The sequence below is a fragment of the Neopsephotus bourkii genome, unplaced genomic scaffold, assembly GCF_033783945.1.
Source record: "Neopsephotus bourkii isolate Nb327-2 ecotype Australia unplaced genomic scaffold, CSIRO-AGI_Nbou_v1 NB_272, whole genome shotgun sequence".
Classification (NCBI taxonomy): domain Eukaryota; kingdom Metazoa; phylum Chordata; class Aves; order Psittaciformes; family Psittacidae; genus Neopsephotus; species Neopsephotus bourkii.
Window position 1 is genome coordinate 110991 of NW_026900781.1, and position 123497 is coordinate 234487.

At 63.6% G+C, this 123497-nt stretch overlaps 10 protein-coding genes and 2 long non-coding RNA genes across 14 annotated transcripts; 4 read left to right on the forward strand and 8 right to left on the reverse strand.

Annotated features, from left to right (window-relative positions):
* Positions 1 to 3336: 3336 nt before the first annotated feature.
* Positions 3337 to 5858, reverse strand: LOC133208436 (gastrula zinc finger protein XlCGF49.1). 2 transcript variants are annotated; one of them, XM_061346269.1, is made up of 3 exons: positions 5636 to 5858; positions 4154 to 4958; positions 3337 to 3553 (listed from the first exon to the last, which is right to left on the reverse strand). In XM_061346269.1, exons 2-3 carry the CDS (start codon positions 4942 to 4944, stop codon positions 3547 to 3549), a joined length of 798 nt encoding a protein of 265 aa, XP_061202253.1. In that variant the 5' UTR covers positions 4945 to 4958; positions 5636 to 5858; the 3' UTR covers positions 3337 to 3546. The 2 variants fall into 2 exon arrangements, with proteins under 2 accessions (XP_061202253.1, XP_061202252.1); XM_061346268.1 differs by lacking the exon at positions 5636 to 5858 and adding an exon at positions 5387 to 5610.
* A 1563-nt stretch (positions 5859 to 7421) lies between these two features.
* Positions 7422 to 31686, reverse strand: LOC133208416 (uncharacterized). The gene is made up of 15 exons (XM_061346242.1): positions 31544 to 31686; positions 31349 to 31429; positions 29680 to 31171; positions 29067 to 29235; positions 27242 to 28159; positions 26169 to 26279; positions 24383 to 24607; positions 24168 to 24248; positions 17927 to 17957; positions 16842 to 16982; positions 16086 to 16468; positions 14523 to 14879; positions 13133 to 13241; positions 12477 to 12590; positions 7422 to 11627 (listed from the first exon to the last, which is right to left on the reverse strand). Exons 1-15 carry the CDS (start codon positions 31614 to 31616, stop codon positions 8887 to 8889), a joined length of 7026 nt encoding a protein of 2341 aa, XP_061202226.1. The 5' UTR covers positions 31617 to 31686; the 3' UTR covers positions 7422 to 8886.
* Positions 18587 to 21969, forward strand: LOC133208443 (uncharacterized). Its single transcript, XR_009724374.1, has 2 exons — positions 18587 to 20204; positions 21679 to 21969. It is a non-coding gene; the product is annotated as an uncharacterized LOC133208443 (long non-coding RNA).
* On the forward strand, positions 24230 to 26568 carry RARRES2 (retinoic acid receptor responder 2). Its single transcript, XM_061346270.1, has 5 exons — positions 24230 to 24523; positions 24925 to 25029; positions 25904 to 26008; positions 26097 to 26226; positions 26440 to 26568. The coding sequence occupies exons 1-4, from the start codon at positions 24359 to 24361 to the stop codon at positions 26208 to 26210; spliced, it is 489 nt and encodes a 162-aa protein (XP_061202254.1). The 5' UTR covers positions 24230 to 24358; the 3' UTR covers positions 26211 to 26226; positions 26440 to 26568.
* On the reverse strand, positions 26909 to 28889 carry LRRC61 (leucine rich repeat containing 61). The gene is made up of 2 exons (XM_061346267.1): positions 28836 to 28889; positions 26909 to 28075 (listed from the first exon to the last, which is right to left on the reverse strand). Exons 1-2 carry the CDS (start codon positions 28881 to 28883, stop codon positions 27233 to 27235), a joined length of 891 nt encoding a protein of 296 aa, XP_061202251.1. The 5' UTR covers positions 28884 to 28889; the 3' UTR covers positions 26909 to 27232.
* A 1608-nt stretch (positions 31687 to 33294) lies between the features above and the next one.
* LOC133208417 (SCO-spondin-like) lies at positions 33295 to 63079 on the forward strand. The gene is made up of 80 exons (XM_061346243.1): positions 33295 to 33365; positions 33477 to 33677; positions 33773 to 33855; positions 33945 to 34121; positions 34202 to 34413; positions 34564 to 34666; positions 34827 to 34985; positions 35088 to 35173; positions 35273 to 35395; positions 35470 to 35632; positions 35718 to 35958; positions 36120 to 36258; positions 36366 to 36492; positions 36584 to 36756; positions 36848 to 37069; positions 37143 to 37308; positions 37876 to 38134; positions 38726 to 38906; positions 38981 to 39075; positions 39147 to 39403; positions 39483 to 39617; positions 39697 to 39899; positions 39987 to 40114; positions 40198 to 40307; positions 40480 to 40629; positions 41117 to 41210; positions 41281 to 41678; positions 42255 to 42485; positions 42560 to 42727; positions 42850 to 43086; positions 43194 to 43316; positions 43403 to 43494; positions 43578 to 43794; positions 44363 to 44515; positions 44815 to 44955; positions 45062 to 45241; positions 45319 to 45469; positions 45542 to 45701; positions 45782 to 45836; positions 45910 to 46023; positions 46112 to 46330; positions 46404 to 46528; positions 46636 to 46777; positions 46859 to 47099; positions 47167 to 47254; positions 47326 to 47383; positions 47502 to 47729; positions 48188 to 48334; positions 48716 to 48895; positions 48984 to 49106; positions 50513 to 50639; positions 50736 to 50861; positions 50936 to 51031; positions 51253 to 51329; positions 51505 to 51651; positions 52328 to 52491; positions 53460 to 53593; positions 53849 to 54072; positions 54572 to 54787; positions 55258 to 55455; positions 55843 to 56010; positions 56093 to 56224; positions 56304 to 56544; positions 57256 to 57408; positions 57495 to 57541; positions 57631 to 57792; positions 57878 to 57994; positions 58532 to 58670; positions 58759 to 58961; positions 59553 to 59726; positions 59809 to 59936; positions 60513 to 60649; positions 60725 to 60771; positions 61255 to 61376; positions 61441 to 61698; positions 61799 to 61894; positions 62344 to 62404; positions 62491 to 62621; positions 62698 to 62848; positions 62964 to 63079. The coding sequence occupies exons 1-80, from the start codon at positions 33295 to 33297 to the stop codon at positions 62984 to 62986; spliced, it is 12228 nt and encodes a 4075-aa protein (XP_061202227.1). The 3' UTR covers positions 62987 to 63079.
* Positions 63080 to 67763: 4684 nt separating this feature from the next.
* LOC133208418 (zinc finger protein 92 homolog) lies at positions 67764 to 68832 on the reverse strand. Its single transcript, XM_061346244.1, has 2 exons — positions 68706 to 68832; positions 67764 to 68604 (listed from the first exon to the last, which is right to left on the reverse strand). Exons 1-2 carry the CDS (start codon positions 68830 to 68832, stop codon positions 68006 to 68008), a joined length of 726 nt encoding a protein of 241 aa, XP_061202228.1. The 3' UTR covers positions 67764 to 68005.
* Positions 68833 to 69142: 310 nt separating this feature from the next.
* Positions 69143 to 70353, reverse strand: LOC133208419 (zinc finger protein 577-like). Its single transcript, XM_061346245.1, has 3 exons — positions 70326 to 70353; positions 69768 to 69907; positions 69143 to 69481 (listed from the first exon to the last, which is right to left on the reverse strand). Exons 2-3 carry the CDS (start codon positions 69792 to 69794, stop codon positions 69143 to 69145), a joined length of 366 nt encoding a protein of 121 aa, XP_061202229.1. The 5' UTR covers positions 69795 to 69907; positions 70326 to 70353.
* Positions 70354 to 71646: 1293 nt separating this feature from the next.
* LOC133208439 (zinc finger protein 883-like) lies at positions 71647 to 80714 on the reverse strand. Its single transcript, XM_061346272.1, has 5 exons — positions 80641 to 80714; positions 80306 to 80432; positions 79891 to 79995; positions 78830 to 79631; positions 71647 to 72818 (listed from the first exon to the last, which is right to left on the reverse strand). Exons 1-5 carry the CDS (start codon positions 80647 to 80649, stop codon positions 71801 to 71803), a joined length of 2061 nt encoding a protein of 686 aa, XP_061202256.1. The 5' UTR covers positions 80650 to 80714; the 3' UTR covers positions 71647 to 71800.
* Positions 73000 to 74780, reverse strand: LOC133208440 (uncharacterized). Its single transcript, XR_009724372.1, has 4 exons — positions 74640 to 74780; positions 74398 to 74502; positions 73949 to 74041; positions 73000 to 73182 (listed from the first exon to the last, which is right to left on the reverse strand). It is a non-coding gene; the product is annotated as an uncharacterized LOC133208440 (long non-coding RNA).
* An 8831-nt stretch (positions 80715 to 89545) lies between the features above and the next one.
* AOC1 (amine oxidase copper containing 1) lies at positions 89546 to 93663 on the forward strand. 2 transcript variants are annotated; one of them, XM_061346256.1, is made up of 5 exons: positions 89546 to 89624; positions 90634 to 92211; positions 92414 to 92702; positions 93074 to 93206; positions 93303 to 93663. In XM_061346256.1, exons 2-5 carry the CDS (start codon positions 90645 to 90647, stop codon positions 93579 to 93581), a joined length of 2268 nt encoding a protein of 755 aa, XP_061202240.1. In that variant the 5' UTR covers positions 89546 to 89624; positions 90634 to 90644; the 3' UTR covers positions 93582 to 93663. The 2 variants fall into 2 exon arrangements, with proteins under 2 accessions (XP_061202240.1, XP_061202241.1); XM_061346257.1 differs by lacking the exon at positions 89546 to 89624 and adding an exon at positions 89750 to 89833.
* A 914-nt stretch (positions 93664 to 94577) lies between these two features.
* On the reverse strand, positions 94578 to 119510 carry KCNH2 (potassium voltage-gated channel subfamily H member 2). Its single transcript, XM_061346255.1, has 15 exons — positions 119323 to 119510; positions 118413 to 118643; positions 112687 to 112851; positions 112063 to 112509; positions 111217 to 111431; positions 102186 to 102611; positions 101142 to 101529; positions 98724 to 98923; positions 98394 to 98646; positions 98111 to 98304; positions 97533 to 97632; positions 97180 to 97458; positions 96204 to 96390; positions 95885 to 96056; positions 94578 to 95210 (listed from the first exon to the last, which is right to left on the reverse strand). The coding sequence occupies exons 1-15, from the start codon at positions 119396 to 119398 to the stop codon at positions 95016 to 95018; spliced, it is 3528 nt and encodes a 1175-aa protein (XP_061202239.1). The 5' UTR covers positions 119399 to 119510; the 3' UTR covers positions 94578 to 95015.
* Between the last annotated feature and the right edge of the window lie 3987 nt (positions 119511 to 123497).

Consider the following 123497-nt stretch of genomic DNA (forward strand, 5'->3'; position numbering starts at 1 on the left):
ACACTGCCAGGGATGGGGCAGCCACAGGTCAGTAATACTGGCCATGTCAATGACCGTGATGTCTCTGCCACCAGCCCATGATCACTGGCTTGATTGCAAGCTTGGACTTGAACTGGTGTTCCCTGGTGAGGTTGGTCTCAGTGGTGCTTTTCCCTTCCACACTCTTCCCAACCAGGAGGAGGCTCATCCCCAGCCCTCTCCATCCCCAGGGACATGGCCGCAATGGGCACAAGCAGACATACATGACTCCTGTTGGTGCCACGGTGCTGCCTGCACCATGTCCCTGGAGTGTCCCCCAGGAGACTCTCCCCAGCTCGGTGCCTTCCTGCACAAGCAGGCAGGGGGCTGACGGTTGCCACAGACCCTGTGCCATGGGACCTGCACCGTTCAACAGCTTTGTCAGTGACATGGACAGTGGGACCGAGCACCCTCAGCAAGTTTGCTGACAGCACTGGGCTGTGTGGGGCAGGGAGGGAAGGGATGGGATCCAGAGGGACCTGGACAGGCTGCAGAGGTGGGACAGTGCCAACCTCATGAGGTTCAACAAGGCCACGTGCAAGGTCCTGCACACGGGTTGGGGCAATCCCAAGCACAAATACAGGCTGGGGGAGACTGGATTGAGGAGAGCAGCCTGAGGAGAAGGACTTGGGGGTGTTGCTCCATGAGAAGCTCCCCATGACTCGATAGTGTGCGCTTGCAGCCCAGAAACCAGCCACGTCCTGGGCTGCACCACCAGCAGTGTGACCAACAGGCTGAAGGAGGGGAATCTCCCCTTCTGCTCTGCTCCACTCTGCTGAGACCCCCCTGCAGCCCTGCATCCAGCTCTGGGGCTCCAGCACATGAGGGATGTGGAGCTGTTGGAGCGAGTCCAGAGGAGGCCACAAAGATGCTCTGAGGGCTGGAGCACCTCTGCTATGGGGACAGGCTGAGAGAGATGGGCTTGTTCAGCCTGGAGAAGAGAAGGCTCCGGGGAGACCTTAGAGCAGCTTCCAGTGCCCAAAGGGGCCAACAAGAAAGCTGGAGAGGGGCTTTTGCCAAGGGCAGGTAGGGACAGGACAAGGGGGAATGGCTTTAAACTGACAGAGGGGAGACTGAGATGGGATCTGAGGAAGAAGTTCTTCCCTGTGAGGGTGGTGAGGCCCTGGCACAGGTTGCCCAGAGAAGCTGTGGCTGCCCCATCCCTGGCAGTGTTCAAGGCCAGGTTGGACACAGGGGCTTGGAGCAACCTGGTCTGGTGGAAGGTGTCCCTGCCTGTGGCAGGGGGTTGGAACTGGATGAGCTTTAAGGTGCCTTCCAACCCAATCACTCTGGGATTCTATGTTCCGGAGCCCTGGATCACTCCTGTTACCTGTGCATGCTGCTGTTGGTGCCTGTGCCATGCTGCAGCCACAGCCACAACCGTGGCCCAGCACAAGCTGCAGCAGCTCCCAGGCTGAATCCAACACAGCCGCAATGTCATCCGTGCCATATCCCAATGGACAGGCTGCTCTAGGATGCTGCCATGAGGGATGCTCAGCACCATGCCTGGAGCCTGCACCTGTGCTTTGGGAGCCATTTGGGTCCACACAAAGCAGGATGGCTGGAACCAGCACCCCATGACAGTACTCCCATGGGTCTGCCTGGCCCGAGTTCCCCATGGGAAGGGGGTCTGGAACATTCCTGGGATGAGCAGTGCTGCTGTGGGAGCTCTGCAGCCCCTTGGGGCTGTTACCCCAATGCAGTTCTGCCAGGCTGATGTCTCCTCAGGGGTCCCGTTTCCCCTCCAGCAGCACTGGTGCGCTGGGATACCCAGCTCCATTTGCCAGCTCTCACATGTCCTGGGCTGTCCCTGCCTCCGGGGACTTCCAGCCACCCGTGGCAGGAGCCTGTCAGGATGGGGTTGTCTCGGCCAGCTGCACCAAAAGCACCGAACCGCACCGGAATGGGGAAGAGGCTGAGCTTCACCCTGTTACTGGAACTGAAGCGGGGGAAAGGAAACCTTCCCCACACCACCCACTGCCACGGGAGGTGCTTGTCCTGCGACACCGGTGTTCTCCCTGGGTCTCAGGTGTTTGTGACTTCTGCCGCTGGGGATGTGCCCCCATTCCCACCCACAGCTCACATCCCGCTTCTCTGTGCCCCCCACGCCCCCACTGGTTGCCAAGACATGCCGGCCCCATCCCCGCTTGATTCTGGTACCCAACAGCCCCAGTACCCGCCACCAACTTCCTGGAGCACAGCCACAACACTCAAGTGTCAGCACACGGAGCAGAAGGGCCGGCGCAACGGGGACATGGGGACACTGTGTTGGGAATATCAGGACACAGGGCATGAGGAACCTGAAGCCACTGGGACACAGTACAATGGGACATCACAGGTGTCATGGACATCAGTACCTGGGACATGGGGACACTGGGACTTGGGAACACAGGGGAGCAAACCCTGCTGTGGCCCCGCATGGCGCAGATTTCCACCCATGAGAGAGAACCCCCTCAAACCTGTGCCAGAAAGGAAGGAGCTCCATGGAACCAGTGCCATGCACAGTGGTGCAGAGCTGGGCACACCGGTGCCCTCATCAAGGGGCTTCCTCCTTGTGCCCACCCTGGGGCCAGGCTGACCAGGACACAGGGACCCATCAGGCTCCCAGTGAGATGTAGACGGGGGTTCCAGGCTTTAATTCATGTCATGATACACATCAAAGTACTGGCAGCAGCACAGGAAGCAGCGGGGGGACAGGGCAGCATGGGGGGGCCTGTGCAGGCACTGCACGGGACTTCGCTTCGTGGTGGAGGTGCTGGAGCAGAGGGGAAGCTCGTGGGCAGCGCGGCGCCGGCCGGCAACCCACAGCCACCGCGGCTGAGCCCAGCCGGCGCCGAGGTGTCCCTGTGGAGGGTGACACATCGGGGAGAAACAGCCTTGGGATTGGAAAAGGCAGTTCTGCTGCTCCAGCTCCGGCTGGTTGTTACCCACACGGAGCATCCCGCTGGGGATGGCACTGCTGGCAGGACTGGGACACTGCTACCACGGGGAGCCGGAGCTCTGCCATGCACCGATCCCTACCTGTGCCCAGCACAGCAGCAAAGTGCAATTTTCCCATCTCCCAACCAAACTCCGATGCTGTTTGGTGTCGGCACATCTCCAGAGAGGAGTCTTCCCACCATCTGCACGCCCGCGGCTCTCCCACTGCCCCAGCCCAGCACCTTCCTGGCCTGGTGCTCCCAGCTCATCCTTCAGCTCCTCACCACCGCCACCACACCGGGGCCTCAGTGCTGCTGGTGCCAGGGGGGCCCTGCCTCGGCGCAGCCCCTCCTCCATGCTGCCCTGCTGCCAGTGGGGAAGCAGCCTCCACCCTCGGGCTTTGTGTTTGATCTCGTTTTTATTTTGCGTGCTTTCTGCCTTGCCGGAGGCTCTCGGCGCAGCCGGAACGAGCCTCCTCTTCCTCCTCCTCCTCCTCCTCCTCTTCACACCCGCGGCAGCGCGGTGCTGCAGCTCCTTCCCAGTATAGCATGGCACGGGGATGCGGCTGGCGGCTGCTGAGATCCGGCTCCGCGCTGGCACTCGCCGCCGTCACTCCCTGGGCGAGCAAGCACAGCAGAGGTTACCCCGCGCCAGCACCCGGCACACCGGTGCTGCGGGTGGCCACGCCAGGCAGGGCAGGGCAGGGGGATGCTGGGGATGCCCTGGGGAAACCTCCCTCCTCCTCCTCCTCCTCCTCCTCCATGGCTAGCGGGAGTTAAGCTGTGGCAATGGGGAAGGGAGAAAGGGCTCCTGGTGAACCACGTGGGCTACTCAAGGACAGGAGGGCTGAGGCTCCGGGTGCTGATAGCACCGGCCTTGTGCCTGGCAGCAGGAAAACCCCAGCAGAAGGACAAGGGGTGGGGAATGGGCAAGGAGCATGACGGGGTGGTTCCACAGCCAACCGGAGACTGATGGCACCCTGACACACCAGGCAGGGCTGCATGTGCGCTTCCAGTCAGGCATGCCAGCAGCTCCTGTGGCTGCTGACAGGACCGTCACATGCCCCCAAGCCCCGGGGAGCATCTAGTGACCCCCAATTCCCACTGGGACAGAATGTCCTGCTGCAGAAGGGAGTGTGAGTGGAGCACCGGTGCTCCCACAGGCCTCAGGAAGGGAATCGGCTGCAGGGGGACATGCCGGGAGGGAGGGGGCTCACGTGAGGGCGGCCTCAGCCCTATGGGCACACTGGTGCGCGGTGAGGTCAACCTCCTGGGCGAAGCTCCGGCCGCACTGGGTGCAGGAGAAGGGTGTCCCGGCAGTGTGGGTGCGCCGGTGGATCCTCAGGGAGCCCTTTTGGCTGAAGGCCTTGCCGCAGTCGGGGCAGGCAAAGGGCCGCTCGGTGCCGTGGCTGCGCTGGTGCGTGGCCAGGCTGCTCCTGCAGCTGAAGCCCTTCCCGCAGCGGGCACAGGCGAAGGGGCCACCGGCGGCTGCCTCATACGGCTGTGGCGAGTGGCTGCTGCAGGGCTGGACCGTGGCGGCAGCGGTGCCGGGCCGGTCTTCGGCGTGGGTGCGCTGATGGTTGAGGAGGAAGCGCTGCTCGCGGAAGCGCTTCCCGCAGCGCTGGCAGGAGAAGGGCTTCTCGCCGCTGTGGATGCGCTGGTGGGTGAGCAGGTTCTGCTTGAGGCTGAAGCTCTTCTGGCACACGCCGCACTGGTAGGGACGCTCGCCGGTGTGGATGCGCTGGTGGATGATGAGGTTGTGCTTGAGGCTGAAGGCTTTGCCGCACTCGGCGCAGATGAAGGCGCGCTCGCCGGCGTGATGCTTCTGATGCCGGGTGAGGCTGGGCTGCTGGCCGAAGCATTCCCCGCAGAGGATGCACTTGAACTCCTTCTCCACCTCCTCCTCCGCTTGGCTGTGGATCACCAGCGCCTTCTCGTCGCCCAGGCCCTCCTCGCCCCCCGGGAAGGCGAAGGGCTTCTCACCCGCCGGCGACGCCAGATCCGTCATGGGCACCCGCTGCCCTGGGGAGCGCAGACAGGGAGGGCTGCAGCTCCGGCCGCTGGCTCTGGTGCCCCGGTGTGGGGCTGTGGCAGCCCGGTGTGAGGAGCCCCGAGGAGGAAGGTGACAGGGCCCGGCCTCGGCTGGAGCGGGACCGCGGCGGGGGCCGGGCCCTGCGGCAGGCTGAGGCAGCTCTCCGGGGGCCGGAGGGCTCTGCCTGGAGGGGCCGGGCCCGGCTGGAGGGGGCGGGCGCTTCAAACCCGGCACCGGGGAGACAGGGGCAGCGAACCGACCAGGAGCCGCCGCAGTGCGCCGGCCGGGCCGGGCCGAGCCGAAATCAGCCGAACTCGCCCGAGCCGGGCCGAGCAGAGCCGAACCCGGCCGTGCTGAGCCGAGCGCAGCCGAACCCAACCCAGCCGAGCACAGCCGAACCCGCCCGAGCCGCCCACACCTGCGGTGGGCCCGCCCCAGCAGTCGGTCCCGGTCCCGGTCCCGGTCCCAGCTCCGGCCCTGGTCTCATCCGCCGCATCCTGACCTGCCGGGTCCCGCGTGTGTCCGCGGTGGTTCCCGCACCGGTGGGGCCGGGCCGGGGCCGGTGCCGTCCGGGACGCAGGGGGTGTCCCCGGCCCCGCGCCTCCCTCCCCTCCCCGGGGCTCCCCGGTCCCCCCCCCAGCCCGCAGCCTGCCCCCCTAGCGCTGACCTGCCTGAGCCGCTGCCGCGCCGCGTCCCGCCGGCCCCGCCCGGCCCCTCCCGCCCGGCTGACGCACCGGCGCCCGCCCGCGCCCGTCACCCTGGCCTTGCGGCGGCTCCGCCCGGGGAGGGCCGGGGGCGGCGGAGCCAGGACCGGCAGCATCGGACCCCTCCGGGGAGGGACCGGCACGACCCCGACCCTGTGAGGGGACACCCCCACACCACGCTTTTCTCCTGCCCCATAGCAACGTATATGTGTTGTTTTCCCCCCTTCCACCCCATCCTCCGAGCCCGGGAATTGTCCCAAATCACCCCAAAACCAGAGGAACCAGCCCTGCCGCCCGAGCGAGTCTGGTGGGACCGGGAGTGCCGGGCCTGAGCCGGAGGGTCCTCAGCGCAGCCGTCAGCACTGGGGGCGGCTGTGCTGCAGGACAGCAGTGAGGAACCCCCAGGTCCTGCCCCTGTGACCTCCTCCATCCCACCCCGGGATTGCATCTGGATTCAGGACCAGGATGTGCTGGCAGTGCCGTGGCACTCGGGTCTGCAGGGCAGCAGCGGCTTCTCCCAGACCAGGACAGGCTTGTGTGTGCTGGGCATGGCTGTGCCAGCGGGACCAGGGGCCCAACACATCCCCAGCAATGAATGAGAGCACCGGTGATTCTGGGAACACTGGGGGGTGTTCTGGTGGAGCAGAGCAGATGTGACACAAAGCCAGCCATGCCACTGTCACACTGTCACTGGCGGTGACAGCAGCGGGTGCTATGGCACAGAGCGGAGCTCGTGGTGCCACAGCCAGCTCCAGACTGGACTGTCATGCAGAGGTTTGGCAGCCATGGGGCACAGTGGAGGAGCTGGGTTTGGTGCAAGAGCTCTCTGCAGGCTGCAGCTTGCCAGGGCTCAGCAGCGCGCTCAGCCGGGATGCCCGTCGGCACAGATTGCTATCGCCGTTGTCTGGACCTGCTGCGCTGGGGCCTGGTGATGCCAAAACACCAGCTGTGTTTGTGCCGGTCGGTGCCAGGAGCTGCTGGGGCTGTCCAGAAGGTGAGGGGAGGCCTGTCCCCTTCCCAAGGGGGCTGAGGCCATGAGCACTGGAGCTGAGAGGTGGCTGTGGAGCCACTGAGCTGGTGTCGGCCCTGGTCCGGTGGAGGTGGCATTGCTGGGGGACAGGAGAGGGGACGTTGGTCCCTGAGCAGTGGCAGGGGGATGGTGGAAGGCCACTTCCATGGCACGGCCTTCCCAGAGCACGGGGAGCACATGCCAGGGCTGGTGATTCTCCAACAAACGGTATCTCCCTCCTTGGAGGGGTCATCAGTGGACACTGCTGGTAATGAAGCCCAAAGTGATGCCAAATCAGAGCCCTCCTGCCCCTGCTCAGCCCCAAAGCCCTGGTGGCCCCGGAGGACTTCACCTGGAGCCCATAGCACCAGGAACGAACACCAGCTCCAGTGCTGGTCCTGGGCCTTGGCCCCAAGCTGATTCAGGCAGAGGAAGGACCCTGGAGCAGCCAGGATGCTACTGATAAGGGTCCCCAGACCCCAAACCAAGCCACAAAGCACCAGATTTGCCACCAGCCCCATGTTTTCCCTGTCAGGATCTGCTTTTTGGGATGCTGAAGTCCAGAGTGCTTTGGCGAGCAGCTCAGCCAGCAGCCATAAACTAAACCGCTGCAAGACGAGAGGAGCAATCAGCCGTGGGGCGAAGAAGTGGGACCACCAGCCAGTGATGGAGCACAGGCCGCACACCAGCTCCGGGGCAGAGCAGCCCCAGCGCTTCCCGGGACAGAGGAGGCAGGAGCCTGCTGTGAGAAAGCTTTTATTTTAAATAACCTCAAAAAATAGAATTGCAAGGACCTGAAACGCAGCTGGAGCAGAGCGAGAGGGAAGGGGAGTGGCGAGGCTCTGGTTGTGACCTGTGTCCTGGCGTCCCCTTGGCCATGGTGGATGGCAAAGCTGCACGCTGCATCCCTTTGGATGCACCCCAAAGACATGCACAGCGCTGCACCCAGCTGGGCACTGGTGACACCCCCCCTCGCCTTGTTCTCAAGGAAGGTCTTTGCCCAGTGGCTGGAGCCGCGCACAGGGAGGCACCGGTTTCCCTCCGGCAGCAGGCAAAGCTCTTTTCCCCTTTTGGATCAGGACATCTTTTGAGCATCCTATTCCTGTTTCTGCCCCGACCACGCAGCTCCATGGCTCTGCTGCACTGAGGGGGAAGCAGAGATGCCCGATGAGCCCTGTACCTCCTGCAGCCCCCCAGCTGCTAGCAGGGAAAGGGGCAGACACCGCCACCAGTGCCAACAGCTACAGCAGCTCCAGCAAGACCACAGCCGCTGCAGCTCCCCTGGCGTGTCCATGTTACCTGTTCAGGAGTGAAGTGAGTACCAGAAAGAGGCGCAAGGCAGAACGATTACCCACAGAGCAAGCAGAGAAGCGTAAGCACCCACCACCCCCCCCTTTCCCACCCCCCGTCTTCCCCTGTGCCCCTCCGACCTCAGAGGAGAAGCTTCTCCAGGTCTCTTTCAGAAACAGAGGTGAGCTGAGATGCTTCCAGGCCATTTTCCCAGCTTTTCCCCATTTTCCTGGCTCCTCCTGCCACCCCTGGGGTAGCCCCAGGCTCGACTGTGCTGCCTATCAAGAGGAAGTCCCAGCTGAGTCCCAGTCTCCCTCTGGCCAGGCCAGTGGGTCACAGCTCTCCATCCCAAATGCATCCTTGTGGAGTGACATCCACTCTGGAAGAGGACAGAGGGTTCTGAGAGAAGCTCTTGACCCATGGAGGTCCCATGCAGGCCCCGCAGCATCTCTGGGTCCATGCATCACCCAGCATGATGGAGATGGAGGCAGGAGCAGGCAAGATGTGCCACTGCCTGGCAGAAGTGGATTTTTAAGCCGATGGATCTCAGATCCCAAGCTCTTCCCATTCACAACAGTCTCCGCAGCCACAGCAGGAGCTGGCGTCGCAGATCCAGGGTCTGTCTCTGCTCCTCAGCTCTGTTCCCCCTACAGATTTGGTACGTTCAGAAGACAGAAGCTCCCGTGGCACATCCAAGTCCTGCTTCCCGAGTCCTGCACGGGGGCCGTGGAGCCTCCTGAGCCGTCACCTCTGTGTCCTGGCAGGCACCACGAGTCCCGGCCAGCGGCTCTCCCTCGGCACTGTCCTCATTTGGCGAGCGCGAGCTGCCGCCTCTTCAGCTTCGGTGTCTTTTAGTGCAGGAGCAAGGTGATGCAGGCTCTCGCCAGAGGCGGCTCTGGGCAGCCCGCACCGGCGTTACAAGCAGCTGGGGCACGGCGAGGGCTTCTCTTCGCCGTGCGCTCTCTCAGGCACTCTCAGGACTCGTTTCTCCTCAAAGCTCCTGGCACAGCCGCCGTACTTGCACCAGAGCTCCGCTCGGCACTCGGGCTGCGGCTTGAGGAGCAGCTGCCGCTGGCTGAGGCAGTCAGCACAGCAGCACTGCGGCAGCAGGCTCGGCGGCTTTGGGCTCAAGCCCTCCCCGCTCTCGGCGCACTTACAGGGCCCCGGAGGTCCCTCCTGCGGGGTGTGGGAGCCAGGCACCAGGTGCTGCTGCTCTTCCTGCATCAGCTGCAGGAGGATGTCGGCTGCGCCCGAGGGGCTCTCGGGTCTGTTGGGGGGCTGCGCTCCCGGCCGGAGCTCATCCCGAGGCAGCGATCCATGAGCAGCTCCACGGGAGCAGGGGGGCAGCAGCAGGCTGGGGGGCTCCGAGCCTTTTCCCAGGGGAGCGCCACTGCCATCCGGCTCATCCTGGTGTGCCGGGCAGGTGCCCTTGCAGCAGGAAGGTGGGATGGCACCGGCATGCGTCCTGCGGTGCCGGAGCAGGTGAGCCTTCTGGCTGAAGCCCTTGCCGCACTCGGCGCAGCGGAACGGTCTCTCCCCGGTGTGGGTCCTCTGGTGAACAGCCAAGTTCACCTTCTGGCGGAAGCGCTTCCCACACTCGGCGCAGGCGTGGGGCCGCTCCCCAGCGTGGCCCTGGCGGTGCAGCTGCAGCTCCCCGTGCTCCTCAAAGCTCTCCCCACACAGCGAGCAGGGGAAGGGGCTGCTGGCGTGGCCCTGCGGTGCGGGGGGCTGGCCTGGCTCTCCCTGGGGCCGCTCGGCCACGTGCACCCGCTGGTGCACCCGCAGGGACAGCTTGCTCTTGAAGCGCTTGGGACACTCGAGGCAGGTGAAGGGCTGCCGGCCCGTGTGGGTCTTCTGGTGGGCGATGAGGTTGGGCTTCTGGGCAAAGCGCTTGCCACACTGGGTGCAGGCAAAGGGGCGCTCCCCGGTGTGGGTGCGGTAGTGGGTCACCAGGTTGCCTTTCTGGTTGAAGCGGCGGCCGCAGACGCCGCAGGTGAAGGGCCGCTCACCGGTGTGGATGCGCTGGTGAGTCACCAGGTTGGTCTTGAGGCTGAACCTCTTGCCGCAGACATCGCAGCGGTAGGGCCCTCTGCCGCGGTGGTTCTGCCGGTGCTTCACCAACCGCTCGTACTGGGGGAAGCTTCTGCCACACTCAGGGCACAGCCAGGCCCTCCCCTCCACCTGCTTGTCCTGGAGGGCTTTAGGGGAGAGCTCATCGCCGGAGCTCTTCTCGTGCTCAGGGCACGGGTAGCACTTCTGCCCGGTGTGGCTCTTCTGGTGAGCCACGAGGGAGAGCCAGAGGCCGAAGCTGTTGCCGCACTGGTTACAGATGAAGGGCTTCTCTGCCCCAGGGGCCGCGGTGGCCGCGGCGGTCGCCTCGCCAAGGACCGGCTGCACGCCCAGCGGCCCCAGGAGGTGAGGGCCATGGGTGAAGGCTGCTGTGCCAGCACCGGGAGCCTCAGTGGTGGGCCCGTGTTGTGGCCTGAGGAGAGCCACCTTCTGACAGAAGCCCTCCCCGCACTGGACACAGGGGAAGGCCTGCTCTCCCAGGGCAGCGTGCTGTGGTGGCAGGAGCGGCTCCTTTGGGGGAAAGCTCTTTTCTGTGCAGGAGTACAGCTCCTGGCCCTCGGGGATCTTCTGAATGGGCAGCGGCGGCACAGAGCTGAAGGGGGGCTCTTGCTCGGGTCCCCCAGGCTGCAGCAGGGTGGGTGCAGCCCCATAGGGCAGCCCGGCAGCGGGACTGCGGCCCGGGCAGCGCCGCTGGCGTGGGGCATGTGTCTTCTGGTGGGCTTTGAGGGAGACCTTGTCCTTGAAGCACTTCTGGCACTGCCCGCAGGGGAAGGGGCGGAGGTCTGTGTGGGTGCTCTGATGCGTCACCAGGTTGGTTTTCTGGGTGAAGCGCTTGCCGCACTGGGTGCAGGCGAAGGGGCGCTCCCCGGTGTGGACGCGGTAGTGGGTCACCAGGTTGGTCTTCTGGTTGAAGCTCCTGCCGCAGAGGAAGCAGGTGAAGGGCCTCTCGCCAGTGTGGATGCGTCGGTGGGTGATGAGGTTGGGCTTCTGCCGAAAGCTCTTCCCACACTCAGGGCAGACGAAGGGGGTGTCCTCCTGGTAACTCCTCCCTTGGGATCGCAGCTTTGGCTTGCCGGACCCGCCATCCTCCTGCTCACCCCCCGCTAGTGCCTTGTCCCCAGCGGCGTGGATGCGCTGGTGTGCCAGGAGGTTGGCCTTCTGGCTGAAGCTCTTGCCACACTGCGTGCAGGGGAATGGGCGCTCCCCGGTGTGCACGCGGCGGTGGGTCAGGAGGTTGGGGCGCTGGCTGAAGCTCTTCCCGCAGTCCCCGCAGCGGTAAGGCTTCTCCCCGGTGTGTATCCTCTCGTGCGTGATGAGACTTTGCTTCTGGCGGAACCCTTTCCCGCACTGGGCGCAGCGGAAGGGGCCGGCACCGAGCTGCGGCACCCAGCAGGCCACCCGGGTGGAGAGCGGGCTGAGGCTGGCGGCGCCGTCTCGCTCTGTGCCGGCGCGCTCCGGCGCGCGCTGCCCAGCGTGGAACCAGCGGCTGGAGCTGCTGGTGGTGGCCGGGTACAGCTCCAGGGCCCCAGCAGCTACCCCAGGCTTCTCCTCGGGCTGCTCGACTTTGTTCACTCGGCCGGGCTCAACTGGATGGGTTGCAAAGAGATTTGGGATGTTAACTTCAGGATGTCGTGGGATCAGAGAACATCTCATGCCGGGACTCACAAGGATCACCAAGTGTGATCCCCGGCTCCTCACAGCACTGCCCGACCTGAACCATTGTGGGTTGTACCACTCTGAAGGATCACAGCCATTCCCAGAGCCTGCTCCACCCCTACCTTGCCTATAGCGGTGCTGGCAGCGGTAGCACAGCAAGGACTTGCCGTTAAGTGGCCAGCGATAGCTGCAAACTGGCCTCCAAAGGCCATAAATGGCCTGGAATGGCCAGACGCTGGCCCAAGGTATTTGCAAACTGGTCAAAAATGGCTGCAAAATGGCCCCACGCTGGTCAAAAATGGCTACATACTGGCCCCAAGTGGCCACAAACTGGTAAAAAATGGCTGCAAACTGGCCCAAAATGGCTGCAAACTGGCCCAAAATGGCTGCAAACGGCCCCAAAATGCCAGCAAACGGCCCCAAAATGCCAGCAAACTGGCCCCAAATGGCCACAAACTGCCCCAAATGCAGGCAAACTGGCCTCAAATGGGCAGAGACTAGCCCAGAACGGTTGCAAACTGGCCCTAAATGGCTGAAAGCTGGCCTAAAATGTCTGTGCACCACCCCAAATAGCCAGATACCAGCCTCGAAAATGGCCCCAAATTGGTAAAAAATGGATGCATACTGGTCCCAAAGGGCTGCAAACCGGGCCAAAATGGCCCCAGATGGTTGCAAACTGGCCCTGAAGAGCCTCTGCCCACAAGAGGACATTCCCCCACCCACCCAGGGCCGTTTCCCTGTGGTGCCGCAGCCGGCACCGCGTCGCAGGGTGCACTCACCCGCGCAGGGGCTCACGAGGATCTTGCTGTCCTCCTGCATCTGCTGCCCTTCGGGGTACGGCTCCTCCGACTGCTTGATGCCGAACAACCCGCCAGGCTTGAAGAACCTGTAGCCTGTTTGGAGGGTAAGAGCCGGTCACCGGGAACCGTGCACACCGGTGGTCATGAAGAAGCTAAAATTAACGAGGCCGGGGGGCATCGCTTTCATCTATTTTAAGCTTCTGCTGCCTGGAGTGTAATTAAAAGATAAAAGGAAATAGCAGCACCTGGCTCCCTCCTCCTGGCAAGGCAGAGGGCGGGAAGGAGCGCCGTTCCTTGGAAGACGGCACTCACCGGGTAGCTGCAGATCCGGCATAACGCTTTTCCGATCGGATTTCAAAGGCTACCGCAAAAATGCACTTAATTCCAGGCTGGACCTCCCAAGAAGAGGCTCCATCTTGAGCAGCACAGCTCGGGGTGGGGGGGGGCAGAGCGGGTGAAGGAGCTGCCTCAGGGTGTGGATTCCTCCCAGGGGTGTCACATCTGTGCACGTTTACATACACCCCTCCTACATCCCCCCCCCACCACCACCAGGCCAAGAGGAGGAGGCAGTTGGAAGTGGGGTTCCCATAGGATAGACTGGAGAACAGCCAAGGGCACCCATAACCCTGTATTACCTGTGCAGGGGTCGGACGGGATCTCAGTGCCGACAGCATCCAGCTCATGTCCGGCTCTTGGCACCTCGCTCAGCCGGGGGTATGGCAGCAGGTTCAGGGCGTGGGGAGGCTGGTGATGGAGAGAGGAGAAGGGTTTCAGCAGGTCCCCATTGTGGGTTTGGGGCTGTTTCTTTGGGGTTTTGGCTGGTGGGATGAGGGCAAGGGCCATCCCTCTGTGCTCAACACCGGTGAGGCCACACCTCAAATCCTGCGTTCAGTTCTGGGGCCCTCAGGACAAGAGAAACACTGGGGTGCTCGAGCCAGCCCAGAAAAGGGCAACAAAGCAGGCAAAGGGTCTGGAGCACAAGGCTTGTGAGGAGCTGCTGAGGGCACTGGGGTTGTCTGGAAGAGAAGGCTCAGGGGAGACCTTATCGCTCTCTAAAAGTGCATGAAAGGAGGTTATACTGGGGTGGGGGCCAGTCTCTTCCTCCAAGTCACAAGCAATAGGACAAAAGGGAAACAGCCTCAAGCTGCACCAGGGGAGGGTTCGATTGGATACTGGGGAAATTTCCTTCACCAAAAGTGTTGTCAAGCACTGGCACAGGCTGCCCAGGGCAGCGGTGGAGTCACCACCCCTCGAGGGAGTTAAGATGTGTAGATGTGGCACTTGGGGACATGGCCTTGGCAGTGCCGGTTTAACGGTTGAACCCAGTCTTAAAAGCCTTTTCCCACTTCAAGAATTCCCTGATCAGAAGGATGGGCTTTGGGATCAGTGCCCACAAACCACCACCAGCCCCACAGTGAGGCGATGGGCACACCACGTCACTTTCAACGAAAGTCCTTGCACCCCTTGAACCTGAACGCTAATGGAGGAGGGGGGGATCCTGACTCAGCAGGATCACCCCTGAAGCGTTCTCCTGGCACTTTGGATTCACAAACCCCATCCCACAGGATCCCCTCATGGGATCAGCCAGCCCACCCGGGGTCTATGCCTGGGGAGGGAACCCCTGCACAGACCGAGCCTGGCTCTTCCTGGGAAGCTCTAAACCCAATCCACCCATCTTCACACCCCATCCCGGCATTCCTCCCCTCTTCCCTCGGAACTCCTCCAGAGCTTGGCAGGAACGAGGGGAGCAGATGGCAGGAGACGCTGCACCCGCCGCGCTCTGACGCCTGCCGTGACTTTCAGAAGCGCCAATTTAGAAGGAAATAAAACTCTTGTGGGGGGTTTGCTCGGCAACTCAGGAAGCAAAGCACCAGGAGAGCTCCCACCCCATCCCCCCAAAATGGAAGAGGAGCCGGGATCCCTCTGGCTACCCTGACTCTGCTCTGCCACGGTTGGAAGGGGCCGCGCTCCAGCAGCCATTCCACCGGGATGGCGAGGAACCCGTTCCCCCCCTCCTCCACGTACCTGGGGCGCTCCCCCCGCAGACATGGCTCCCCTCGGGGCCGCCCGGCGAGGGGAGAGGACATGAGCGCCGGGGAGGGCGCCGGGCGGCGGCCGTGCTTCCCCTCCGCCTTCCGCCACGGTCGCGGGCTCCGCTCGTCCCCGACTTCCTCCAAATGGCTGCTGCCGGGCCCTGGCAGAGCGAGAGGGAAGCGCCGGTGAGCGGGGGAGCGCCGAGAGGCGAAGCTCGGCCGCACAGGGAGAGGCCCCGCTGTGTCTGTATCCCTCCTCCTCCTCTTTTTTCCTCCTCCTCCTCCTCCCCCGAGTTATTTTAGGTGAGAGGAAGGCGCCGACCCCGGCTCTGGCCCGGATCCGTTCTGTTTACGGCGAAGCTTCCCCACCGCTGCATGCGCAGCGCTAGTGGGATTTGTAGTCCATGCCAAGAGGCCCCGGCACTGCGCGCTGGGGGACCGGGAAGTGCCCCGGTGTGGCCTCACCCTCTGCCACAGGGACCGAGGGTCTCGCTCCCGGCTCCCCAACACCCACCAGGAGAGAGCCCCGACAAACGCCTCCAGCTCCGGTCTCACGCCTCACCCCTCTTCTCTAGAGGTGCCCAGCCCACTCAAGCACCCTGGGACAGCACATAGAGGATGGGGCTAGCGGGAGAGCCCCTGTATCCCACATCACCCCTCCACTGCCAACCTCCTTGTTCGTAGAACACGGGTTGGGATCTGGCTGGTGAGAGGGGATGGGCTATGTGGGAGCTGGGAGGATCCCAACCCTCCCTGGAAGCACCGGGATTCTCTGGTGCAGGCACCCGTTGTGGCAACATGGTTCCAGGCATTGTTACCCCCAGCATTAGGTGCCACCATGGTGAGTGCAATGGAGCTGCATCACTCCCCACAGCCATCACCAGCCCTGGCACAGCCAAGGGGCATTGGGAATGCTGTGTGGGGTGGGGGATTCCTGAGGCTGTCAGAGGGCAGGCAGGGCCTCAAGCCCATGCCTGCCCATGGCACCATCCCACTGCCGTAGCCACTGCTCCAGAGGGGAGAACCGGCTCTCAGGAGCATGGGTGGAGGACTCGGACCCAAAACAGAGGGAGAGGTGCCAATGTCCCGTCCTATGACACCTTGAGAAGGGGTGGGAGCAGGGGGTGGTGCTGCCCCTTGATGTGACAGGTCTCCAGCGGTGGCAGAAGCTGGCCATGGAGCCAGACCCAGTGTGACACCCGCAGCCTCGGCCCCCCACCCCACCGGTGTTCCCATCCCAATCCCGTCTTTCACCCCAGGAAGCAGCGGTGCTTTCCCGCCTCAGGCGAGGCTATGGACATGGCAATGGCGAGGGCACCCCGGGGGGTACCAACACTTCCCGGGGGGGGACAGCACCCTCCGGTTTACCGGGATCGAACGGCCCTGGTGCCCCGCGGCCCCCACCTCCGGTACTCTAACACCGCCTCCCAGGCCCCCTCCGACCCCGGCCCCGGCCCCGGCCCCGCTCCGTGCCAGGCCGAGCGTTGCCATGGCGACACCGCCCTCCGCCCCCCCCCCCGCCAGGTCCCGGAGCCGCCTCCCCGGGGAAACTCACGGGCGGGCGATGTCCCGCGACACGATGACGTCGTCGCGGCGGTGACGTCACCACGCACGGCGGCAGAGCGGGGGGAAGGAGGCAGGAAAAGGAGGAGGAAAAAGAGGTGGAAAAGGGGCGGTGCCCGCCGATGCGCGACAGCACTTCCGGGTCGGCTTCTCTAGCGCTGCCGGCAGCGCCCTCTGCCGGCACCAGCAGAAACCGCTCTTTCTCCCCCCCTCTCCGCTCCGGTACCGGCAGCGGCTGCACCTCCGGGGGGCTGACAGCAGCGAGAGGCCCGACCCCGGTCGGTGCGGCGTCCCGGCCACCGCCAGCACCCAGCCCTGCTCCTGTATAAAGCGCTAAGATACTGTTTTTGCAGTCGGCCATTAAACGAGCGTTAACTGTCGGGAGCACGGTAACAAGATGGCGGTTAAGGCGGGAAGCTCTGCCAGGAGCTGGGGCAGCGGTTACACCTCATAACAAGTCCAGCAACGAGCAGCCACCACAGCATAAAGCACATACGGGGACGGGGGGTCTCGAGCTGGAGTAGTGGGAGATGCGGCCAGGGGCGGGACTTCACGTGGAACGTGCAGGTGCCCCGGATAGGCTTGAGCCTCCGAGTGCCCAACCAGTGGGAAACAAGGGAGGGACTTGGAGGAATAAAGGGAAGAAGTTTGTAGCCGTCGGGTGTGTTTACTCACGGGGACACCCGGTTGTGCTAGTAGGTTTGGGAAATCACTGCAAGCAGTGTGCCTGACCTCAGGGTTTCCAAACGTGTTTTGGGTTCCAACAGATGGGGCTTGTCCGTGGTGAAGGCGGTGTCGAGGGCACCTCCGCTGCCAAAGGACGGGCAGGCGCATCCCGTTGATGCCAGTGGCCTCGTGCGGCGCCGACGCCAGTTCCGCAGACGCTGACCTGAGACCGTTTGTATGAGGTGAACCCAGTGAACCAGAGGGGGAAAAGAGAAGGAAAACGTAGTTTTTCCTTCTATCAGCGACCAGGCAACTCCGTGTGCAGACCCAAGGTAAGAAAATGGGGTGTTAAAGTGTTACCTTGGTGGTCTGGGCACTCTGAGAGGCTTGAGTGATTGTGTTTGAGATGTGCAAATAAGTGTGAAGCGAGTGTGGAGTCTGGATACACGTTTCTGTTATTCCTCAAGGGATACAGCCGGAGAAGGCCAGAGCGTAAGGACCTGTTGAAAGGAAGTCTTGGGAAATAGAATGGAGAGTTACAGTAGTAGGCCTAAGGAAAAGAGGGAATGAAAAGAATCATCCTGGGAATAACATTCCTCCAGATAGTCCCTTAGGGAGAATGTTAAAACCTTGGAAAGTGAAGTCCTCTACAAGAGGGAAGGGTAAGAAAAAGATGATACAGTATTGTTGTTTTGTTTGGACAGGAGAGAGTATTGAACCACTGCCGGTTGTCTGGCCAAAATATGGAGCAGATGAAGGTTGGGTGCATCAGACTTTAAATCTGCCCATAAATAGTAAGAAACCCTTTTCGCAGGAATTATTATGCAGCATGCTGAATAGGAACCCCTGCAACTTGGTTACTTCCTTTGAAAAGAGAGTGAAAAACCCGAAGAAGATCCTGGGAAGTCCAAAGCCAGGGATCCATTGAAATGTTTGCCTCTTTCCCCAGTTATCCCTAGTCCACCTCCAGAAAACCCTGATGAAACTGGCTTTATTCAGTCCTCTCTCCCATGAGGATGATCAGTTAACTCATCAGGGGGCTACAGCCAGTGCCCTGCCTCAGGCTGAATATTCTAACTTAGCTACAGAACTGGACCAATGTAAGGAATATCTCCTAGACTTTCCTATGCCCACTTGAAAGGAACAGCCGGAGAAAGGGGGGATTACCGAGAACTTCTGTCTCCCGCGGGAGGTTCTGCTGAGTGCAGGACAAGTAGGGGGTGTGAGTGCCCCACTCACCAGCACTGAAGTTAGAAATGTTTAAAAAAGAAATGAGACCTTTAATCGAAGGCCCTATAGGGTTAGCAGAGCAATTAGATCAGGTTTGGGGACCCAGCTTTTATTCTTGGGAAGAAATGGTGTCTATAATGGATATCTTATTTATGGGAGAGGAAAGGGGAATGATTAGAAGGGCAGCCATGACGGAGTGGGAAAGAAGGCACCGCCTGGGCAAGGAGTTATGCCAGCAGAACACAAGTTTCCCAATGTGGACCCAAATTGGAATAATAATAACCCAGCCCACCAGGCTAATATGAGAGATTTAAGAGACTTAATAATCCAGAGAATAAAAGAATAAAAAGAGTTGGTCCCAAAATCTCAGAATTTTGCAAAGGCTTTTGAAACAGAACAAGAAAAAGATGAAACTCCCCAGTGTTCTTGCGGTGATTGAGGGATAAAATAAGGAAGTCTTCAGAAATGAATCCTGAAGACGCTATAGCCCAGGGTCTACTGAAAGTCCATTTTGACTTGGCCAAACGTCAGAAAAATAGGCGGGTAAAGTGAAAGACCCTTAGAGGAATTACTAAGGGAAGAATTACTAAGGGGAGGCCCAAAAAGTTTTTGTAAAGCAAGAGGAGGAGAAACAAAAGCATAAAGCAAAAATGATGATGTCCGCAGTGAATCCAGTAGTGGAAAAACGAATTAGAACCAATGGTTCAAAGGGGTTGAGGAACATGGACAAGGAGAAGGGGAAGAGGTATGAGGGGTGTAATGCTTCCTCCTCTTAGTAGGGGACAGGGAAGACTTTGCAGTCACCACAGGTTGTCCAGCCATCAGCATGTTGCTTCCTGTGTGGGAAAAGTGGACACTTAAAATGTGAATGTCCCAGTCTTGAGAAGGAGGAGCAGGTAATTCTGTTGATGACCTTTGAAGATACTGAATGGGGGAGTCAGGGGCTTCTTGAAGTCCCACCAAGAACCCTTGGTAAATTTGAAAGTGGGACTTCCCTCAGGATGAGGAAGTGGGGTTTTCTTAGTTGATATAGGAGCTGCTCAAACCTCATTAAACTCAATACCCCAAGGACTGAAACTATCTGATCAAAACCTGATAGTCTCAGGAGTAAAAGGAGAAGGATTCCCAGTCCCCGTGTTTGAAAACACCATGTTAAAATTAGGAAATGAAACAACTAAAGGGAAATCTTTATATATTTCTGAGGCATGGAATGTATTAGGAAGAGATTAGGTTGTACAATTAGGATTATGTTTATGGTCCTATTAACAGAAAAAGGTGAAAAGGAAATAGATCCAGTAGTTTGGGTGAAAGAAAGAAATAGGGGAAGACTGGACATACCCCCTTTAAAAATCAAGTTGAAAAGGGAAGGTGACGTGGTAAACCAAAAGCAATATCCTATCCCACTGGAAGGACGCAAAGGGCTTCAGGCGGTCATAGAAGCTTTGATCAAAGATGGGCTGTTGAAACCCTGTGTGTCCCCTTTTTACCTGTAAGAAAATATGACAGGTCACATCGTTTGGTCCAGGATTTGAGAAAACTGAACCAAATAGTCCAAGTCTGGCATCCAGTGGTCCCCAATCCTTATACCTTAATGAGCAATATATCACATGAACATGAATGGTTCAGTGCTGTGGATCTGAAGGATACCTTTTTGGCATGTCCGTTGGATCCAGAAAGCCGAGACGTGTTTGCATTGGAATGGGAGGACCCCTACATGGGGCATAAACAGCAGTTTAGATGGATGGTGTTGCCACAGGGATTTACAGAGTCACCAAATGTATTTGTGCAGGTGTTAGAACGAGTATTAGAAAAATTAAAACCACCCCCACGCGTCACCCTGTTGCAATATGTGGATGATTTGTCCATTTCAGGGAAAAAGAAAGAGGCAGTAACAGAAGAAACGCATTACTAAACTTCCTGGGAGAACAAGACCTAAGATTATCGAAGAACAGATTGCTGTATGTAGAAAAAGAGGTCAAATACTGTCCTGGTTTCAGCTGTAATAGTTACTATTCTTCTTAGTAGCTGGTGCAGTGCTGTGTTCTGGCTTCAGTCTGAGAACAATGCTGATAACACACCGATGTTTTAGTTGTTGCTGGGTAACGCTTACTTCGGTCAAGGACTTTTCAGTCTCTCACGCTCTTGTCAGTGAGGAGGGGCACAAGAAGCCAGGAGGGAGCAGAGACAGGACACCTGACCCAAACTAACCAAAGGGGTATTCCATACCACAGCACGTCATGGCCAGTGTATAAACTGGGGAGAGTTACATGGAAGGGACAGTCGCTGCTCAGGTCAGGCTGGGTATTGGTCAGCAGGAGGTGAGCAATAGCATTGTGCATCACTGCTGTTTATTGGGTTCTTTTCCTTCTCCCCTTTTAGTTTTGTATTCTCTCCCACTGTTATTTCCCTTACCATTATTATTATTGGTGGCAGCAGCAGTGGTTTGTGTTATACCTTAGTTACTGGACTGCTCTTATCTCAACCCGTGGGATTCACATTCTTTCAGCTCTCCTCCCCATCCTGCCAGGAGTCAGTGGGGGGAGGAAGGGGAGGAGTGAGAGAACGGTTGTCTCTGAGTTACTGGGCTGGGTTTAAACCATGACAAAGACCTGGAACACTTGATCAGTGAAAGAAAGCGAAATATAAACCTAGAGATAATAAAAACAATAGTTGAATTACCTCTCCCAAGGACTAAAAAGGAGCTGAGAAAGTTCCTAGGGCTGACAGGGTCCTGTCACCTGTGAACTGAGTCATATGCACTAAAGACAAAGGGGTTGTACTTAAAATTATTAGAAGAACCACCTGATTTTTTAGAAGAAGAACTAGTGCAAAAGCTAAAACAAAGTTTGATAACTGCTCCCGTGTTAGCTTTACTGTCCCTAGACAAACCCTTTCATTTATGTGCCACACGGGAATGGCTCTGGGAGCCATGGGCTTGGAACTGGAAGACAAACGACAGCCCGTGTTCTACCTTTCTAAATTATTTGATCAGGTCTCCCGAGGATGGCAGAGTGTGTACAAGCAGTTGCAGCTACTGCCATTTTGGTAGAGAAAAGTAAAAAGCTAACCTTTGGAGGAGCACCTGTGGTAAGCACTCCACATCAAGGAAAAATCTTAACCGAGAAGCAGGGAGCTGGCTTACTGATTCCAGGATCCCGAAATACGAAGCTGTATTAATGGAAAAAGATGATCTGGTCTTAACTGCTGGTTTGTGTCTCAGTCCAGCCACCTTTGTGTGGAAAGGGGAAGCAGATGGTCAGAATCTTGAACACAGTTGCCTTGACATAGTAGAGTACCAAGCACAGGTACATCCTGATCTAAGAGATATACCATTAAATGCTGGCCTCCACCTAGTCATTGGTGGCTCCTCCACTGTCATACAGGGGAAAAGGCACAATGGTTATGCAGCTGCTGATGGGAACGATCACAGTATAAGGGAAGCAGGGTGACTACCAAATACTCGGTCCACCTGAACATGTGAATTAAATGCCCTGAACCAGGTTTTACAAATATTAGAAGGAAGTGAAGGAACTATCTGTACAGACTCCAAAAACGCCTTTGGAGCCATGTAAAATGTTATTTGGTCTACTATATGTGGGTAAAGTAGGTGAGACCCTGCAGTTTGAAACTAAAGATATCTTCCTAAAGAATTAAATACTGGAGCTGTATTCTTCCTTGTATTTTCTCAGAAACAAAGGACTCCACGCTGAAACGCCACCCTTGGAATTCACAGTTCATACCATTCAACCAGGGGACCGCATACTGATCAAGTCATGGAAGGACTTTAAATTACAGCCTGTGTGGGACGGCCTGTTTCATATACTGTTCACCACTGAAGCTGCTGTGAGGACTGCCAGAAAAGGTTGGACACACTACACAAGGATAAAAGGACCAGTGGAACTCCCATCTGAAGACTGGCAGTAGCACGTACAATCAACTGGGAACCCCCTCTGTGTTAAGATAAAGAGACAATAAGCATACACTCCTGCTTCCAAACATTTGTAAGAACCTTTATAAGATTATCTTGTATTTGCTGTGCTGAAAACATAGGTTTTGGGGATAAAAGGGAGGAGACTGACTAGCAGAAAAAAAATGTGGAAGATCATAGTGATAATGACCTTTTGTCTATTAGGAGTTCAAGGAAAAAGTTTGGAACAAGAAGCCTATGTTGAGCAAATGAGAGAATTGCTGGGATACCCAGTCAAATTGCAGATAAATATTACTAAGGCACAGAATCCACAAACTATCCAATTTGACGCCTGTCAAGTGCTCAAGTGTGGAGATCTAAAAGAGCAAAGGAAATTAAGCAGTCACGATAAATACTTATGCCCAGAGTATTATCTGCAGCCATACTGGGGACCACCTTGTCCCGGGTGGAGTGATGTTTGGTTTACCACTGCCTTTAATGGCTGGGTCTCACCCAACGCTCGGGGAAAGTCTCTCAAAAGTAAAATTGCGATGTTTAAAGGTCACATAGACCCTGACTGTAAGGATTTAGAATGCAATCCCATAATACTTACCATTACAAATGCTGATGGGGAAGTAAGCCAAACTTACGGCCTAGGGGCAGATGTGCCAGGAAAAGATCCACTTGCTAGACTTCAAATTGTAGTTTGGGAGCCAAAGAGAAATGAACATACCCAAACTACAGACACTACCATTCCTCCACCAAATAATCCTAAGGTAGAAAAGGGGAAAGACTTGAAGCGGACATCTGAAACAGGAACAGGATATGGAGATACAAATACCAGGGGAGAACTGGTCAAATACAGAGTGAAAAGCTTAAACAGAAGCAATTGCGATGCATGTGCTTCAGGGCGACCTACAGCACAGGTAGTCCCTTTTCCTTTAGGATGGAGTAAAGATGCACAAGGAATGAGGTGTATGATCGCATTGTACCAGGAAAGGACAGCATGGGGAAACGAAGCCTGCAAGTCCCTTTCACTGCTGTTCCCTGCACTACGGAAGAAGGATATCAAGGTACCCCCCACCTTCTCCTCTGCAGCTGGTAACCATACAGCTTGTCTCTCACGGCAGGGTGCGAGTGCTACCAAAGATCTTGGACAGCTGGAGATGTGCACGGAATTGCTAAATGTGGCTGAGGAGGAAACAGGTAATTACTCAGCTCTGAGTATCCCCAGAGCGGACCTCTGGTGGTATTGTGGAGGGAGAGTCTTGAGACCTACGCTTCCTCCAAATTGGAAGGGCACGTGTGCGATTGTCCAGTTGGCCATTCCGTTTACCTTGGCATTCGAAAAGGGAACAGCACCTTAGAATTCATGCAAAAAGCAAATATTCAAACAAAAGGAATTGTGAAAAGTATTAAGATACTGGTTTTGCAGTCAACCATTAACTGAACGTAACTGTCAGAATACACTGGCAAGGCAGGAAGCTCTGTCAGGGACTGGGTTAGTGGTTACAGCTCATAGTAAGGTCAGCAATGTGCAGAAACCATAACATAACAGGGGGTCAGCAAGTAAGGGGAGTGGGCTCTCAGACCGGAGTAGTGGGAGATGCAAAGAGGGGCAGGGGCTTCATACGGGATGTCGGATAGGCTGTGCACCTTGGAGTACCCAACCAGTGGGAAACAAGGGAGGGACTTCGCGGTCGGGCATAGGGAATAAAGGGAAGAACTGTGTAGTCATTGGGTGTGTTTACTCACTAGGACACCCGTTTTCACAAAAGCATTTCAATAAATCACTGCTTCACTGCTGTGGCTGACCTGAGTGTTCACAGGAAAAGTGTTCAAGGTTCTAACACTCCAGGGTGGAGATCTCAGCCCCACCGTGGTGCCCCAGCTGGAAGTGGGGCGTTGGTCTCAGCCAGCCTCACCCCCCCTACGCCTTGAGGCTGATGTGCCGGGCCCTCCTCTCCCTCCAGGCCCATTGTGTGGCCCTGGAGGTACCCCATGGAGAAGGGGGTGACCCATGGTCAGAACCCCGAGGCTCTGTTCCGACACCCCCAATCACCCTGCCCCACAGTGGGGCAGAGCCTTTGGGGGTCCCCTCCTGTCACAGCCACGTTCGGCTGCCAGGCCTGAGCAGCTTTCCTGCCCCAGACTGGAGATCTGCTTCCCTGCTCCGGCTCCTTGGCAGCGCTTCCCCCGGGACATGAGGCTGGGGTGACCTGGTGTCCCCCCCCCCGGTGTGCCGCGGTAGCTGTGGCCAACCCCTCCTACCGTGGCTGTGCCAGAGGGGCCGTGCCGAGGGTGGGTTTGGGGAGGGGGGGGGGCACACCCGCTGCGCAAGCGGGGCCGGCCCTGGGGCGGAAAAGAGGGCAGATCCCAGGAAATCGGTTAATGAAAGACCAACACTGTCAGCGGGTCGATCGCTGCGGTTTCCCAGGGTCAGGCAGGCCCCTGCCACAGGGATGAGGCTCCCGTTAGCCCTCTGCCTGGGCCTGGTGGCCCTGGCTGCCGCCAGCCAGTCCCCGCTGCAGCGGCGGGTGGTGAAGGAGGTGCTGGACTATTTCCACGGGCGCAGCAGCGTGCATTTCCTCTTCAAGGAGCAGGCGGTGGAAGGGGCCGTCGAGCGGGTGAGCGCTGCGGATGCAGAGGCAGCTGAGCCCCCGGCCCCGTGTCACCGGGGGTGGTGGGGAGGGGGTCGGGGTGACAGTGTCCTGGAGGAGGGCCAGGGAGCAGCCCCACGGGCACGGATGGTCGTAGGGGGTCAGAGCTCAGCTACTCATTAACCATTGGTGCCTGGAGCACCGACACTGGGCCTTGATTGTAATCAGTGAGGGCTGTGGGCTCTGGGACCCCGAGTTCGGGCCACCTTATGGGATGCCAGCAAGCTGGATGTCCCCTTGGGGTTGGGGTCCCCCCAATGTGCCCCTGGCACAGGGTTGGCATGGCACTGCGGGTATGGCACTGACAGCCCCGTGTCGGCCGCTCCATCCCCCTGCTGCGGCTGACCTGCTGTCCCATATCCCTGCAGGAAGACTCCTCGGGAACCTATGTCCAGCTGCGGGTCAACCTGGTGCAGACGGCCTGCAGCAAGCGGGCGCCGCGCCGGCAGAACTGCAGGGTCCTGGAGAACCGGGTGAGTTGGAGCTGGCAGCGGGCACATCCTGCAGGGACACAGCACCTCCATCTGCCCCTGCTCCCCCCGGGAGGGCTGGGGGGGACAGCGGCTCCAGCCATGTCATGGTGAGTAGCACCCAGGCTGGCTGGATCCCAGGCACAGCTACAGGCTGGGGGAGACTGGATGGAGAGCAGCCCTGCAGAGGATTTGGGGGTGCTGGGCGATGAGAAAATGAACATGAGCCTGCTTCAGTGTGCGCTCGCAGCCCAGAAAGCCAACCGTATCCTGGGCTGCATCAAAAGCAGTGTGACCAGCAGGTCGAAGGAGGTGATCCTGCCCCTCTACTCTGCTCTCGTGAGACCTCACCTGGAGTACTGTGTGCAGTTCTGGTGTCCTCAACATAAAAAGGACATGGAACTGTTGGAACAAGTCCAGAGGAGGGCCACGAGGATGATCAGGGGACTGGAGCACCTCCCGTATGAAGATCAGCTGAGAAAGTTGGGGCTGTTCAGCCTGGAGAAGAGAAGGCTGCGTGGAGACCTCATAGCAGCCTTCCAGTATCTGAAGGGGGCCTATAGGGATGCTGGGGATGGACTCTTCATTAGGGACTGTAGTGATAGGACAAGGGGTAACGGGTTAAAGCTTAAACAGGGGAAGTTTAGATTGGATATAAGGAGGAAATTCTTTCCTGTGAGGGTGGAGAGGCACTGGAACAGGCTGCCCAAAGACATGGCAAAGGCTCCATCCCTGGCAGTGCTCAAGGCCAGGTTGGACGAGGCATTGAGCCACCTGCTCTGGTGGAACTGGATGATCTTAAGGACCTTTCTAACCCAAACCATTCTAAGATGCTGTTGTGTTGCTATGACATGACCATGCCATGCTCTCCCCTCAGAGGAAGCCAACCTGCCTGGCTTGCTACAAGTTTGACAGCAGCGATGTCTCCAAGGTGCTGGACAAGTACCACAACTGCGGCCCCAGCCATCACCTGGCAGTGAAGGTGAGCTGCCCCCGGGCACGGGCACCAGCACCAGCACCAGCACCGGGCAGTGCTGCGGTGGGTGCCAGCACTGTTCTCTGCTCTGCAGGAGATCAAGCACCGGGATGAGGCTGAGTGCCGGGCAGTGGAGGAGGCCGGTAGGGGCGGGGATGCGCTGTACCTGCCCGGGATGTATGCCTTCTCCAAGGGGCTGCCGGCCTAGGCCCCGGCCCCTCACGGTAGGTGCCACCCGCAGCCCCCCAGCATCCCCAATGGGATGGAGGGGGCTCCTCTGCCAAGATCAGAGCCAGAGTGGGACCCCCAACCAGGGGGCATCTCCCAGGGCTGCACCTCCAGGGCGAGCTGGCCCTGGGGACATGATGTGGGTGACAGGGTGACGGGGGGTGAGGGGTCCTGCTCGCAACCAGCCCTGCCTCCATGTCCCCCTCCAGGCCGCCGCCACCCTGAGGACACGGATGCCGCCCTGGGGTCCCCCTGCTTGCTGCCCCCCCAGCACTGCGTGACCGCAGGACACCCCTTGCCCACCACAACTCAGCAGTAAACCCGGCTCTGGCTCCTGCTGTTGATGCTGTTATTCCCATCGGGGGACTGGGGGGGGCTCGGCTGGGGGGCTCCAGGTGCATCACCTCCCACCCGCTGTCCCCAGTGGGGATGAGGGGTGAGGAACAAGTTCCCCCTGGCTGCTCAGTGCCCAGGACGACACAGCACAGAGGGACCTGGGAGGACATATGTGAGGACAGCATGGCTTTACTGCATGGCCCCATGACGGCCCCCAGGCATCGTGACGATTATGTGACATCTCCATGGCCCTGTGATGTCCCCCAGTCCCACAATATTCTCTGGTCCCTGTGACGTCCCCACAATGTGCCATGGACACCACAACATCCCCCAGTCCCCACAATGTCCCCATGACATCCTCTGGTCCCCACGATGTCCCATTGACATTCCCTGGTCCCCACAATGTCCTCATGACATTCCCAGACCATCTCCTCGTCCCTGTGTGTCACCTCCCAGCCCTACAGCCTGGATAGCCCAAGGCTGGCCCCAGGTCTCCAAGGACATCGCTGCTCCCCTCACTGCTCCACCAGGCACAGGGAGCCCTGGTCAGCCCCCAGCCCGGAGCCCCAGTGATGGAGTAAAGCCAAGCGGCCCCATGGCTGCCTCTGGTGCTGCCCCAGCTGCCCATTCCCTGAGCTCCTCTCTCGGCTCCGGGCACGGCGTGGCTCAGAAGACAAAGGAGCTGGGGTCATGGCGGGTGCTGAGCGCCCGCTCCGCCTGGGCGATGGTGTCGTCGGCGCGGCGGCCCAGCTCCCGGCACTCCCGCAGCACCTCCCCGAACTGCCTGTACGCCTCCTCCATGATGGAGCTGCGCCGCGGCGGCCGCGGCTCCCAGAACCCGGCCTCTACCCAGGGCTGAGCCGCGCGGGGCGGGTCAGCACCGGCACCGCCACCGGCACTGTGTCCCAGCGAGCTGTCGAGATCCCGGCAGAGCTGGTAGAGCTCGCTGCCGCGGCCGGCCACCCGCTCGCCGTCAATGGCCTTGAGGCTGGGCAGCATGTCGGCCAGCGCGTCGCGGTAGGCGGCCCCGGAGCAGAGCGGGTTGTCGAGGCGGGCAAGGGGGTCACGCAGGCGCAGGCTCTCGAGGCGCCGCAGCCCCGCCAGGCACCGCAGCGCCCGCAGGCTGCTCACCAGGTTGCCGGCCAGGTTGAGGCTCTGCAGGCTGCGGCAGGAGGCGAGCGGCTCCAGGCTGGACACGCGGTTGCGGGACAGGTTGAGGACGGCGAGGGAGCGGAGGGCAGCCAGCGGCCCCAGTTGGGTGATGGTGTTACCGGACAGGTCCAGCCACTCCAGGTTGGTGCAGTCGCCCAGGCAGCCCAAGTGCGCGATGCCGCGGCCCCGCAGCCGCAACAGCAGGATGGACTCCAGGGCAAACTCGCCGGTGGCGGCCTTCAGCAGCTGGGGAGTGATCCGCACCCCTTCCTCCTCGTCCTCTTCCTCCTCCTCCTCCTCCTTGGCAGCCGCTTCGCTGTGACCCTCCATCCCAGCGGGGGACCCTGGATCTGTCAGCTTCACAGGGGGGAAAAAGGAGGAGATGGGTGATGGGGGAGGCAGCCCTGCACACCCCGAGACCTCCAGTTGTGGGGCTGGAGCCTGGGGGTAAAAATGGGGCAGGGGGGCTGGCGCCCATTGGGTTGCTCTGGGGTGCATGGACATGTGTGAGGTACCTGTCGGTACAAGTGGGCCATGCTATGGGGTATCTCATGGGTGCAGGGAGATGCGGACCCATGGGGTATCCTGGAGGGTGAGGGGATGTGTGTGGCACACAGTGGTGTATCCCAGGGGTGCAAGAACGTGGGGACATGTGGGATGCCCTGAGGGGTACGGGGATATATGCGGTACGTGATGGAGTATACAGTGGTGCAAGGGCAGAGGGAGGTATGGGGCTCCCCCAGCGCATGAGGCCACGTAGGGGGGGCAACATGGGGTGCCCCAGACATGGGGCAAATCACAAGGTGCCCTGGTGGCACGCACTGGGCAAACCGTGGGGTGCTGGGACACACGTGGGGCATCCTGGGGGTGCAGGACAAGTGTGGGGCACACCATGGGATGGGTATTTTGGAGGTGCAGGGACACGCGTGGGGTCCAGAGCCCATGGGGGGGTGAGGGATACGTGTACACGAGTGGGGCAGATCCATGGGGGGCCTCGGGGGATGCCGGACACGCGTGGGGGGCCCCTAGACCCAACCCCCCCCCCCACCCCGGGTGTCCCCTGCTCCCCTCCGGCCCCGTTCCCCCGCTGCCCCCGTTCACCCCCTCCCCAGCTCACCGCACAGCGGCTCCCGGCAGCCCCCGCGGACCCGCCCCCCGTTGCCATGGAGACGAGCGGCTGCACCGCCCCCCGCCGTGACCGCATCCGTCCCCTCCTCCCGCCCCCCCCCGAACCGGGGCCCCGCGCACAGGGATGGGATGGGATGGGACGGGATGGGATGGGACGGGATGGGATGGGATCCACCCGCGGCTCCCGCTGGCCCTAGCGCCCCCCCACCCCGATACCGACCCTGGCTCGTTCGAGCAGATCCGGTTTATTGGGTGGTACCCCCCCGGCTCGCCGGTTCAGAGCCGCTGCGCAACGCTGCCCGTGGCAATTGGGAACGGCACCGGGGCCAACCGGCACCGGAGGATGCGGCCTGGCTGGGGCTGTGGGTAGGAGCTGGCAGTGAGCCCCACTGTGGGGGTCACCGGCCTGAACCAGTACTGAGAATGCATCTCTGGGAGCTGCCAGGATCCCTGGAATGTCCCAGCGTATTCCAGTGCTTGGCCTGCAGAATTCCCCAACACACCTCCATTCTACACACCGCAGTGCTCAGTCCCCAGGGACCCCAACGTCCTGGCATGTCCCAGCATGTCCAGACACTCGGCTCACAGCACATCCTAGTGCTCAGCCTTTGGGAACCATGGCACACCCCAGCATATGACCAGTGCTTAGCCCCCCGAGTCCCCGGCATGTCCTGGCACTTGGCCTTCTGCACATCCAGCACATCCTAGTGCTCGGCTCCCAGTGATCCCGGCACATCTCACCGTGTCCCAGCACACAGCCCCCAGGGTCCCCAGCACATCCTGCTGCTCACACCCCAGCATCCCCACCCCAGCACTGGTCCTCCAGAGCTCACGGGCAGATCGCGGTGGGTGCCGGCGCGGCGGGTGCCGTCCAGCCCTGCTGTGGCACGCTGTGGGCAGCGGCGGTGCTGGCAGTGGCGTGCGTGCGCTCGTGGCGCAGGAGGTGGGTCTTGCGGCTGAAGCTCTTGCCGCAGTGGGTACAGATGTAGGGCCGGTGCCCGGTGTGCACTGCCTGGTGCCGCACCAGGTTGGTCTTGGAGCTGAAGCGCTTGCCACACTGCGCACAGGCGTGGGGCCGGGTGCCAGTGTGCACCGCCTGGTGCCGTGCCAAGTGCGACTTGCGCCCGAAGCCGCGGCCGCACAGCTCGCAGGCGAAGGGCCGGGCACCGGCGTGCACCTTGGCGTGTGCCACGAGGTTGGTCCGGGAGCCAAAGCGCCGGCCACACTGCGGGCAGGCGAAGGGCCGCTCGCCCGTGTGCACCCGCAGGTGCCGCAGGAGGTGCTGGCGCAGGGCGAAGGCGCGGGCGCACTGTGGGCAGGTGAAGGGCCGCTCGCCGGCATGGGCCAGCTGGTGCGTGGCCAGGTTGGGCTTGTGGCTGAAGGTCTTCTCGCAGTGCGGGCAGGCAAAGGGCTTCAGCCCCATGTGCCCCCGCAGGTGTGCCGTCAGGTGCCGCTTGTCGCCAAAGCCGCGGCCGCACTCGGCGCAGGCGAAGGGCCGGTCCTCACGGTGCAGGCGGCGGTGCGACGCCAGGTTCTTCTTCCAGCTGAAGCTCTTCCCGCACTCGGGGCAGGGGAAAGGCTTCTGCTCAACCGGCACCCCCTCACCGTCCGCTGCCTCCACCGGCTCGTCGTGCAGGCGCTGGTGCCGCAGGAGGTGCTGCTTGTGCGCGAAGCAGCGGCCGCAGTGGGCGCAGGGGAAGGGCCGCTCGCCCGTGTGCGTGCGGTGGTGCCGCACCAGGTGGGTCTTCTTGCGGAAGCGGCGGCCGCATTCGGGGCAGGGGAAGGGCCGCTCGCCCGTGTGCGTCTTCTGGTGCGAGCGCAGGTGGATCTTCTGCCGGAACCGGCGCCCGCACTGCCCGCAGGGGTAGGGCCGCTCGCCCGTGTGCACCCGCAGGTGCCGCGTCAGGTGAGCCTTCTTGCCGAAGCCCTTCCCGCACTGCGCACAGGCAAAGGGCCGCTCTGGGGCCGGCGCCCCGCAGCACCCACCGGGCTGGGGATCGCCATCGTTGCCATCACCGCCGCCCACCGGCAGCCCTGGGCTCAGCTGTGCCTGGCAGCAGCGCTCACAGCCGCCAGCGCCGGCCGGGCTCTGGCCCAGCAGCGGCCATGGTGGCAGGGTGAAGGTGGGCAGCGTGCCGTAGCCCAGCTCCTCCGGGAGCAGCGGCTCTGGTTTGCAGGCGCAGGCACTGGCGCAGTCCAGTGTGCCCGCGGTGTGGGGGAAGGCACCATCCGGAGCCTGCCCCGCCAGCAGGGTCTCGGTGCCGGCGCCAGCTGACCACTCTTCATCCTCCTCCTCCACCTTCACCTTCCTCACCAGCCAGTCCTCTGCGGGGCACAGACAGCCGGGTGCTGGGACACAGTGCTGAGGATGGGTGGCTCCAGCACACGGGGACCAAGCCGGCATCCCCGCGCTGCCACAGTGTGCCCAGCAGTGCCAGGGCTGTGCCAGGCCACCCGGTGGTGGGTTTGCTGTGTGCTGGTGCTGCCAGCCTGTGCCCTCACCTGAGCAGCTGAGCTCCAGGCCCCCCAGCTCTGCGCTGTCACCCCCAGCCATCTCCTCGGCCTTGGGGACCACCAGCTGCGCTGTGGAGACAATAGGCGCGAAGCCACAGGGTCCCCCACCGGCTCCATCATGGCCCTTGGGGACCCTGGAGCCCCATGGGGTGCGGCGATGGGCAGGGAAGGGGCAGGACCCACCTGCACTGCCACAGGCTGGCACCTCCATCTTCTCTGCCTGCTCCAGCACCGGCTCTGGCTCCGGCTTAGCCATGAGGGACCCTGTGGGATGGGATGGGCTGAGCCCCCCCCCCCGAGCCTCCCCCAGAACAGCAGTGGGGAACAGGCACCGCTGCCTCCGTCCCACCCGCGGGGTCTCATTTGGTGTCAGTGATGGATGGGGAGGCACGGGGTCCCCCCAGCCCTGATCCCCCCGCAGAGGGGTGGCAGCCGGGGACACACCCCGGGCTGTCACCCACCAGTGTGATGTCCCCACCCCATTCCCATGCTCAGCTCACAGTCCCCCCATCCCATTCCCCCTGTGTCCCCCTGTGCCCAAGCCCCCTCTATGCCCAATACACCCCCCCAAACCCTTCTATTCCCCCCTCTGTCCCACCACACCCGGCGCTTCCCCCCAATCCCCCCCTCCGCCATCCTGTCCCGCCCCCCCGGTTTCCCCGCTCCCTTCCTGCCCCCCGCCCCTCCTCGCCTTCCTCCTCCCTCCGCCCTTCCTGACCCCCCACCCACCATTGATCCCTTCTTGCCCCCCCTCCCCCCCCCCCGCTCCGGGGCTCGCGCGTGCCTCCACCGCCGGTCCCGATCCCGATCCCGATCCCGGTCCCGATCCCATTCCCGACCCCAATCCCGGTCTCCCGGTGCCCGCTCTCCCAAATCGCGCCCGTCACCGCAGCCTCGGGGCGGGGGCCGCTTACTCCCACCGCTCCTACCTGCCCCGCCGCCGCTGCCGTCGCCGGGCCCCGCCTCGCCCGCGGTGGCCGCCGGTCCCCCCGCCCCTGCCGGGTCCGCCTCCCCCATCCCGGGCACCAGGGGAACCGCTCCCGCCCCTCCCCGCGCTGCACCCCCTGTGTCCCATACCCCCCCCCCCCGTTATCCCACATAGTGTACCCCCTCCAGGGCCCTCCTGGGCTGAGAACCGGGTCCTCTTCCCCCCCCCACCGGAGGGGCAAGGGTCGGGGGTGTGGGGACACGGGGGGATGTGGGGGGACCCTGACGTGGGGCTGGAGGTGGTGTGGGGACACGGGGATAGACTCGAGGGGACTCACTCATGGGGCTACTGGCAGCGAGGACACACGGGGGACACAACCGTGGGGCTGGGTGTGATGTGGGGACACAGGAGGATAACAGGGACCCGGCTGTGGGGGTGGCAGTGGGTGGGGGCAAAGCCCTGTGGGACAGCCAAGGGGCAGCAGGAGCTGTGTCCCTGTCCCTATGGGGAAGGTTTGGGGGTCCATGGCCCAGGGCACCAACAGGCATTGCTGGGTTAGGGGGCTAGGCTATGGGTATCACGGCACATCTATGCTCCTAATGCTTAATCCTGGATGTGCCGGATCCAGGATGTGGCCCCACTGGGCTGAGCCGCCCGGGGGGGGGCTCCAGATCCACTGTCCCAGCACAATCCTGGGGGATTCACCCTGGAAACGGGGTGATGGGGCTTCCCATGGCCTCACCCCCCACCCCACCCAGCAGCTGGGCCCAATCGCCAGCCCCACAGCTGGCCCCATCAGGCAGCCCCACACCATAAAAGGGGGCAGCAGTGGTGAGGCTGGGGCAGTGGCAGTGCCAGAGCCAGCTGGGACGGAACAGGGAGCGCCCAGGTAAGAGGGACCATATTGGGGCAGTCCCCATCATGGGGAGCTGCTGGTGAGATCCATGGGGACCCTCCACTCGTGACACAGATCCCCCTTTGCCAAGGTAGCCGTGGCGGTACGACCATGGCGCACCGGTCCTGGTCGGTGCTGGCCTCCCTGCTGCTGTGCGTGGCTGTGGTGGAAGCAGCCACTGGGTGAGTCCTCAGTGCCACAGCCCCACACCAGCAACCGGGATGAGGCGTGGTGTGGGGACACCGTCCCCAGCGCGGTTTGGGGGGTACAATGGGTGCCGCTGTGCCGCACAGGCGGTGGTGCAAGAGGACGGTGCAGGATACGGCGGAGGAGGAGGTGACACCGCGGCGCGAGGACGCAGTGCCCTGCGCCAGCCTCTACCACTACAGCCTGGCGGGATGGCGGATCGACAGGGACCGAATGCGCCGGGTCTATGGTGGGGAGCACGGTGAGCCCCAGCCTGACTCTGGCACCCCCCTCTGTTACATCTACCGGTGAGTGCTGGTGCGGACGTGCAGTGCGTGGCACAGGAAGGGGGGGCACCAGGGCACCCATCCCCGTGCTGTGCATCCCGTGCCTGATGCCGCAGGCCCCCGGAGACAAGGCCGGTGGTGTGGAACCGCACGGTGCTCGCCTGCTGCCAGGGCTGGAGTGGGCCCCACTGCACCGAAGGTAGGGATGGGTGTTGAGGTGCGGTGGCAGCGCCGTGCCATTGTCCTCGGTGATCCCCTGTGGAGACAAGGTGCTTCCCTGTGCCGCAGGCGAAGGCTTGCTGGGGCACTGCTATGGCACGTGGCAGTGCCAGGACACCGCTGGCAGCCGCAACCTGTCTGCTATGAGCCTGTCCCAGTGCTGCCGGCACCCCTGGGGGCACAGCTGGAGGAACGGCTCCAGTTCCAGCGCACCGTGCCTCTCCTGCACCCGCCTGCCCCTCACTGGTGGGTCTGGGGGTCCCGGGGGGGGGGGCTGGTGGGTCCCATGGGATGTTTGCAGAGCGGCCTCACCCCCCTTGCCGCAGGAGAGGTGTCCCCACGGCCATCACCTCCTGTGTCCCTGCATGGAGCGGCCGCCCATCACCGGGGCCTCAGGGCTGGCTGCATGACCTGGGCAGGGTCCCACTACCGCACCTTTGATGGGACACACTTCCACTTCTCCGGCGAGTGCACCTACACCCTGGCCGCTGCTGCTGACGGCGCTTGGGCCATCGCCATCACTGCCGGCCGTTCCCGGGTACTGGCGGTGGGGTGGGAGAAGGGTCCCTGCCCCATCACAGAGAGTCTCTCTAGGGGCTGTGGGGCCGTTGGTCTGTCCCCACGGCGTGCCGTGGCCCCGTGGTGTGGTGTGGTAGCCCTGGCCCTGGCTGATGCCGCGCCACCGCAGGCACTGCGCATGACCTTCGGGGTGGGCACGGTGGTGGCCCAGGGACGGAACATCTCTGTGGACGGTGTGGCGGTGCCCGAGGGACAACCGTACCTGCACAACGGTGAGGGCAGGGGGGGCGGCCAGCCACCGATGGCACTGGGCTGGGGCCTTGGTGGGGCCAAGACCCCCAATGGCGCAGGTGATGGTGGTGACAAAGCTGCAGCAGGGGGGATCCAGCCGCTGCCTTGTTCCCATCATCCCCAATCCCGGTGGTGCCGCAGGGATCAGCGTGACGTGGCTGGGTGAGTGGGTGGCCGTGGCGAGTGCGCTGGGTGTGCGGGTGAGCTCGGACAGGAGCTGGGCAGTCACAGTGACAGTCGACACCGAGCTGTGGGGCGGCACACGGGGGCTCTGTGGCCCCTACAACGATGACCCTACAGGTGAGCGTCACTGCATGGGTGGCAATGCCCGTGCGGGAGGAGATGCAGTGCCGGGGCCATGTGCCATGACCCCTGCCTACCGCCGCCTCCCTGTGTCCCCAGATGACTTCCAGCAGCCCGGAGGGGACGTGGCCACCTTTGCTGCCAGCTTTGGTAACTCCTGGAAGATCCCAGCCACCAGCCCCGAGGTACCGGGGCAGAGCGAGGTGCGGGGTGTGCCCGGACCCCATGTCTGCTTGGGGGTCCCTCTGCGCTCACCCCGGCTCTGAGGGTCTCCCCGGGCTCAGCCCCGCTGCAGGGACGCGGTGGAGCTCAGCCCTGGTTGTGCAGCGGGCGATGCGGCACGGCCGGCAGCCGAGGCCACGTGTGGGAAGCTCCTGGCCGAGCCCTTCCGTGAGTGCCATGACAAGGTGAGGAGCAGCTCTGGTGCTGGGGCACTGGAAGGTGCCGGTGCCGCCGTCCTCACCCTCCATCCCCACACCAGGTTGAGCCCGGTGGCTTCCACACTGCGTGCCTGGAGCTGCTGTGCCGGGAAGGCGATGCAGGGCAGTTGCCGAGCCCCAGCATCTGCGACACCTTCGCTGCCTATGCACGGGAATGTGCCCGGCACCAAACCAGCATCGACTGGCGCCGGCCTGGCTTCTGCGGTAGGGACCTGGGAATGTGCTCTGGCACCGAGGTCTGACCCCGCAGGGCTGGTGCTGGTGCTGAGTGCAGCGCTTGTCCTGGCAGAGCGGCACTGCGGCGCAGGACAGAGGTTCTCGGACTGCGTCTCCTCATGCCCTGCCAGCTGTGCAGCTGTTGGCAGTGCCGAGGATGGGCCGTGCCACCGGGACTGTGCCGGCGGCTGTGAGTGCACGCCAGGGCTCTACCGGGATGGGGCGCTCTGCGTGCCCCCAAGCGCCTGCCCCTGCCACCACCGCCACCAGCGCTATGCCCCGGGACAGAGCATCCGCCAGCGCTGCAACCAGTGGTGAGCAATGCCATGGCTGGATCCAGCATCACCGCACTGGAACGAACCCCACGGATGGGCACCATGCTGGTTTGGGGCGGGGGGACAAGCACATATGCGTCCATACTGAGTGCGGTCGCGATGTGTCCTGTCCCCTCCCGGTGATCCCGGTGTGCCCTCAGCGTGTGCCAGGGTGGACGCTGGCTCTGCAGCCAGGACCGGTGCCCTGCGGAGTGCACGGTGCTGGGCGGCCACCATTACATCACCTTCGACCGCCGGCGCTTCTCCTTCCTGGGCGCCTGTGCCTACACCCTGGTGCAGGTGAGGGCGGCCACCGCGGCGGCTGTACTGGTGCCGGGGCTGTAGGGACCTGCCCTAGGGTGGGAATTGCCCCGGGGGTCCCCTTCAGCAGGGTCTCTGTGCCCCAGGACTTCGTGGAGGGGCAGCTGCTGATCACGGCTGAGCACAAGGCTTGTGATGGCCACCAGCGCCTCCACTGCCACCGGTCCCTCACCATCACCGCTCGCCGGATCTCTGCTCATCTCCACGGCACAGGTGACGTGCGGGGACCCTCCCGGTGCTGCGGTGGGACGGGGGGTGCCAGCCCGTGGCTGTGCCCTGAGGTGGCTGCGCTCTGCCAGCACAGGCGAGGTGATGGTGGACGGGCAGGAGGTGACGCTGCCCTTTGCCAGTGCCGAGCTGAGCATCCGGCGCGTGTCCTCGGCATTCCTGCTGCTCCAGACCTTCGGGACCCACGTCCTGTGGGGGGTGGAGGCCCCCGCTGCCTACATCACCCTCCAGCCCGCCTTCGCCCACAAGGTCAGCCCCAGCTGCTGGTGGTGCCCGGGGAGCAGAGCTGGGCTGGGATCTATCTGTGGGATCCCATGCCGAGCCGGTGCCGGTGCGGTAGGTGCGGGGTCTCTGCGGCACCTACAACTGGAACCAGGGGGACGAGTTCACCACGCCAGCAGGTGATGTGGAGATCAGTGTCGCCGCCTTCGCCAACAAGTACCGGGTGTCCAGCGAGTGCCCCGCGCTCGGACCTGTCCCACTGGAGCCCTGCAGTGACTTTGCCGGGCAGCAGGAGCTCGCCGAGGCTGCCTGTGCCATCCTGCAGGGCCCGGCCTTCCAGGTGCCACCGGTCCCCATCCCAGCCGAGTACTGGTGCCCAGTGCCATGGCCTGACCGTGCACTGCCACCCCCAGCCGTGTCACCAGGTTGTGGACCCGGAGCCGTTCCTGCAGCTCTGCCTGCGGGATGCCTGCACCTGCCAGGATGGGCAGCGCTGCCTGTGCCCGGTGTTGGCTGCCTATGCCCGGGAGTGTGGCCAGGAAGGAGTGGAGCTGGTGTGGAGGAACCAGAGCTTCTGCGGTAGGGATGGGTGGGAATGGGATAGGATAGAGTGGGGATGGGGATGGGGTGGGATGAGAATGGGATGGGATGGGGATGTGAATAGGATGGGGATGACGGTTGGAATGGGACGGGGGTGAGGATGAGGATGGTGATGGGGATGAGGATGATGGGGTGGGATGAGAATGGGATGGGATGTCAATAGGATGGAGATGGGGGTGAAGATGAGGATGGGGTAGGATGCCATGGGGACGGGATGGGGCTGGGAGTGGCATGGGATGAGATGGGAAAGGGATGGGATGAAGGGAGGATAGGAATGGGATGGGGTGGAATGAGATGAGAAAGGGATGGGATTGGGGATGGGATGAGTGGAGAAAGGGATGGGATGTGGGTTGATAGGATATGGATGGGACGTGATGGGGATGTGTTGGGGATGGGGTGGAACAGGATGAGGATGGTGGTGGGGTGGGAACAGGATGTGGATGCAGCCACCACATCCCAGGGGACAGTGGGGTTGGTGCCAAGGGTGCATGGAGCGTGCAGGGCAGAGCTGTCCCTGTCAGTGACATCCCTGTGTCCCTCCCTCAGACATGCCATGCGGTGCGGGGCAGCGGTACCTGGACTGTGGCCGCCCCTGTGGCCAGACCTGCGCCGACCTGCGCGGTGACAGCAACGGGACCGGCTCCTGCCGCAACCTGGATGGACTCTGTGTCCCCGGCTGCCAGTGCCCGGCCGGGCTAGTGCTGGCCGAGGGTGGGATGTGCGTCCCGCCTGGAGCCTGCCCCTGCCACCACGGCACCGCGCTCCTCCCGCCTGGCAGCCACATCCGCCGGAGCTGCAGCACCTGGTGTGTGGCACAGCTGGAGGGCAGGGCACGGCTGGGGTGGGTGGGATGGGGGATACTGGTCCGGTGCTGCGGGATGGGGCAGTGGCAGGAGGCGTGTGATGAAACCCCCCTATGGCCCGTTTGGGATGGCACCGCGGGATAGGCGGCTTTCATCGCCCGTCCCTGCTGCAGCACACCAGGGCCACCGAGGAAGAGCCCGCCCCTGGCCCCCAGCGTGGCTGGAGATGGACCCAGTGCTGGGGTGGTGGGGATGGGATGGGGTAGGAATGGGAACAGGATGGAGAAGGGATGGGGACAGGATAGGATGGGGTGGGGACAGGATGAGACATAATGGAGCTGGATGAGACAGATGGGATAGAATGGGACAGGATGTGGTGGGATAGATAAAGTGGGACAGGATGGGACAAGGAAAGACTCACTAGGACACAATAGGATGGAAGGAAACAGGATGGGATGGGATAAGATGCAATGGAATGGGATGACATAGAATGGGAATGGGCGATATGGAGACCCTGGCATGGCTTTGGCTGGGTGGGGGCCCTCCAGGGTGGTGGGTGCCGGGTATGCCCTCACTGTACCCTGTCCCTGCAGTGTCTGTGCCGGTGGGTCGTGGCGCTGCACTGCAGCCTCCTGCCCCATGGCAGCCCTGTGCCCTGGGGGGCTGATCCATGTGCCAGGCTCCTGCCTGCGCCACTGCGACAGCGCCGAGCCCAACGGCACCTGTGCCGGCATCACCGATGGCTGCGTCTGCCCCCCTGGCACCGTCTTCCTGGTGAGTGACCCCCTCTCCACGGGGATGTGCCAGAGAGGATCCACATCCAGCTCAGGGGGGCTGTGTGCTGGCAGGATGGGCGCTGCGTGTCTCCGGCTGAGTGCCCGTGCCAGCACGGCGGGCAGCTGTACCGGCCCAATGACACCATCATCCGGGACTGCAACACATGGTAAGACCCCCCCCCAGCCCCACCGGGGACACCGGGCACACTGTGCCGGGGCTGAGCCCTGTCCCCTGCAGCGTGTGCCGGCAGCAGCGCTGGCACTGTGGCCAGGAGGAGTGCGCCGGCACCTGTGTGGCCACGGGGGACCCCCACTACATCACCTTCGATGGCCGAGCCTTCTCCTTCCCTGGCGACTGCGAGTACCTGCTGGCACGCGAGGCCGACGGGCTCTTTGCTGTCACCGCCGAGAACGTGCCCTGCGGCACCGGCGGCGTCACCTGCACCAAATCAGTGGTGGTGGTGATGGGCAACACCGTGGTGCACATGCTGCGGGGTGAGGATGAGGACGGTGGCGCGGGGACAGGGGCGTGCTGCGGGGTCACTGTCTCTGACAGCCTGCGCCGCCCCGGCAGGGAGGGATGTGATGGTGAACGGGGTCCCGGTGCGACCGCCAAAAGCCTACACCGGCACTGGGCTGACGCTGGAGCGCGCCGGCCTCTTCCTCCTCCTCCTCACCCGCATGGGGCTGGCGGTGCTCTGGGATGGAGGTGAGACCCGCACGCAGGGGAAGGGGTGCTCAGCAGTGTGCCGCGGCGGGCTGCCGGTGCTGAGCGCCGTGCTGTCTAGGCACACGGGTGTACGTCCGGCTGGAGCCGCGGCACCGGGGCCGTGTGGCTGGGCTCTGCGGCAACTTCGACGGTGACGCTGAGAACGATCTCTCCAGCCGGCAAGGGGTGCTGGAGCCCAGCGCCGAGCTCTTCGGCAACTCCTGGCGTCTCAGCCTGCTCTGCCCCGAGGTGGACGGCACCAGTGCATGGCACCCCTGCACCGTACGCACTGGAATGGGCAGTGGGGGCGGTGGTGGCTGGGGGCCAAGGTGAGGGATGGAGGCTGATGGTGGCACTGGCTCCCCCCAGGAGAACCCACACCGGGCAGCGTGGGCCCGCCAGCGCTGCAGCATCCTCCGGCAGCGGCTCTTTGAGCCGTGCCATGACACAGTGCCGTGCCAGCGCTTCTACGACTGGTGCATCTTTGATGCCTGCGGGTAAGTGGGGTAAACTGGTAAGCTCTGGGTTGGGGATTGAGGGTCCCACTGTCCCCCCCCCACCAAACGCGCTGTGCCGGCAGCTGTGACTCCGGTGGGGACTGCGAGTGCCTGTGCACAGCCATTGCCACGTACGCCGAGGAATGTGGCCGGCGTGGCGTCCATGTGCGATGGAGGAGCCAGGAGCTGTGCCGTGAGTCACCAGCCGCTGGGCAAGGCTGCAGCGGGTCCCATGGCTGAGCCAGACAAGTGATGGGGATGGGCAGGGGGGCAGGAGTCCCCCATGGGGCTGTGGGGGGGAAAGGGGGTGAGTGCGATGGGGCAGGGGGGTCCTGGCATTGTCCAACCCTGACCCCTGTCTGCAGCCCTGCAGTGTGAGCGGGGGCTGGAGTACACCCCCTGCGGACCCCCCTGCCCCCCAACCTGCCACAGCCTTGGCCGCGAGCCCCCCGAGAGCTGCCGGGATCTGTCCTGCCTGGAGGGGTGCTTCTGCCCCCCAGGGAGGGTCCTGCACCGTGAGGCTGGGCGCCGGTGGGGCTGGTGTGGGGTGGTGTGGGGTGTCATGGGCAACGTGGGCTGGTGTGGGGATGGTATGGAGCTGCATGGTGTGATGTGGGGCCAGCACGGGCTGGTGTGGGGCTGGCATGGGTCACAGTAGGGTGGTGTGGGGCTGATGTGGGGCTGGCATGGGGTGTCACGGACAGTATGGGGAGGCATGGAGCTGGTGTGAGGCTGCATGGGGTGCTGTGGGGCTGATGTGGAGCTGGTGTGGGCTGCTAAGGGGATCATGGGTATGGCATGCGGCTAGCGTGCAGATGTGTTGGACCATCGTGGGGTTGCATGGAATGGTGTGGGTTGCTGTGGGGCCCACCATGCTGTCCTTGCACCTAGCTCCCTCCTCCTGGCCATGGTGCTTGGTGCTTTGACCCCTTCTCAGCCTGTGGCTCCGCTCCCTGTTGGGGAGCCCAACCCAATGCCCCCTTTCCCCCTCCCCACTGGCAGATGGAGGCTGCATCAAGCCCGACGAGTGCCCGTGCTTCTGGGACGGCTTCTCCTTCCCGCCCGGCGCCACGGTGCAGCAGGGCTGCAAGAACTGGTGAGTCCCTGCTGGTACCGGCCTGGCGCAGCCACGGGGACCCCGGGCTGAGCCGCCGCCATCCCCGCAGCACGTGCGTGGCGGGTGGGTGGCACTGCCCATCCTCACCGGAGCCGTGCCCGCCGGCACCGTGCGCCGCGTGGGAGTTCTCGTGCCGCGCTGACGGGCGCTGCGTGCCGGGGGCCTGGGTGTGCGACAACGAGGAGGACTGCGGGGACGGCTCCGACGAGGTGTGCGCCCCGCGCTGCGCCCCGCACCAGCACCGCTGCGCCGGAGGGCAGTGCCTGGCATGGGGAGCCCGCTGCGACGGTGTCCGCGACTGCGGCGACGGCTCCGACGAGAGCGGCTGCCCCACGGCCTCCTGCGCGCCCCCCGAGTTCTCCTGCGCCAGCGGGCGCTGCATCCCCCCCGAGCGCGTCTGCGATGGGGAGCTGGACTGCGGCCTCGCCGACGACTTGGATGAAGCAGGTGAGCGGCCCCATGGATGCCCCATGGCTGTGCCTGGGTTGGGCGGTGTTGTGGGGGTCCTGGGCATCAGAGCTGCCCCACAGCGAGGTATCCTCAGCCCCAGTTCATTGAGGGTCTGTGCCCTGTGGCAAAGGGCTCTGAATGCCATAGTGAGGTGTCCTGAGCCCTCTGACCCTGAGGGTCTGTGCAGCATGGACAGGGGGTCTGAGTCTCATGGTGAGGAGGCCTGAGCCCCCCCATCCCTGAGTGACTATGCACCATAGTGAGGGGTCCCTGGGGATCTGTGCCCCATGGGGAGCGAGTCTGAGTTTCTCATCCCTGGGAGTCTGTGTCCCATGAGCAAAGGGGTCTGAACACCTTAGTGAGGAGTCTTGACCCTCATGACCATGGGGGTCTGAGCCCCACAGTGAAGGACCCTGAGCTCCCCATGCCTGGGGGTCTGTGCACCACAGTGAGGGGGTCTGAGCCCCCATTCCTGGCTGACTGTTTTGCATGGAGAGGGGTCCTGAGCTCTCACCCCCTGGGGGTCTGAGCCCCATGGTGCAGGGTCCCCGACAGCTGCCACCACCACCGCAGGCTGCAGCCCGAGCTGCGGCGCGGGTGAGTTCCGCTGCGCATTGGGCCGGTGTGTGCCGTACCCGCACCGCTGCGATGGCCGCGACGACTGCGGTGACTTCAGTGACGAGCGCGGCTGCGTCTGCCCCCCTGGGCACCTCCAGTGCCCCGACACACAGTGCCTGCCCCCAACCGCTGTCTGTGACGGCCACCGGGACTGTGCCAACGGCACCGATGAGGAGTTCTGCCCAGGTGAGGCTCAGCCCCGCGCCGGGACCCCTCAACCACGGTGGCATCACCCCATGGGAATGGGTGTTTCCCCCTAGACCGGGTGACCTGTGCCCCCGGGGAGCTCCCGTGCCCTGATGGCTCCTGCATCGGCGAGGCTGCGGTGTGCGACGGTGCCAGTGACTGTCGCGACGGCTGGGACGAGAGCCCGGCAGGGTGTGCGGCAGTGCTGCCCGCTGCCGTGCCCACCACCAACACCTCGGCAGGTGAGGGGCGACGGTGCTGTGGGGCAGCCGACCCCCCATACAGCACCCCATGGCCCTGCACCGGGATGGCGCATGGTGGGGACCACAGGGACGGGCACCCCATGGTGACCCGCTGCCCACAGCACCGGCATGCGGCCCCTCGGCCTTCACGTGCCGCAGTGGGGAGTGCGCACCTCGGGGCTGGCTCTGCGACGGCGAGGCCGACTGCCATGACGGCAGCGATGAGCTGGGCTGTGCCGGCAGCTGTGAGCCCGGACACTTCCCCTGCGCCCACGGCACCGACTGCGTCCCCTATGGACACCTCTGTGACGGCATCCCGCAGTGCCGCGACCGCTCGGACGAAAGCGAGGACCGCTGTGGTGAGCCGGCGCAGCTGGGACCTCCGGTGTCCCCTCCCCAGTGTATGGGGACACCCCATGGTGGTGGTGCCCATGGTGGGGTCTCAGCTGATGGTGCCCCGGCACAGGCTCCACCGCCATCCCGCCGTGCCCCGGGCACTTTGCCTGCGGTAGTGGCCTGTGCCTCAACGTGTCGAGGGTCTGCGATGGGAACACCGACTGCCCCCGGGGCGAGGATGAGCTGCTCTGCGGTGAGGGCCGTGGGCTGTGGGTCGGGGATGGGGATGGGGATGGAGACCCCCCCACAACACCCCACTATGGACCGTCACCTCCACAGGGAGCCGCAGCCTCACCAGTGGGAGCAACAGGACAGGGGGGCCCTGCGCTGAATACGCCTGCAGTGGGGGCGAGTGTGTTTCCTTCCAGCAGGTATCTGGGTACCGGGATGCCCAACCCCGCTCAGGTGCCACCGTTACCCCCCTTCCTGGCTCAGCGCTGCCCCGGTGTTACAGGTGTGCGATGGCATTCCGGACTGCGGTGCCGGTGGGGAGGACGAGCGGGATTGTGGCGAGTGGGGGCTATGGGGGCCATGGGGCACCTGCACCCACTCGTGTGGCCCCGGCCTGCAGCGCCGCACACGGGGCTGCCACCAGCAGCGTCCTGGATTGCTGCACCGGTGCCGCGGGCAGGCTGCGGAGCAGCAGCAGTGCTTCAGCATCGCCTGCCCCAGTGAGCTGTCAGCAATGGGGGGCTGGAACTGGGGGGGACGGGGGGACCATGGTGGCAGCAGTCCAGGGGGGCTGTGGGGTGCCTGGTGGGGTATGGGGGTCCTTGTGGTTGGGGTGCCAAGGGGGATGCAGAGGTTTCCATGGCTGAGGTTGCTCAGCAGTGGATGGGGGTTCCTGTGGGGTTCCTCATGGCCAGAACTGCCCAGGGGATTTAGGGGCTCCTGGGGAATTTGGTGGTTCCCATGGGGGTTTCAGGATTCACGTGGGGGTTCCCGTAGCCGGGTGCTGGGGAATTGGGAGTTCCCATGGCTGAGGTTACCCCAGGGGATTTGGGAAGGTTCCAAATACCCTCCAGGGATCCTCTAATGCTCCCCTGCAGCATCCCAATACCTCCCAGATGATCCAAATCCCCTTTGGGACACCCCATTACACCTTTAGAACCCCAGTATCTCTTCAGAACCATCCAAAACTCCCCCAGTGTCCTGGCTGTGGGTGCAGAAGCCTCATGGGGGGGTCCCAGGAGGGGTCCCATGGGGGCATCCCACCCTCCCGCCTCCCTCCCACCACAGTTGACGGTGCCTGGGCCGAGTGGGGTCCCTGGTCCTCGTGCCCTGGGGGCTGCGGGGGGCTGCGGCAGCGGCAGCGGCAATGCCAACCCCCTCGGAACGGAGGCCGCCTCTGTGGTGATCTGCCTGGAGAGACCCCCGGTGCTCTTGAAACAGGTGGGGTGGGGGGGTCTATAGGGTTTGGGGTGTTCATGGAGTGGGTGGGCTCTATGGGGCAAGTGGGTCCCAAAGGGGTGGGTGGGCTCCATGAGGTTGGCTCCATGGGTGAGTGGGGTCCAAGGAGTAGGTGGGCTCTGTGGGGTAAGAGGGTCTTGGTGGGATGGGTGGGCTCCATGGATCGAGTGGGTGCTGTGAGCTGGTGGGTTCCATGGGATGGATGGTTGGGCTCTGTTGGTGGGTCCCTGTGTGCTCCATGGGGCTCCACGGGTGAGTGGTGCTAAACCCGCCCCCCCCAGCCCCCTGCACCCCGGGGGGCTGCCCCAACACCTCCTCCTGCCCGGAGGGGCTGCGGCCATGGCCCTGCGCTCCCTGCCCCGCGTCCTGCGCCGACGTCTCCACCGGAGCCGCTTGCCGGCAGGACCGGCCCTGCAGCCCAGGTGAGGGGCGCGGGGGCCGCTGCGCCCCGAGGTCCCCACATAGGGCCATGGGGCGGGCCAGGGGTCAAACACCGCGGAGCACCCACTGCGCCCCCCTTTGCGGCAGGGTGCTGGTGCGCTGCGGGGCTGGTGCTGGACGAGGGCCGGTGCGTGCCTCCGCGGGAGTGCCCGTGCGAGGCCGGGGGGCTGCGGCATGCCCCGGGGCAGCTGGTGAAGGTGGACTGCCGGCTCTGTGCCTGCCTGGGCGGGCAGCTCCGGCGCTGCCGGCAGAACCCGGACTGCGCCGGTGAGTCCCGGCAGCGGCGGCTCCGCGGCGCGGGGAGGAGGTGCCGGTGCCCCGCACTGAGCCGGTGCCGTCCACAGTGCACTGCGGCTGGTCGGCGTGGTCGGCGTGGGGCGACTGCCCCGGGCCCTGCGGCACGCAGAGCGTGCAGTGGTCGTTCCGCAGCCCCACCAACCCCAGCCAGCGCGGCGGCGGCCGGCACTGCCGCGGCATCTACCGCAAGGCTCGCAGGTGCGGCGGGCGTGCACCGGGGTGGTGATGGGCGAGCGGCGGGCTCCCGGTGCGACCTCCCCGCTCCCGCAGGTGCCAGACGGCGCCGTGCCGGCAGTGCCAGTCCCGGGGCCGCCGGCGCGCACCGGGGGAGCGGTGGCGTGAGGAGCCGTGCCACGTGTGCCAGTGCCTGCCCAGCCTGGCCGTGCGGTGCTCGCCCTACTGCCCGCACCGCGCCGCCGGCTGCCCGCAGGTGAGGGCGGGGGGGGGGACCGCGACACCGGTGCCGGTCCTGGCACTGTTGGTGCTGATGGTGACAGTGACACTCCGCAGGGCCGGGTGCTGGTTGATGGCCACGGGGACTCCTGTTGCTACTGTGCCCCCGCGGGTGAGTCGGGGCAGCGAATGCCGTGATGGGGGTCCCATCCCAGAGGGGCCGCCTGACACGGTCTCCGCTGCAGGTGACAACGTTACGGCCGCTCCCCCGGCGCTGCCGACAGCCGAGGCCCCCTCGTCCGCTCCAACAGAGCCCCCCGGCTCCTCCCTGCTCACCTTCCCGCTGCCTCCCGTTGGCGGTGAGCACCAGCACCATGAGGCTTGCCAGCGCCAGCAGGATGCAGGGACTGTGTCCCCAGACCCTGACCTGCTCCCACATCCCTCCAGATCCCTGCTTCCTCCCGCTGGGCACCGCGGCTCTCCCGGACCGCAGTTTCAGTGCCTCATCGGCGCAGGCGGGGAGCCCGGCACACGCCGCCCGGTTGCCCGCTGGTGACCATGGGGAGCCGCCGCAGGGCTGGGCCCCCCCGGATGATGCCTACGCGGCGCTGCCCGAGGAACCCCCCTTCCTGCAGCTGGACCTGCTGCAGCCCGCCAACATCACCGGTGGGTGCCGGGCTGCCCGCCGCGGCGCTGATGGTGCCACCGGTGCCACCGTGTGCCGCGCTGTCCCCCACAGGAGTGGTGGTGCGGGGAGCCGGCTCCTCCGATGCCTTCGTCACCGCGTTCCTGCTGCAGTTCAGCGCCGATGGCACCCGCTGGCACCGCTACCGAGACCTGACCAACGGCACCACCAACGCCCAGGTGCCACCGGCTGCACACGCAGCCATCAGTGCACGTGTGATGGTGCACATGTGTGTGTGTGTACATCCATGTACACCCCTCCGTGTTTGCCTGTGTCCCCCCACCAGCTCTTCCAGGGCAACCAGGATGCCAGCACGCCAGCGGTGCGGCTGCTAGGCCGCATGGTACAGGCGCAGCACGTCCGCATCCTGCCCCAGGACTTCCACAACCGCATTGTGCTGCGTGCGGAGCTGCTGGGCTGCCCCCCAGGTACTGGGGGCAATGGGGGAACCCCCCCACCCCACCAGTGGGTGCCCTTGAACTGCCCATCTCTGCCCTCTCCCCCCCAAGTACCCCCAGCCCGGCATGGGGCTGCGACAGTGACACCGGTGATGCTGCCAGTGATACCGATGACGCCGGTGACACTGACGGTGCCGGTGACACGGAGCCAGCACCCCTGTGCCATGGGGGAGTTCCGGTGCGGAAGCGGGGAATGTGTCCTCGGGGGTCCGCGGGGTCCCCTCTGTGATGGTGTCACCGACTGCCCCGATGGCACTGATGAGGCCAGCTGTGGGCCCCGCAGCACCACCAGGTACCATAGCAGGACTGGGGGTTCCCATGGGAGCTGGGTGTCCCAGTGGGTAACCCCTATCTTGGCTGTACATCCCCAGCCCTGCGGCCCCCATAGCAGCCGGTGTTTTGGTGCTGAGCACGACCACGCAGCCACCGCCAGTGTCCCCAGCCACGGTGAGCACAGGGGGAATGGGGGGGCACAAGGGATGGAGGGCAGCAGGTGACACCCCTCTGTCTCCGTGCAGGTGTCCCCTGGGATGGGGACCCAGCTGCCACCCAAAGGTGCTGAGCCCACTCCACCAGGTACCTCTTGTGGGGAAGGGGGGGGCTGGGGGTCTCGGTTGGGGTTCCCCCGTCCTTGCATGCAGTTGGGGTGCTGGGGTCATGTCCTGACCCCCCATCTCCGTCCTATGTACCCCAGGGCATCCAGGGGCTGAACCCCTTCCCCAACCCCACATGATGGCTGTGGGTCCCCACACAACTGCAGCTAGCAGCCCCATGGAGCCGGGAGTCACGGAGCCAGCACCGGCCCCCCCTGACACCCCAACAACCCCCAGCACCCCGGGGATAGGCACCAGCATCCCCACAGGGCCACCCTCTACCGGATCCCCCCCAGCACTGACAGGGGTCTCCAGCCCTAGCCCCCAAGGTGAGAGGACCCCTGGGCATAGGGCAGGGCCAGGCACGGCCCCCCCAGATGTGGGGGGCTCCCCCAGAGCAGGATGGGATGTGGGGGAACCTGGGGCAAGGGGGACAGCACCGAGCTCACGCCATGGGGCTGGGTGCCAAAGGGTTGGGGATGTTGTGGACTGGGTGCCATAGGTTTTGGGTTGCCATGGGGTTAGGGGTGCTGTGAGATTTAGGGTGCTGTGGACTGGGTACTGAGGGGTTTGGGGTGCTGTGGGCTCAGAGCTACCATAGGGTTTGGGGTGATGTGTATTTAGGGGTGATGTGACTTTTGGGGTGCTGTGGGTTTGGGGGTGCTGGTGCTGGGGAGCACCATGGATGGGGAGCACCAGGATGAGGGTCCAGGTTTGGGGGCACCATATCTGCAGGAATCCAATGTTGAGGGGACTGCCCCCCCCCCCATCCCTGCCTCCCCCCCAGGCACCTGTGATCCGGCTCCTTGGGGGAACTGGGGTCCCTGCAGCCGCTCCTGTGGGCTGGGGGTCACCCTGCGGCGGGCCCTGCCAGGGGGGGGCTGCTCACCGACCCCCCCCGACACCCGCGTCTGCTTCCTGCGCGCCTGCCCAGGTACCTCCGGCACCTCCGGGGTCCCCCATCACCCACAGGGAACCCCAGGGTCGCCCCAGGGACCGTTTCCCACCCTGAGGACCGCCCACAGATCCCCCGGGTACCCCCATCCCCGGGTGCACTCTGACACCCCTGGGACCCCCAAGGGACCCCTTCCCATTCTAGAGATCCCCATGTACCCCCTCTCCACCATGGGAGATCGCCCAGGGACCGCTGGGTACCACCCCTCACCCCAAGGACCCCTGACACCCCCATTTGTTCCCGATGGCCCCAGGGCTCGGGGGGCTGGACCCTCCCATGGGGGGAGCCGTGGCTGAGCCATGGGGCAGGGGGAGGCTATGGGGGTGTCCGGGGTTCCTCACTCGCTGCTGGCTCCCGCAGTGCCTGGTGGATGGGCAGACTGGGGGTCCTGGTCCCCCTGCGACGCCACGTGTGGGGGGGGCGTGCGGAGCCGGGAGCGGAGCTGCAGCGACCCCCCCCCAAAGAACGGGGGGGCTCCGTGCCCGGGGGAGCATCTTCAGACCCAGCCCTGCAGCCTCCAGCCCTGCGGGAGCCCCCCAGGTACTGCGGGGGACGGGGACATAGGAAGGGGATGGGGGCACCGGGTACCCCTTGCACCCCTGAGCACCCCCTGTGCCCCCGGCCCCAGCCTGCGGCCCCCGCATGGTGCTGGTGCGGGCCGAGGACTGCGAGGGGGAACGGGAGCCCCCCTGCACCCGGAGCTGCGGTGACCTCGGTGGCAACGGCACCTGCGAGCGGCGCTGCCAGGCCGGTGAGTGATGGGTGCTAGGGGGGGTCTGGGTGCCCGAAGGGGGTCTGGGTGCTCGGGGGGGTCTGGGTGCTCGGGGGGGTCTGGGTGCTCGAGGGGGTCTGGGTGCTCGGGGGGGTCTGGGTGCGGGGGGTCTGGGTGGGGGGTCTGGGTGCTCGGGGGGGTCTGGGTGCTGGGGGCTGGGGGGGTCTGGGTGCTCGGGGGGTCTGGGTGCTCGGGTCTGGGTGTGCTGGGTGCCGGGGTCTGGGTGCTCGGGGGTCTGGGTGCTCGGGGGGGTCTGGGTGCCCGGGGGGGTGGGGTGCTCGGGGGGTCTGGGTGCTCGGGGGGTCTGGGTGCCCGAGGGGGTCTGGGTGCTCCAGGGGTCTGGGTGCCCGAGGGGGTCTGGGTGTCGGGGGTCTGGGTGTTCGAGGGGGTCTGGGTGCTGGAGGGGGTGGGGGGTTGGGTGTGGGGGTTGGGTGTGGGGGGTTGGGTGCTGGGTCCCGAGGGGGTCTGGGTGCTGGGTCTGGGTGCCCGAGGGGGTCTGGGTGAGGGGGTCTGGGTGCCGGGGGGTCTGGGTGCCCGAGGGGTCTGGGTGTAGGGGGTCTGGGTGCTCGGGGGGTCTGGGTGTAGGGGTCTGGGTGCCCGAGGGGGGGTGCTCGAGGGGGTCTGGGTGGGGGGGGTCTGGGTGCCCGAGGGGGTCTGGGTGTCGAGGGGGTCTGGGTGCTGGGGGGGGGTTGGGGGGTTGGGTGGAGGGGGTCTGGGTGTGGGGGGGGTGGGTCGGGGGGGTCTGGGTGCCCGAGGGGGTCTGGGTGCTCGAGGGGGTCTGGGTGCCCGAGGGGGTCTGGGTGCTCGAGGGGGTCTGGGTGCTCGGGGGGGTCTGGGTGCGCGAGGGGGTCTGGGTGCTCGGGGGGGTCTGGGTGCTCGGGGGGGTCTGGGTGCCCGAGGGGGTCTGGGTGCTCAAAGGGGTCTGGGTGCCCGAGGGGGTCTGGGTGCTCGAGGGGGTCTGGGTGCTCCAGGGGGTGCCGAGGGGGTCTGGGTGCTCGAGGGGGTCTGGGTGCTCGAGGGGGTCTGGGTGCTCCAGGGGGTCTGGGTGCTCAAGGGGGTCTGGGTACACGAGGGGGTCTGGGTGCCCGAGGGGGTCTGGGTGCTCGGGGGGGTCTGGGTGCCCGAGGGGGTCTGGGTGCTCGAGGGGGTCTGGGTGCTCGAGGGGGTCTGGGTGCTCGAGGGGGTCTGGGTGCCCGAGGGGTCTGGGTGCTCCAGGGGGTCTGGGTGCTCGAGTGGGTCTGGGTGCCCGAGGGGTCTGGGTGCCCGAGGGGGTCTGGGTGCTCGAGGGGGTCTGGGTGCCCGAGGGGGTCTGGGTGCTAGAGGGGGTCTGGGTGCCCGAGGGGGTCTGGGTGCCGGGTCCCGGTGCTGAGGGCACCCCTTGGCAGGGTGCTGGTGCCCGCCGGGGCTGTTCCTGCAGGACGGCGGCTGTGTCGATGCCGGTGAGTGCCGGTGCCATGTGCCCGGTGAGCAGCTCCGGCCCGGCGAGGTGTTCCTGCGGGGCTGCCGGCGGTGGTGAGTGCCACCCCCGTGGTGCACCCCAAAGGGTTCGGGGAGGTTTGGGGGTGCCCCTGGCTTGCCCGCACGGCTCATCCCAGTGCCTGTCCACAGCACGTGCCATAACGGGACCGTGACGTGCGAGGCCACGTCCTGCGCTGTGGACTGCGGCTGGTCCGCGTGGTCACCGTGGACCCACTGCAGTGGCGGCTGCGGCGCGGGGACGCAGGAGAGGTTCAGGTGCGAGGCTGGGTTTCGGGGCTCTGCCCCACAGCCATGGGGCGGCTGCACCCCACGGCTGCGCCTTCCCGCAGGTCACCCACCAACCCCGCGGCGGCTGCCGGCGGAGCGCCCTGCACCGGGGCGGCGTGGGAGCTGCGCCAGTGCCACGGGCCCTGCGGCACCGGTGGGTGACACCGAGCACATTGACCCCCCCTTTGCCGGGGGGGCTTAGGGGGCTGTGGGGTGGGGTGATACGGGCTGGGTGCTGTGGGATTAGGGGAGCTCTTTGGTTTGGGGTGGGTGATGGGGGCTTTGGGGTGCTGTTGGCATTGGGGATCTGTGGGATAAGGGTGCTGTGCAGTTTGGGGTGTGAAGAACAGGGTGCTGTGGGTCTGGGGGTGTGAGGCAGGATGGGGGAACACCCCGGGATCTCCCGCAGCACCGGCACCACCGGGGCCATGGTGTGCGGCACCGAGCCCTGCGCAGGTACCGCGGGGGTCACGGGGTGATGGGGGGACGTGTGAACCGCACCGGCATCCGACTGTGCCGCGTGGTGCCGTGCATGGCCCCAGTTATGTGGGGTGCGTGGGGCTGAGCACCCCAAGCCTGTGGGGGTCGGGGGTCACCGTCCGAGCCAGTGGCCCCATCCTGTGTCCCACAGAGGAGCCGTGGGGCGCGTGGTCGCCGTGGGGCCCCTGCAGCGTCTCCTGTGGAGGTGGCGAGCGGCTGCGCCGGCGGCAGTGCCATCAGCCCGAGTGTGTGGGGCTGGGCCTGCAGAGCCAGATGTGCAACACCCATGTGTGCCGTGGTGAGTGCCGGACTGACCCACGGCCTGACCCATGGCCTGACCCATGGCCCAACACATAGCCTGACCCATGACCTGACCCATGGCCCGACCCATAACCCTGACCCACGACCTGACTCCTCCCCATGCCTCACAGCTCTGCCTCACCATCCTGTGCCTTAGGCCTGCCCCATGACCCTTCTCCATAGCCTTGACCCACAGCCCTGCCCCATAGACCTGATCTACTGCCCTGTCACTTAGGCCTGCCCCATACCCGTGTCCCACAGCTCTGTCCCACAGCGCAATCCCTTAGGCCGGCCCCATAGTCCTGCCCCACACCCTTGCTCTATAGCTGTATCCCTTAAGCCTGTCCCATGGCCCTGCTCCATAGCCCTGCCCTACTGCCCTCACACGTACCCCTGCCCATACCCACGCCCTGCAGCTCTGCCCCACAGCCCAATCCCTTAGACCTGTTCCATGCTCCTACCCCACTGCCTGACCCACAGCCTTGCCCCATGGCCCTCACCCATACCTCCACCCCCAGCCCTGCCCTATACCCTTGGCCCACACCCATGCCCCACAGCTCTGCCCCACAGCCCAATCCCTTAGACCTGTTCCACGCTCCTACCCCCCATCCCTGCCCCACACCCCTGTTTTATAGCCCTGCCCCACAGCCCTGTCCCGTCCCCCTGCCCCACAGACTCGGGCTGCCCGCGGGGGCGGGTGTTCCGCGAGTGCGTGGGCGGGGCCTGCCCGTTCAGCTGCGCGCACGTGTCCGGGCGCGTGGGCTGCGGGGGCGGGGCCTGCGCCCAGGGCTGCGGCTGCCCCGTGGGGACCTTCCTGCACCGCGGGGATTGCGTGGGGGTGAGCGCGGGGGAGGGAACGGGGGTGGGGGGGGTGGGAATGGGGATGGGAATGGATGGGGATGGGGATGGAGATGGGAATGGGGATGGGTTGGAGATAACTGGGCTGGAAATGGGATGGGATGGAATGGGAATGAGGTGGGGATAATGGGAATGAAAATGGGATGGGGATGGGGATGGGGATGGGGATGGGGATGGGGATGGGGATGGAGATGGGAATGGGGATGGGGTGGGGATAACTGGGATGGAAATGGGATGGAATGGGAATGAGGTGGGGATAATGGGAATGAAAATGGGATGGGGTGGGAATGGGGATGGGAATGAATGGGAATGGGGATGGGGATGGAGATGGGAATGGGGATGGGGTGGAGATAATTGGGATGGAAATGGGATGGGATGGAATGGGAATGAGGTGGGGATAATGGGAATGAAAATAGAGTGGGGTGGGAATGGGAATGGGAATGGGAATGGGAATGAATGGGAATGGGGACGGAGATGGGAATGGGAATGGGGTGGAGATAATTGGGATGGAAATGGGATGGGATGGAATGGGAATGAGGTGGGGATAATGGGAATGAAAATGGGATGGGGTGGGAATGGGGATGCGAGGGGGGGTGGGAATGAGGATGAATGGGAATGGGAATGGGAATGAATGGGGATGTGAATGGAGATGGGAATGGGGATGGGATGGAGTGGAGATAATGGGGATTGAAATGGGATGGGGTGGGAATGGGGATGGGAATGAATAGGGATGGGGATGGGGATGGGGTGGGATGGATCCCACCTGGGGTCATGGAGGAGCCCAGGCCATGGGGTCACCCACGGGACATTGAGGGATGCCCAGGTCCGTGGGTGCTTCCGGGGGTGGTGGATGCTCCCGGAGGCCATGGGTGCTCCATGGGGCGCTGGGTGCCCGGGTCCATGCTGTGCTCCTGGCGCCCCGGTGCCGGTGCTGGTTCCGGTGTGCAGCAGTGCCCGTGTGCGCTGCCGGCCCAGCTCCTGCGGGAGCTGCAGAACGGATCCACCGGCACTGCCGAGCCCCGGCTGCTGCCCGGGCAGGAGCTGCCCGCGGGGGGCACCGTGCGCACGGCCTGCACCAACTGGTGAGTGACTGCGACCCACACCGCGACCCGACCCATGGCCAGAGCCTGCCCCACCGCCCGGGCACCCCTGCGTGCCCCACTGCCCTTCCCCACAGCCCATTGACCCTTCCCCACCACCACCTACCCCATGGTCCTTCCCCTCCCGTCACCCAGCCCCTTTCCACCCTCACCCATCACCCAGCTCCCTTTACACATCACCCCATTGCCCTCCCCACCACCCTGCTGCCCCACAGCCCCCCTGTCGCTGCCCCCCAGCACGTGCCATCACGGCCACCTGAACTGCACGGAGCTGGGGAGCTGCCGCCGGGATGGGGCTTGGGGGTCCTGGAGCCCCTGGAGCCCCTGTGCACCCACATGCGGGGGGCTGGGGCTCAGCACACGCCAAAGGGGCTGCACCAGCCCCACACCGGCCTATGGGGGCCGGGACTGCACCGGAGCCCGCACCGACACCATGTACTGCCGGACCCCCGACTGCCCCGGTGCGTCACAGCCCCATCCCAGCCCCTCTAATGAGTCACAGCCCCATCCCTGTCCCCTCTGCTATGGGTCACAGCCTTTCTGCAGTGTGTTATGTATGGCCCATCCCTGTCCCCTCTGCTATGGGTCACAGCCTTGCTGCAGTGTGTTATGTATGGCCCATCCCTGTCCCCTCTGCTATGGGTCACAGCCCCTGGTGTCCCCTCTGCCATGGGTTGCAGGCCATCTCCATTCCTTCTCCCATGGGTCACAGCCCAGCCCCAGCCTCTCTGCTGTGGGCCATGGCCCATCCCAGACCTTGCCGTGGGTCACAGCCACATCCTGTCCCCTTGCCGTGGGTCCTGGCACATCCCCATTCCCATTCCATCATGCCAGGCCATAGGTCTCAGCCGCATCCCCTCTGCCCTGCAATGAGTCCCATCCCCATCCCCATCCCCCCTGCCCCACGGGGCCATGGGTCCCACGGGGGTTTGGAGGTGTCACCATGTTCTCTACCCCCAGCCATGCCCACCCCCACGTCGAGGCCCAGCCCCACATCCCCAGGCCCTGAGGCCGAGGGAGGCTTCGGGCCCTGGTCCCCCTGGAGCCCCTGCTCCAGGACCTGCACCCGCCCCGAGGCTCCGGCCACCAAGAGCCGCAACCGCTCCTGCAGCGGCGCCGGGGACTGCAGCGGGGAGAGCGAGCAGCAGCGGGCCTGCAACCTGCCCCACTGCGACGGTGCGGCATGGGGGCCTGACCCACAGCGTGTGGGGCTGGGGGGGGAACCTGCCCCATGGCATGGGTGGGACACGGGGGGGGGACCCTGCCCCATTGTGTGAGTGGGCTATGGCAAGGAGGGAAGCCGCAAGCTATTGGGGGGGATCCTGCCCCATCTACAAGGGTGGGCTATGGGGACACCCTGCCCCACTGCAGCAGTGTGCTATATGGGGAACCTGCTCCAGTGTGCGGGTCACTTATGGGAGGGAGACACCCTGCCCCACTGCATTATGGGGTGGGGACATGCCCCACTGCAAGGGTGGGCTATGGGAGGGGGAGGCACACCCTGCCCCATCACACTGGGGAGCTATGGGGGGTCCTTCCCCACTGAATGTGTGGGTTATGGGGGGGACACATCCTGCCACGCTGCACTGGGAGGGCCATAGATGGGGAGCCGTGTCCCTGGGCTCATGGCTGCGGGGGTCCCACAGCCCCCCCCTGCCCCGGTGGGGCCTGTGACTGCGAGTGGACGCCGTGGGGCCAGTGGGGCGGCTGCTCCCGCAGCTGCGGGGGGGGGCTGCAGCTGCGCCTGCGGGCGTACACCCCCCCCGGGCCGGGGGGGCGCTGGTGCCCCGACATCGGCAGCGCCAGCACCGAGCGTCGCGCCTGTGGCCTGCGCCCCTGCACCGGTGTGGGGCTGGGGGGGGGGCTGTTGGGGGGCTCAGGGTGGGCTTGGGAGGGGATTGAGGGGCTTCTTGGGGTGCTTGGGGTGGGCTTGGGGAGCTCGGGGGGATTGTGGGAAGTTGGGGGGGTCTCAGTGGGATTGGGGAAGGGTTTGGAGAGGGATTGGGGGCTCAGGGTGGGTTTGGAGGTTGAGGGGCTCAGGAGGCAATCGGGGGGGGTCTTGGAGGAGTTTGGGGGTTTTTGAGGGCTTTGGGGGCTTGTTGGGGTGCGCTTGGGTGGCTTGGGGGGGTGTTGATGGGGATTGGAGGCTTGTTGGGGTCTTTGGGGAGGTTGTGGGGGGTCAGAGGGGGCTGATGAGGGGACACCCCCCCCCGACCCGCCCCATGATGCAGTGAACGGCGCCTGGTCCCCCTGGAGCCCCTGGTCCCGGTGTGACCGGACGTGCGGGGGGGGCCGCTCCCTGCGCAGCCGCTCCTGCACCCGGCCCCCTCCCAAGAACGGGGGTGAGCCCTGCCCGGGGGAGCGGCACCAGCTGCGGCTCTGCAACCCCCAGCCCTGCGGTACGGACACGGCACCGGGGCTCACCGGGGCTCACTCACCGGGATCACCGGGGTCACCGGTGCGTGTCGGTGCCGCCCCCAGGGCAGAGCTGTCCCCCGGGCACGGTGCTGGTGCCCTGCGCCAACCGGTGCCCGCGGCACTGCGGGGACCTGCGTGCGGGGCTGTCCTGCGGGCCCGAGGAGCGCTGCCGGCCCGGCTGCCGCTGCCCCGACGGTGAGTGCGGCCCCGCTCCTCTCCGGGCCCCGCAGCCCCGCGCCGGTGCCGTGTCCCCACGCGTGCCCGTGCCCCGCAGGGTCCCTGGAGCAGGACGGCGCCTGCGTGCCCCTCACCCGCTGCGAGTGCACGGACGCGGCCGGGCGCGGGTGGGAGCCCGGGAGCCGCCACCGCGATGGGTGCGAGAGCTGCGAGTGTGAGAGCGGGCGCCTGCGCTGCGCCCCCGACGGGTGCCCCCTGCCCCGGTGCCGCTGGAGCCCCTGGGGCCGGTGGGAGCCCTGCAGCGTGACCTGCGGGCACGGGCGGCAGCACAGGCACAGGTGGCACCGGGCGCGGGGACGGGGTGGCACACACACACAAGGGGATGTGGTACCCTGGGGGACACACAGAGCCGGGGGGGGATGCATGAGACTTGTGGCAGGGGGAAATGGCACCTGGAGAGGACACGGGAGATCCGGCTCCCAGGGGATACAGAACCCATAGCACCTGGGGGATGTATGGCACCTGGGAGGGGGCAAAATGCGTGGGACACACTGTATGGGGGGACACAGCATCAGGGGGGTATGTATGGCACCCTTGGGACATGGCACCCAGGTGGGACACGTGGCACCTGAAGACATATGGCACTTGGGAAGGGGATGGCAGCACCCCAGCGATACACAGGGTACCTAGGGGACATGTGCACCAGGGGGGTACACCGCACATGGGGGGCACACAGCACTTGGGAGGAACATATAGCACCCAGAGGGACATGGCACCTGGGGAGGACATGGGAGACACAGCAGCAGGGGAGACACATGGCACCTGGGAGGGACATATGGGATCATATGGCACCTGGGGGAGGGGAGGGGGACATGGCACATGGGGTACACTCATGGCACTGAATGGGGACACAGCACCCGGAGGGCACATGTGGCACTTGCAGGGGGGGAAATGGCACCTGTGGGGGGACACAGAGCACCCAGTGGGCACCCGGGCCAGGTGCTGTTGTGCCCCCCCCCATGCAGTGGGTGACCTCGGTGTCCCCCCAGGACCGCCATCGCAGTGGCGGGTGCTGTGCCATGCGAGGGCCCGCAGGAGCAGAGCCGGGACTGTGCCGAGGGGCCCTGTCCGGCCCTGTGCCCGCGGGAGGGCGGCAATGGGAGCCTGGGGGAGAGCTGGATGCAGGGACCCTGCCGGCAATGGTCAGTGAAGGGACTGCGGTGGGGTGGGGATGGGGAGATAGGGACAGGGATGGGGATCAGGATGGGGGCCGCCCGTGTCCCCACAGCACCTGCACCCCCGAGGGCATCCAGTGCCAGGACATCCCCTGTGACGGTGAGTGCTCCCCTGCACACTGGACCCAGGGAGAGAGACGAGGGCCAGGCCGGGTCCCCGCGGTGCCCAGTGACCTCCGTGTTGTACAGACCTCTGCCTCTGGGGGTCGTGGGGGCCCTGGGGACCCTGCCAGGACCCCTGCAGCGGTGGCTACCGCCTGCGCCAGCGCCGGCCCCAGCACCCGGCGGGTGATCGGCAGTGCCACGGGGCCCGTGCCCAGACCCAGAGCTGCAACACCGCTGCCTGCGCAGGTAATGCCTGCATGCGGTGGGTGCCGGTGCCGGTGCCGGTGCCGGTGCTGGCGCCAGTGCCTCACCTTAACACCAATGTGCCCAGGCGAGGGGTGTGATGAGCGTGGACGGGTCTTCACCATGTCCTGCGCCAACCGGTGCCCCCATGCCTGCGCTGACCTCTGGCCCCACGTCGAGTGTCTGCAGGGACCCTGTGAACCGGGTATGTGCACCGAGCTGCGGCACACCCTGACCCATAGGGGGGTGCCCCACCTCATAGCGCAGTCCCCTGACCATTAGCACACTCACAGCCCTATATCACGGTCTCATACACCATAGCACACCCTTTACCCCACAGCACACGCCTGCGATTCCTTAACACAGCTCCCCACCTCGTTGCACAGCATCCTGCCCCATAGTATGGCCCCTTGACCAATAACACATCCCCAGCCCTCTAGCACGTCCCCCACTCCATAACATCCTCCCCTGCCCCATAGTAAACCTCACTTCTCATAGAATGGCCTCCTGCCTCACAGCACAGCCCCTGCCCCATAGTACACACCTGTGCTCCATAGCACAGCTCCCACCCCATAGCATGCCCCCTGACCCTAGCACAGCTCCCCCCATTAACCCTGCCTCAAAGCACCAACTGCCCCCCAGTGCACCCATGTACATCCCCATGGTGAAGCCCCCTGGCCCCCATGTCCTTGGGAGCACCCACAGCACCCATGGGTTCAGCCCTGCCCCTGTGTGCCCACAGGGTGCCGGTGCCCCCCGGGACAGCTGCTGCAGGATGGGCTGTGTGTGCCGGTGGGCCAGTGCCGCTGCGGGCTGCCCACTGCCAACGGCACCCGGGAGCTGTGGCCAGGGCAGGCGGCCGAGCACGGCTGCCACAACTGGTGGGTGCCACCATGGTGCGATGGGTGCCTTGTGCCATGTGGCACAGCCCGTGGTCCAAGACTGATGCTGGTGTCACTCCTGGCACAGCACCTGCAGGAACGGGACCTTCACCTGCCCGGCACTGGCGTGTCCTGTCTATGGGCCCTGGTCCCCATGGAGCCCCTGCTCCCGCAGCTGTGGTGGTGGCAACACCTCCCGGCACCGTGAGTGCCAGGAGAGCGCTGGGGGGGAGCCCTGCAGTGCCACTGACACTGAGGAGATGGCTGAGTGCAACCTGCAGCCATGCCCCGGTGAGTGCCGGTGTGGTGGGATGATGGTGGAGAGATGGTGGGACGGCAAAACATTGGGACAGCAGGATTATAGCAGGCTGATGGGGCAATGTTGGGATGATAGTGGGACAGCAAGGGATGGTGTGTTGATGGTGGCTGGCAAGGGACAGTGGGATGGTGGCAGGAAGATGGTGGGGCAGTCATGGTGGACAATGATGGGATGTTGAGATGGTGGTGGGAAGGTGGGATGGTGGCTGGATGATGGCAGAACAATGATGGAACAGTGGGATGATGTTGGGATGGCCAGTCAGGGACTGTGGGACAATGGTTTGATGACAGTGGGATGATAGTAGGATGGTGGTGGGATGATGGGATGATGGCAGGACAATGTCAGGACAGTAGGGCAGCAGGAGAATCGTGAGATAGTGGGGTTGCAAGGGGTGGTGGAATGATGGTGCAATGGTAGTGGGACAGTGGGATAATGGCAGGATGATTGACACCAAGGGACAATGGTGGGACGATGGTGGGACAGCCAGGGGTGATGCAGGGATGATGCAGGGATGCCAGGGGGATGGTGGCCATGGAGTCCCATCGCTGACCCCGCTCCCGCAGGCGGCTGCCGGCTGAGCCCCTGGTCCCCGTGGAGCCGCTGCAGCACCACCTGCGGTGGAGGCACCTCCGAGCGCCGCCGGGAGCTGCTGCCGGGGCCGGGGGGGCCGTGTCCCCTCCTGCCGCCGCCGCTGCTGCTGCTGCACCGCGTCTGCAGCGCCCGCAACTGCTCCCCGGGTAAGGAAGGGGCGGGCGCCGGGCGCGGGGGCGCGGGGCTTGGGGCCCGGTCCTTGTGTCCCAGCCGCCGCTCCCCCCGCAGAGTGCCCCGGCGGGCAGCGGCTCGGTCCCTGCGCCAACGCCTGCCCCCGGCACTGCGCGCACCTCGGCCCCGGGGCGCGCTGCGTGACACGGAGCTGCCAGCGCGGCTGCGCCTGCCCGCACGGACAGGTACCGGCAGCGGGACCGGCACCGGGGCCACAGCAGCACCCGAGGGCCCCGCTGCACCCAGGGACCTCACTGTACCACGGGGACTCCCCATCACCCCAGGGACACCACTGCACCCCAGGGACTCTTCTCCACCACTGGGGACCCCTGCCACTCTGAGGTCCCCAATGTCACCCCAGGGATGTCACTGTAGGGTTCCCACACCACCCTGGGGCCCCCACTGCAGCCCAGGAACCCACCACCACCCCAAGTACCCCAAGTTCACTCCAGAGATCCCCCCCAACCCTGGGTACCCCGATGTCACCCCATGGACCCCAGTATCACCCTGGGCAGCCCACTGTCACCATAGGGACCCCACACCATGCTGAGGAGCCCTGCCACCCTAGGCACACATCTCCATCCCAGGGACCTCACCTCACCCCAGGGAACTTCCTCCACCCCAGGCACTACCCCTATGCTAGGGAACCCCCATCACCGTGGGGACCCCATTTCCCCACCACTGCCTCCTGGGTGGGGGTCTTGGGTTTTGGGGTCTGGCCAAAGGGGGTCCCCGCGTCCCATCCCTGCTGGTGTTTGCAGGTGCTGCAGGACGGGGCCTGTGTCTCCCCTGCACTGTGCCGCTGCCACCTGCCCCCTGCCCTGGCTGCAGCACTCAACCTCTCCCTGGCACTGGAGCTGGCTCCGGGCACCAGCCTGCAGCACGGCTGCACCCGATGGTGAGTGCTGGGGATGGGGGTCACCGCGGGCCGGAGGCTGGCAGGGTTGTGCTGACCCATCACCTCTGTTTGCAGTGTCTGTATCCACGGCACCTTCAACTGCTCCCAGGAGGAATGTAATGGTGAGAGACCCGAAACCCCAGCCCTGTGCCCTCACCGTGGTCCTTGCATCCCTGAGCCATGGTCCCATACTCATACTATGGTTCCTGCGATGTGGTGCCTGTGACATGGTCCTTGTGTTGTAGCTCCTGTATTGTGGTCCCCATGCCTGTGCCATGGTCCCCACAATGCACTCCATGTTCTGGTTCCCATGCCATGGTCCCTGTGCCATGTCACCTTGCCAGAGTCCCCACACCATGGTCCCTGTGCTGTGGTCCCCGTGCCTGTGCCATGGTCACCATGCTGTGGTGACCGTGCCATGGTCCCTGTGCTATGGTTCCCATACCCATGCCATGGTTTCCACACTGTGCTCCCCATTCCTGTGATGCACTCTCCATGCCATTGCTCCTGTGCCATGCTCCCTGCACTATATTCCCTGCACTGTGGTGCCCATGCCATATTCCCTGTGCCATGCCCGCATGCTGCAGCCCCACATCTCCTCACAGCAGACTGCCTGTGGTCCCCATGGTCACCCTGGTCCCCCTGCTCGGTGACATGTGGGACTGGTGAGCAGCATTCCCAGTATCACCCACTCTGGCAGTGCCAGCAGGCAGGGGCAGAGTGCCATGTGCTGCAGCCTGCCCCCTGCAATGAGTGTCCCCAGCTTCGCTCTCTGCCCTGGGCACGCTGAGGCACCATCCTGTGCCACATGGCGCCGGTGCCATGTCCCTGTGCCACATGCAGCCTGTCCTGCCGGTGAGCGCTGGCAGGGCCCCGATGCGCCGGACGGCTGTGACCGGAGCTGCGAGGACATTGCGGAGACCTGGCACAACTGCAGCGTCCCCCTGGCCCCCGGCTGCTCCTGCCAGCCCGGGCACTACCGCAACAGCACCGGACACTGCGTCCCAGCCGCCCGCTGTGAGTGCCGGCACCGCGGGCAGCTGCACCAGGTCAGTGGTGACGGGGGGCTGCGGGTGGGGGTCCTGCGTGTCTGGGTGTCCCTTGTGTCCCCCCGTGGCTGGGCTGAGCCCTCTGTTGTGCCCCCCCCAGGCCGGCAGCACGTGGGAGGATGGGTGTCAGATGTGCCGCTGCCAGGATGGGAGAGTGACCTGTGCCGCTGGCTGTGCCCCACTGGCCTGCCCGGAGGTGGGGGGGGTCAGATATGGGAGGGACACATTGAGGGGCAGACACATGAGAAGAGGGGACGTGTGTGGGGATGGGACGTGTGGAGAAAAGAGGATGCATGGGTAGGAGGCAGGAGTGGGGAGGGGGCACATTTGGGGCAGGAGAACACTTGGGCAGGGGTCACATATAGGGAAGGGGCACGTGGGGATAGGGTGTACATGAGAAGGGGATGTGGGTAGGGAAAAGGGGACTTGTGGGGCAGTAGAATTCATGGGGAGGACGTATGTCTAGGGAGGGCATGTGTGGGGAGAAGGCCCTGGTGGGGAGGGGACAAGGGTGGGGAGTCTTACAAGAAGGGGACACACGTGGGGAGGGGTTCCCTTGCTAGGGGGTCCCACATGGGGCGGAGGTCCCATAGGTGCAGGTTTGGGGGTCCCACATGGTGGGATCTGACCCTGCCGTCCCATCAGGGCACAGTGAAGGTTCGGGAGCCGGGGGGCTGCTGCCCCGTGTGCCGGGAGGAGTGGCCGGGTAAGGTCCCCACATCCCAGGGTGGGTCCAGCACCCCACGGCACTGAGGCATCGTGGGGTCCCCCACACTGTGCCGTGTCCCGCAGAGGAGCCGCCCGCCGCCTGCCGCCGCCTCACCGAGCTCCGCACCATCGCCAAGGGCCCCTGCGCCCTGCGCGGCGTCGAGGTCTCCTTCTGCGCCGGGCACTGCCCGTCCCGCACCACCGTCACCGCCGAGGTCAGCGGGGGCCGGGGGGGAGTTGGGGTCGGGGTCCGCGGTTGCACCCGCTGCGAGCCGCATCGCGTCCCGATAGGAGCCGTACCTGCAGAGCGTGTGCGAGTGCTGCAGCTACCGCCTGGACCCCGCCGGCCCCGTGCGCGTCCTGCGGCTGCCGTGCCCCGGCGGGCAGAGCGAGCCCGTGGTGCTGCCCGTCATCCGCAGCTGCCAGTGCAGCCCCTGCCAGGGTGAGCGCCCCTAAACACCCCCCCCTACCCCAGTGAGGGGCAGCACCCAACGCCCTGCACCCCCCCCTCCGGCTGTGGGTGCAGCACCCCGAGACCCCCGACCCCGCTCCCACAGGTGGGGATTTCTCCCGCCGCTGAGAGCCCTCCAGGGTGCTCCGGACACTGCCCCCCTCTGCAATAAAGCTGCGGGAACAGCCCCCACATCCAGCAGCAGGGACTGGGAAGGGACTGGGGGGAGCACTGAGGGTATTTGGGGGGACTGGGGTGGGTTCAGGGGGACACGGGGGGGGACGCGGGGGGCTTGAGGGGACTGAGAAGGGATTGGGGAGGATCAGGGTGGGAATGGGAGGGACTGGAGAAACAGGGAGGGACGGGAAAGGTTCAGGGGGCAGTAGGGAGGGATGGGGAGAAACATGGGAGGGTTCAGGGGGTAACAGGGAGGCATGGCAAGGGACTGGGGTGACTGGGAAGGGCCTGGGGAGGACCAGAGAGGGTTCAGGGACACCATGAGGATCCAGGGGGAACTGGGGGGAGCAGGGCAAGACCAGGAGAGGTTGGAGGGACAGAGGGGGACACTGGGAAGGACTATGAAGGGCTCAGGGTGGGCCAGGAGGGACTGCGAGGAGACATGGGAGGGCTTAGGGAGGGCGGGGGGGGGGGAGGGCTGAAGGGTCTTGGGGGGAACTGGGAGGGAGGGGGAAAGGTTTGAGGTGATGGGGGGGTCCATCCCCAGTGCCAGTGTGTAGGGGGTGTCATTTCCCCATTGTCCTGCTGCCAGCCAAAGCCTCCCCAGGCCTGTCCCATGGGGCTGACGCAGGGGCACCAAAGGGGCACGAGGCTGCGGTTCAATTAAAGCTGCCGATCGCTTAATTGTGGTCTGTTCATTAGAGCGGTGCGGGATGGGGGGGCCCTGGAGGGAAACGGGGGCTGCTCACCCTGGGAACCAGCATCGCTTTTGCCAACCATGGCACGGCCACGTGCTGCCACAGCCGGAGCGAGGGGCTTGGGGAGCTCCATCAGGTCTGAGAGATTCATGCAACATGTATGGCTCTCTGGTAACAGGGGAGGCCATCCTTCACATCAAGGTCTGGCATGGCACGTGTCCCCACCGCTCCACGCCTGCTGGGCTGCAGCCAGCAGCAGAGCTAAAGGTTCTTCTTGGTGGCAAACACAGAGGCCAACCCAGTCTTGCCCTTGATTGTGGTAGCAGGCATTTGGCCAGCCTCAATCCTTGCACCTTGTTGTCAGTGCAGTTTCACCTGCTTCATCCAATACCAAGTTGTTATTATGGCAAGGCACACACACAGATTTACACTAGCAGAGTAACTATTACAGGGTGCAGCAGCATGTTGAAGATGCTGATGCCAGCAAGGGACCAACCAAAGAAATTTCTTACCAGTGGAATTCTCTCACCCTCTTAATTTGTTCCATTACCTGCTTTATAACACTAACATTGTATTAGAATATTTCTATCTTTTGCTTTAGCATTTTCTAGCAGCTACTACAAATTTGTATACTCTAACATCTCTTTTACAAGTGACAAATCCATATAATACAAGGTGTAGTTTCTTATCAACAAATGGCTAGTAAATACAGGTGGTTTCATACACAAAATCAAAGCCTCTAACAATAGCTACTTTATAAACACACGCATTCAAGCTGTTACTTTTCAGTTGCCCCCAAATGATGTTTAGCAATCATTGGTTTTTCTCTATCTCATTCTGCTTGGGGTATTCACATTCAGCTCCTGCAGCTGAGGCATCAGGTTCCTCCATTCGTCTGTCCAGATCATGACAAGGCTTGACAAAGTTTGCAGGCAGTCGCCATGGGCCTGTAGGCAGGAGGACACAAATACACCCCCTCCTCCAGGTTATCAGTTCTTGGGAAGTAGATAGGTTCTGTATCTGCCACCTGATGCTGCTTAGGTGATGGCTGGTAAGGCTTGTGGTTGCACTACCCCTCTCGCTTTTTCAGTTAGCAGTTCTTGTTTCAACCAGTCTATCTGTTCCTCCAGGTCTTGGATTCATCCCCAGGTTACTTTAAACATATTAAGCTTGGCTTTGTTTTATTTGGTTTGGTTTTTCCCTCCTCGGCTCTGGTGTCCATCCTGGTCCTTCCACCGGTGGAGCACCGGGAGCCGAATCGGAGGGCAGCTTCAGCAGCAACCATAAATATCTGCCATCAACCGCACTTTTGCATTAACCCTTTCTTGTCTCAAATGTTAAACTACTATCTATTAGAAACTTTTACATGAACCCAACAACAAAAAATACACAGAACACCGTCTGCCCTCAACACACACACACACACACATATATATGGGATCCCACAAGCAGAGTCCACACAACTACGACATTTGAAGCACAAAATCCAGACAACCATTACTCCCACTACACAATCCCACGTACAGAACGTGGCACAAGGACCCTGTAGAGACTAACAAGAAACCAGCTCTGAGAAGCATCATTGCAGTGAGAGGTGGAAGGCTCAACCTTAGCGGGCATCCCCGCAGAGGCTCTGCCTCCCTCACATCGCATGAGGCTTGGGCTTTTATACTGACCAAAATGCACACTCATTCCGACACAGGTGGCCAGCCCATGTTGGAAGAAGTAGCCAGCAGTACTGATAAAGGTCTCCAAAGGTTGAAAGAAACCTGGACATACTTATTTTTACCAGCTTCTAGTACATGAGTATCACAGAGAGAATGTATTAAATGAGTTGTATATAAGCCCACAGTCCATCACAGACCTTTCCACTGCAGGTCTTGATGCAGAACTTTAATGTAAAAAAGGTTGCTCCCTTCACCTTAAGAAGGACTGAAAACATCCATAAAACGGGTGTCCTAAGATCAAATTTCAGTTCATTCAGTCACTGACAAGGGGGCTGTCCTGGGGCAGTAATTTGTCACATCTAATACAATTATCTGCAAAACCAGTAACACTACTGGGGGATGGGCTGCTGGACTAATTTACTTTACAGTACACTGTTCCTTTTTACAATGTCCCGTCCGTCCACAATTATATCATCTCATACCTTTAGTACCCCCGCGATCGCTCTAACCTGATTGTAGAAGGGGTTTAACAGCCGTGGCAAAGGCAGTAGCCAAGTATCCAGCCTTTTCCTCTGCTGTGCTCACTTTAAACCATATCTGAAGGTGGGGAGTAAGCAATAATTGAGCTATCATACGGACATCATATGGTGCTAAGATATGTGCAGAAAAAATATGTGCAGTAATTGCCCGGGTATACGATGATTTTAACCCGTAGGATGTTACTGGTTGACGCGCCTCCTTTACTGCCTTTACATCCAATGCCTCCCATTCTTTCCCCCCTGTGGAGTGTTAAACACCGGGAATGCAGAGGGACCCATAGCTGAAAATTCCCCCATAACAATTGCATCTTTGACCATCCCATGCCAACCTTTAGCAGGGTTATTACTGTAATCCCCTACCCATGCCCAACACCCCCTCCCACTCCCCTTTCTTTACTACTGGATTGTAGGAGGGTAGTGCAGAGGGTTTGGAGGTTTCTTTTGTCTCCAATACTTTAATGTCTTCATCAGCTGTCGCAGGTGACCGTCACTGAGGCTGGATCGCATCTGCCGACGAGCCGAACTGTCTGAACCGTCTGAGTCTGAGTCGGGATCAGGAAGGGGAGGGTACAAGTCCGGTTCTGCCGGAGACTCTGGGTCTGGTTCCAATTCCAATTCGGGGTCTTCTTCCTCTAGGTCGAAGGTGACCGCGTTTGCACTTTCTACTTGTACTTTCGGACGCAAGCACTGTTTCACTTTATCTTCCCCCTTATGCCGAGGAGGCTTCTGCAGTGCATAACCGAGAAGGGCGGTAAACTCTTTCCCTAAGTCTATTTCTTTCCCTATACCTCGCTTCTCTAAGAAGCATTTAAATAAATCATAGGCTGCCTGTCTTTCCACATCCATTTTTATATTCCTCACAAATTACACAGCTTTGGCGCCAATGCAGCTTATCCTGCAGACAGCCAAATGAGCGGGCGGCGAAGGCAGAGGCTCCTCTACCGGTGAACCAGCTCCTCTCCTCCAGGTCCTCGAGGCGACTCGGTACTCTCATCCAGCAAGATCAGTGCCTTTGACCCTCTGGATGCTGCTTTTCCATTGCTTCCCCGCTCCGCTTGTGTCGACCCCAGCCTCTACGGGTACCTGGGTTCCTTTGTCTCGCCTGGGTCTAAGTCTTGTTCGGGCACCAATTTGTCACAGACTCCATGTCATCGCGATGGGGAGGGAACACAACACAACCAGTATGATTGATAAAAGTGATCCGTTTATTCTGCTTAAGCCTGGGGTTTATATAGAGCTAGATTGCTACACACACACATCCTTGGGAAACTCCTGTGGTTACATCCCTTCTTCTAACACCCTTGTTCCTCCCTTCAGGATACCCGTTAACTACAAGGTCAGCTCATCCTTTTGCACAGATGGTGTTTTACCGAGCTGGGCTTCTCACTGACTTTTACAACACTGGTCCCTGGCCAAGTTCAGCCATGGGAACGTGACCCTTGCCTGCCAACCACGCTTCCACACTCTGGCACCCCAACATGGGCAGCGCCTCTCGCCAAGACAAGCCCACATCCCTCCAGCTCCCTCAGAAGCCCGCAGGCAGATCGCAACTTCTCACCATGCCCCACCAGAGACAGGGATCTAGGGATGAGAGAGGGGACGCCAGCCCCCTTAGCCAGGCGCATGCACTGCCGCAGCGCTCGCTGCATCGTCACCACCCAGCAGCTTTATACTCGCTATCGGGTGGGAAAGTAAAGCAGCCGCTTCCCCCCGGCCCCGTGCACCATCCTGACTGCACCAGGACTGCTTACTGCATCCCCCCACCCCAGCAGATGGTTGGGTCCCCATGACCTCCCCACCAACTGCAGTTGTCCAGCACTCCCAAGAGGATCTGGTGTGGATGCTTCAGGGCAGTTGGTGATGGAAGAGCTGCCGTTTGCTAACTGTTCACACATGGGTGCTCTGGTGAAGCTGACATGGGCTGCTCAGCAGCAGTTCTGGGGGGTACCGGGTCACAGGCCAGGGGTGCTGTGGTGAGCCCACATCCAGCATCTGGTCCCCATATCCCAAAACCGCTTCTCACAGCCACTACATGGAAGGGCTTCAGAGATGGACCCACACGTCCAATCAGCCAGTCCCGGTGCACCCACTGGTGCTGCCCCTGGATGCAGTCCTTGCCGCAACCACCACACTGCGGGACCCTCTTGACGGTGTGGCCGTGGTGGGTGACGGTGCTGGTGTTCCTCCTGTGGAAGCCCTTGTGGCAGAGGAAGGCCGCTTCCCATTGCGGATGTGCTGGTGGGTGACCAGGCAGAGCTTCTGGCTGAAGCGGTGGCCGTGGTGCATGTGCTGGTGCTGCATCAGATCCTGGCTCTTGCTGAAGCTCTTCCTGCACTCAGCACAGGCACTGGGGCTCTGGGGGCCAGCATCAAGGTCCACATGGGTGACGTGGCTCTTCTGGTGCTGCTCAAGGTCGCCGGAGCAGGGAAAGCTCTGGGTGCATTGGGTGCAGGTGAAGGGCCGCTCTCCTAAGTGCCTCCGGGCATGGACACCCAGCGCCCTGCGGCTCCGGAAGCTCCGGTTGCACTCGGGGCACCTGGGGCGCGACTTCATCCTGGACACACTCCGCTGAGGCCTCCCGCTGTGCTCGGGCACTGCTGGGAGCTGGGTGGTGGGCACCGGCAGCACTCCAGGGACACCCGGGTGCATGTGGGTGACTCCAGCAGCTGGGGAGGAGATGCGGGGTCACCACTGGGATGGGTATCCCCAGCCCATCCTGGTGACCGGAGATGCTGGGTCTGAGGGCAGGGGGTGCTGCCCCTGGTACCTGGTGCAGCAGCTCGGCACCGGCGCCGGGACGTCGCACGTGGCATCAGCCCTCGCTCCAGCTTGGCAATGATCTCTGGCTTGACGGTGAGATGGCCTGTGCCGGCAGAGAGAGCACGCGCTCCCATGGTGCCCCCCGGCTCCTTCCAGACCCTCTCCTGGCTGCAGCTGTGGCTGCCCTCCCACAGCCATTACATTCCATCCCATCCCCATCCTGTCCCATCTCCATCACATCCTCATCCCTATCCCATCCCCATCCCCATTCTGTTCTACCCCATCTCATTCCATCCTATCCCCATCCCCATTCTGTCCCATTCCTATCCCCATCCCATCACAACCCCATTCCATCCTATCCCCAACCCCATTCTGTCCCATCTCTATCCCATTCCATCCCATCCCCATCTTCATTTTCATCTCTGTCCCATTCCACCCCCATCTTCACCCCATTCCCATCTCTATCCCATCCCACCAGCACCACTCTCCACGGGAGGCATCACCAAGACGACCCCTCCCTATGCCCACCGCAGCTCTGCCAGCACTCAAACCACAGCAGCCATGGCTCCATTTCCCTCCAAAGGCCTCCTTCAGCCAGAAGGGCGCACACCCAACGGGATGAATTCCTGGCCCAGCAGCACCAGGAGACTCCTCACCCAGCGACGCAACCACCTGGTAGTTCTCCAGCATCACCTCCCGGTAGAGCCGCCGCTGCCACCCAGCCAGCAAAGCCCATTCCTCAGGGGAGAAGTGCATGGCCACGTCCTCAAATGTCACCAGCATCTGCAGTGGGAACCGCATTGGGTCAACGTGGCTGGGCCGGACACCTCTGCCGGGCAGCACTGAGGGCTCCTGCATCCCGAGCAGCACCGGCAGAGCTCGGAGCATCCCATGCCAGAGAGGGGCAGGGCACAGCACTGCAACATGAGGCTTGAGGCCAGGAGCCGGTGCACTCTTGCCCGTGCCACGGCTTTATGGGCCGCTGGCATTTTGTGACAACCACACCAATGGCACCAACCATGGGAATCCCAGCCCTGGAGCTGGTTCATCACCAGCACCTGACCCCCACCTTGCCGGAGCAGCCTGGCCCTGGCATGTCACAAGCAGATGGATTCACGGGTGATGTTTATCCAGGCAGACGGTGGTGGGATGCTCCGGATCCTACCAGTGATGCCAGTCCCATGTGTAGCTGCTCCTAGATGCTGATCCCTGTCAAGCACAGCGACGTGGGGAATAACATGGGGGCCAAAGGGCACTTACTGCCCACAGCACCGGACCCTGCGCTGGGGCCCTGGAATACCAGCAAAGGGAGCAACCCAGTGAGCATCCCCCGTGGTGTGTCTGGGTTGGAAATGGCAATGGAAACAGGGGAAACGGGATTTGAGGAACCCCCAAACACCCGAACCAGGCTCCGGTGCCCGGGGAGAGCCGCAGGAGGATGATGGGGGGTACCTGGGGGTACCGATCCGGGCGGGTAGGCCTCGGAGTGGGGAATGCCGAGTGGGGCCGGGAGGTTCGGGGGGTGCCGGGGGGGGGGAGGTGAGGGGGATCCCCTCCCTGCGCGGGGTGTCTGGGGGTGTCAGCGCCCATCCCCGTGGCACCAGGCCGCCCCCCGCCTCTCCCGTACCTACCGCGGGGCTGCGCCGGCCGGGCCGTGGGCGGGGACAGAGGCGGTGCCGGGATCCTTGGTGTGTCAGCCCCGAGCGGCGGCAGAGCAGGTCGGGAGGTGTAGTCCGGAGGGTGATGGGGGGATGCCCGTGCTCTTCCTGCCTCCATCCATAGGGATGTGGGTGGACCCATCCCTGGTGATCTTCCCACCCAGCGGGATTGGTGCCCCCCCCCCCCCCCAAGTCCACCTGTGGGATGTGGGTGCCCCCCCAAGTTGCTGGCCAGGGAAGCAGGTGCCCACCCCAGTGACCCCCTCCCCAGGGAAGCAGGTTCTCCCCCTCATCCAGCTGCAGGTAAGTGGGCCTCCTCCCGCTCCGTGGATGCAGGGACACCTTCCACCAGACCAGGTTGCTCCAAGCCCCTGTGTCCAACCTGGCCTTGAACACTGCCAGGGATGGGGCAGCCACAGCTTCTCTGGGCAACCTGTGCCAGGGCCTCATCACCCTCACAGGGAAGAACTTCTTCCTCAGATCCCATCTCAGTCTCCCCTCTGTCAGTTTAAATCCATTCCCCCTTGTCCTGTCCCTACCTGCCCTTGTCAAAAGCCCCTCTGCAGCTTTCTTGTAGCCCCTTTAGGCACTGGAAGCTGCTCTAAGGTCTCCCCAGAGCCTTCTCTTCTCCAGGCTGAACAAGCCCAGCTCTCTCAGCCTGTCTCCATAGCAGAGGTGCTTCAGTCCTCAGAACATCTCTGTGGCCTCTCGACTTGCCAACAGCTCCATGTTCTCCTTATGCTGTTGCCCCAGATCTGGACGCAGGGCTGCAGGTGGGGTCTCACCAGAACAGAGAGGGAGAATCCCCTCCCTGGACCTGCTGGTCACGCTGCTGGTGATGCAGCCCGGGGCACAGTTGGTTTCTGGCCTGCAGGCACACACAGCTGGGTCGTGGGGAGCTTTTTGTCACCCCATAATGCAAAATGTTGGGCTGCACTTTTTATTAGTTTCTGTATCGAGGGGAAATAAAAAGGAAGATATAAATATGTGTGTCCAGCAGCCACCCCCTAGCCCCTCACTTGCCCTCACACAGCCAGGAAGGGGTTAATCCCCCACCATCCTGTGGGCAGCGACAGCACTGGCTGCTGTCCCATTTTACAGCGTCAGGGGCACGGGGACCCCTGGCCCCACTTCTCCCATCACAATTCGCTTTTGGGGTGTTTCTGAGCAGCAGCTCTTGTGTGGAGGACGCCACAAACCCTGCCATGACGTGGGGATCCGGTGAGGCTGGAGCACCAGCTCCAGCTCCCAGTCACAGCATCACAACCAAAAGCCGGCAGCATCCCCAGCCAGCCGGTAGCTGGGAAAACCACTGACCCCACCGCACCGCTGGCCCCGCAGCAGGCTCAAGGCTCTGGTGATGGTCTCATTCCTCCCCTCACCGCTCCATCGGTGGGAACACACCCTGGGCAGGATGCTGAGCTGTCCTCACAGCCACCAACCCCTACTTGTACTTGGAGAGCGGCACAGGGCGCTGGGTGCAGGGCACAAGGAGCGGGTGCACGGGGAGGAAGGGGCCGAAGGGCTCTCCCTCGCGGCACCGGGACAGGATCCTCTCCTCGGCATGCCCACGCTGGTGCACTGTCAGCTCCTTCTTGTGGGCGAAGACGCGGCCACACTCGGTACAGGGGTAGACCCGCTGCACGGCGTGGGTGAGGTGGTGCGTCCGCAGGTTGCCCTTGTACTTGAAGCTCTTCCCGCACTGGAGGCAGGTGAAGGGGCGCTCGCCCGTGTGGATGCGCTGGTGCTTCATCAGCGTCGTCTTCAGGTTGAAGGTCTTGCCGCAGTCGGCGCAGGCGAAGGGGCGCTCGCCCGTGTGGATGCGCTGGTGGGTGATGAGGGTGCCCTTGCGGTTGAAGCTCTTGCCGCACTCCGTGCAGGTGAAGGGCTTCTCGCCGGTGTGGATGCGCCGGTGCTTGATGAGCTCGCCGTTGTGGCTGAAGCTCTTGCCGCAGTCGGCGCAGGCGAAGGGCCGCTCGCCCGTGTGGATGCGCTGGTGCCGCGTCAGGTCACCGTTGCGGCTGAAGCTCTTCCCGCACTCGGAGCAGCTGAAGGGCCGGTCGCCGACGTGGATCTTCTGGTGGAGGATGAAGGTCTTCTTGGCGCAGAAGCCCTTGCCGCACTCGGCACAGGTGAAGGGGCGCTCACCACGGTGGATCTTCTGGTGGGTGAGGAAGTTGGCCTTACGGTTGAAGCTCTTGCCACACTCGCTGCAGGAGAAGGGCTTCTCGCCTGTGTGGATGCGCTGGTGCAGGACGAAGGTCTGCTTGGAGCAGAAGCTCTTGCCGCAGACGGTGCAGGAGAACGGCTTCTCCCCAGTGTGGATGCGCTGGTGCCGCATCAGGTCACCCTTCTGGCTGAAGCTCTTGCCGCAGACGGTGCAGGTGAAGGGCTTCTCCCCGGTGTGCACCCGCAGGTGGGTGACGAGGTTCCCCCGGTGCTGGAAGCTCTTCCCGCACTCGCTGCAGGCAAAGGGACGCTCGGACGCATGGCTGCAGGGTCGCCGCGCTGGCTCGGAGCTGGGGGCCGTGGTGCTGCCTGTCCCGCAGGCGGAGGGCGGGACCTGCCCAGTGCCACTCACTGGCACCACTGAAGCCGTGTCCATTACCAGGCAGAGCCCCTGTGGCTTGGGGGTGACCCGCGGTCCTGCTGGGCTGTGCCGGACATCAGGCACGGCACCCTGCGCCTGCTGCACTGTCCATTGGCTGACATGGGGCCGGGGCCCCAGGGAACCCCCCCCAGCAGCCCCCAGGCTCTGCTCCGGCTCTGATGACCCTGGTTTCACCTCCTCCAGCTCCTCCTTGGGATGCCGCTTGCCACCGATGCCTGCCAAGAGAAGGGACCACGCGGTTACCTCCTGTGAGGACCCACAGCCACCAGAGCTGTGCCCATCGACAGAGTCACGGTGCATCCATGGCACTGGGGCCACTGTGACCCTCCGTCCATGTCATCAGGGCACCTTGTCCCCGTCTCAGCACTGTGAGCAGGGGTGGCATCACTGCTGCTGACCCCAGGGAGGTGCTCGCTCCTCTGGTGCAACACATGCACTGTCTGCCTGCACCTGTGGAAGAGCAGCACCATGCTCTGGCAGTGCCCACACACCAAGCAGCTCAGCAGGATGGCACCACAGGCTCTCCCTGCAGCTTTCTGCTGGGTTTGGGACATTGAGGCTGCAGGTGGAGTGGGAGCTGTGGTGGAGGCAGCCCCGGCCCCAGGATGCTGATCATGGAAATCCCATGGTAACACTGCCCCGAGGTCACTGGGCAGCCCATAAGGGACCCCAGAAGGTGCTGGTGGGACCCACAGGGCTGCCCATCACCTCCCCATGTCCACAGCCACTCATGGCAAGGGGGAGCCCTGACACCACAAACCGCATGCAAGTCGGGCTTGTGGCAAGGAGGCACCAAAGCCAAAGTGCTGAATGAAGGTGCAAATGTAAAGGGGAAACCCTATCTGCAGCTGCAGCCAGTGCCGGTCACCAGCAGCACCCACCACCCTTGTCTTTGCTTGTCTTGGCCTGCAACCCCTCAGAAGAGTTTCCTTCTCCTCCCATCACCCAGAGCATGGGATGGGAATGAGCCCCAGTGCTCACCTGTGCCACTGCAGTGGCCGGGAGCTCCTGTGGGACACTCGATGTGCAGCTCCTCCGGCTCCACCTTCATGATGACCTCGGGCTTGGCATCGCCTGAGAGCAGAGAACGGTGCTGGGTGGGCGCCAGCGGGGCCAAAGGTGACGCAGATGGGCTTCACAGCCCAGCCAGCAGCGATGGCAGGGTCGGGCTCACATGGGCACCCACTGAGGCTCATGTCCCCGTGTGGCATGGGACAATGTCACCGTGCCCCAGGGTGCCATGGGACAGGATGTCACTGTCCCCTGGGTGGTGTGCAACAGCGTCACCATCATCCCCAGGGTGGCGCAGGACAGTGTCACCCTGCCCTAAGTGGCACTTGGAGGGGATCAAGAGGGGCTGCTGCCCACTGCCCAGCTCACCCACCCCATTCCCCCTGGCTGTGTCCCCCCATATTCCCCACCTCACTCACAGGCCGTGTCCAGAGGGGTCACATCCTGCCCCAGGGAGCTGCAGCTGTAAAGTCCATATGCCGCATCTTCATCCTCACTTTTCCCAATGACTTCAGCCTTGATGCCTGTGGAAGGCAGGGAGGGAGGGAGGGAGGGAAGGAAGGTGCTGCCCGGAGCAGCTGGCATGGGACAGGGGACTCAATCCAGGACAGGGGGCTCTTGCCGAGCTCCTGGCCCTCACCCAGCCGCCTGCTCTGCTCACCAGTGCCGGGGACACCAGTGCCAGTGGCCTCAAGGCCCTGGGGACACCCGATGTAGGATTCATCCTCTGGTTCCGCTTTCACCACGATCTCACCCTTCGCACTGTCCCAGCCCTTTCCTGAGGAAGACAAACTGCGTCACACCAGCACTGCCAGCAGTGCTATCACGGGGTCCATGCTCCCTCCAGGCACGGAGGGAAGCAGGGGGACTGGACTCCCATCCATCCCCATGGCTGCCCTACGAGGACCTTCACCTGACCATAACTACGGCAGCAGCCAGTACTGGGTATGGCATCCCCAGCAGCAGCACCGTGCTGAGCTCTGGGCAAGTGGCACCTCAGCCCTTGGGGTCCCATGGCAGGGGGGAGCTGCGATGTCCCTGGGTTGCTGGGGCAGCCAGGACCTGCAGGACATCACCTCACCTGTGCCACAAGGATTGGGCATCACCTGGAGCCTCGTGTCCAGTGGGTTCCCCCCAGATGGCTCCTCTTGCTCCATCGCTGTGGTCCCACCAGAACCTGCTGGAGAGATGGGAGAGTCTCTGCCAGTGCCCTCCCCACCCCTGGGGGTCCAGGGGATGCCAACCCCACAGTCTGGGCTCCAACATGGGTGCCAGGTCAGGCCACCATCACCTGAATAGCCACCCTGGCTGCTCCTCACAGCCCAGCAGACACAAAGGTGGGGGTACAGGATCAGAGTAGGCGAACCCCAGCACAGGGACCCCCTGACAGCAGCATGGGGCTCAGCACCAGCATGGGTTGGGTACGCAGGGCTCCTGCACCCTGGCCCTCTCCAGCTTGGGGGTCACCGGAGCAACCCACTGGCTCTGAGAGGTAAAGGCTGGCTGTCCTCTCTTCCTCTTCATTATCATCATCCTCCTGCCAGCTCTAAGGACACCCTGCTGGGGGCAATGGGTGCTGCTGAGGGACCCCTGCAAGCACTGGGGCAGCAGGACCAGGGTGCTCAGGGGTTGATGGGGTTTGGCCCTTTCTGAACAGGAGCGCTCTGCTCCGGGGTTCCTCACCTCTGGCTGCCTGGGAGCAGGACCAGCCCCAGGCAGGGATTTGAGGTGAGGGTGGCTGGAACCAGCAGGAGCCACAGAGCGGGCACCTTACCCACACCCTGGGATCTGTCACTGTGCACCCATCACACCACTGATGGGATACAGGGCTGGGGGGCAGCCTCACAGCCACGGGGAGGATGCTCGTCTTATGGATGCTGGCACCCCCACATCCCTGCACCCTCTGTGCCACCCCACCACACCCCCGCCATTGCACTCACTGGGAATAGGATAGGGTTTGGGGCACGTTCCCCCCGGCACGGGACTAGCCCGCTCCCGGTACGTCCCTGCTCTGCTTCCCCCCCACGGCACGTCCCGTCCTGGTGCCCACCCACCCGCCTGTCCCAGTGTCCACAGCCTTTGCCCAGCGTCCCCCGCCTGTCCCGGTGACATGCTGATTGCCTCAGTACCGCCTTCCCGGTGCCACCCTCCCGTCCCAGTGCCCCCCACTCCCGCTGGGCACCTCCCCGATGCCCCCGCCGTCCCGGTCACCCCGACAATGCCTCCCCTCCTGCCCCCACCCGCACCACGGCTCCAGCCCCGGTCCCGGTCCCGGTCCCCGCCCCCTGCTCTCACCGGCGATGGCCGCGGAGCGCACCGGGGCGGCGGCGGCGCGCGGGGCGGCAGACAAAGGGCCGCGGCCCCGCGGGCTGCCGGGAGCCGTAGTCCGGGACCGGGGCCCGCCCCCCCCCCCCCGCCCGGTGTCACGGGAGGGTGCTCCGGGGTCCCGGGCGGCGGAGACCGGTGCTGGTCGGGGAGGAGCGGTGTCAGTGCGGCCGGAGCTGTCACCGGCACCGTGGCACCGGGCTTGGGGACACAACGGGAATGTTGAGCAGGTCGGGTCATGGAGGAGGCACGGGGGATGGACTGCAGTGGGGTGAGGGACACGGGGATGCAGGGACATAGGGAAGTGGTAGGGCAGACCACCCAGATAGATTTGGGTTCCCTGCAGGATGGCAATGCTTGAGTGGGCTATCCCAGCCCTTGGCAGGGAGACGCATCACTGGCACCAGGAATGGCAGCACCAGCCCCACGGGGATGTGTTTATTCCCCTCCCTGCTCTACCTGCACAACCGTAGCCATCTGCCCCAGATGTGTGCAGCAGTGGGGAGGGGATGGGAACGAGGTAAGGTGATGTTATCCCAAGTGGTACAGGGAAGTGCAAGGGGAAGAGAAAGAAAAGGGAAAGGAGAAAGGGAAAAAAGGGGAAAGGTGAAAAGGGAAAGCGAAGGGAAAATTCCAGCCGGAGGGGGCCTCCACCGACCATCCAGCCCAACTGCACCTCATCCATCAGCCCTTGAGAATGGATGCGTTTGGGTTCCCTGAGCAACGCCTGGCACCAGGGGAGGAAAAAGAGCAAAAGGAGAGCACCACCACCCCTGCACCCCCAGTGCCTGCACCCCCAGCCCGAGGCCACTCAGGAGTTGCTGTTCCCCCTCTGCTGTCCCTCCGCTTTCATTCCTGCCAAAGGGATTCATTAACCTATGAGGAACTGTGGACACCACGGTGCTCTAGGACTTAGAACACACCTACGCTTGCCTGAGACTGGGGAGCCAGTGGCACCAGTGCCCAAGGGAAGAGCTGCTGGCCCAGCAGCCTGTGCTCGATGTCACTGACACCCCAGTGTCCCGGACCCAGCCATGCTCCCCACCCTGGGGTGCCCACCCAGACCAGCAGCGGGACGATGGCACAGCACAATGGGTCAGTTTGGGAAATCTGCTTTCTGAAAAGGCAGCTTTTACTTGAGGGACATTCTTCATGGCCACAGTGCAGGGGTGAATCGACGCAGGGACCTCAGGGATAGCCCACTGCCGCTGTTGACTTGCCAGGGGCTTTTGCCAAGGGCATGTAGGAACAGGACAAGGGGGAATGGCTTTAAACTGACAGAGGGGAGACTGAGATGGGATCTGAGGCAGAAGTTCTTCCCTGTGAGGGTGGTGAGGCCCTGGCACAGGTTGCCCAGAGAAGCTGTGGCTGCCCCATCCCTGGCAGTGTTCAAGGCCAGGTTGGATGGGGCTTGGAGCAACCCGGTCTGGTGGAAGGTGTCCCTGCTTGTGGCAGGGGGTTGGAACTGGATGGGATTTAAGGTCCCTTCCAACCCAACCCATTCTGTGGTTCTGTGATGAGTCTATGGAGCAGTGGCAGCAGAGGGTAGCCACCTTCCAGGCAGTGATGGCCACCAGCTAAGCCGGGGAGGAGTGAGGTGAGATGCACACAGAGCCACAGCCTCCAGCCACAACCACTGCAATCTCCTTTCAGCCCCGGGGCGAAGCACAGGGCACCACCCTCCTCCCTCACATTGGGTTTGCACCCCAAAAGCCGGGGCACGACCAACAAAGGGGCTGGGTGCTACCAGGGGGCCCACGACACCCTATGCTAGGTATGCCCAGCAGGTGATCCCAGCGCTTGGATCACGGCCGCCCTCTGAACACAGGCGATATCCTCACCCTTGAGAGCCCTGGAACCACGGCAGGGTCTGGTGCTATTTGGCCCCCCAAGTCCCCAGCCCCACTGCAAGGGGGAGACCAAGAGCAAAAGTGAAGGGCTCTAGACATGATCTGCTGCCACGATGCAGGATGAGGCCCTTTTTGTGCTGCTACAAGAGACCAGACCCCACACTCGCATCGCTCACTTCTACTTTAAATGTAGACAAGGAGACACCCCCCACACAGGGGCAGGGCACTGGTGGGACCGGGAGAACTGGGAAGTGCCCTGGAGGGATATTCCAAGGCCTGAAGAGAAAATGAGGTGCTCTGGAGGGATTTCCCAATGTCCAAAAGGGTGCAGAGCATAGGGATACACAAATCATGGATGGGCACTGGGGGGAAGGCACTTTGCATCAATGAAGTCAGGCCCTGGGGGCAGGAAGGGGCTCCTCTGGCCCCTCCGCATCGGGATAAAACCCCTCCTGAGCTCCATAGCAGCCACGGCTACTGCCGGCAACCAGCTGGCTCGCCCCCTGCGCCAAGGCTCCCGGCATCGCGCTCCGCATGCTCACACTGGTGCCGCAGGAGCTTGCTCTTGGACCGGAAGCCCAGGTGGCACCGGGGGCAGGCGAGGCTCTGGCAGCGGCGGTGCAGCCTCTTGTGGGTGATGAGGTTGGCCTTGCTGCGGAAGGCCCTGTCGCACTGCGGGCAGGGGAAGGGCCGCTCGGCCGTGTGCACGCGCTGGTGCGCCAGCAGGTACCCGCTGCGGCTGAAGCAGCGCCCGCAGACGGAGCACTGGTGGGAGCGCTCCCGCGCGTGGCTGCGCTGGTGGATGATGAGGCTCTCCTGCCAGCTGAACCTGCGCCCGCAGCGCCCGCACCGGAACGGCCGCTCCTCGCCGTGTGCCGCCCGGTGCCGGCTCAGGCTGGCCTCGTCCTTGAAGCGCTTCTTGCAGTCGGAGCACTCGTGGCAGGCGTTGCCGGCCGCGTGCTCCTTGAGGTGCGCCTGCAGCTTGCGCTTGTGGAGGAAGCTGTCCCCGCACAGCGGGCAGCAGTAGCTGCTCTCACTGCCGTGGCTCGCCCGGTGCCGCAGCAGGTCGCCTTTCAAGCAGAAGGTGCTGCCGCACTCGGCGCAGACGTGCCGGTGCCGGCCCCGGTGCTTCTTGTGCGTCAGGAGGTTGCGGTGGTGGCGGAAGGCTTTCCCGCAGGCCCTGCACTGGTAGGAGGGTGCCGGCTGCAGGTGCTCACCCTCGTGTGTGCGCAGCCGGGCCTCGTCCTCGAAGCTCTGCCCGCAGGTGCTACAGATGAGAAGCGCCCTGGACACCGGCATCTGCTCACTCCCCGATAGCCCCTGGGGGGAGGCTCTGGCCCAGGTCTCTGTGTCACACAAGCTGGAGCGGAGCGGTGGGTACCACACCTTGGCTTCACTGGCTTGCACCGTGCACGGGACCCAGCATCCCCGGTTGTCTTCCTTAGACAGCTCCTCAGCAGCAGCCATGTCCCAGGCAGCTGCTGGGAACAGGGAGTCACATCAGGAGGACACCCCGGCACAGTGCCCACAGTGCTGGCGTCCTGCCTGCTGCAGCCTCCCCTCATCCCTGCAATGCCCACAGGGCAACTGGGCCAGGGGGCCGAGGCAGGATGCCCTGACCAGGGATGACAGCCAGCAGGGGCTGTCTCGGTGGCCACCTCACCCCAGCTTGCTACAGCAGCACCGATATCCCATCCCAGTGCCCCTGGCCATGCCAGTGTCCCAGTGCTCACTCACAGGTTCCAGAGGTGTCAGGAGCAGCCCGGTCCCCTCTGTCGCAGGGGTCTCCCACATACGACTCCTCCTCAGCCTCCATCTTGCAGACAAACTTGGACTCGGAGACTGTGCAGAAGAGAGGACCCTCAGTGTCCCCTGAGCCACCCCAGGAGTGTTACTGTCACTGTCACAGACACTGGGCCGGGGGGCTGCCGGCTGTGGAAGCAGCAGGTCCAGGGAGGGCTGCCAGTGCTGTGGCATCAAACTGGGATGCACCCGGATGGGGAGCAGCAGGGCCAGGGAGCCTGGAGCCGTTACTCCTCACACACTGGGGACAGGCTCAGCAGGTCAGGCTGTGACCCGGACCCCAGCCAAGCCTCTGGAACCCCAGCTCAGTCCCGAGGCCCCATGAGCTCCGTGCGGGGCTCACCCTTACCCAGGCTGGCAACGAGGTCTCGGTTCTCCAGCATCACCTCCCAGTAGAGCTGCCGCTGCCACCGCATCAGCTGCCTCCACTCCTCGGGGGAGAAGCGCACGGCCACATCCTCGAAGGCCACCGCACCCTGAGAACAAGACAGCGAGAGGGGGGGTCCCGGGGGTCCCGCAGCGCACCGGGACCCGGCGCACACACCGCCTCCCCCCACCCCGCTCCTCCCTCCCTGTCCCGGGGGCAACGGGAGCCACGGGCAGGAACTGCCGCCAGGATGGGAAATGGGTGCGGAAATGGGACCGGGGCACCCTCTCGCCCCGGGATACCCGGCCCGGCCTTACCCGCTGCATCTCTGCCCGGGGCACCGCCGCCAACCGGGAGACAGCCGGCGTCAGCGCCGCGATGGCTGCCGGGGAGGGCCCGGAAGGGGACGGGGAGGGCTGGACCGGACCTCGATGGGCGGTGGGAAGGGGCGGAGCGTCGGCAGCGGCGGAGGGGAGCTGCGGGCCTTCGGTCCCGCACACCGGGAGCATCCCCCCCCTGGCATGCGGAGCCCCCAGGAGCATCAGCCCCGGGTGCGCTCGGTGACATTGGAAGGAACCGTGGGGACCAAGCAGCGCCCGAGGGCTACCAGCAGCGGTTCTCTCCCCATTGCCACCACCCGGAGCGGGGGCCACCAGCTCCCTTTGCCCTCCCTATACCCTCACATGTATTTTGCTGCCCTCCCCGCCGTCCGCAGCCTGCCAAGCTCTGGCTGGGGACATGGGACAGCCCTCGAGCCCGTGAACCTTCCCCTATAGGGGTCCAGCCCTTTGGTCCCACCACCGACCCACACCGGGTCCCATGGGGTGTTGTGCTGCTGGCTCCATCCCTGTGGGTGTTTTGCTGTAGCTCCAGGTGCGGGGATCCCCTAGAGAGAGGTGCCGAGGGGGGGGGCTTCATGCGCCAGGGCTCTGAGAGGGGCATACTCCAAAACCAAGGGGAATCGCAGGTGGGAACTTCCCTGAGCAGAGTGAGGTTTGGCCTCCGCTCCTCTGCCCCGTGCCGGGTGTGCCAGCCCAGGGAGGGACATCCCTCCAGTGCTCCTGGGGGAAATTCCTGCACCTGGGAGGTTGTGCTGGGAATGAGCATCCACCAACATGTCCCAGAAGGGAACGGGCATCCACTGGCACTTTCCGAGAGGGAATTAGCACCCAACGGTGTGTCCTGGGAGAAGTGTCTGCCTGTGCCTCACTGAGGCAATGGTGGGCCTTTCCCACCCCATCCCACCAACCTCCCAGCTGGCCCGAGCCTGCTGACAGCCTGATTTTTTACAGTATTAGGAGGGAATCAGAGGAAATGTCCTTTTGGGACATCACTGTGTCCCCCTGGAAGAGCCTGCAGGTCCTTCTGGGTGACCAGTGCTCTGCAAATGGCTCTGCAGGTACCAGGCTGTGTCCTGGGGAGAGCAGCATGGACACAGCCTGGCTGCCTCCATGTGTGTCAGGCATGAGGAATCCAATACTCAGCATCCAAAAGCACCAAGAGACATGTTGGGTACATTCGCAAGTGTATGGTATCAAGGAGTCTTTGCAGGTGTCCCCCCCATCTCTCGACCCTGGTGAGGCCACATCTGGAGTACCGTATCCAGCCCAGGGCTCCTCAGTATGTGAAAGACAAGAAGCTACTGAGGAGGGTCCAGCAGAGGCCATAAGGATGATTTGGGGTTTGGAGCATCTCTTTTGTGAAGAGAGATTGCAGGAGCTTGGCCTGTTTAGAGCAGTCTGAGAGGGGATCTTACTAATGCATATAAATACCTCAAAGGTGGGTGCCAGGAGAATGGTGCCAGACTCTTCTCAGTGGTGCCCAGTGCCAGGATGAGGAGCAATGGCCATAAACTGGAACACAAGAAGTTTCAAGTCGACGTGAGAGGGCTTCTTTACTCTGAGTGTGGCAGAGCACTGGAACAGGCTGCCCAGTGGGGTTGTGGGGTCTGAAGACATTCCAAACCCACTTGGACACGTTCCTGTACAACCTGCTTTGGGTGGCCCTGCCTTGAGCTGGACGATCTCCAGAGACCCCTTCCAACCCGAGCGATGCCGGTGACCCCCGAACGCTCCCGGGGACGTCCGACAGGCGATGCGGGCGGCGCTCGGCGCTGCCGCAGCACAGGAGGAGCGTTTCCAGGCCAGCGCTCGGGGCGGCCGCTGGGGGTTTGTGCCGGTTGTCACACAGACACTTCCCCTCCCGCCGGCTTCTGGGCCGCCTCCGGGTGTGACACCCGCTGCCGCGGCCCCGGCTGGCTTTTTTGGGATGCCCTAGTTGTGCCGCCGCCGTCCCGCAACGTGCCGGGCGCACACGTGGGTCGGGGCTGCGATCCAGGCCGAGCGCCGGCCCCGTTTCGGAGGGCCAGGGAGCGCGGGGCCGTGAAAGGGGGATCTTGAGGACGTCAGCGCTCGTTTGTGCTTCGCAGCTCCCAATCCCATGAAAAGGCCGAAACTGGCGCTCTTCTTCCTTCGCCGTTCAGAATGAATCCCTGAGGCGGGGAGACGATTCCCAATTATTTTTCTGGCATCAGCCCAGAGATGGAGAGGGTTGGGGGGGGGGGGGAGGTTAAGGCACTGTAGTGTGTTCATCATCCTCTTCCCAATGCCCTTAAAAACACAGATTCCTGGGTCTGCACTGGCTTAGTGCTTCAGTTGACGATCACAACTACACTGAAGGGAACTCCTGGAGGCTGCTCACCCCACAGAACAGCCCCGGTGTCTGCCGAGCCATTCCGGGCTGTGCTGGCTACCCAGAAGGACCCACGGGCTCTTCAAGGGGATGGGGTGATGTTTGGAAAGGGGCATACACTGAAGAATCAGGCCATCACTGGGCTGGTGCTGGCTGGGAGGAGACCCCCACGTCCAGGCGGTCAGTGGGACAGGGTAGGAGAGGTCCAGTGTTACCAGAGGGATCAAAGCCAGACAGTGGCATTGAGGTAGGTGGCACAGTTGCTTGCTCCATCACAAACGTTCCCTGCCAGCACCCTGTTCTCTGCGGATAGCCCTGTGCCCAGGCCCCAAACCGGGGATGAGCTGCCTTCCTGCAGTCACTTCCAGCTTTCCCAAGGAAATCCAGCTACTTTAGTAGTAGGTGGGAGCACCAGCGCTATTTCTCTGTGCAGCACTGCTCATCCTGGGAACAACATCCACTGGGGCTTCCCAGCAGGGAACTCTCCTGATGTAGGAGCTGTGACCCCAAGCAGGAGGAGGTGGTGTGTACGTGCTATTCCATGCTCTGTGGCATCCCACCAAGATGGGCCCTGCATCTCCTTGTTGCTACTCTCCTAATGAAGCCTCCTCTTCTGGGGAATACTAATTGCAGAAAGGTCAATTGGGATCTCACAGAGGGAGGCAGGGAAGTGTGATCCTTGGCCAGAAATACCCGACAAAGCGTTTTCAAACAGCTGAGCCATTTTCCATCCAGTTGATCTATTTCTGTTGTTGGATGTGACACTGCCTCCTCTTCTCCCTCGCTGATGCCCACGTGAAGCAGTCCCAGGCTCACCACATCTCTGTGAGGGACGTGATTCTCTCTGTCCCAAGAGGAGGGACTGGGGGCCACAGGATTTGCCTTCCTGCTGCAGCCAGTCCTTGAGCATTGTCCCTGCCACAGTGATGGGGCTGCAGTGCTGGGGTGGCCGTGAAGATGCTCCGAGGGCTGGAGCACCTCTGCTATGGAGACAGGCTGAGAGAGCTGGGCTTGTTCAGCCTGGAGAAGAGGAGGCTCCAGGGACACCTTAAGAGCAGCTTCCAGTGCCTAAAGGGACCAACAAGAAAGCTGGAGAGGGGCTTTTGACAAGGGCAGGTAGGGACAGGACAAGGGGGAATGGCTTTAAACTGACAGAGGGGAGATTGAGATGGGATCTGAGGCAGAAGTTCTTCCCTGTGAGGGTGGTGAGGCCCTGGCACAGGTTTCCCAGAGAAGCTGTGGCTGCCCCATCCCTGGCAGTGTTCAAGGCCAGGTTGGACAGGGCTTGGAGCAACCTGGTCTGGTGGAAGGTGTCCCTGCCCGTGGCAGGGGGTTGGAACTGGATGAGCTTTAAGGTCCTTTCCACCCCAAACCATTCTGGGATTCTATGGAAACCCCTGGGTGACATAGGGTGTCACAGCAGCCAGTGGCTGATGCAGGTTCAACCTCCATCTCATTTGCATACACAGAAATTTCCCTATGCAATCCTTGATGGAGCTTCTCCAGCTCCCAGCACTGCTTTAGCAAAACTGCATGGACAAATCCAATGGAAGGAAGGCTCTGTGGAACCTGAAGCCTGGCCACGTCCCCTGGGAACAACACAGTGCCTTCTGCTCTCAGTCAAGCTGCTACACCCCATTGCTAAAGCAATCCAGTCACCGCAGCTGACACAAAGGACTCCGTTAGTGACAAACAACAGGACTGAGAGCAAGCACACATCTAGTGTGTGAGATGAAGGTGCAGATACACAGGGGAAGGCAACAGCGGGGTTGGAAGCAGCTTGGAGCACGCAGCTTCTTTCCAGAAGCTGCAGAGATGCAACCAGGAGGCTCTGCAGGTCCTTTGGCACCCCAAGGGGGGAGAGAAGGGGCAGCAGTGAGCCCGAGGCTTGAGCAGGACTGATCCTCAGCGGGGATATGGCCCTGTGCTGTGAAATAGAGGAGCTGTAGATGCCCAGGCCAGAGGAAGCTGCGCTCACAGGGACAAGAAGGCTGGGCTTTTAAATCCATGTATCCCGATTTCCCCAGCAGCGAGGGTGCTGCTTGGCTCTGGTTTAGCAACTGCCCTTCCCTCTGCACCTCGAAAGGAAGCACTCCCGTGGTGAAACACTGGATCCAGGCCCCCAAAAGAAGCATGAACTCGTGAAAGGGTTGAGTAATGGAAGATTTTCTCCTAAAAGAAAGGAGCAGCTGGCGGAAGTGCTGGCTGATGGGGCCATTGTGTGCTTTGTTATTCTTTTGATTACAAGGTTTGTGTCTACAGTTAGGAAAGAGGTGGAAAAAAACCCTGCATCTGGTGTGAAGGCACCAGCTGGAGCAATTCAAACCCTCCCCTGAGGGGGAGAGCTGAGAACTGCAGCCACAGCACCGCGAGTGGAGGGATGGGCACAAAAGGAGGGCTGCACAGCTCAGCTTCACGCCTCCGTGCTTCAGAAGCACCTGATACTCACAGCGAGGTGATGACGGTGAGGGACCATCAGCCCTGCTTCGTGCCATGCAGGCATCTCTTGGGCTGAATGAGGGGTTTAGAGAGGTGTTTGGAAGGTGGGAGAAGTGCCCCCATTTCTGCTGCGCTGGGGCACAGGGTTCCAGGCAGCTGCTTCAGCTTTGGAGGGGGTGACAGCAAACTGTCTTGTCTCAGAAACAAGAAGCAGGTCTTCTGCAAAGAAATACGGCAGCGAAAGAAGCACAGCGGAGTCGTGGAAACAGGCTTGAAGCTTTCCAGACACTTCCAGTGCTTGTGTATGCTTTTCACAACCCAGCAACCCCTCTGCAACTAGAAACCTTCAGCGCACGTTTCCCCCCCATCCCACCCAGCTGGTAGCTGTCTGGGAACACAGAGGGCGGCTCGAGGCCATGGAAGCCTTGCAGGGGGTTATTTTGGAATGCCACATGTGATAAACCAAGCCCTCTGCATCCTCTGGGGGGTGGGATGTTGGACGGGGACCTGCTCACTGCGCGCACAGGCACCGCACTCTGCCAGCACCAACCTCTGGCTCAGCAGTGAGAGGCCCAGGGTTGACATGAGGAGGGCTCCAGGGATAGCCAGGAGCGCTCTCTCTGCTGGGAGATACCCCACCAGGGAAGAGGTGGCAGCGCAGTCCCAGCAAGCAGGTTGCTCCTCTGGTAACCTGATATTGCTGGAGCCCCAGGGCGTGTTCCCACTTCACATTGTGTGAACGCATGGTTTCTCCCTGCCCCATCTCATAGCTGAGAAGTGGCTGGGGTGTGCCACAAGCACAGCCCACAAGCATCAAAGAAGAGGTCAAAACCCAAGGTAGATGTCAGGAGTCACAACAATGCAGAGTGAATACCAGCGGGTGAGCCTCACCTTATGGAACCTAGAGATGTGCTCAGGTGCCTCCAGTAGTACTGTGAGCTTTTGCAGGGCTGTTGGGTATCTCCAGCCTTCAGGGGTTATGGGACTGCTGCTGTGTCCTACGGAGAGCCAGGCTACTCCAGAGGCCAGCTCCATCTCAGGCACCAGCACAGGGTGAATCTCTCCAACTCCTGCACCACCAGAACACACATCCCCTATGAACGTGAAGCTGTGGAAGTTCATAGAACCACAGGATGGTTTGTGTTGGAAGGGACCTTAAAGCTCATCCAGCCCCAACCCCCTGCCATGGGCAGGGACACCTTCCACTAGACCAGGTTGCTCCAAGCCCAAGTCCAACCTGGGTGCATGATGGGTGCCTTCAGAAGCCAGTGTTGAGCCTGTTCAGTGTCGCGGTAGTGGCAACATCATGCTCCCCAGAGACAGGAATAATGGGGATGACATGTGCAACACTGACAGGTTCTCTTGTCCTTTCCCTGGTGGTTCCTTCATCCTGCAGGAGCGCACCTTAGGGTATCTCTGGGGAGGACACGTACACCAGCCATGCCTGATGATAGCTGTTGAGGGGCAGCACAGGAGCATGACGGATGCTCAAGACTCTCTTCCTGACTCCCCACTGCTCATCCAGGAGACACTGAGGACATAGGCCACCCTGTCACACATCTGCTCACACTGCTGGGATGTGCAGGAGGCTCGGAACCGTTTGCTGGCTGCGCTGTGAAACACACGCAAACCTCCTGCAGCCTGTTTCTGGATAGAGGAGCATAAAACCTGCATGGGTAAACCCCTCCCACCACAGCACACTCCCTTAACGTCCGCAGGCTTCAGCTATCGGGTTTATCCAGCTGCCTCAGCCGTTTCCTTCACCTCTCAGCCTTCCTCTCGCCTCTCCTTTGGCGTCAACGCCACGAGCTCTGCCCCGGTTGCTGCCTGGCTAGAGGAAGCACAGGCCTCCCCTCTCCCACAGCCATTTATCATCTGTGCCACGCTCTGTGTGTGGCTGATAATCCGCTGTGAGACATAAACACCCGCTCAGAGGTTTTGTTTCAAAGGCTCCTTTGGTTCCAGACATCCTTGTGTGGTTTCCTCTTATAGAAACGGAAGAATTCTTCTTTTGAAACCAGAACAGGTTCCCAGATCCTCAGGGAGGGTGAGTTTATAACCCAGCTGCTCTGCTGGAGCTGCGATGATAAATGCTCCCAATGCTTTGGGAGCAATCAGGGTCACTGATGAGGAATCGCTGTCTCTGCACTTCTGGCATTAAACTGCTGCTAAAGCACTCTACGGCCGCAGCTTTGCCTTGGTAGTGCCGATAAAACAGCAAACACGACGCTGTTAACAGCCACGTGGGTTTAGGAAGAGGTTCTGTAGCTGCCAAGGTGCTCCTGGTTAAGCTGTTTTGCTCGGAAGGGGTCGTTGTGCCCTGCTGCGTCACCAGCGATTGCATCCACCCTGCCTGCCGCATTCCCTGGTGCCTCCTGGGGCTCTGGCTTTCAAAGAAGAGCTTTTATTCCCCCCCCCCCCCAAAACAGGGACTTCCCTGCGCTTACTTGAGAGACACCCCAGTACTTCCTCAAAGGCCACGGCTGCAGTGACCCTACACCTCCCATCTATAACATGATAAACGTGGAGGGCAGTGAGAAGGGGTGAGGGGGTTCCCTGCTCCCTCGGGACCATCCAGGCACGATGGCGGGGTGTGGGCAGGCATGGTCGGCCCCCACCAGCCCAGCCCAGGTCTTTCTATGTCCCAGGGCCGGGGTGTCCCAGGGTACCCCGCATCCCGACCAGAACGCGTTGCCATGGCGACGGCGGATATCTGCCCGGACAATGGGAGCGCTGTGAGCGCCCTGGAGCATCCAGACCCTCAGCGGTGAGACTTGGGGGGGGGGGGGGGGGATGTGGTTGCTATAGTGACCAAGGAGGCGTTGCTGTTGAGAGGGCGTGAGGGGGGAGGGGCTAGAGGGAGGAGTTGCCACGGGAACAGCGAGGGATGGGTAGTGATGGTGCAAGGACGCGTTGCCATGGGGATGGAGTGTCGGATAGGGGGTACGTTGCCATGGGGATGCGGTGTCGCTGTAGGGATGGGGGGGGTCCTGGACACGTTGCCATGGCCACAGGATGTAATCATGGGGATGGAGAGTCATGGAGACATTGCTATGGGGATGGGGTGCCACTATGGGTACCACTGGAGTGGGTGGGGGGTGCATTGCTATGGGGATGTGGTGCTACTGTAGGGATGGAGGGGGTCAGGGACACATTGCCATGGGGGTGGGGTGTAGCCATGGTTACCAGAGGAATATGGGGTGCATTGCCATGGGGACAGGTATAGGAGGAGCAAGCAGAAGCCTCACCATGGGGTAGTGCCACCTGCAGCCACCCCAGAGCCAGGGGTCCAGCGCTTTGCTCTCATTCCATACTCCATGCTTAGACCTGGCCTTTTGGAACTGGCACCCCTGGAAGTCCCCAAGCTTCCACCAGCTTCCTAGCAGCCCCAGCAGCACTGGCTGGCTGGCTATTCTCCATGACAGCCTTCCTGGCCATGCCCAGGGATCGCTGGGGCAGTTACCCCTCTTCAACCACCGACACAAAGCCAAACCACCATGTTTCCCAGCACTCCCAACACCATCACCACCAGTGTCCAGCAGCTCTCCCCAAAACCAGGTGCTGCAGAGCACTTTTTGACACGCCATGCTGCACCTTGCTATGCCATGCTGCACTGTCATGCCATGCTGCACTATACTGTACCATTCCATGCCGTTTCATGCTGTGCCGTGCCATGCCATGGCCTCGCTCCATAGCACAGCTCCAGGAGCAGGGGGGACATTCGGTGGATACATCCCGGCTCTGGGTCCACCCCCCTGGTGTACCCACACGCCGGGCAGGGTCTGCCACCCTGCACCATGGCCACGCTCCTACGTGGGTCCATCCCGGTGCTGTTATCTCCTGTCCCTGAAGTTTGCTCTGGGTGAGGCCGTGCCTGGCAGCACCCAGAGCAGAGAGGGGGGGAAACGACCGAGTGACCGCGGGGCCAGGGGCTGTGCCGGGTGTTCATTAACCCGCGGGGGCCGGGCCTGCAGCCCCACGCGTGGGGGTGATGGGGGGAGGGGCAGCATCCCCATTCCCAGCGCGGGGGGGAAGGGGGCACCCTCAGAGTGTGCCCGGTCCCGGGGTCCCTCTCCCTTCCCCCCCCCCCCCACGCGTGGGCCCCTCCCCGCAACACCCCCCCGCATTGGCGTGTCAGGAGCACGGCAGCGAGCGGTGCGGGAGCGCGCAGGTGCGGAGCGGAGCGCGCAGAACAAGGTGGGGGGGGGTAGGGGGGAAACCCTTGCTGGGGGGGGGGATCCCCGGGGAGGCGGGACGGGGCGGCCGCAACCTTGACCCCGGGGGGGGCGGGACGGGACGGGACGGGATGGGATGGGACGGGACCGGGGGGAGTGGAACGGGCGGGCACCGTGCACAGTCCGGGCTGCAGAACGCGGGCAGGTGAGGGGGGGACCGGGAGGTCGGCGGGGGGGTGTTTCTCCCCGGGAGTCAGGACCCCGGGGTCCCACAGTAGGGCTCCCACTGTTCGCCCTGGGGGGGGGGCTCGGGTCGGAGTCTTGAGGTGCAGCCCTCCCCCGCACCCCCGGCCCTCCACCAATTTCAACCTGCTTCTGCGGTGGCACGGGAGGGGTCGGGCACCGGTGGAATCCAAAGGGAGCAGCCCCACAGCAGTGGCATCTGCGAGGATTCGGTGGTGCCACTGTTCTGATGGCTGGAAGTGGGAGCCACTGTTTGTCCCAGCACCGCACAGGCCCCCTCCCTGCCCTAAAAGCCCCTGACCCACCAGCCAATGACCCCCCCCCCGCCAAAGCTGCCACATCAGGGTGGGCTCTGGCTGTTTTGGGGTGTCACTGTGTGCCCGTCCCCTCAAGCACCCACAGCCTGAGGAATGGTGGGCACTGAATGGGGTGCTGGTGGAGAGGACTCCCAGTATCACGATGTCTGCCCAGTATCCCTGGGGATTGGTGGGTCCCATGGGACTGGTGCTCACACTCAAAGGGGTACATGCTTCCTGGGACGGGAGAGCCAGTATGGCATGGCATGGTGCATGGCCTCCCTCACCGGCACAGTGTTGCAGGATGGGATGGCACATGCCGTGGTCACACCATGATGCCCATGCTGGCATCCAGCTCTGCCAGCAGGGATGTGGGATTGGCTGCTCCCTGTACCCAGGACAACAATGGCCATTGCAGCTGCAGGCAGGGCCATGGCCCAATGGTCCACAGCTCCCTCTGTCCCAGGTCCCCCAAGGATGTGGCTGCCCTGGCTCACCTGGGCACTACCTGTGCTGGCCATGGCGTCCAGCTCCAGCTCCAGCTCCAGCCCCAGAGCCGGCCCCACTGAGCTGCCTCCAGACAAGGCTTCCATCTTCGCCGACCTGTCTGCGGCCGAGCTCCGTGCTGTGCGGACCTTCCTCATGAGCCGCCCGGAGCTGGGGCTGTCCCCAAGCCGTGGGGGGCCCCTGGCCAAGAACACCCTCTTCCTGGTGGAGTTGCTCCCTCCCAAGAAGCGACTGGCCCTGCGCTACCTGGACCACGGTGGCCGCCGGCCCCGGCGCCAGGCTCGGGCCGTCATCTTCTTCGGTGGGCAAGCGGAGCCCAACATCACCGAATACGCTGTGGGGCCCCTGCCCCAGCCAAGCTCCTACCGGCTGCTGCGGTTCAAGGGCAGCCGCACCGTGCCCTTCACCGCGCGGCCCATGACGCAGCTGGAGTACGAGCTGCTGCACGGCGTGCTGGCGCAGGCAATGGAGCCGCTCCACCGGCTGCTGCTCGACGCCACCGGCTTCTGGTTCCACAACTGCTCCCGGCGCTGCCTGACCTTCTCGGACATTGCGCCACGGGGGCTCGCGTCCGGTGAGCGCCGGAGCTGGCTGGTGCTGCAGCGCTTCGTGGAGGGCTTCTTCCTGCACCCGGTGGGGCTGGAGGTGCTGGTGGACCACCGGGACCCTGACCCACGGCACTGGGCGGTGCAGCGGCTCTGGTACAACGGGCGCTACTTCTCCAGCCCGCAGGAGCTGGCTGAGCGCTACGAGCGCGGCACGCTGGCGGTGGCGCGGCTGCCGGAGCCCCCCTCACAACAGCTCTTCTCCAGCTATGAGCCCCGTGGGCGCTTCACCACTGGCACCCCGACTGCGGTGCACGGGGCCAAGGTGTGCGAGCCCCAGGGCCGGCGGTACCGGGTGCATGGCAACCAGCTGGAGTACGGTGGATGGAGCCTGGCTTTCCGCCTGCGCTCTTCCGCCGGGCTCCAGCTCTTCAACCTGCGCTTCAATGGGGAGCGCGTGGCCTACGAGGTGAGCGTGCAGGAGGCCATTGCCTTCTATGGTGGCCACACGCTGGCCGCCATGCAGACCAAGTACATGGATGCAGGCTGGGGAATGGGTGCTGTCACCTATGAGCTGGCCCGCGGCATCGACTGCCCCGAGACAGCCACCTACCTGGATGTGCACCACTTCTACGATGCCGATGGGCCCGTGCGCTTCCCACGTGCCATCTGCATCTTCGAGCTGCCCACCGGCGTCCCGCTCCGCCGCCACTTTGACAGTGACTTCCAGGGGGGGTTCCACTTCTACGCTGGCCTGGAGGGGCAGGCGCTGGTCCTGCGCACCACCTCCACCGTCTACAACTACGACTACATCTGGGACTTCCTCCTCTACCCCAACGGCGTGATGGAGGCCAAGGTCCACGCCACCGGCTTCATCCATGCCACCTTCTACACGCCGCAGGGCCGGCGCTACGGCAGCCGCGTCCACAGCCACGTCCTCGGCAACCTCCACACCCACCTCGTGCACTACAAGGTGGACCTGGATATCGCAGGTGCAGCCCCCCGCTGCCCCCCACCTATGGGGTGGGCGCTGGGTGTGGGACCGGACCCCACGTGTTGATCCGGGGCACTGGGAGGCTCATCCCATGGGAGTGCCACTGCGTGGGCACAGCATGGACCCTCTGAAGGTGTCCCCCAGCCACGGTGGCACCTCTGCAGGGTCCCCGCCGCATCTCACAGCCTCTCTGCTTGCAGGCACCGGCAACAGCTTTGAGACCATGGACGTGCGCTTCGAGAACATCTCCAACCCCTGGAGCCCGGGTGCCCGCGTGGTGCAGCCCTGGCTGCACCGGCAGCCCCGCCGCAGCGAGCGCCAGGCTGCTTTCCCCTTGGGCACGGCGCTGCCGCGCTACCTGCTCTTCTACAACCCACGCCGGCGCAACCGCTGGGGCCATGCGCGCAGCTACCGCATCCAGCACAGCTCCCACGCCGGGCCGGTGCTGCCGCGCGGGTGGCAGGAAGAGGAGGGAGTCTCCTGGGGAAGGTGGGGGCCCCAGGACCAGGATGTGGCTATGGACAGACCCACTCTGTGCCCAGCGGTTGTGGTCATGGCGTGGGCACCTTCCCCTGTGCCACTGGCTCCCTGCTCTGCAGCCTGAGCTGGTCATGGTCATGGTCGTGGGTCACTGCTGGGTGACCCCCATAGAGACCCCAGTTCACACCATGGCACCCCAGGGCAGGCAGTAACATCCTCGCAAGGAGCACTGTGAGTGCCCCAGTTGTGGGAACCATGGGCCCCTGGCCTGGCACAGTGGGGATGCAGTGGTGGGTGTGATGGGTGGCCCGGGCAGGGTTGGGAGATGGGTCCTGCTCCTGGTGCCATCGAGGGGCCTGATCCTGCCCTGTCCCCCGCAGGTACCACCTGGCTGTGACACGGCACCATGAGAACGAGCCCACCAGCAGCAGCATCTACGCCCAGAACGACCCCTGGGAGCCTCTGGTCAGCTTTGAGGGCTTCATCCGCAACAACGAGAGCATCGATGACCAGGTGACAATACGGGGGTGGAGCTAGGGGGTCAGGCCCCACTGGCACTCCCAGGGAGCCCACTGTGCCCCACTGATACCGCTGGTACCATTCACGCAGGACCTGGTGGCCTGGGTGACCGTAGGATTCCTGCATGTCCCGCACGCCGAGGACATCCCCAACACAGCCACACCCGGCAACGCCGTTGGCTTCTTCCTGCGCCCATTCAACTTCTTCAATGAGGACCCCTCGGTGGCCTCGCACAGCCCCGTCATCGTCCGTCCCCTGGACCCTCCCACCTTCTCCCGTGTTGAGATCCAGCGCTGGACACCGGCCAGCCCCGGCGCATGCGTTGGGCCAGAGCCCTTCACCTACAATGGCACCTACCGGCAGGAGTGACCCGCCACAGCGCTGGTGGCGGCACTGGGGACACCAGGTAGTGCCATGCTGTGTCCTGGGCTCAGTAAAGGCAATGCCACCTCCTCTGGCCCATCCCCGCATGGGCCATACAGCAGCCCTGGCACTGCCTCGGGCACGAGCGCTGGCCTGGGCACCGGGAACATCACATCCTGTGAATTGGCTGTTGCAATATTTAATTCCACCATAGTTCAAGGTTCCCCACCCTGCACCAAACTCCTGGCCCTTGTCCCTGTCCCACAAGGGGTGTGCACTGGTGTCACCCCATGGCAGCGTGTCTCCCACGGGGTGCTGCCTATGCTGTCCCTGTGGCAGTGTTGCAGCTTTGCCATGCCCCCATCCCATGGTTACAGGTGCACACAGAGCCGGGGTGTCCGTCCGGTTTATTGTGGGGGGGCACCTACCGCGGAAGGCAACATGCAGGGTGGTGTGAAACGGCGGGGTGGACGTACACAGCGCCTGGCTACGGGACAGCGGCACGAACACGGCACACACTATGGGGCGAGCAGCTGGGGAGGTGGATGGGAGGTGGGTGGGCAGGAGCCCCCCAACCCCGGCCCTGCCTGCGCCCCCTCCCCACCGCGGCGTCCCCTTCTCTGTGCGTGGGGCGGCACCGCGGGATGGGGAGATGCTGGGGGGCTGCACCCCGTGCCCTGTGCCACCGGTTGTGCTGGGGAGCGGCCAGGGGAACTGGGGGGCACCCAGGGGACCCCGCCACCGCCCCAGGCACACACACAGACACCCCCAGCCACGGGGTCACCACAGACGGGGGGGGGACACGGCAACCCTGCCCCGTGTTGCGGCTCAGCACACGCTTGGTGCACATGCACATGCGTGCACACGTGTGTCACAGCGGGCGGGAAGCACGGCTGGGGCGGACGTACATACAGACACACACGTGTGTAGGGGCACAGGGGAGCAATGCGTTGAGCCCCCCCCGGACGTGAGCACGCACACACACACACGCACACATGCACACACACGGGAGTGCAGGCAGGCAGGCAGACCCGCAGCACATGTAAACACGCATGACACACGCACACACACGCGTGCACACCCCCGTGCAACCTTCCCCCACCGCCGCGCTGCCTCTGGCCGTGGGGGGCTGGCTGGGGAAGGGGCTGCGGCACTACCGGGATGGAGGAGGAGGAGGAAGAGGAGGAGGATGGGGAGGCGGAGAGCAGCACGCATCCGACAGTCCGGCCAGCCGAGCCGCGGGGCAGTGGGGCCTGGCCCCCGGGTTAGGCCAGCTAACGGGGGGTGCCGAGGGGCTCCCGCGACGGGAGGGAGGGATGAGGGACAAGGGAAGGATTGTCCGTGGGGGACGGCGGCCTGGGTCCCGCCGGCCCGGCCGGCGCCCTGGGGCGGAGGTCCCGCGTCCCGTCGCGCCGGGGGTCCCGGCCCCGTCCCTGCGCATTAACTGCCGGGGTCGGAGCAGTGTCTGTGCAGCGGCTGCGTGTCCGGCGCGGCGGGCAGCTGCCCGGGCAGCGAGAGGCGGCGCGGCGGGGCGGGCGGCGGCTCCACCAGCAGCACCACGTCCGGTGGCGGCGGCGGCGGCGGCTCGTGGAGGGGGTCCGGCGGCAGCTCCAGCGGCACCGGGAAGCTGGGAACCTGCGGGAGAGAGGAGAACCGAACCGGTGGCACCGGGGCAGCCGGGATGGGACTGGGGTCGGTGTGGCACCCCTGGGATGCGGGCAGTGGGGATGCGGTGATGGGGCTGCACCAAACTTGGGGTGGCCCCATTCTGCAGAGGGGCTGGAGAATGGGTGAGGGGCTATCTAAAAACTGGGGGGGGGGGGGCTCAGATGTGACCCCAACCCGCAGGGTGGATGGAAGATGAAGTGATGGGCATGGGAGGGGTTTACCGCGATTTGGGGGCCTCAGAGGTGACCCCAACCTACAGTAGCGCTGGAGGAGTGGGGCTGCCCCAAACTTGAAGTCTCAGAGGTGGCCCCAGCCCACTTTGGAGCTGAGGGATGAGGAGAGGGGCTACCCCAAGACCTCAACATTCAATGGGGATGGAGGATGAAGTGATGTGGCATGGGAGGGGTTTGCCCCAGGTTTGGGGGCCTTAGGGGTTACCCCAACCTGCAGTGAAGCTGCAGAATGGGGTAATGGGCTTCCCTAAGCCTGAGGGGTACTGTGGAGCTAGAGGATGGGGCTGGCCAAACCTTGGGGGGCTCAGGGGTGACCCCCAACCCCCAGTGGGGCTGGAGGATGGGGTGACGTGTCAGAGGTGAGGTGCTGCCCCACACTTGGGGATGCAGAGACTGTGTTGTGCTGACCTGAGCGAGCGGCTGAATGGGGGTGATGGGGAGGACGGGCTGCAGCGGGCACGGGGGGCCGGGGGGCTGGTGTGGGGACGAGACCGTGCTGTATGCGGGTGGCACCAGCGCGGCCTGACGCTGCAGCAGCTGCATGATGGAGCTGATGTCTGCTGCCATGCGGGTCTCCAACCTGTTGCGATACGTGTGTTGGGGTGTGTGCAACGCAAGGCAATGCTATAGGGCGGCACGACCCCATTGGAGCCCCCCAATCGCCCCGATGGGGCGATTGGGGGGCTCCAATGGGGTCGTGCTGCCCCTCAATCCCCTCCTAAGGTACCTGTTGAGCTGCTTCTGGAGTAGGTCGAGGCGCATCTCCACTTCGGAGCGCTGTCGGCGGTTCATGGCTGGCAGTGGGATGCTGAGCGCGGCGTGAGCCGGGATGGTGCAGCGAGGCAGCTCCTGGTACTGCCGGCCCCGGCTCTCCCCCCAGAAGCTGAAGATGTTGGAGACCCCCGAGAAGGCTCCTGTAAGGGCAGGGGATGGGAAACATCGGGGACCTTAGGGTGTCCCTGAAGGCAGGGGGCAGGGATGCATCCCAGCAGATACGGAGCAAGAAGCAGGGATGCATTCCAGTGGGCGCAGAGCAGGGAGGCATCCCAGAAGACATGGTGAGGGGCACAGGGATGCATCCCAGAAGGCACAGGGCAGGAAGCAAGGATGCATCCCAGTGTTTACATCCCAACATGCGTGGAACATGTATAGATCCCAGCAGGTACTGAGAAGGGAAGGCACGAAGAAGTGGGCACAAAGCAGGGATGGAGCAGGGAGGAGGAATGCATCCGAGAAGGAATGGAGCAGGGAGCAGGGGTGCATCCCAGGGGACACAGAACAGGGAGGCATCCCAGAAGGAATGGAAGAGGGAACAGGGATACCTCCCAATGGACATGGAGCAAGGAGCAGTGATGCACCCAGTGAGAGCAGAGCAGGGGTGCATCCCAGAAGACACAGAACAGGGAGGCATCCCAGAAAGAATGGAAGAGGGAGCAGGGATGCATCCCAATGGGCATGGAGCAAGCAGCAGTGATGCACCCAATGAGAGCAGAGCAAGGAGACACCCCAGAAGGCATGGAGCATGGATGCACTGCAGTGGGCATGCGGCTCCCCAAAGGGGCACAAAGGGCAGGGGATGGGGATCCAGGCGCAGGCAGAGCTGCAGCAATGGGGGTGTCCAGGGCCTGCTGGGGATCCGCAGAACCCAGCACAGGGAATGACGAGATGAGGGCCCCCTCCGCACCCCCTGCGCCCATCCCCACCTGAGAGCGGGTTGCACATGTCGCTGCCCTCGCGCTCCTCGGCCTCGCTGGGCACCGTGTCCTGCCCGCCCGCCCGGGCGCTGCGGAACGGGGACAGGGCAGCAGCCCCCAGCCCAGGCTCGGGGGGCTCCTCCTCGTCGCTGGACGGGGAGCTTGGGGGGGACCCGCAGTGCCACGGCTCCCACTCTGCTGGCCCGCGCGGGGCCCCCGGTGCCTGGCAGCTCCGTCCCGGCCGCAGCGCCTGCGGCCCGCCCCGCGGCTCCCCGGTGCTGGTGGCGTCTGTGGGGGTACAGGACAGGGGTCACCGCGGCCCTGACAGGCCCGGACCCCCTCGGCCCCTGCCCTGAACCCACCTTTGTCCGTGCGCCGGCGGAAGGAGAGCTTGCGCTTGCGCAGGCGGTTGAAGCCGCCATCCAGCTCCTCGCTGCCCGGGGAGCCGGGGATCATGTTGGTCTGCGGGGAGAATGGGGGGGTTGGGGGCAGCCAGACCCCCCCTCCTGGGCATGCAGGAAGCTGCGTGGTGCTGCTGCTAGGGGGTGATGCTTGGGGGCACCGCAGGGTGACTGTCTCCCAGCCCTGAGCATCCCTTGCTGGGGTCTGATGCAAGGGATGCCCAAGACCCCCTAGGTTGCCCAGCACCCCCTTGCTTCCCCAGGACCTCTGCAGTTTGCCCAGCACCCCCCTCACTTTGCCCAGGACCCTCCCTAGTTTGCTCAGCACCCGTCACCTTGTCCACACCTAGGACTCCCCCCAGTTTGCCCAGCACCCACCAGCTTCCCCAGGACCCCCCAGTTTTCCCAGGACCGCCTCAATTTGCACAGCACCCCCCAAGTGTGCCAAGGACCTCCAGGATCCCCAGCACCCCCAGTTTGCCCAGGACCCCCCAAGGCACATCAGGATGTGCCCCTGTGCATCCCGTGCTCCCCCTCACATCGCGCAGGTTGAAGGTGATCTCGAGGCTGGACCAGAAGTGGTCGGAGAACTCGGGGTACATGTCCAGCACCTCCAGCAGGTCCTCGCGGTGGATCTTGTGCAGGTCACAGTAGGTCAGTGCCCGCACGTCCGCATTGGACTTCCCGGGCCGTGCGTACAAGTTGAGCGGCTCCCCGAAGATGTCGTTCTTCCCTGGAATACACACACCGGAGAAGGAGGGTCAGGCCACGGCGGGCACGGTGGGGGGCTGTAGGACCCCATTGCCGGGCACTCATCCTCACCCAGGATGGCCACCACCACGTCCCCGCGCAGGATCTCGATGGAGCCGCGGGAGATGAAGTAGAGCGCGGTGAGGACATCTCCGGCGTGCACCAGCGTGTCCCCCGGCGGGGCATGCGTGGTCTTGAACTTCATGGCCAGGGCACGCAGGCAGCCCTTGGTGGCACCCTTGAAGGGTTTGCAGTTCTGCAGCAGGCTGCGGTTGAGGTGCAGGCAGATGTCAGCCTGCAGGCACTCGGGGAAGCCCTTCAGCACCTATGGGACACCAGGGGTCACGGGGAGGGCCGTGGGGTGCCACGGTGGGGATGGTGGGAGCAGGGCAGGGCGCTCACCGCGTTCATGTCGATGCCGTTGGTGTAGGACCAGGCGTGCTGGAAGTACTCCTCGAGGCGCTGGCGCAGCGGGTTGGGGATCTGGTGGAAGCGGATGAACTCGCGGACGCGCAGCATCTGCGTGTGGTAGCGCGCGGTGCCCGAGTACAGGCGCTGGATGATGGCCGACACGTTCCCAAAGATGCTGGCGTACATCAGCGCTGCGGCGGGCGAGCGGCGTGAGGGCACCGGGCACCCACCGCGAGGAGCCCCTGCCCCAGCAGCGCTGCACACGTGTGTGAGCACACGCACAGATACACACACACAGACATGCTCTGGCACACTCAGACATGTGCATCACACACAGGTGTGCACACACATGCCCGCACATGCGTGCGTATACTCACACACTGACATGCACACATGCAGTCTCACACACACATGTATGTGCTCATAGAATTAAGTGTGTTGGAAAAGATCTTTAAGGTCATCAAGTCCAACTGTCACCCCAGGACTGCCAAGTCCACCACTAAACCATGTCACTGAGGGCCTCATCTTCCAAGGATGGTGATGCCACACCATGGGAAGCCTGTTCCAGTACCTGACTACCCTTTCAAGGAAGACTTTTTCCCAATATCCAGTTGAAAATACATGCACTCCGGCACTCAGGCATACATCCTTGTCCACATGCACATGTGCTCCACACATGCGTGTGCTCATGCACACACACCTCCACGAACACTGACATATACACACATGTTCACACATGCATGCTGATGCATACACATGCACATCCACACTCACACACACACTCTCACTCATAGACATGTGTGCTCACTCAAGTCCCCCACTGACATATACACATGCACCCCTACACATGCACACTCATGCTCAAATGCACACTTATGCACTCATACACGCATGCTCCCACTCACACGCACGTGTGCTCACATGCATTCTTTGCTGACATGTACACACACACGTGCATGCACCCACATGCATGCTTCCACACGCACACATGCTCTCACACACACATGCATGTATTCTTCCATGCACCCCTTGCTCACCTATACATACACATGCTCACATGCACATACACACACATGCTCATGTACTCGTGCACACACACACACGTCCACGCACACACGTGTGCTCACATACACATGCACATGTGCTCGCCCGCATCCCCATGACACATACACATGCATGCTCACACACACACACATGCACAGAGCCCACACATGCTCATGCACTCATGGACACACACTCACACACACATGCATGTGTGCTCACGTGCATCCCCCTGACATATACATATACATGCTCACACACACATGCACCCCCCAAATGCATGCTCACACTCATACACATAGAATAGAGTAGAATCATAGAACAGTCAGGGTTGGAAAGGACCTTAAGATCGTCAAGTTCCAACCCCCCTGCCATGGGCAGGCACACCTCACTCTAAACCATCTCACCCAAGGCTCTGTCCAACCTGGCCTTGAACACTGCCAGGGATGGAGCATTCATAACCTCCCTGGGCAACCTATTCCAGTGCCTCACCACCCTCACAGGAAAGAATTTCCTCCTTATATCCAATCTAAACTTCCCCTGTTTAAGTTTTAACCCATTACCCCTTGTCCTATCACTACAGTCCCTAATGAAGAGTCCCTCCCCAGCATCCCTATAGGCCCCCTTCAGATACTGGAAGGCTGCTATGAGGTCTCCACGCAGCCTTCTCTTCTCCAGGCTGAACAGCCCCAACTTTCTCAGCCTATCTTCATATGGGAGGTGCTCCAGTCCCCTGATCATCCTTGTGGCCCTCCTCTGGACTTGTTCCAACAGTTCCATGTCCTTTTTATGTTGAGGACACCAGAACTGCACACAATACTCCAAGTGAGGTCTCACAAGAGCAGAGTAGAGGGGCAGGATCACCTCCTTTGCCCTGCTGGTCACACTCCTTTTGATGCAGCCCAGGATACGGTTGGCTTTCTGGGCTGCAAGCGCACTCTGAAGCCGGCTCATGTTCATTTTCTCATTGATCAACACCCCCAAGTCCTTCTCCTCAGGGCTGCTCTGAATCTCTTCTCTGCCCAGCCTGTAGCTGTGTCTGGGATTGCTCCGACCCAGGTGTAGGGCCTTGCACTTGTCATGGTTAAACTTCATGAGGTTGGCATCAGCCCACCTCACAAGCGTGTCAAGGTCCCTCTGGATGGCATTCCTTCCCTCCAGCGTATCAACCGAGCCACACAGCTTGGTGTCATCGGCAAACTTGCTGAGGGCGCACTCAATCCCACTGTCCATGTCAGCAACAAAGATGACTCACACACACTCTCACTCACACACACTCACACACACACACACACGCTCTCACACACACGCACACCCCTGTGCACCCCCCCCCGCAGCCCACCCCCGTAACCACCCCGGGGCACTCACAGCCGATGAGCATGACGCAGATGGAGAAGATCTTCTCGGAGTTGGTGTTGGGGGAGACGTTGCCGAAGCCGACGCTGGTGAGGCTGCTGAAGGTGAAGTACAGCGCGGTGACGTACTTGTCCTTGATGGTGGGGCCGTACAGGGGGTTGCTGGCGTTGAGGGGCTTGCCGATCTGGTCACCCAGCGAGTGCAGCCAGCCGATGCGCTGCCCCTCCACGTTGCCAATGGCATACCAGATGCAGGCCAGCCAGTGGGCGATGAGTGCGAAGGTGCACATCAGGAGGAAGAGCACAGCTGCCCCATACTCTGAGTACCGGTCCAGCTTGCGGGCCACCCGCACCAGGCGCAGCAGCCGCGCTGTCTTCAGCAGCCCGATCAGGGTGGTGGTCTGCCGGGATGGGGACACAATGGGGGTCACCAAGGGATGCTGTGGTGGAGACCCCCAACCACTGCCCTGGCACCCACTGCCTGGCACCCACTTCGTCACCACAGATGCCTGGCCCTGGTTTGGGAGCATGAGTGGGACCCTGGGCACCACCCCACAGGAGGAGCTGGCACCCAGGGCACAGCAAACACCATCCTGGCATCCACTGCAGTACCATAGGCACTGACCCTGGTTTGGGGGTGCATGTGGGATCCATCATGCATGACCCCACAGGAGAAGCTGGCACCCAGGGGACAGCAAGCACCACCTTGGCACCAAGGATGCCTGGCCCTGGCTTGGGGACATGTGTGGGACCTATGGGCATGTCCCTGCACAAGGACCTGACACCCAGGCAATACCACCCATTGCTACAACACCCACTGTCCTGGTACCCATCATGGCACTACTGGCACCTGGCCCTAGTTTGGGGGGGCATATAGGACCCCCTGGGAAGACATGGCACACACCAAGCTCTGTCACCCACTATGGCACCACGGGCACCCAGACCCAGCCTGGGGGCACACATGTGACCCCCAAGCACCACCCCACAGGAGGACCAGCACTGAAACAGCCCCCAGCCCAGACAGGGCATGGCAGCACCCCGTCCCAGCGGCAGGTACCTCCTCAGAGCCGGAGCCGAAGATGAGCAGGTCGAAGGGGATGGCAGCCACCATGTCGATGAGGAACCAACCCTTGAAGTAGTGGATGGCGATCTTGGCGGGGTGGCTGACCACCTCCTCGTTGGAGTTGACGTAGGTGGTGCGGAAGTTGATGAGGATGTCGATGATGAACATGATGTCCACGATGAGGTCGACCACGTTGAGGGGGCTGCAGGAGTAGCCGCAGTGGTGGCGCTGGACCTCCTCTTGGTCATTGAGCAGGAAGGCGGCCGAGTAAGGGGTGAAGATGGCCGTGTAGATGACCAGCAGCAGGATCAGCCAGTCCCACACAGCCTTGAAGGGGCTGTAGTGCAGGATGGTCCATTTGTGGATACGCGGAGCCTGCAGCTTGTACTCCGGGAGCACGTCAGCACCCAGCGACAGCACCTGGCAGTGGGCAAGGGCTCAGCTCATCAAATCACAGAATGATTTGGGTCGGAAGGGACCTTAAAGCCCATCCAGTTCCAAACCCCTTCCACAGACAGGGACACCTTCCACCAGACCAGGTAGCTCCAAGCCCCATCCAACCTGGCCTTGAACACTGCCAGGGATGGGGCAGCCACAGCTTCTCTGGGCAACCTGTGCCAGGGCCTCACCACCCTCACAGGGAAGAACTTCTGCCTCAGATCCCATCTCAATCTCCCCTCTGTCAGTTTAAAGCCATTCCCCCTTGTCATGGGGCTGAGACCCCCAGACCTCTGTCCCCAAACAGAGGCTGCACCCACCAGCTGCGGGCAGAGCACCCTTGGGCTGGGGCTGCACTGGTGGGTACTGGTGGCACACGGATGCTCAAGGGAGACCTCAGTGCTCCCTACGCTATGTGACAGGATGCTGCAGCAAGGTGGGGGGGCTGTTTCTTCCCCTAAATAACAAGCAATAGGACAAGAGGAAACGGCCTCAAGCTGCACCAGGGGAGGGTTAGGTAGGATACTGGGAAAAATCCCTTCCCCAAAGTGCTATCAAGCACTGGCACAGGCTGCAAAGGGAGTCACCACCCCTGCAGGGATTTAAAAGCCGTGTGGATGTGGCACTGAGGGCCATGGTTTAGCGGTAGCCTCGGCACTGCTGGGTTAATGGTCAGAGTCGATTAGCTTAAAGGTCTTTTCCAACTGAAAGGATCCTGTGTTTCCTTGGGGCTGGTGCTGTAGGTGCAGGGGGGGACATCTGTCACACACAGCCAGGACAGAGGCACCCCACCAGCAGAGCTGCCCCACAGCCCCCTCTGGCCACATAGCAAACACTCACACCCCCCTGCACACACTCAGTGCTGCCGGGGCTCCCCGGTCATGCCAAGCCCTGCTCCAGGGGGATCCCGGTGCAGCTGCTGCTGGAGCAGATCCAGCAGCCCCAGTGGCACACAGTGACGCAGCTGAGGGCTGGCACGGGCACTGCGGCCTCTCACTGTGCCAGCCCCCCCCGGTGCTGCCTGCACTGCCTCGGGGATCCCCCTGCCCACAGCAATGCCCCCCTGCCACACACACATCCCTGCTGCACACGCACACAAACGTGCACATACATATATGTGCACACACACACAACTGGGGGGGTATGGGGGGTACTGCCATGCCCTGGCAGCTGTGGCCATCCATCCAGCACAGGGATTAGATGTACCAGCCACGGGATGGGGGGCAGCAGCCAGAAATAGGGACCGGGTGAGCAATGCTGTGGGGCAAGGGGCCCCATGGCAGGCAGTCCCCTAGATGAGCGCATCCTGGGCACAGCACCGGCCCCATAGTGCCTGTTCAGAGCAGCTGTGGGGCTCAGACATTCCGGGGTTGATGGCCACCAGCTGCCTGCAGCAGCTCTGCATGGATCCCAGGGTACCGGAGGGCAGGGATGGGAGCTGGGGTGATGCCAGCGCAGCCATGCCCCCACATCACTGCAGGACAGCAGCACAGCCCAGTGAGCATGACCTGGGGGTCCCGAGGGGGGGAGTTCTTCCCCTCCCCATGCTGCAGTCACCACCCTAAGGTACAGGTGAGGTGACCAGGGGTACCCACAGCCCCTGCCCGCCACCCCACAAGAGCCGGAGGTCACTGAGGCTGAGCCCACCCGTGGCCATCACATGAGCCCCCCGGGGTGAGCGCAGTGCCCAGACCTTCCCGTTACCCGCATGGCAGCACCCAGCACCCTGCCCGGCGCAGCCCCGCCGGACTTCCCCCCCGGGTTGGTGGTACCGGTACCTCCTCCTCCCGGCTCTGCCCCGCAGCGCGGTCACCGTTGCCGTCGAGGCTCAGGCAGGTGCCGCAGAGAGAGACGCCGGGCATGGGTCCTGCTCCGGCGCGGGGGGCCTCAGCGGGGGGCCCCGGCAACTCCTGGAGCAGCTTCAGGAGCGACGCCAGCATCCTCACGGCCGCCCGTGGGGCCGGGCCCGGCCCATGGTGTGCCGGTGGCTCTCACCCCGCACCGCCCGCCCGCCGGCTGCCCCGTGGGCACCGGGCACACGGCCCCCCGCCGCTGCTTCCCGCACCCATCCCGCCGCCGCTCCAGCCCAGCCGGGCACCGGGCACCCCTCGGCGGGTCGGCGCCAGCGGCGGGAGCCACGCTCCACCGGCAGCCAGGGGAGAGTTATTAGGGCGGAAATGTTTCCCAGCCTGCTCCGCTCTGGCAGCCAGAGCCAGGGCTCCCCCCTCCACGCCGCACATTAACCCCACTGACACACGGGGCTCGGGGCCACAGCGCGGTGTGGGGCACTGGCACGGCTGCCCGTGACCACGGTGGTGGCTGCTGCCACTTCCTGACACCATCGGCACCCCTTCGGCTGTCTGGGCACCCATGAGTGGTGCTGGGGGGACACAGGGCAGCCCCACGGCGGTGAGCAGGGCATCACGGTGTGCACCCATGAACATGTGAGCGCACCGTTAGCATGCCGTGAACACACCGAGAGCACACACCTGCGGGGTGCTCATGATGCTGACTCATCCACAACAGCCCCCCACTGCTGTCACCACCCCATATCGGGACACAAGACAGTGGGGGGACATCCCGGGGGTCACCCCGTGTCCCTCAGCGTCCCTGTGCCCACGGCAGAGCCCAAAGAAGTGACGCAGCGCTGCGGAGACAGCCGTGCCTGTGCGGTGGCGGCGCCGGGGACACGTGGTGACAATGACGGTTCCTGTCATCAGCCCTGAGTCACCCGCTGCCACCCACAGGAGGGGTTTCCCGCTGGCACCGCGTCCCCATGCACTGCTTGATGGGATGGGATGGGACCATGCGTGTGGCACGTGCGGTGTGGGGTCCCGGTGGTGCCAGCATGGAATGGGGGTTGTTCACGCGCCCCTTCCTGGGGGCCTGCACCCGAGCATCCCCTGTGTGTCCTAAATGTGCCACCCGTGGGCGAGGGTGATGGCTGCTGCAGGGGCACACGGGGTCACACCTCTGTGGGGTCATATGGGGTCACAATCCCACAGGGGCATGTGCGACCATGGGAACTGGGTTGGGAACAGATGATGATGGTGCTGCAGGACACATGGGGTTGGGGTACCACGGGGACACCACGGGGCAGGGGTACCCCAGGCCAGAGCTCCCCCCACCGGGCTCCAGCACCCCACACAGCAGGTGAGAGCTCTGTGGGGGTCCCGGTGGTGTCCCCTCAGCCCCATCCCAGCTGCCCCTTTAAGCTCTGCCGGCCCAGCTCCATTTTTAGCCAGGACGGGGGGGGCCGGGAGGGTGACGGGGGTTGGGGGGGCGGCTCCAGCAACCAGCCGGCTCCTGCCTCTAAAATTAACGCAGCTGCCGCCCCAAACTGGGACAAATCCCTGCCTGCAGCGCGGGCAGGATGGGAGGGGTCAGGGGGACCCCCTGCGCTGCCCCACATGTCACACAGCCCTGTGGGCCCCGGGACACCCCCTGTGATACACTAGGGGGGCAGCGCCTGGGACACCCTCAGTGCCTCACCCCCGCAGGAGAAAGCACCCCCCCGCCGTGCTCTCAGCCCTGGGGGGACAGTCCCAAGCCTTCCCTTAGATCCCTGAGCCACGGGGACAGCCTCCCGCAGCCGTGGGGACACCCTCCACCCCCCTACCATGTAGGGCTTGAGGATGGCATAGCGAGGGGCTGGGGCATCTCCACCTATGTGCCCAGCCGTGCATCCTGGTGCCCACCACACACACACACACACACACAGCCTAACCCCCCAGCCCAGACCCCGGCCCGGCAGAGCACTGTGCCACACCGGGTGATGCCAAGAGGCAGCGGGACTGCTGTCAGTGCCACAACACCTATCAGTCACCGTGACACAGATACTGGCGGTGCCGACACGCAGTGACACGTACACCGCCCCGGCACAGGCACGCGGAACCTCGCGCTCACGGTGACACGTACCCCAACACCTGCTGGCACCCAACACCCATCCTGCACACCCGGAGACACCCGGCACAGCACCTGCCGCGACCCAGACACCCGCGCTCACAGGGCACAACCCCCTCGCTGCTGCAAATACCCCCGACCCCAGCAACCCCCAGACACCCGGCACAGAGACCCCACATTGTACTGCTGGCACCCCCCACTGTGCCAGCTAGGCCTGTGCTGACCACAGAGTTGTGGTGACGCCGTACATCCATGGTGAAACCACCTGGCACCAAGTGCAGACCCCACAGAAACCCACAGATCCCACCACCTGCACTGACAGACACCCCAAACCGGACACCTTGCGCCCGTACACCTGCACCGGCAGATACCCAACAGCCACAGCCACCAGCACCAGTGCCAGCACCCACCCAACCCTTGCTCATGTATCCCACAACAACGCAAACACAAGCACCCAACAGCAGCACCAACAGACACCCAATAGCCACCCTGGCACTGCCATCAGCAGGTTTCCAGCACCCTCTGGACACCCAACATCAGGATACAGATACCTACTGCACGCTGACCCCGGCATCCACGGTACCAAACACAGCAGCGACCACACCAGCGCTGATGGGGGACTCGGCACCTTTGGGGACACCCAAAGCAGGACAGCCACACCGACATGCGTGGGCCCAAGAGTGCTCCACAAACCGCGGCAGCACCATGAGTGTTGGTGCCCCACACCAAGCCGTGACACCCTCATGGGTGCCAGTGTCGGCATCACCCAACGCATTCTCCACCGTGGCATGCACTGACCACCGGCAAGGCACAGCGCACGGCAGCAATGGGGACACCGCGATGCCCAACTGTCCCCACTGTGGCAGCAGTGGCCGGTACTCACAGCATTGAGCTGCGGCAGCGGTGCGGCTCCCTCGGCACCCCCCGACATGGACACCGGGGACAGGCGACCTCCCCGGGCCGGAGGCAATGCAGGCACCCCACTGCTGACAGCACAGCGGCAGCACCCACACCCCGCGGTGCCGGGTGCAGGGTGGGGTGACGAGCCCTGTGACAGGGTGACGTCCCCGCGGGGCGGTGCGCACGCCCCAACACCCGACCCCCACCTGCTGACGCAGACACCGGTGCTGACCCACACCACCCCATGCCACGGCCACACCGCCGTGCCGCAAGCCACCGTCCATGGGACACGCAGGGGACCGCCTGGGGACATGGCAGCCACCACAACATCCAGTGCTGCAGCACCTCGAAGAGCAGCCATGCAGCAACCCCCTCATCACGGCCACGGCACAGCACCCAGCCGGATGGGCAGCAGGGTGCCCATGGGGGTGTGATGCCCCACGCTGCCCCTACACATGGAGTTTGGCTGGAGCACAGCCGATACGCCAGCTCCCAGCCTCACCAGACCCCGGGATGCTGCGCCCACTCCCATCCCACTCCGTGCCCCGTGTCCCTCCCGGCTCCAGCCCAACGTGGGAACAGGGAAACCCCGGGACCCCGCGCCTGCTCGCTCCCGGAGCCCGCTCCCCACGGGGGGGACCCCGGCCCGTTGCCCCCCCCCGCTCCCCCGGTCCTCCCCCGGTACCTCCTGTGCCACCAGGCTGGAGATGCGGACAGCCCGGCGGACGCGGCCGCCCTTGCGCTCCCCGTCGGGGCGGTCGCCGCTATCGCGCCGCGCCGGGGCCATGGTCGCGATCGCGGGGGAAGCCCCGCTCTGCCCCCGCTGCCGCCACCCCCCAGCCCGGCCCGGCGCGGCCCCGAGCTGGCGGCAGATGGAGCGGGGCCGGCGCCCCCCCAACCCCGAGCCCCCCCCCGCCGCTGCCGCCGCCCGCCTCCGCCGCCCCCCCGGCCCCCCCCCGCTGCTCCAGCCTCCGCCACTCCCCGCGGGGCCGTCACGGCGCGGGGAGGGAGCGGGAACACCCCCCGCGGGGAAACTGAGGCACCGGGGGGGACACCCCGCTGCTCCCTGGGGACCCCGACAGTGTCCCCGCTGCACCCCCCCAATCCCGAGGCTGTCAGCGCCTTCCCGCAAAACCCCGGGAGCCCCCATGGCCCCCCAGCAGACTCGCGGGTACCCCCAGAGGTGAGGTGTGGTTGCACAGCTCCATCTCTGCAGGACAGGGATGGGGACAAGGTGTCCGGAGGCTGCCTCTCAGCCCCACAGCTCCCCGTGTCCTTGGCCACTGCCCAGCCCTGGCAGCGGGACACGCTGCGCCTGGCACCACTGTGTCCCCGCAGAGGAGGCACCCCGGGGTGCTGCAGCCTCAGCCAGCGGGGCTGGGGAGCAGGAGGACCTGCTCCATCAAGCAGGGGCTTCCCTGCACCCCCACCCTCACATCCACCTACAACCAACGGTATGCAAACCCATGGCTCCCCGTGACACCCTGTCTCCGCCAGTGGCACTGTGGGCCTGGGGAGCCCCCGGACATGCCCAGCTCAGCCTCCCACCATGGCAGGCAGCGGCGAATCCTCCACCATCGCCACATCACACCGGACACCAGCTCCCAGAAGGGTCAGGCACAGTGCTGGCATCACCCAGCCCCAGCACCATCCTGCTCCACCGCAGGTAGGGGTCCTGCTGGAGCGGGCTGCAGGTCCCTGGGGCTACCACAGGACACTGCAGCATCACCATCCCTGCGCGGCAGTGGGGGCTTGCGCCAACCCAGGCATTACCGAGCACCAGCCACCACCCCAGCCATGCCGGGCCCTGATCCTGTGCCCGTTCCCACAGCACCGGCACAGCACTGCTGACTGGGGCCAGGCCCGAGAGCACGGTGACCTTGATGGGAGCTGTGGGCAGTGATGGGTGCTCCCACCCCAGGGAGCATGGTGTGGCTGCGGCATAGGCGAGACCCCACCTCAGTGCCATGGGGCAGAGCCAGCCCGGTGTGGGCAGCCGTGTCTCCCCCATCCACCAGCGGTTACAGGCAGGAGGGGATGACCAGGGCCGGTGCAGGCAGCTGCCTGCCCAGCGGCTGCCAGCACAGCATCAGAATTAATTACACAGCAGAGGCAACGGGGATGCTGCTCATTAGCACGCTGGAGAGGAGCAGGGAAAGCCAGTGGCGTCTTGCAAGGGGTGGGAAGAGGACTTGAGGGGACCCAGTCTTGTGGTCACCAGGTTGGGGTCCCACACCGCATACAGGGGTCTGCTCCGGTGAGGGGAATGGGGCTGGGTGCCCCTCAGCAGCAGGGCTGCGAGCTCCCCGTGGGAGCTGGGGTCCCACCTGGGTCCCCCTCACGTGTGCGAGCAGATGCAGGCAGGGGGGGCCGGGGCTGCTCAGAGGCTGGAGCACAGACGGATGCACCAGGGCAGCTCCAGCCCCTGCCAGATGCTGGGGACCCCAGGGAGAAGCGATGGCAGAAATGGGGCTGTCCCCGGGGGAGATGCGGATGAGGCAGAGAGGGTTCCCCGCTCCCCATCCCCTCTGCCTCATTCATCCCTGAGGCAGCCCTGTGCTAGGGCGGGCTGGCTGGCTGGACAGGGGTGCTGAGAGCCCTCAGCTCATTAGCAGGAGCCCGAATCAGGGTGTAATTAAGCAGCAGCCGCCGCCTGCTCCCAGTAGCCAGATGGCAGTTACACAATGTGCCAAGGATTAGACACCACCGCATCCCCCGGCACCCCGGGCAGCCTGCTGTGACACCGGGGCCTGTGCTTGCCCTGGGATGGAGACAGGGATGAGGGATGTCCCAGCCAGGGGGGCCTGCCCCATGCTTCCTGCTGGGAACACGCGGGGGACCCCAGCGCGGCACACACATGTGCCACCCCACCATGGCAACGGTCCCCTCACCCTGCCACAGCACCACCCCAAAGGGAGCAAGTGGGACCCTCTGGACCCCAGGGTATGGGGGGTGAAGGCCCCAGCACAGCCAGCGGCAGCCCCAGCATGCCCTGTGTGAGCAGCCCTCCGGGGCAAGGGCACCCTGGGGACTCAGCCATGGCCCCAGTTTCCTCTGGCAGCCCCCAGCACCATCCAGCACCACCCTGGGAGCTCCAGCACTGCCCTGCATGCTTCAGCATTACCCTGCGAGCTCCAAGCATCACTCTATGAGCTCCAAGCATCCTCTTGTGAGCTCCAAGCATCATCCTGTGAGCTCCAAACATCGCTCTATGAACTCCAAGCATCACTCTATGAACTCCAAACATCGATCTATGAACTCCAAGCGTCATTCTATGAGCTCCAAGCATCCTCCCACAAGTTCCAGCACTGCCTTGTGAGCTCCAAGCATCATCTTGTGAGCTCCAGCACTGCTTTTTGAGCCTCAAACATCATCCTGTGAGATCCAAGCACCATCCTGTGAGCTCTGGCATCATCCTCCAAGTTTCAGCACCTCCCTGTGCTCCCTGCACACTCCAGCACAGCCCTGTGTGCTCCTGGCACCATCCTGTGACCTCCAGCATCCTGCGTGTTCCAGCATCCCGAGAGCTCCAGCACTCCCCTGCACACTCCATCATTATCCTGTGAGCTCCATCACCTCCCTGCAAGCTACAGCACCATCCTGCATCTCTAGCATCCATTGCCCTGTGCACCATCCTATGAGCTCTGGCATCACCCTGCGTGCTCCAGCACCTCCCCATGAGCTCAGGCAGCCTGCATCTGTGCAGAGCATCCTCTGGGCTCCAGCCATACCCCCAAGCACGGCTTGACCACCTCTGTCGGGCACTGGGCACCCGCGGGCTCACCTGGGTGACCTTCTCGGTGACGTTGTGGGTACGGTCCTTCAGCTTGGTGGGGGCAATGATCTCCTTCTCGCCGGGCGGCGCGGCCAGGAACGCATCCGCCTTGAAGTCCACGAAGTTGAGGGTGATCTGGGGGATCTTGCTGATGGCCCGGTAGCGCATCAGGTCCGAGTCCGAGGTGGAGTTCAGCAGGGCACTCCGAACAGTGGTCATGGCCCCTGGGCGGGGGGACCGTCACCATGAGGGAGCCATGACCCTGCTGCTAGCCAGGGCTGGGGTCCCAAGGCAGGCAAGGGGAGCCCTGGGGTTAGAGGGGGTTCCCCTGGCAGGTAAGGGGAATTCTGGGGCTGGGGTGTCCCATGGTAGGCAGGGGGAGTGGGGAGCCCTGGGCTGGGGGGACCCCCATCTGGGTGTTGCAATACCCAACATCATGCTATCATTTCTGTTAATATAATTATGCTCCCCTCCCCTAATGGGGGGCTGTGAATGGGCTGGAGGATGAGAAGGCAGCCCCCCAACCCCACCAGGCAGGGGTATGCACCGGGGTGGCTGTAGCACCCCACCCGGCATGGGGGGCTTGTTGCCTTGTGGAGCTCAGGGCTGCCCCAGCTCACCCACACCAGGTGATGGGGAGGCCCCATCAGGCACCGGAGCCGCTGGCGCCAAGCATTACAGCGATGAGGAGCCTGACAGTGACGAGTGCCGTGTGTCGGCACTGCTGGCGGCTCCCTCAGTGCCGGTGACAGCCCTGGCCCTAATGAGCTGCCAGCCCCATCGCCTTCACCCTGCGGCCACACACTGCACCGCTGCACGCCCAATGCCCACGGTGTGCCGCCGTCGGCGCCATACCGGTGCTGGAGCCGCGGTGCATGCTGGCGCCGGTGCTGGCGTGGCGGTTGTGGCAGCGCTTGTCGCCCTCGCCCTTCATGGCCTCGATGTCATCCACGGAGGAGGCCCTGCGCACGCTGTGGAGGCTCTCCCGGGAGCGGCTGCGCTGCGCCAGGCTGCAGTTGGAGAAGGCGGCGTGCAGGGCCAGGCGGTCGGTGCGCGGCGAGGAGTGGGTGACGGGGGGCTCCGCCGTGGGGCCGTCCCCCATCAGCGCCGCCTGGTCCTCGGGCTGGCTCCCCACCGCGCAGCTGGGCTCCAGCGAGGACGGGGCATCCTCGGGGCTGGACTCGCTGCTCTGCTTGGAGAAGTCCACCACCACGGCATCGGGCGGCTCCTGCGGCAGGGACTGCTTGCTGCCCGCCAGTGCCAGCAGCGCCGGCAGCTTCAGACGGAAGGACTTGCTGCGCCCTGGCCCGGAGGAGGCAGCAGGGTTGGGGTGCATCCACCAAACCAACCCGTGGGCACCCGTTGCCCTCACCATGTGCCACGTAGCACAGCGCTTTTGGCACTCAGGATGCACGGTCTGCAGGAGCAGGGTCAGTGCAGTCCTAGTGCTGGCACACCCCCCCCCAGCGCCAGCCCTACCTGCAGGGAACCAGTTGGCAGGGGTGACCCAGTGGTTGGTGTCCTTGTCAGGCGAGCCCGGGCGCTCCTTCTCCATCACTACCTCGAAGTTCAGGATGAACATGATGACAGCCCCATCCTCATTCTTCACCGGCACCACATCCACCAGGCACAGGAAGCAGCTGCCTGTGGGGAGGAAGGAGGCTCAGCACCGCAGTGGCACAACTTTCCATCCTTGCTGTGCACCCCCTCATACCCCCCCCCAACCCCACTGGGCACCCTCTCCTGCCTTGGAGATGGGAGGGGATCACGAACTTGCTGACTCAGCAGGTGCCAGCCCCGCTGCAACTGCATCATGGGGGGAAACTGAGGCACGAGAGTGTTCTGAGTGCTGGAACCCAACCTGCTTCCCCAGCACCCCCTAAACATCCCAGAGGCCTGGGGGGAGCAGCGCTGGGGGCAGTCGGGTTGCCAGGAAAGGCTTAAACCGCTCAGGACTTGTTAACAGCTGCAGCGTTAATCCTGCATCTGGAGCTCAGCTGGGATGGGGGGGGCCGGGGGCAGCCGGGATTAACCTCCCCTGCAAAGGAATGGGGCAGCATCCTGCATCCCCCCCCCCAGCCCCCCTCCCTGTGGGGTCCTCATCTGCACTGGGGGTTATACGGGGGTGTCACCGCAGCCCCACAGCACCCACAGCAGCCGCAGCAGGACACGGGACAAGCGCGATGCCGGGGTGCCGGATCACCCCCCCCCCGCTGGCAGCGGGCCCGGCATGTGCCGGGGAGCCCAGCACGACAGCGTCGGCCGCCAGCTGGCACCGGCACCGGCACCGTCCCCATCCCCGCGTGGGGAATCCCGGCCCGCACGTGGGGCTGCGGGCAGGGGGCCAGAGCCGCGGGAGGGGCGCGGGTCCCCGCTGCGGGGGGATCAGCGGCAGCCACACACGGGCGCGGTGCCGCCGGCAGCGGCTTTGCTCCATCGTCGCCCACCCGGCGCCCGCGGGGAGGACTAATCCCGCTGATCCCCGCGACACGCGACAGCACCGCCGGCACCGGGCACCCTCCCAGCGCCGCTGATCCGTGCCACCGGCGCCCAGCCCGTCCGCCGGGACCCGCACCGAGTGCTCGTTCCTCACCTTGCTGCTGGTGCGGGCCTGGGCTGCGGGTCAGCGTCCCATGGCCCCCACCCCACGCGCTCCAGGGGCTGCAGGCATGGGGACCCCCACCCCAGGCGGGCCGGGGGAGAGCGGGGGGACCCGAGCCCGGCCGTGGTCTCGGGTGGTGGAGGGGACCCCCCGGCCGCCCCCCCCCCCCCGAGCTCCGGGTCCGCGGCCCTTGGCACGGCCGCCGCCGCGCCGGCTTTATGCCTAAATATGGCTGCGGGCAGCAGCCGCCGGCGCCGTGGGACGGACACGCCACGCCACGCCACGCGGCCCGGGGTCCCGGTCCGGCCCCCCGGTCACCGGCCAGCCCCAGTGTCCCCTCACCACCGGGCTGCCCGTGGGGAAACGGGGTGCGGGGATCTGGAGGCAGCGGGGGGGGGGGGGGAACGGGATGCATGGGGGGGGATGCGCTGGTGGAGTGAAGGGCTGGGGCCTCCGAAACACTGGACCCACCTCCACCCACAGTGCGGTATAGCCACGAGGATGCGCTGAGCCCCCTGCTCCCCCTAGTACCCCACAGCATCCCTCAGCACCCCACAGCCCCGTCTTTCAGCACACATCACCCCACACTCCGTCCTCTTCCCCGGCAATGCCACCCCCCTGTTGCGACCCTCCAGCACCCTGCCCAGCCTGAGACAGCCTCCCCGACCCCCATGCGGAATGGGGGTCCCGCGCCTCCCACTTCTCCCCTTTGCACTTGGGGAACCAACCACGAGTGACAGGGACACTGAATGTGTCCCCCCCGGAGAGGGAGAAAGGGAGGAACGGAGGGGGGGCTCTCCTGCTGAGGGTGCACCCTGCACCCCAAAAGCAGGGACAGCCCGTTAGACCTGCGCCCCAAATCCATCCACAGCCTCTCTCCCTGCACCTGACAGATACATGTCCCCCCGCCCACACCACTCCCTTCTGTCCCCCTGCACCCCCTCACCCCCAAAGCCACTCTCCGTCGGGAGCTGCGCTGCTCCCCGCCACCACCAGGGCGCAGCATCGGGGGGGGGGATCAGGGGGGAGTGTGGGGGACCCCATCCCCACACACACTGCCCTGGGCACCTCGACATCGTGCACAGCACGTCCTGCACCCCGAAACCACACACCCCACAGTGCACCCCCACATAAAGCACCGCACGCTGTGCCCATTGTGCACACACTGCACCCCCGCACTCCGCACCCCTCTCTGTGCCATGCTGTGCACCCTGCACCTCCACCCCTGCACCCACACTGAGCGCATCACCCTGCATCCCACCCCTGCACCCCACATTGCTCCCTGCACTGCCACACTCTGCAGCCTGCCCTGCACCGTGTGCTCCCACACCAGCACCCCCCATTCCACCAGATCCCCCCAGCACAGCACAGCTCCCACCATGCACCCTTCCTGGAGTGCACCCCAGCAGCACAGCCCCCACTGTGCTGTGCTGTGGGATCCCCGCACTCCACACCCCAGTGCTGCATTTCAAGGGCCAGCCAGGCTGGGGCACCCCAGATACGTCACTGCTCCCCACACTGTACACGAAAACCTTGCCTGTGCTGCTGCAGGCTCAGGATCCCCCCAGGACGCCCTGGCACACCCCATGCTGGTGCTGGCACGCTGCTCCCTGCCCCACAGGACCAAGACCACCAGCATCCAGCACGGCTTCAGTGCTGCAGTGAGGGCATGACCTTGCCTGGGCACCCCAGCAGCACTGGCAGGAGCAAACGTGTCCCACTGCTCCTCGCCAGCCCCTGGCCACCGGTGCCAGCGTGGTGCCCCCGACAGGGCTCGGCCAGGGAAACCCGTCCAGCACTGCATGTGCCAGCTCGTGCCGGGCAGAAGGGCACTGGGAACCTAATCCGGCTCCTTCATGCTTTCTCCCATCAACAGCCTGTGCCAACCGACGTTCGGGCACACGCAGTGCCGCAGCCGGCCCCAGATGACCAAAGGTCACCGGCAATGGGGGGTCTCTTTCACTCCATAGCCCCCACCGTGCCACAGACGCAACACAGCCCCGTGGCGGCTGCCCAAGGCCGTCCCTGCGGGACACGGCACCCCCGCAGCTGCCGCGACCTTCCGGCGTCCCCGGCAGCGCCAGGGCTGTATAAACAACGTCGTGCAAAACTAATGGCTGCAGCAGCGGCTGGCGACGCAGCGGGGCCCAGCTGCTCACCGCGGCACAGCAGTGCCATGCACCGCAGAACCGGGATGGGATGGATGGGATGGGATGGGCGCTGCAAAGGGGGGCTCAGTGGTGGGGGGAGCTGCACTGCTGGGGCAGAGGAGTGGGGTTCAGTGCCATGGCATAAGGGCCCTGGTGGGATGAGTGATGGCAGTTGTGATGGGGACATGCTGGGGCCCAACTGCAAGGCCAGAGCCTGCAGCAGTGCGGGCTCTGTCGCACCGTTGCTTGGGGAGGTCCAGTTGCTTGGGGGTTCCCCATGCAGCAGGTCCCCAAGCACCCCATGTCTGCTCCCACAGCACAGCCAGCAGCCCCCCTCCATGCTGGCCCCATGGCGCACGGCCAGCACAGAGCTGAGCACACCGGGCACCGCTGCAGCCAGGACCCCCCACAATGATCCCCGGACATGGGACAGAAATGGGGGTGCAGGAAAACACCGAAGCCCAGGGAGCAGGCACCACCATGAGTCCTGCTCCCCTGCCCCATGGGTGAGCACAGTCACGTCCTACCAAGATCCCCCATCCTGGGAGGTCCCAGAAACATCAGGGAGGGTGAAGCCCCAGCTCCCTGTGCACCGCATGCACCCGCTGCTGCTGCTACCTATAAATATCCCATCGGAAACCCCGTGCTCCCCAGGGATGCGGCATGGGCAGCGCTGCCGCTGCATCAGCCTCCCCCTTCAGCACCCGCTGCTGCAGGTCCCAGGTGCCCAGCACACCTGGGTGTGGTGGGATGGAGCTGCACCCCGGGACCCTCACCGTGCATCACCCTGAGGACCCCCATCCTGCCTCCCCATGGGTCCCACAGCAGCACCCATGAGCCCAGGCTGGGATGGGGGCTGGTTGGGGGCTGGGAGCCCCTGCACTGCTCTGAGGTGGTGGGGACCCTGCCTCGTAGCAGTGCCCTGGGAGCTGGGGTCCCCCATGCTGAGTGATGAGCAGGGAGCTGGGGGCTGCAGGAGCACAAGCCAGGAGAGGGACCCTAGCCTGGGCAGGGGGCCTGGGGACACAGAGCCCATTCCTACCCCTGCCCACCATGGGGGACTGGAGATGCAACGCCTCACCCCACCTGCCTGATGCTGCCCAGATCCATGAAGCACAGGCAGCAGGCAGGTAGGAGCTGGCCATGGATGCTGCCTGCAAGTGTGGTGGCCATGGGAATGCCAGCAAGGGCCCGGCAGGAGCATGAGCCCCAGCACCGACTGCTGGTGGGGCAATCAGCCTGGCCCTAACAAGGACTCATTGAGCACTGCCCAAGTGGGGCCAGCGGCTGCCATGTGCTGCCTGCACCCTGCCAGCCCTTGGTGCCACACACAGGTCTAAAGGACACCGGCAACACCAGATCCCCCCACCTCCCTGCCTGGTTGTGCCAGACATCACAGTGCTCTGAGCCACAGCAACTGCGGCAGGATGGGGCGAGGGCAGGGACCAAGGGGTACCCCCAGCCCTGCTCACATCACCTCGTGTCCCGGAGACCAGTGGCTCTGGGGAGCTGAAGCCGCCGCGGCTCCACGTGGCATGGTGCCGGCAGCTGGGAGCCAGCTTTGTTTACTCCGAGTGCCGGAACCGAGGCCGGGTGCCGAGAGCCGGAGACAGCTGCTGCGAGAGCCGGGACACCTGGTGCAGGCACCGCCAACATGGGGCTGCTGGTGCCAGGCTAAAGGGTTCCACAGGGCCTGGCACCTGCCTGCTGGCACAGCCATCGAGTGCGGGGACCTTCACGACGGCACTGGTGCCCAGCCTGGCTGGTGACCTCCTTATGCATCCTCACCAGGATGGCAGTGCTGTAACACCCCATGCCGGCTCGAGCTCCAACAGCTCACACTGAGACTGCTCACAGTGTCCTGCCCAGACATGGGACAGCCATGGGGCAGCCGGACCCACGGGACAGTGCAGGTCAAGTGGTTGCCAGCTGTCCCCTCCCTGCCACCCAAATGATGCTGCTCCAAAATGTATCTCCCCATTGCTTCCCATATCCTCATTTTGCTCTTCGGTATCACAGCGCCCCTGCACCCCACATCACCCCCCCACTGCAGTGCCCCATGGCAGGGGGCATGCTGCTCCCAGCATGCTGCTCCCACCTCACAGCCCCAGCCCCACAGCAGCCCTAGCACCACATCCCTGCTAGGAGCCTTCACAGGAAGCAGGGAGGGCTGCAGACCCCTGGTGCTGCAAGACAAACCCCATCCTGGAGCCAGATAATACAGCCCCAGAGCTGCCCCTGGGCACAGAGGCACCAACCACCGGTGCTGGGCTCCCAGCAACAGTGGCAGCATCCGCCACCCGTGACGCTGATGGATGGGCACAGCGTGGCCACGGCCTCAGCAGGTCCTTAACTCTAGGGTCTGTCTGCCCGTGACGGACGGCCCCCTGCATCCCCCCCCACAAATAACCATCCATCTCTGCCGGTGCCGCCGGCGGCAGCGCGGTCCCTACCGTCCTTGCGGTAGAAGCAGATCTCCACCTTGCGCTCCTCGGCCCCCAGCAGCGCCTGGGCGATCTGGGCTGCTGCACCGCGCTGGGTGCGGGGCCCGTGGAGGAAGTCGCAGGTGCTGGGCTTCTGCATCACCTCCGCCCGCGAGTACCCGCACAGCTGGCAGAAGCCGTCGTTGCAGTAGATCACAGCGCAGTTCTCCACACGGGCGTTGGCGATGATGAACTTGCGGCCTGGGAGAGAGCGGAGGATGGTCAGCCACGGCACCCCCAGCACGGCACCCCGCACAGGGGGCTTCGCTCCATCCATCCATCCACAGCTCTGGGCTCCCAGTGACCCAACATCCTGCAAACCACCCCATTTGCTACCCAGGAGAGCCCTCAAGCTGCCAGCACCACCACCATCACTATGGGGTCCCCAGCACTGTGGGGTGGTGGGGACCCCACCATCACACCTATGGGTGCTTGGCTGGACCTCCCCAAGGCACGACAGTGATGTGGCACCCTGGCACACGGTCTGTCCCCCAGCATGGTGACCCCATGGGGAGCCACTGCCACTGTGACACTCCCCTGTCCCCACCCAGGATGCTCCAAAGGCACCAGGGTCCCCCCATCCCAAGGAAATCAGTGTCTCCCTGGAGGGCCCAATGAGCTCCACAGAGTAGAGGGTTGGCAAGGCTGGGGGTGAGCTGGGGGTCCCCTGACTGAGGCTCCATCACCATTGGGCTCAACCCCCCTGAGACCAGGCAGATCCCACAGCACCCTGGTACTGCTGCTGGAGGCTCACGGGGGGCCGTGACAGCACCCAGCCAAGCTTATCACCTGCACCCCAAACCCACCCCAGGCCTCCCTGCATCCCCATCACCCCCAGCCCCAGCTCCGAGCTCCGAGCCCCCCCCGCAGCCCCACTCACTCTGCCCCTCGAACTTGCGGATGATGGTGTCCAGGAAGGTGTTCTGGGGGGCGACGTGCCCCCGCCGCACCGGCATGCTGCCCGGCCCATGGGGCAGCGCCGCCGCCCGCTCCGCGCCGCCGGGCCCCGCGGGGGGAGGAACGGAACGGGAGCGGGGAGGCGGCCCCGCGCTGCGGGGGGTCCCGCTGCCCTTGAGCCAAGGACGGCGCTGGCGGGGCGGCTCCGGCGCGGGGGGTGGTGCGGGACCCGGCTCGGAACCGGGCCCGAATCAGCCCCGGCGCAGCCCCGGGGGCTGCGGGATGCGGGGCGGGCGCGCAGGGGTTAAAGCTGGGCCCTCCCCTCGCCCGGTGCCCGCCGGTCCCGGACCCTGCCCGCCCGGTGTGGTGCCGGTGCGGTTGCCGGTACCGGCTCTGGTGCGGGTACCGGTGTGGGTATCGGTGCCGGTGCCCCCCCTCCCGCTCTACCCGCTCGGTGCGCGCCGCATCGGCCTTATTTAGTCACGGAGCGGTTTGGGGGGGGGGGGGATGGAGCCCCCGCCCCGCCTGGCCCCGCTCGGCTCGGCTCGGCTGGGCTCAGCTCGGCGGGGCTCGGCTGGCCTCGGCCCGGTTAGGCTCGGCTCAGCCCGGCTCGGCCCCGCTCGGCTCGGCTCGGCTGGGCTCGGCTGGGCTCGGCACGGCGGGCGGCGGCGGCCGCTGCGTGTTGACAGCCGGGCCCGCGGGGCGGGGCGAGCGCGGCCACCGCCAATCGCCGGGGGGGGCCCCGAGGCGGGGGGAGCCTGGAGGTGCCCCCCCCGCCACGCCCGGCCCCAGGGCAGCGATCATGTCCCCCCATCCCGGGTGTCCCCCGCCTCCCCCCCCCCAGCAGCCTTGCCCCGGCCCTGCCCATGGGTGTGCCCTGAGCGCCCCTGCTCCCGCTGCCCCTCGCCTGCTCCTTGCCCATCCTTCCCCCAGCAAGGCCACAAGCCCAGGCAGGTGGGACACCGGGACACCAGGACACTGAGATGCCGGGATGTGGGGATGCTGGGATGCCAAGAAAGCCAGGATGCTGGGAGACTAGAATGCTGTTAATACCAGGATGCTGTAACACCAGGATGCTGGGACACCAGGATGCGTGGACACTGAGACATTGAGATGCTGGGATACCAGGACACCGGGATGACACGATGTGGGGACATTGGGATGCCAAGGATGCTAAGATGCTGGGACACCAGAATATTCAGATGACCAGGACACCATGATGCTGTAACACCAGGATGGTGGGACACTGGGATCCCAGGATGCTGCAATACAAAGAAACTGGGACAATGGCATACTGGGACACCAGGATGCATGGATGCTGAGATATTGGGGTGCTGGGATGATGTGACTCCAAGGCGCTGGAACACCAGGGTGCTGGGATGCTGTGACTCCAGGGCACTGGGACACCAGGGCACTGGGATGCCATGATGTGGGGTCTCTGGGGTGCCAAGGACTCTAGAATGCTGTGACACTAGGATGGTGGGACACTGGGACCCCAGGACGCTGCAATACCAGGATGCTGGGATACCAGAACACTGGGATGTCGGGATGCTGGGACACCAGGACAGCTGCCAGAGTGGGCAGAGGCTCCAAGCTCAAGTGCCAGCCAGGCCACTGGGGTCATGTGGGGTCACACAGGGTTAGGGCACAGCTGGACTGCTGGGGTCAGGGTCCCCCTGGGGCCTGGGGGGTTCCGGCTGTAGCAGGGCCCATGGAGCACAGGTCTGTGTCCTTGTGCTGGGTGCTCCCCCCTGGGGATTCCCCAGCCCCACTGCCCACAAGGGACCACCCATTTCCCCTTCTACCCCATCCCTCCCCTCACCCCAGCAGCAGCAGCAGACACCCTCCAGCACCCAATCCTGCTTCATGGCTGGAACCGGCCCCAGAGCTCCCAGTGTGGTCACAGTATGGCCCATTCCTGGTCCCAGTCCCAATGCTGGTCCCAGTTCCAGTGCCGAGTCACACTCGCAGTCCCAGTCCTACTGTTGCATTCCAGTTCTGGTGCTGGTCCCAGTTTCAGTCCCAGTCTTGGACCCAGTCTCAGTGCTGGTCCCAGTCATGATCCCAGTCCCAGTACTGGGACTCAGTTCCAGTCCCAGTGCTGGTTCAAATCATGGTGCTAGTCAAGGTGCTGGTCCCAGTCCCATTTCTGTCCCATTCCCAGTCCAGTTCCTGTCCCAAACCCAGTCCAGTCCAATCCAACTCACTACTAGACCCAGCCCAGTCCCAGTCTCTGTCCCAGCCCCAGTAGAGTTCTAGTCCTGGTCCCAGTCCAGTCCCAGTCTAGTCCTAGTCGTGGTGCTGGTCCTAGTCTCAGTCCAATCCTGCTACCAACCATGATGCTGCTCCCAGTCCAAGTACCCATCCCTGTCCCCATACAAGTCCAATTGCAGTCCCAGTCTAGTTGAGATCCAGTCTGGTCCCAGAATCAACCCCAGACCAATCTCAGTTTTAGTCCCAGTCTCGGTCTCAGTCCAATCCTAGTCCCAAGCATGATGCTGGTCTCAGCGCTGGTCCCAGTCCCAGTACAAATCTTAGTCCCAGACCTATTTCCAGTCCCAGTTCAGCCCCATTCCAGTACCAGTTCTAGCTTCAGTCCCAGTCTCAGTCCATTCCTGGTCCCAGACACAGTGCAGGTCTCAGTGATGGTTACGGTCCCAGCCCAGTCCCAGCCCAGTTCCAGTTCAGTCCCAGTCCCAGACCAGACCCAGTGTCTGTCCCAGTTTAGTCCCAGCTTGATTTAACCCCAATCTAGTCCCAGTCATAGTCTCAATCCAATCTCAGTCCCAGTCACCATGCTGATCTTGGTAGTGGTCCCAGTCTCACTCCTAATACCAGTTCAGTCCCTGTTCCAATCCCACCCAGTGCAGCCCAGTCCCTGTTCCTTTCCAGCTCCCAGTGTCAGTTAAGTTTAGTCCCAGTCACGGTCTCAGTCTCTGTCCCAGTTCAAGTTACAATTCTAGACCCAGAACTGGTCCTGGTCCTGGTCCCGGTCCTGATCCCAGTGCTGAGTCCCAGTCCCAATCCCATTCCCAACCCATCCCCTTTCCCAGTCCTGCTCACTGTGCCAATCCAGTCCAGTGCCAGTCCCAGTCCATTCCAATCCAGTCTCAGTCCCACTTGGAGTCCCAGTACAGTTCCAGTTCAGTCTTCGTCCGAGTCCTAATCCAAATTCAGTCCCAGTCCCAGTCTCAATCCAATTCCACTACCAACCATGACGCTGGTCCCAGTCCCTGTTCCCACACAGGACCAAGTCGAGTTCCAGAATCAATCCCAGTCCCAATCCCAGATTCGTCTAAATTCTAGTGCCAGTCCAGTCAAGTCCCAGTCCCAGTCCCAGTCAAATCACAGTCCCAACCATGATGCTAGTCTTGATGCTGATCCTAGTCCCGTTTGCAATCCTATTCCCAGACCTAATTCCAGTCCCAGTTCCAGCTCTGGTCCCAGTCCCAGACCATTCCTAGTTCCAGTCCTAGTCCCACTTTCAATCCCAGTTCCATTTCCAGTTCCAACCCCCTCCCTGTCCCAGCCCGGTCCCGATCCCACCGCCCGGCCGGGCTCTGTCCCAGGTGCTGAAACAGTCTCCGGATTCGGACCGGTCCCGCTGCGGGGCTGCGACCGCGGCACCGCCCGGCCCGGCCCAGCCCAGCCCAGCCCAGCCCAGCCCAGCTCATCCCCCCCAGCCCAGCCTATCCCATCCCATCCCAGTTCAGCCGAGCCCTGAGTGATCCTCGGCTGCCCCCCGCGGGACACCCGTGGGGCCGGGCAGTGGCCGGGCCATGGGGCTGGGGGGGCTGTGGAGCAGGGGGGGCTGTGGGGAGGGGCCGAGTCGTGGGGCCGGACAAACCTTGAGCCCCTCCCACCCGAGGCCCCGCCCCCCATGAAGGGCAGCCAATCGGATGGGCACTCTGCAGTGACGGACAGCCCTGTCCCGCCCCCGGCGGTCATTATGGGGGGCACGGTCCCGGCTGGGGGGTAGGGATACCCCTGTTGGGGGGGCGGGCAATTTGGGAACCCCGGACTGGGACACGGGACCCCGTCGTGGGGCTGGATGAGGACCCATCGAGGGGTTGTGTGGCCGGACCCTCTCCCCCGCTCCCCCCCGTCCTCCCTGGGCTTCCCCCAACCCGGGGTCCCTGGGGTTTCCCCCTGCTCTGC

Excerpts from the sequence above, each read along its gene's own strand:
- LOC133208436 (XM_061346269.1), bottom strand. The coding sequence starts at position 4,944 with ATGACGGATCTGGCGTCGCCGGCGGGTGAGAAGCCCTTCGCCTTCCCG.
- LOC133208439 (XM_061346272.1), bottom strand. Across the intron at positions 79,996-80,305 it reads AGACCTCGTTGCCAGCCTGG|TCTCCGAGTCCAAGTTTGTC; the intron begins GTAAGGGTGAGC and ends TCTTCTGCACAG. Across the intron at positions 79,632-79,890 it reads TCCTGACACCTCTGGAACCT|CTGCCTGGGACATGGCTGCT; the intron begins GTGAGTGAGCAC and ends TGTTCCCAGCAG.
- LOC133208417 (XM_061346243.1), top strand. The coding sequence starts at position 33,295 with ATGGCGCACCGGTCCTGGTCGGTGCTGGCCTCCCTGCTGCTGTGCGTG. Across the intron at positions 40,115-40,197 it reads TGCATCTTTGATGCCTGCGG|CTGTGACTCCGGTGGGGACT; the intron begins GTAAGTGGGGTA and ends CTGTGCCGGCAG. Across the intron at positions 41,679-42,254 it reads CGACGACTTGGATGAAGCAG|GCTGCAGCCCGAGCTGCGGC; the intron begins GTGAGCGGCCCC and ends CCACCACCGCAG.
- AOC1 (XM_061346256.1), top strand. The coding sequence starts at position 90,645 with ATGTGGCTGCCCTGGCTCACCTGGGCACTACCTGTGCTGGCCATGGCG. Across the intron at positions 92,703-93,073 it reads GAGGGAGTCTCCTGGGGAAG|GTACCACCTGGCTGTGACAC; the intron begins GTGGGGGCCCCA and ends TGTCCCCCGCAG. Across the intron at positions 93,207-93,302 it reads ACGAGAGCATCGATGACCAG|GACCTGGTGGCCTGGGTGAC; the intron begins GTGACAATACGG and ends CCATTCACGCAG.
- KCNH2 (XM_061346255.1), bottom strand. The coding sequence starts at position 119,398 with ATGCCGGTGCGGCGGGGGCACGTCGCCCCCCAGAACACCTTCCTGGAC. Across the intron at positions 97,633-98,110 it reads TCACCTTCAACCTGCGCGAT|ACCAACATGATCCCCGGCTC; the intron begins GTGAGGGGGAGC and ends TTCTCCCCGCAG. Across the intron at positions 96,391-97,179 it reads CATGTGCAACCCGCTCTCAG|GAGCCTTCTCGGGGGTCTCC; the intron begins GTGGGGATGGGC and ends CTGCCCTTACAG.
- LOC133208416 (XM_061346242.1), bottom strand. The coding sequence starts at position 31,616 with ATGGCTAAGCCGGAGCCAGAGCCGGTGCTGGAGCAGGCAGAGAAGATG. Across the intron at positions 31,430-31,543 it reads GCCAGCCTGTGGCAGTGCAG|CGCAGCTGGTGGTCCCCAAG; the intron begins GTGGGTCCTGCC and ends TTGTCTCCACAG. Across the intron at positions 28,160-29,066 it reads ATCTGCTCGAACGAGCCAGG|GCTCCAGCCCCACAACTGGA; the intron begins GTCGGTATCGGG and ends TTTTACCCCCAG.
- LOC133208418 (XM_061346244.1), bottom strand. The coding sequence starts at position 68,832 with ATGGGAGCGCGTGCTCTCTCTGCCGGCACAGGCCATCTCACCGTCAAG. Across the intron at positions 68,605-68,705 it reads GTGCCGAGCTGCTGCACCAG|CTGCTGGAGTCACCCACATG; the intron begins GTACCAGGGGCA and ends TCTCCTCCCCAG.
- RARRES2 (XM_061346270.1), top strand. The coding sequence starts at position 24,359 with ATGAGGCTCCCGTTAGCCCTCTGCCTGGGCCTGGTGGCCCTGGCTGCC. Across the intron at positions 25,030-25,903 it reads GCAGGGTCCTGGAGAACCGG|AGGAAGCCAACCTGCCTGGC; the intron begins GTGAGTTGGAGC and ends CTCTCCCCTCAG. Across the intron at positions 26,009-26,096 it reads GCCATCACCTGGCAGTGAAG|GAGATCAAGCACCGGGATGA; the intron begins GTGAGCTGCCCC and ends TCTGCTCTGCAG.
- LOC133208419 (XM_061346245.1), bottom strand. The coding sequence starts at position 69,794 with ATGCCAGGGCCAGGCTGCTCCGGCAAG. Across the intron at positions 69,482-69,767 it reads GGCCAGGCTGCTCCGGCAAG|ATGCTGGTGACATTTGAGGA; the intron begins GTGGGGGTCAGG and ends TTCCCACTGCAG.
- LRRC61 (XM_061346267.1), bottom strand. The coding sequence starts at position 28,883 with ATGGCAACGGGGGGCGGGTCCGCGGGGGCTGCCGGGAGCCGCTGTGCG. Across the intron at positions 28,076-28,835 it reads CTGCCGGGAGCCGCTGTGCG|CTGACAGATCCAGGGTCCCC; the intron begins GTGAGCTGGGGA and ends CCCCCTGTGAAG.